This window comes from Bufo gargarizans, chromosome 2 (assembly GCF_014858855.1).
Source record: "Bufo gargarizans isolate SCDJY-AF-19 chromosome 2, ASM1485885v1, whole genome shotgun sequence".
Taxonomy (NCBI): Eukaryota; Metazoa; Chordata; class Amphibia; order Anura; family Bufonidae; genus Bufo; species Bufo gargarizans.
Genome location: NC_058081.1, coordinates 181,248,060 through 181,392,238, shown reverse-complemented (window position 1 = coordinate 181,392,238; position 144,179 = coordinate 181,248,060). Strand labels below are relative to the sequence as shown.

Sequence of the window (144,179 nt, the reverse complement as noted above, 5' to 3'; positions counted from 1 at the left end):
TCCTTTCCTGGGGCGGTCCGCATGTGAGCCAGTTTCTTTGTAGCGCTTGATGGTTTTTGTGACTGCACTTGGGGACACTTTCAAAGTTTTCCCAATTTTTCGGACTGACTGACCTTCATTTCTTAAAGTAATGATGGCCACTCGTTTTTCTTTACTTAGCTGCTTTTTTCTTGCCATAATACAAATTCTAACAGTCTATTCAGTAGGACTATCAGCTGTGTATCCATCTGACTTCTCTACAACGCAACTGATGGTCCCAACCCCATTTATAAGGCATGAAATCCCACTTATTAAACCTGACAGGGCACACCTGTGAAGTGAAAACCATTTCAGGTGACTACCTCTTGAAGCTCATCAAGAGAATGCCAAGAGTGTGCAAAGCAGTAATCAAAGCAAAAGATGACTACTTTAAAGAACCTAGAATATGACATATTTTCAGTTGTTTAACACTTTTTTGTTATGTATATAATTCCACATGTGTTAATTCATAGTTTTGATGCCTTCAGTGTGAATCTACAATTTTCATAGTCATGAAAATAAAGAAAACTCTTTGAATGAGAAGGTGTGTCCAAACTTCTGGTCTGTACTGTAGGTATATATATACATATATATATATTAATTATTTATGTATATAGCACCAGAATATTCTGGAGCACTTTACAATTACGGGTATAGGAACCCTTTTACTCGGGTTGAGGATCAGGCCAAGTATCGAGACTGAATAATGTGTATACACCCTTTCATGTTGCGGCCTTGTGCTAAAAAAATAAAGTAATGAATCACGTTTTCCCCATTAATCTGCACTCAAGAAATGTTTGCAAGTTTATTAAAAAGGAAAAAATAAAATTTTGCATGGACATAAGTAATCAGACCCTCTGTTATGACACTTGAAATTTAGCTCTGGGGGCCTCCCATTTCCCTTGATCATCTTTGAGATGTTTCTACACCTTGAGTCCTCCTGTGGTAAATTCAGATGAATGGACATAACCGCAACATAACAAAATAGGAAAAAAGTGGAAGGGTCTGAAGACTTTCCGAATTCGCTGTAAGGGCCTATTCATATGGCCGACGTACACGAGTTACACACGTAAATAGCAGTCCACTAAATACGGGCAATGGCTGTGTGAAATCCGCGCTGCGGACCCATTGACTTGAAAAGGTCCGCGATTCGCAAGAAATGGCAAAAGACAGGACATATACAATCTTTTGCAGTACGAAGGCACAGACCGAAAAGCCTGCGGAAGGGCTTCTCAGTGTTTCCATGGGCTTCCGATCCGTGCCTCCACACCGCAAAAGATGGGTCATCTCCTATCTTTTGCCGTATTTTGCAGATTGTGGACCCATCCAAGTCAATGGGTCCACACCGCAGCACAGAGTTCATACAGCCAGTGCCTGTGTATTGCGGGCCAGCTGTTTGCGGTACTCAACACAGGCACGGCTGCCATTCGGTGGTCTGAATGGGACCTAAGGTTGCTGCTGACCCAACTAATGAGCAAAGGCTGATCTCATCTTTTAATATGGAATCAAAATCGTAATTTGTGAGCAGCACATTGCCCTGTGTTTTGCAGACAAACAATAAAGTTGTACAGGATATGATCATTCATCACCATTCAGATGCAGTCAATGGTGCATGCAATTAACTTCCTTCTTTTCCGATCACTGCCTGCTCTATCATAAGAAACAAGTAAACTGACAAATAACCAAAACAAATGAACAAACAATGAGTCAAACTGACAGAAATCCCTGCCCACGAAAGCTTACCATTTAAATGAAGTGGGTGGAATGACAAAGTAGATACATGATTTTTGCCCAGGGTGTTGGCAAGATAAATATAAATAAAGCTGCATGAACCTGTCTCCCAGCCAGTATCTAAGCAAACATGGATTTAACCCCTTCTACCCCGGGCCAGTTTTCACCTTCCTGCCCAGGCCATTTTTTGCAAATCTGACATGTGTCACTTTATGTGGTAATAACTTTAAAACGCTTTTACTTATACAGGCCATTCTGAGAATGTTTTCTCGTCACATGTCGTACTTCATGACAGTGGTAAAAATGAGTAAAAAAAATATTATTTTTATTTATAAAAAATACCAAAGTTTCCTAAGAATTTACAAATTTACAAATTTCAATTTCTCTACTTATAGGATAGATAGTAATACCTCCAAAAAAAGTAATTCATTTACATTGTCTACTTCATGTTTAGATCATTTTGAAAATGACATTTTATTTTTTTGTGACGTTAGAATGCTTAGAAGTTTAGAAGCAAATCTTAAAATCTTTAACAATATTTCCAAAACTCAAATTTTTCAGGACCAGTTCAGTTATGAAGTCACTTTCTCGTGCTTACATATTAGAATCCACCCATAAATCACACCATTTTAGAAACTACACCACTCAAGGTATTCAAAACTGATTTTACAAACTTTGTTAACCCTTTAGGTGCCCCACAAGAATTAAAGTAAAATGGGAATGATATTTAAAAATTAGCAGATTTTAAATTTTAATAAATTTTTTCTTCAACACATTAAGGGTTAACAGCCAAACAAAACTTAACCACCTCTGGACTGCCTAACACAGATTTGCGTTCCGGAGGTGGCAGCGCTGCGCAGAGTCACGCATATACGCGTCATCTCGCGAGACGTGAGATGACGCGCTTTTCCTGGCCCGCGCATGCGCATCGCGGGCTGGCAAAAGTTAGAGAAGGGTCACGTCAGCAACCTGCCAGCCAATGATCGTCGCTGGCAGGTTGCTGATTTTAAAAAAATCCAATCAGAAGCCATATAACACATCATATTAGTAAATATGATGTGTTAAATGGCTTCCCTGCTCCTCTGCTGGTCCTATTCGTCGGTTGGTCTCAGCAGAGGAGCAGGCTTCACAGTGAGTAGCACCAAACACTACACTTAGTCCCAGATCACCCCCCTGCACCCCAATTAACCCCTTGATCACCCCTTCTTGCCCCTGTCAATCACTAGCGTATCTCTAATCAGCTTTTGTACTTTTATAGTATCTGTAAGTGAGCAGAACTGATCACAGTCAGATCTATAATAGTATTAGTGTCATCTTAGCTCACCCTCCACCCAAAACGCTGTGTTTGCCCGATCAGGCCTGATCGGTCGCCTACACGTGCGTTCGCCTACGCCCGCCCCGCCGCAGTGACAAAAAATAATTATTTTTTGATCACTGCACAATCACTTTACACGTGCTGCGGCGATCAAAAAATCAGTTTTGATATTTTTTATCAACCGCAGCAGCCTCCGGTACTTCGCTAGCCTCCCCTTTGTAAGACAGGCTTTCTTTTTTTCTTGGGTAGTCTCAGGGAATACCCCTAAATTTAGTTGCCCAAATGTCAAACAGGGGGTATTCTTCTGAGGGGAACCCTCATCTGATGAATCTAGCGGGTCAGAATATGAACCTGTAGAAAGCAGTGGCACTCTGACCCAAAGTTCGGACGAGGAGGTTGAGGTCCCTGATAGCACCAGGCGTACCCGGCCCCATGTCGCTAAACCACAGGTTGTGCAGGATCAGCTTCAAGGGCAGCAGAGTGGGGCTGGCGCTGTCGGATTACGTGGTGAGGCATACACCAGCAGCGCAGCCCTCCCTGGATCTAGTACCAGCACTGCCGTAGAACATGGTGAAGTGGCGAGCACCAGAAGGGCAGTTGAAGCTGGTATGGTGGCACGTGCATTAGTTACCCCGTCGCAGCCACCGCACAGACGGGCCCGTAGAGCCCCTAGAATCCCAGAGGTGCTGGCAAACCCTGATTGGCAGTCCCCAACTTCAGCCGCACCTGTAGTTCCCCCTTTCACCGCCCAGTCTGGAGTTCGGGTTGAGACAGCTCAGATCGGTTCGGCCCTGGGATTTTTTGAGCTGTTCTTGACTGCGGAGCTCTTGGACTTAGTTGTGCCACTCAATTTATATCCGCCAACCCGGGAAGCTATTATGCCCAGCCTTTCCGGTGGAAACCAGTCCAAGTTTCCGAAATTAAAATTTTTCTGGGCCTTCTCCTCAACATGGGTCTAACTAAAAAGCATGAATTGCGGTCATATTGGTCCACGAGCCCAATTCATCACATGCCCATGTTCTCTGCTGCTATGTCCAGGGCACGATTTGAGGCCATCCTGCGTTTCCTGCACTTTAGTGACAATAGCACCTCTCGTCCCAGAGGCCACCCAGCTTTTGACCGGCTCCACAAAATTCGGCCCCTCATAGACCACTTCAACCAGAAATTTGAAGATTTGTATACCCCTGAGCAAAACATCTGCTTAGACGAGTCCCTTATACATTTTACCGGGCGCCTTGGCTTCAAACAATACATCCCAAGCAAGCGCGCCCGGTATGGGGTCAAATTGTATAAGCTCTGTGAAAGGGCCACAGGCTATACCCACAAATTTCGGATCTATGAGGGAAAAGATCAGACCCTGGAGCTGGGCGGTTGCCCTGACTACCTGGGGAGCAGTGGGAAGACAGTCTGGGACTTGGTGTCACCCTTATTCGGCAAGGGGTACCATCTTTATGTGGGCAATTTCTACACAAGTGTGGCCCTCTTCAGGCATTTGTTTCTAGAACAGATTGGCTGCTGTGGCACCGCGCGAACTAGTCGCGCGGGCTTTCCCCAACGGCTCGTTACCACCCGTCTTGCAAGGGGGGAGAGGGCTGCCTTGTGTAACGAAGAATTGCTCGCGATGAAATGGAGAGACAAGCGTGACGTTTACATGCTCTCCTCCATTCACGCAGACACGACAATACAAATTGAGCGAGCAACCCGTGTAATTGAAAAGCCCCTCTGTGTCCACAACTATAATGCGCTCATGGGAGGGGTGGACTTCAATGACCAGATGTTGTCTCCGTATTTAGTTTCCCGACGCACCAGACGCTGGTATAAGAAGGTGTCTGTATATTTGATTCAATTGGCTCTGTATAATAGTTTTGTTCTCTACAGTAAGGCTGGGAGAACAGGATTCTTCCTCAAATTTCAGGAAGAGATTATCGAGAACCTCCTGTATCCAGGAGGTTCCGTGGCCCCATCCACCAGTGTAGTGAGCCGTCTACACGAGCGACATTTCCCCAATGTCGTTCCTGGTACCTCAACCCAACCGTCACCCCGAAAAAGATGTTGTGTCTGTAGCAGGAGTGGAATAAGGTGTGACAACGGCTATTTCTGTCCTGACTGCCCTGACCACCCTGCCCTATGCTTTGGAGAGTGTTTCCGGAAGTACCACACACAGGTACACCTAGCATAGGGATCACATCTCACCAGGACAGGCACACAGGGCTATTAGGGCCCATTTACACACAGAGCTGCTGCAAACCTCTCCTTTCACCTGGGATAAAGTGCATAATGTACTTCGCCACATCTTTGGGCGCTTTGCGCTTTGCACATTGTCCCATGGGAAAGGAGAGGTTTGTCCTATAAAAGATAAAAATAAAAAAAAACACCAGTAAGCAAAAAAGTAAAATTTCAGTTTCAAAAGTTAAAAAAAGTTTATATGTTCTGTTCTAAAGTTATTATAAAGTTAATAAATTTATTGCGTTGCGGCCTGGTTTTTTCTTTTTTTTTACCTTCCAGGTGGACCAACCGATCGACTAGCTGCAGCACTGATGTGCATTCTGACAGAAGCATTGCGCTGCTGTTTGATTACACACAAGTCGGTGTATGCGGCGCTGCAAGACGAGATTTCTCCTCTGCAGTAAAAGATACGTTTGCCGAGGCATATGAGCTGAGGAGGTGGCGGTGTTCATATGCTTTGGCAAACACTTTGTATATATAAAAAAAAAAAAAAAATCCCGGCAATGATTTATTCATCCACATCGATTGATGTGAATGGAGAAATCTGGTTTGCCAGGGCATACGAGCTAAGTGGGTATGGATGTTGGGCAGAGCTCCTATGTCCTGGCAGACGCCTTTCCCCTCCTTTTTTTTGGGGGGGCAGAGATTTTTTAATCCACATTGATCGATGCGAATGAAGACATCTGTGCCATTAATTTTTTTCTTTCAGCCCAGAGGCTGAACGGAAAAAAAAATCTCATTACCTGTATGCTCAATATAAGGAGAATAGCAGAAACTCCTAATGCTGGCCATACATGTAATGATTGCGGAGACCCTCAAATGCCAGGGCAGTACAAACACCCCACAAATGACCCCATTTTGGAAAGAAGACACCCCAAGGTATTCGCTGAGGGGCATATTGAGTCCATGAAAGTTTTAAATTTTTGTCCTAAGTTAGCAGAAATTGAGACTTTGTGAGAAAAAAAGTAAAAAAAAATCTATTTCCGCTAACTTATGCCCAAAAATGTTTTTTCTATGAACTCGCCAGGCCCCTCATTGAATACCTTGGGGTGTCTTCTTTCCAAAATGGGGTCACATGTGGGGTATTTATACTGCCCTGGCTTTTTAGGGGCCCTAAAGCGTGAGAAGAAGTCTGGGATCCAAATGTCTAAAAATGCCCTCCTAAAAGGAATTTGGGCACCTTTGCGCATCTAGGCTGCAAAAAAGTGTCACACATGTGGTATCGCCGTACTCAGGAGAAGTTGGGGAATGTGTTTTGGGGTGTCATTTTACATATACCCATGCTGGGTGAGATAAATATATTGGTCAAATGCCAACTTTGTATAAAAAAATGGGAAAAGTTGTCTTTTGCCAAGATATTTCTCTCACCCAGCATGGGTATATGTAAAATGACACCCCAAAACACATTCCCCAACTTCTCTTGAGTACGGCGATACCACATGTGTGACACTTTTTTGCAGCCTAGGTGGGCAAAGGGGCACACATTCCAAAGTGCACCTTTCGGATTTCACCGGTCATTTTTTACAGATTTTGATTGCAAACTTCTTCTCACACATCTGGGCCCCTAGAATGCCAGGGCAGTATAACTACCCCACAAGTGACCCCATTTTGGAAAGAAGACACCCCAAGGTATTTTGTGATGGGCATAGTGAGTTCATGGAAGTTTTTATTTTTTGTCACAAGTTAGTGGAATATGAGACTTTGTAAGAAAAAAAATAAAATAAAAAATAAATCATCATTTTCCGCTAACTTGTGACAAAAAATAAAAAGTTCTATGAACTCACTGTGCCCATCAGTGAATACCTTAGGGTGTCTACTTTCCGAAATGGGGTCATTTGTGGGGTGTTTGTACTGTCCGGGCATTGTAGAACCTCAGGAAATATGACAGGTGCTCAGAAAGTCAGAGCTGCTTCAAAAAGCAGAAATTCACATTTTTGTACCATAGTTTGTAAACACTATAACTTTTACCCAAACCATTTTTTTTACCCAAACTTTTTTTTAAATCAAAGACATGTAGAACAATAAATTTAGCGAAACATTTATATATGGATGTCGTTTTTTTTGCAAAATTTTACAACTGAAAGTGAAAAATGTAATTTCGATTAATAACAAAAAAAGTAAAAATGTCAGCAGCAATGAAATACCACCAAATGAAAGCTCTATTAGTGAGAAGAAAAGGAGGTAAAATTAATTTAAGTGGTAAGTTGCATGACCGAGCAATAAACGGTGAAAGTAGTGTAGTGCAGAAGTGTAAAAAGTGGCCTGGTCATTAAGGGGGTTTCAGCTAGCGGGGTTGAAGTGGTTAAAATCTATTACCCTGAATTTGGAGTTTATAGAAACACCCCATGTGTGCTCAAAAACTGAAGTATGGGCGCACAGCAGGCTTCAGAGTGGAAGGAGCACCATATGGCTTTTGGAGAGCGGATTTAGCTTGAATGGTAATTAGGAGCTATGTCGCATATGAAGACACCCTGAGGTGGCCCTACAGTGGAAACCCCCAAAAAGTGACCCCATTCTGGAAACTACTCCCCTCAAGAAATATTTCAAGGTGTGTAGTGAGTACTTTGACCCGTCAGGCGTTTCACAGAATTAGGAAACGCTTGGCTGTGAAAATGAAAACATTTTTTTTCAGAAAAAGTTGCTTTACACCCACATTTTTCACTTTCACAAGGGGTAACAGGACATAATGCACCGCACATTTTGTTCCCCATTTCCCCCCAAATATGCCCATATGTGCTAAAAAAATATGATGTATGGGCGCACAGCAGGCTTCAGAAAGGAAGGTGCACCATATGGTGTTAGGAGAGCGGATTTAGTTGGAATGGTAATTGGGAGCTATGTCGCATGTGAAGACACCCTGAGGTGGCCCTACTGTGGAAACCCCCAATAGGTGACCCTATTTTGGAAACTACACCCCTCAAGGAATATTTCAAGGTGTGTAGTGAGTACTTTGACCCATCGGGCGTGTCACAGAATTAGGAAACGCTTGGCTGTGAAAATGAAGATAAAAAAAAAAATTATGAAAAAGTTGCTTTACATCCACATTTTTCACTTTTACAAGGGCTAACAGGACATAATGAACCACACATTTTGTTCCCCATTTCCCCCCAAATATGCCCATATGTGCTCAAAGAATGATGTATGGGAGCACAGCAGGCTTCAGAGTGGAAGGAGCACCATATGGTGTTAGGAGAGCGGATTTAGCTGGAATGGTAATTGAGATCTATGTTGCATGTGAAGACACCCTGAGGTGGCCCTACCGTGGAAACCCCCAAAAAGTGACCCCATTTTTTGGAAACTACACCCCTCAAGGAATATTTCAAGGTGTGTAGTGAGCACTTTGACCCATAGGGCGTTTCACAGAATTAGGAAACGCTTGGTTGTGAAGATGAAAAATTACTATTTTTTTCCAGAAAGAGTTGTCCTGTTACAAGGGGTAACAGGACATACTGCACCGCACATTTTGTTCCCCATTTCCCCCCGAATATGCCCATATGTGCTCAAAAAATGATGTATGGGCACACAGCAACCTTCAGAGTGAAAGGATCACCATATGGCGTTTGGAGAGCGGATTTAGCTGGAATGGTAATTGGGAGCAATGTCGCATGTGAAGACACCCTGAGGTGGCCCTACAGTGGAAACCCCCAAAAAGCGACCCCAAGTTTGGAATTGAGGTGCTCCAGGAGGGGTCTTATTTTGAATAGATGGTCATTTGGAGGGGGGGGGGGGGGAGGGCATTGTGCGTTATCATTATAATGTAGGAATTTCAAAATGGATTCAAATCTTGAGCGGGACATGGCCATATTGTTAATTGGAGTGTTGTACAAGACATGAACTCCAAGACTGAACTCCAATATTGTCTCATTTTTTATTTTATTTTTTACCAGGCCCATATGCAGCAACAGCCCCCCAAATGTCATATGTCAGCTGCATTTACTGTGGTCCAACCTAAGGGTCTAGCACAGTGGTCAGCAACCTGCGGCTCTAGAGCCACATGCGGCTCTTTAGCCCCCTGATATTGGCTCTTCCAGGTGCGGGCTCACATGTACAGTGCGATAGCATTTTCGTTGCCCGTAGCAAAAATAGGTAGGAGGGTGAAGACCAGGAAGCGGTGAAGGCTCTGTACTCACCGCTTCCTGGTCCTCGGTTGTAGGCTGTGCAGGGCTGCGCACAGTGTGAGGCGCTCTGTGACGTCACTCTGTGCACGCCAGTTCACATCACAGCCGACAGCAGGAGGAACACAGAGCGCGGGTAGTGAGGAGCAGCGGCATCCAGGAGCCAGAGAGGTAAGTGCTTTTTTATTTTATGAAACTTGGGGCTGATCTGAGGCAATGAGGTGATGAGAATCATAATGGGGGATATGAGAGGCATCATGGATGATGAGAGGCATCATGGTTGATAATGGGGATGATGAGAGGCATGGGGCTCTTATCTGAGGTCTGATTGAGAGGGTCATTTACTTTGGGGTCTGAGCTGACATCTGATCTCAGGGAGGTCTTATTAACATTGAGGTTCTGCTTAAGTGCTTGAGGCATAAGGTCACTGACTTTTTGAATGTTCATATTGCGCTTCAAACAATACCTTTGTGGGAATAGGGGTTCTAAGTTAGTCTCCAACCTTATTAAGAACCAAAGAAATAAATCCTTTATTCAAGCCATCAAATCAGCCTCAGGCCCCCGACTTATTAATACTCCAGCGATAGCTCAGGAGTTTTGCTCCTTTTATTCAAATCTGTATAACCTCCCAATACCCCTCACCAGCCAGCAAATCGAGACACGCACGTCGGAGTTCCTTAGCTCTATTAACATCCCAAGAATTTCTGAGGTCGATATACATCAGCTGCTTTAACCGTTTACAACGGAAGAGGTAGAAAAGGTTCTAATGTCTATCCCTTCAGGCAGGAGTCCCGGACCTGACGGTTTTCCAAGCTCATATTACAAAAAGTATAAAGATATTTTAGTCCCACATTTTGTCATGGTATGCAATCTCCTCCTTACAGGTGGCTCTCTGACCCCACAAGCCTAGGAAGCGCACATAACGATTATCCATAAAGAAGGGAAGGATAAGGAAGCATGTGGAAGTTACAGGCCGATTTCACTGCTGAACACCGATTTGAAGTGGTGGGCTAAACTGCTTTACAGCAGGATGTCAGGGTTGCTCCCTGGGCTTGTGGGTGAAGAACAGGTAGGTTTTGTTGCAATTAGAAAGGGTAGGCATAATATCAGAGTCATACATGCGATCACCCACGCCATTAAATCTAAGTCCCCTCTTGTACTCCTGGACACAGATGCGGAGAAGGCGTTCGATAGGGTTAGCTGGGCCTATATGGAGAAAGTACTACAAGCCTTTGGCTTCCCTGAAGGCCTCATTAGAGCTATCTATACTCTATACTCTGCACCATCTGCGAGAGTACTAGTCAACGGCACCCTATCGAACGCCTTCCAAATTAGAAACGGTATTCGTCAAGGATGCCCATTATCCCCCACCTTGTTTGTACTCACCCTAGAGACGCTTCTTCTTAAGTTCCGCCAATCCCCCACGATCAAAGGAGTGAAACTAGGCAGATTTACTGCTCCTGATGATTTACTGCTCCTGTTGTCAAATCCTGAAGAGGCTTTGCTGGAGGTTATGCAGGTTTTCGAAACTTTTGGGGTTATCTCAAATTTTAAGATAAATTTCGATAAGTCGGAGGCCCTTGGCGTTTCCCTCCCAGCTGTCCTGCGTACTAAGGTCAAAGCCCTCACACCATTCAAGTGGCCTACACAAGCAATAAATTATTTGGGGGTGACGATCCCGATGGACCCCAAGTTGTTGTTTAGTCTTAATTTCCCCCCGCTACTCTCCAAAGTCACCTCTATTCTCTCTAACAGCAGCTCTCCTTTCCTAACCTACATCCTGCCGCTGATAATGTACACCTTGAGAGCCCTACCCATATCGGTACCTGTTCATTAATAAACTACAATCCATCATGAGCAGTTATTTGTGGGATAAGAAGCGCACTAGAATGTCCTTTCGCCTTCTTTCCCGAAGAAAGAAACATGGGGGTATCTCCCTCCCTGACCTATCAACCTATATACAGGCTATTAGTTTGGAAAGGTGGCTTAAACTGGCCAGACAAGAGACATTCTGTATGCATGTAGATTTAGAATTGGCCCTGTTGGGTAAGGAATTGTTCCATAGGTTATGGACACCTGAGAGGACAGGAGAAGGGACCAAAGTAGATAGCGTACTCACCAGAGGAATGCTGCATATTTGCCATAAGTCTTTGGTCTTAACATCTGCTCAGGACAAGATTTCTCCCTTAGCTCCTATCTCAGTTATCCCCACACTACTGTTCCCACAAATTAAATCTCCATCAGACATTTGGCTATCAATGTCACATCACAGATTAGGAGATTTGAAATGGTTACAGATCACTTCCGACTTCTATACTGCCCTCTCGGGTGTACCTGCCCTTGGTAAAGATTTCATTCAAAGAAATGACTTTGAGAATGCTTGTAGGCAGTTTATTATTTCCAAATTTACCGCTCTCCCTGATCCATCATGGTTGGAGAATTATGTTCTGCTGCCAAATTTACCTCATAAATGCACCACCCTCATTTATAGGCAGATTCTAAGTGAGAACTATTCTAGCGTACCGCCCTGGGTTGCTGAGTGGGGAAAAGAACTCCACCTTGAATTTAGTGACACTGACAGTAAATGGATTCAGAAATCTTCGCACGGCTTTTCCAAGTGCATAAAAATTCAAGAAAACTCTGTTAAGACAGCGTTGCGTTGGTACAGAACCCCCGAGTTCCTTTTTTCAAATTTCAAAAGAGATTTCAAACATTGAGGTTCTGATTAGTGGTCTGACCTGAGGTGTAATGAAAAATATTTTTTTCCATATTGTCCTCCTCTAAAACCTATGTGCGTCTTATAGGGTAAAACGTTGTGGAGTGAAAGAAGATGTAGTGTCGAGGATTGAGAAAGGTATGTTCAGATGGTTAGGAATACCCTTATGAAGTAAATAACAATGTACCTTCCTATATATTTGAAGTTTAAAAAATTTGGCTCTCAAAAAAATAAAAATCGCAGTTTTGTCGATATTTGGCTCATTTTACTAATAAGGTTGCCCACCACTGGTCTAGCATATGAGGATGTGCCATAAACTGCTGGGCATATACATTTGTTTGGGTCACCATCAAATTTCTAAATTTGTCAGAGAAAAAGATTTTGAAAAAAATCTATTTCTGTGAAGCTCGTGCAGTCAATCTGAATTCCAGAGTTTCCCACAAACTCTGGAATTTGGGGCTGATAATCCTCAGGCGGTGTGGTCCATAGGGGATCACTAGGCTACTTCATATCTCCTGGGGCATTTCCTTGAGGGTCCCTCATCACTGGATGACGATGATGATGAAGGAGTAGAGGAATGTGGCATCCTCTTCTCCCTCACTTGCAGACTCAGTTTCAGAGGCAAGGATGGTGTATAGAAACATAGAAACATAGAATGTGTCGGCAGATAGGAACCATTTGGCCCATCTAGTAATCCAATATACTAAATACTATGGATAGCCCCTGGCCCGATCTTATATGAAGGATGGCCTTATGCCTATCCCATGCATGCTTAAACTCCTTCACTGTATTTGCAGCTGCCACTTCTGCAGGAAGGCTATTCTATGCATCCACTACTCTCTCATTAAAGTAATACTTCCTGATATTACTTTTAAACCTTTGCCCCTCTAATTTAAAACGATGTCCTCTTGTAGCAGTTTTTCTTCTTTTAAATATTCTCTCCTCTTTTACCTTGTTGATTCCCTTTATGTATTTAAAAGTTTCTATCATATCCCCTCTGTCTCATCTTTCTTCCAAGCTATACATGTTAAGTTCCTTTAATCTTTCCTGGTAAGTTTTATCCTGAAATCCAGGAAAGATTAAAGGAACTTAACATGTATAGCTTGGAAGAAAGACGAGACAGAGGGGATATGATAGAAACTTTTAAATACATAAAGGGAATCAACAAGGTAAAAGAGGAAAGAATATTTAAAAGAAGAAAAACTGTATGCCTCTTCAGCTGAGTAAACTCTCTGGGATGAATGGGACATTTTAATTTTTATTGGTGTGTGTAAAATGAAAAGTGTCAGGGGGGTTTATGTAGTGATTTAACAAGTGAGGGTGCTTGTAATGACTTTAAAATAAAATTTATGATAAAGAAAAAAAGAGGAAGAAGGAAAAGAGAAAAAGAATAGAGAAAAAGATAAGTGAAATAATAAGAAAAACATTTCGAAAAAAAGACAACAAAAAAAAGCATTCAAACCTGAGCAGACGCTGTTAGTAATTGACACTACTGACCGGCGCTGAGCAGGTGCAGGACCCACGCATGCAGTGTGTGGGTTCAAAAATCTAACCTAGTACTAACTAAAATTGACATACATATATATATATATATATATATATATATATATAGCTAGCTGGCACTGAAAAAAACACAATTGCGGTTCAGCACTTGCCAGTCAACAGCTTGCACACAGAAAAAGTAGTGCAGAGCTAGAAAAGCCCCCCAAAAATGTATACAAAAAAAAACAAAAAGCCAAAAAACAAAAAAAAATATAAAAAGGACAGACTTGAGTCCGCCAAGGAGAGGGGCGAAGGGGGGAGAGGGACAGGGAATATGGGGATCTGAATACTGCTGCGCCAGAGATCACTACAGCTGTTCCAGATGTTGTTCTTCTTCTTCTTCTGAAAGTAGTGAAAAGCACTGATTTATGTGGTAGTACCACAAGTCCCAGCTGACAACCAGCAGCACAGTGGGGAATAAGTCCTCTCTGCAAGCAGTCACCAAGCTAGAATGGCTGCCTGCAGAAAGCAACCAACTGTTCTTTAAGCTGCATAGCGCTGCCATTGGCTGGAGCGTTGTTCTAGCCAATCGCAGCACTGGGAGGGGACATCAGTGTCTGATGTCCCCTCCCTGACCTCGGAGGCGACATGGGCTGATGTAATCAGCCCCAATCACCTCCGTCCCAGCCACCAGAAGCACCACAGATTCGCTAATAGTAGTATAGCACTGCCATTGGCTGGAGCGTTGTTCCAGCCAATCGCAGCACTGGGAAGGGACACCTGTTTCTGGTGTCCCCTCCCTGACCTATGAGGAGACATGGGCTGATGTCATCAGCCCCTCCCACCTCTAGCCGAGCCCCCCTACAGCTCCATACATTACTGGTGCTGCGATGGTCCAGTCTTCACTAACCGGCCAATCGCAGAGATCAGGGCTGCAGCGGGGCGGAGAAACTCCTCCTCGCCCTCAGCTAAGATTAGTGAAGCCATCTTATTCCAGTCACCGCGTGATGCAGCGCGGTGACTGGAGTTAACCATGACGTACTATGATGCAGGAACTCACTGGCTTCCATGACGTAATATTACGTCATGTGTCAGGAAGGGGTTAAAGCACAGAGTGATATGACAAGTGTAGCTGAAGACAGGATGAAGTGCAGATGTCTCTGACCATGTCAGGTTGTGTATAGGTCATGGACTGAGGTTAGGCTTTAGCACAATAAAAAGCCTAGAGGTGTTGCCACAAATGTAAAAAAAAATTAATCTTTCGAGTAAGGCTAGTTTCACACTAGCGTTTGGGTGTCCGCTTGTGAGCTCCGTTTGAAGGGGCTCACAAGCGGACCCGAACGCTTCCGTCCAGCCCTGATGCAGTCTGAATGGATGCCGATCCGCTCAGACTGCATCAGTCTGGCGGCGTTCAGCCTCCGCTCCGCTCAGCAGGCGGACACCTGAACGCTGCTTGCAGCGTTTGGCTGTCCGCCTGGCCGTGCGGAGGCGTGCGGATCCGTCCAGACTTACAATGTAAGTCAATGGGGACGGATCCGTTTGAAGATGCCACAATATGGCTCAATCTTCAAACGGATCCGTCCCCCATTGACTTTCAATGTAAAAGTCTGGACGGATCCGCTCAGGCTAATTTCACACTTAGCCATTTTTTGCCAATATAATGCAGACGGATCCGTTCTGAACGGAGCCACCGTCTGCATTAATATGAGCGGATCCGTTCAGAACGGATCCGATCGAACGCTAGTGTGAAAGTAGCCTAATGCACACCATTACGCACTCCTCAACATTGAAATTGCAACACCAAGACAAAAAAGTTGTGGAATTATGGAAATCACTGGATCGATTGAGATGTTAATGATATGCAAATGATAAAAAAAATGGAAATAAAATATTCAAAACATCTCAATTTATTCAGTATCGAGTATAAGCATGACACGCAGAAATACATGCACTTATACTCCTTAGCATGTGTGATAAATACTGCACCTCGCGGCCCTGCCTGACTTCAACTACGTCGAGCTCACGAGATACGGTTTAGTCACTGGTTTCTAAGATGTGACGTTACGCCCTCCCTGGGAGCACGTAAGGTCAGATTGATACAGTTTACACAGACGCCTCCTGTCCACGCAGGCACAGAGAGGCATGGAGGTGAGAGCCAGTGGTCTACTCGGCCTCCAGCGTAACTCCACACTCGCTCACAACCCTGATAAGCTGAGATAGCCTTTTCACTGCCCTGGTGAAACAGCTTTCTCAGCCCGGTAGACTGCCACCAGTTTCTTGTTTGAAATAAGCCTGGTCCGTTAACGGGATTATATAGGGTGAGAAACCAACCCGCAGTAGTGTATAACTATGCCAAAACACCGACGTAGGGATTTGTGATCGAGATAGAAGGACAGCACAAGATTAAATTATAATATTTAATTTCCTTAAGGGCGCACTAGACAATACATGATATACACAGAGAATATATACAGTGGTTGGATGTGCAAATACAGGTGGTATGATACAACAGAGTTAAACAGAGCAAGGGTCAGTTTACCAGATGGATGAGTTGTTCGTTGGGTTGTGATGAGTTCTGGGTTGCTGTAATGCTGGGCTGTAGTTACATGGGGGCAGTGATGTCAGCAGTTTGTCCACAGTCCCTCCAAACACGTTACTTGAGGTGACCCCCAACAGAGAAAGATGCCGGCCTCTGGCCTGCATGGGCCTTTTCACCTGTAGTCGGTCACTCCCCTCCCTCCCTCTGGGAGGAGTACACCTTCCCTTTCTTGTCATGGCAGCCAAAAGGACACACACAACCCATTAAGGCCCATAGCTCCAGACCAGAAGGTCACAGGGAGATGGTTCTGGGACCAACGGATCCGCCTGGGTTCCGGCTACAGATGGAGATCAAACATGGTGCCATTATTAGGTTTCTGCTGGGAGATCTCTGTATCTCCCCTTCCTGGCATTCTACCACCAAACTACGACCAGGTCAGGTCCGTCTGCCCCCCTGTGTCGCAGTTATATAACTGGTTTATGCCTGTGACGGACGGGCAATTCTTAATTCCTTATGAACCCCCTGTTCCGTGATGTCTGATGGATTTTAATGATCTATTAACCTGCGACCCCCTACAGTTTTTTTTTCCCTGTAGGATGAGTAGCCTCCGTGCTGGCTGAGTGAGGTGTGAATTTGTTTACATGTGGCCTGCTTGCATCCAGGACCACTGCAGAGTTCAGCCCCTCTTCTATCTGACAGCAATGGCTGGAATTAGTTTATAATTCCACATTCCTCACAGCATGCTATCAATGAGGTTATTAATGGTTGTCTGAGTAATCTTCTGCCACCCTGAATGCACTTGGGCATGCAAATAATCAAGATCCGCTGTAGGCAGCTTATTTGCAACTGCCAACCAGTGACGGCAAAGATGTACTTCATAGGAAGCAAGTTCAGGATGGAACCCTGCAGGCCATGGTATCACATTTAGGCCATGCAGAATGCTAGCATGAGAAACAGGTGGCCATGTGTTGTCCTGGAATGCTTTGGAGAAATGGCTGGTTCCACAACTAATTCAATATAACGCTGAGCTGTTTCCTGAAGTGAAGACTAAAGTGTTCCAGCTACCATACATTATGCTACCCCACACCATAATCCCTGGGAATAGGACCAGTGTGATGTTTCCTTGTGAAAGCCTCTTCAAGGCGTTGCCCACGTGGTCTCCAGACCAATATCTGGCAAGGCAAAAGTTGGACTCATGGTTGAAGAGGACAGACCTTTATTCCAGCCTCCATTGCAATCTTGCTGTGCATCATGATAGCCTTTGAGAGCAGTGGAGTGAGGTTAATGGAACACCTGGAGCTGGACATCTGGCTCGTAGCCTAATGTCGTGCAAACACTTTCTGATTTTTTGTGTAGACACTGTTGAACACTATAGACTTGGGATGTGATGTTCAATTTCACCAGTACAGAATGGATCACTACGTTTCATTCTTCTAATCAGGCAATCCGTCCATGCAGAGGTTTACCTCTGTGCATCCGTTGTTGTCATTCCAGTTCACTGCTGTTCTCCCAACCACTGGGACATGCAACGTTGAACATTGCTGACATCTCTGCCTTAGCGTATAGTGATCTGCCGGATTGATAAACTAAGGTCTCTCAGTTTAAGGATTCTGTCTCAGTTTGCCACAAGTGACAATAACTGACATGTCGATGAACAGGCGGCATCACACAATCATCCCACACGACTGGTGGCTAAAAAACGTTGCTTTCAAATTGGCTTTTATACACCTCTCACATGCCACAGATTAGAGCTAGGTAGCTAGGTGCTTAAAAGTTCGATCATTTGCTGGTACCTGCTACTTCTTAAAATTGCATAACTTACAGCTTGTCATTCTTTGTGTTGCAAATTTAACAGCAAGGATATATATATATATATACACAGTACAGACCAAAAGTTTGGACACACTTTCTCATTCAAAGAGTTTTCTTTATTTTCATGACCATGAAAATTGTAGATTCACACTGAAGGCATCAAAACTATGAATTAAAACATGTGGAATTATATACATAACAAAAAAAGTGTGAAACAACTGAAAATATGTCATATTCTGGGTTCTTCAAAGTAGCCACCTTTTGCTTTGATTACTGCTTTGCACACTCTTGGCATTCTCTTGATGAGCTTCAAGAGGTAGTCACCTGAAATGATTTTCACTTCACAGGTGTGCCCTGTCAGGTTTAATAGGTGGGATTTCTTGCCTTATAAATGGGGTTGGGACCATCAGTTGCATTGTGGAGAAGTCAGGTGGATACACAGCTGATAGTCCTACTGAATAGACTGTTAGAATTTGTATTATGGCAAGAAAAAAGCAGCCAAGTAAAGAAAAACTAGTGGCCATCATTACTTTAAGAAATTAAGGTCAGTCAGTCCGAACAATTGGGAAAACTTTGAAAGTGTCCCCAAGTGCAGTCACAAAAACCATCAAGCGCTACAAAGAAACTGGCTCACATGCGGACCGCCCCAGGAAAGGAAGACCAAGAGTCACATCTGCTGCGGAGGATAAGTTCATCCGAGTCACCAGCCTCAGAAATCGCAGGTTAACAGCAGCTCAGATTAGAGACCAGGTCAATGCCACACAGAGTTCTAGCAGCAGACACATCTCTAGAACAACTGTTAAGAGGAGACTGTGTGAATCAGGCCTTCATGGTAGAATATCTGCTAGGAAATCAATGCTAAGGACAGGCAACAAGCAGAAGAGACTTGTTTGGGCTAAAGAACACAAGGAATGGACATTAGACCAGTGGAAATCTGTGCTTTGGTCTGATGGGTCCAAATTTGAGATCTTTGGTTCCAACCACCGTGTCTTTGTGCGACGCAGAAAAGGTGAACGGATGGACTCTACATGCCTGGTGTCCACCGTGAAGCATGGAGGAGGAGGTGTGGGGTGCTTTGCTGGTGACACTGTTGGGGATTTATTCAAAATTGAAGGCATACTGAACCAGCATGGTTACCACAGCATCTTGCAGCGGCATGCTATTCCATACGGTTTGCGTTTAGTTGGACCATCATTAATTTTTCAACAGGACAATGACCCCAAACACACCACCAGGCTGTGTAAGGGCTATTTGACCATGAAGGAGAGTGATGGGGTGCTGCGCCAGATGACCTGGCCTCCACAGTCACCGGACCTGAACCCAATCGAGATGGTTTGGGGTGAGCTGGACCGCAGAGTGAAGGCAAAAGAGCCAACAAGTGCTAAGCATCTCTGGGAACTCCTTCAAGACTGTTGGAAGACAATTTCAGGTGACTACCTCTTGAAGCTCATCAAGAGAATGCCAAGAGTGTGCAAAGCAGTAATCAAAGAAAAAGGTGGCTACTTTGAAGAACCTAGAATATGACATATTTACAGTTGTTTCACACTTTTTTGTTATGTATATAATTCCACATGTGTTAATTCATAGTTTTGATGCCTTCAGTGTGAATCTACAATTTTCATAGTCATGAAAATAAAGAAAACTCTTTGAATGTCCAACTTTTGGTCTGTACTGTATGTATGTATGTATGTGTGTATATATATATATATATATATATATATGTGTGTGTGTGTATATATATATATATATATATAAATATGTACAGTATCTCAAAAAAGTACACCCCTCACATTTATGTAAATATTTTATTCTACCTTTTCATGGGACAACACTGAAGATCTGACACTTTAATACAATGCAAAATAGTCAGTGTACAGCTTGTATAATAGTGTAAATTTGATGTGCCCTTAAAATAACTCAACACACAGCCATTAACATCTACACAACTGGCATTATTTTCCAGCACTGCTTTAACTCTCTTGGGTATGGAGTTCACTAGAACTTCACGTTGCCACTGGAATCCTCTTCCACTCATCCAAGACGACATCACAGAGCTGTTGGATGTTAAACACCTTGTGCTCCTCCACCTTCTGTTTAAGGATGCTCCACAGATGATCAATAGAGTTTAGGTCTGGAGACATGCTTGGCCAGTCCAGAACCTTTACCCTCAGTTTGTTTAGCAAGGCAGTGGTCATCTTGGAGGTGTGTTTGGGGTCGTTATCATGTTGTAATACTGCCCTGCCACCAAGTTTCCAAAAGGAGGCCATCATACTCTGCTTAGGTATGTCAGTACATGTTCGTATTCATGGTTCTCTCAATGAACTGTAGCTCCCCACAGCCAGCAGCACTCATAAAGTCCCAAATCATGAGACTCCCACCACCATGCTTGACAGTAGCAGTGGCGTAACCACTGGGGAAGAAGGGGAATCGGCTGCTTTTGGGCCTGGGCTGACAAGGGGTCCGGCGCCCGGCAGTGTGTCAGATTATTTAAAGACTAGGACCTTTCATGGGTCCGGACTTTGTTAACTAAGTAGCAGGACATGTAGAGTGGCGCCCAGGCATCTCCCTGCACTTACTATTATATCTGGGCGCCGCACAGTTGGCCCGCTGTGGCCCCCGTTACTGTCTCCGGTGCTGTATGATAATTACTACTATCGGAGCAGGGAGGAGGAGACTGCCCTTTTTCTCAATGGGCGTTCCTTCTCCCTGGCAGTAGCGCTGTCCAATCGCAGCGCAGAGTGTCACAGATATAATAGTCAGTGCAGGGAGATCCCTGGGCGCCGCTCTACATGTCCTGCTACTGAGTTAACAAAGTTTGGCAACATTGGGGGTCCGGCCTGTCCATCATTATCCTTCCATCTTCCATCCATGTCTGTGCCTGCTGCCTGTGTGCCCAACTTGTATGCACCCCTGGGACCTTATCTGTGCCCCCGGCTTTTGTCTGCGCCCCTGGCCCCTGTCCGTGCCTCCCCGGGGCCCTTGTTTCTGCCCCCTTGGCCCCTGTGTGCACTACCCTGGCCCTTTATGTGCCCCCCTGGCCCCTGTGTGCACTACCCTGGCCCTTTATGTGCCCCCCTGGCCCCTGTCTGCACCTCCTTGGCCCCTGTCTGCACCCCTGGGCCCTGGCCATTATCTGGGCCCCCTCCCTGACCCTTGTCTGCGCCCCTGGCCCTTATCTGTGCTTCCCCTGGCCCTTGTCTGTGCCACTTGCTCTTATCTGTGTACCCTCTGGCCTTTGTCTGCACCCCTGTCCCCTGTGTGCGCCTCCCTGGCCCTTGTCTCTGCCCCCTTGGCCCCTGTGTGCATTACCCTGTGGCCCTTATCTGTGTCCTGTCCCTGGCCCTTGTCTGCGCCCCTGGCCTTTATCTGCGCCCCCTGGCCCTGGCCTGTGCCCCCCCTGGCCCCTGTCTGCTCCTCCCTGGCCCTTGCCTGCGCCCCTGGGTCCTTGCCCTTATCTATTCCCCCTCCCTTACCCATGTCTGCGCCCCTGGCCCTTATCTGTTCACATAGCTGTATGAGGGCTTGTTTTTAGCAGGACAATTTGTACTTTCCAACGCAACCATTTAATACAGCATAAATTGTAGTAGGAAGTGGTAAAAAATTACAAAGGTGGTGGAGTTGGAGAAAAAAAAACTTTGGCACAGTTTTACAAATTTTTTTTTTTCCACTTGTGATCTTGATTCTCCAGATCAGTATAAATCTGGTGGATACCACATATGTATAATTTTTCTTGCATTTTGATACTGGGAAAAAAAATTCGGAACCCTATAAGCTTTTTGTAGTTAACTAGCATTGGAGTCTTTAATGATTTTTACTAGTTTCCTATCGAGCCAGGCTACAGACAGGGGCTCCGTAGGAAACACTGTGCAGCAGCCTCCTGTCATTCACCACGACAGTGGCTGCCGTACACAAGCTCTGGCTCCTCTGATCGCCACACGGGGGATCAGGAGCATTACCAGAAGCGCGTATTTAAAAAAATGGACTATGTAAAATTAAAAAGTTCCTGATCTTGGAGGTAAAGGAGTAAATAAAAATTAAGTATTAAAGGGGTTGTGTAATCTTAGACATTGGTAGCATGTTGCTACAAAATGCCACCAATGTCAGTTAGGTGCGGGTCCCACCTGTGGGGCCCACACTTATTTCTATAACGAAACACCAAAACTAAAAAAAATAGCCAAGTGCACTGCTCAGGTCATGTCCAGGATTCGATGACTTTCTTACCCTCATCTTACATTTTCTACCTCTTGTAGTTAATAGTATATTACAAAATATTTTTTTCTACCTACTGGAATTCATTGCTTGGAACAGTGCGTCGGCAGAACTTGAAGAGGAGAAGAGCACGTCAGTGAAGACTGCAGTCCAACAAGGGTGAGTACGGCTGGCTTCAGTGCTGTGGACCTGAGTGTCTCCTTATTAGCCTCTACATCTTAGGGCTCTTTCACACTTGCGTTGTTCTTTTCCGGCATAGAGTTCCGTCGTCGGGGCTCTATGCCGGAAGAATCCTGATCAGGATTATCCCCATACATTCTGAATGGAGAGAAATCCGTTCAGGATGCATCAGGATGTCTTCAGTTCAGGACCGGAAAGTTTTTTGGCCGGAGAAAATACCACAGCATGCTGCGCTTTTTGCTCCGGCCAAAAATCCTGAACACTTGCCGCAAGGCCAGATCCGGAATTAATGCCCATTGAAAGGCATTAATCCGGATCCGGCCTTAAGCTAAACGTCGTTTCGGCGCATTACCAGATCCGACGTTTAGCTTTTTCTGAATGGTTACCATGGCTGCCAGGACGCTAAAGTCCTGTTTGCCATGGTAAGGTGTAGTGGGGAGCGCGGGAGCAGTATACTTACCGTCTGTGCGTCTCCAGGGGCGCTTCAGAGTGACGTCAGGGCGCCCCACGAGCATGGATGACGTGATCGCGTGGATCACGTCATCCATGCGCATGGGGCGCTCTGACGTAATTCTGGAGCGCCCCGGGAGCCGCATGGACGGTAAGTATACTGCTCCCCCGCTCCCCACTACTACTATGGCAACCAGGACTTTAATAGCGTCCTGGCTGCCATAGTAACACTGAACACATTTTGAAGACTGATCCGTCTTCAAATGCTTTCAGTTCACTTGCGTTTTTTCGGATCTGGCGTGTAATTCCGGCAAATGGAGTACACGACGGATCCAGACAACGCAAGTGTGAAAGAGCCCTTAGTAAAATTAGAGGAGAAGGATGAACTTCATGGCATCCGGCACTGGTTGCCAAGCTACACCGAGTGGGACTTGGAATGTGCAGCGTGTTGGAGGAGGGCAGCAGCAGACTACTAAGAGAATCTCCTTAAAGGTTTTGTCAGTTTTTTTTTCTATTCATGACCTATCCAGATCGGTGGGGGGAGGGGGCGACTCCCGACACCCCCACCGATCAGCTGTTTGAAGAGAAGGCAGCACTCATACAAGCGCTGCCTTCTCCTCATTGTTAATCTGCTTACCGACTGCAGTGAAGAGCAGTGTAATTGCAACTATGGCATCCACATTCACTTCTATAGGACATTACCCTACTACTCACTTGGACAGGAAGGAGCTGTCCAATTGAAGTGAATGCAGTTGCGAGGACAAGCAGGCAAACAATGATGAGAAGGCAGTGCTTGTATGAGCTCTGCTTTCTCTTCAAACAGCTGATCGGCGGGGGGCTGGTGTCGGACCCACGCTGATCTGATATTGATGACCTATCTTGAGAATGGGTCATCAATAGAAAAAAGCTGAAAACCCCTTTAAGGAAATGATCTGCTTTTGTGAAACTGATAACCGATCCGGATAGGACATCAACATTAGAGCTCATGCACACAATAGAATTTTTGCTCATTGTCCATTTTTTTTTTTTTTTAGGCCTATATGTATAACTATCCACTACATTGGGCCTGGCAAAAAATGGAAATGACACAAAGTGCATTACATGCCTGTATGTCCGGATGCCGGTTCCATGGGCAAGGATGGGAAATTTCTGCAGGAGCCAAAAATAAAGGAATCAGAATCAATGTTTTGCGTTTTTTTTTTTAAACGGATTTTAAAATGGGTATCTGAAGTCGGCTTCGGTACTGACTGGTACCTTGGTTCTGAAGCCGAAGTTTGAAGCGAATTGACTTTGGATCTTGGCTTCGAAGATCAGTATGCTCAACCCTAGTGAGGATGCTTGTTACTGATAATCTGAGCATGTAAGGGGTCTTTCACACGAGCGGATCCTGTGTGTGGATCAGGCACAGAGCATTATCAATCATGTTACATGACAGACAGTGTGTGTGTGTGTATATATATATAAAAATATATATATAATATAGAAAAAGGATGGCGTGGCAGCCTGGTCTGGTCTAGATCGTGACAAGCCAAAGGAGTGGGGTTTACACAGGAGGAGGGAGTTGCGAAGCTCGGGAAGGGGGGGCATACAAAAATTTGCTGTGGGGCCCAGTCACTTCTAGCTACGCCCCTGGACTGTAGGCAAGACGCACTTGTCACGTGGTTGCTGCCACACAAGCTTAACACTATCTGAACCAAATAAGTTTATCTTAGTCTCATCAGACCACAGGACATGGTTCCAGTAATCCATGTTCTTATTCTGCGTGTCTTCAGCAAACTATTTGGGGACTTTCTTGTGCATCAGATTTAGAAGAGGCTTCCTTATGGGTCGGATTTATTTCAGTGTAGGGCGTATGGTCTGAACACTGACAGGCTGACCCCCACCCCTGTGACCTCTGCAGCAATGCTGGCAGCACTCATATGTCTATTTTAAAAAAAGACAACCTCTGGATATGACGCTGAGCACATGCACTCAACTTCTTTGGTCGACCATGGTGATGCCTTTTCTGAGTGGAACCTGTCGTGTTAAACTGCTGTATGGTCTTGGTCACTGTTCTGCAGCTTAGTCTCAGGGTGTTGGCTATCTTCTTATAGAGCAACAATTGTTTCTTTCAGATCCTAAGAGAGGTCTTTGCCATGAGATGCCATATTGACCTTCCAGTGACCAGTATAAGAGCGTGTAAGAGTGATAACAGCAAATGTAACACTCCTGCTCCCCAGTCACACCTAACACTAACGAGTCACATGACATCGGGGAGGGAAAATATCTAATCGGGCACAATTTGGCTATTTTCACTTAGGGGTGTACTCACTTTTGTTGCCATCAGTTTAGACATTAATGGCTGTGTATTGAGCTATTTTGAAGGCACACCACATTTTTTACAGTTATACAAGCACTGACTACGTTACATTGTATCAAAGTGTCAGATCTTCAGTGTTGTCCTAGGAAAAGATATCATTAAATATTTACAAAAATGTGAGGGTTAGGCCTCATGCACGCGTTTTTTTTTGCGGTCCGCAAAAACGGTTTCCGTTGTTCCGTGATCTGTGTCCGTTTTTTCTTCCGTGGGTCTTCCTTGATTTTTGGAGGATCATCGGACATGAAAAATGAAAAAAAAAATCTAAGTCAAGTTTGCCTTTGAAATTATATGAAAAAACGGACACAGATCACGGACGCGGATGACAATCTTGTGTGCATCCGTGATTTTTCACGGACCCATTGACTTGAGTGGGTCCGTGAACCGTTGTCCGTGAAAAAAATAGGACAGGTCATATTTTTTTCTCGGACTGGAAACACGGATAACGGAAGCGGATGCCAAACGGTGCATTTTCAGATTTTTCCACGGACCCATTGAAAGTCAATGGGTCCGCGGAAAAAAACGGAAAACGGAACAGCAGCCGCGGATGCACACAACAGTCGTGTGCATGAGGCCTTAGTTGCTGCTCATCAAGCACCAGCAACCCATTGAAGAGCACCTCAATCAACTCTTGTTAACCCCTTCCTCCCCTGCATAGCAGATTGTACACAGCACCAGAAATCCTAGTCATGAATTGCACTATGGTATGCAATATTATTTGTGTCCATCATATGATCGGGACATATTTCTATTGACTGATAGAACAGTAAAGATTTCTATTTAATGACAGCAAGCAGAGATACACACAGAAATTGATACATAAAAGTGGCAAATTTCATTAAACAAAATAAACCATCATTCTGCTAAGGGCTCTTTCACACCTGCGTTCTTTTCTTCCGGCATAGAGTTCCGTCGTCGGGGCTCTATGCCGGAATAATCCTGATCAGTTTTATCCTAATGCATTCTAAATGGAGTGAAATCCGTTCAGGATGCATCAGGATGTCTTCAGTTCCGGAACGGAACGTTTTTTGGCCGGAGAAAATACCGCAGCATGCTGCGCTTTTTGCTCCGGCCAAAAAGCCTGAAGACTTGCCGCAAGGCCGGATCCGGAATTAATGCCCATTGAAAGGCATTGGTCCGGATCCGGCCTTAAGCTAAACGTTGTTTCGGCGCATTGCCGGATCCGACATTTAGCTTTTTCTGAATGGTTACCATGGCTGCCGGGACGCTAAAGTCCTGGCAGCCATGGTAAAGTGTAGCGGGGAGCGGGGGAGCAGCATACTTACCATCCGTGCGGCTCCCGGGGCGCTCCAGAGTGACGTCAGGGCGCCCCAAGCGCATGGATCACGTGATCACATGGCACTTCATCCATGCGCATGGGGCGCTCTGACGTCATTCTGGAGCGCCCCGGGAGCCGCGCGGACTGTAAGTATACTGCTCCCCCGCTCCCCACTACTACTATGGCAACCAGGACTTTAATAGCGTCCTGGCTGCCATAGTAACACTGAAAGCATTTTGAAGACGGATCCGTCTTCAAATGCTTTCAGTACACTTGCGTTTTTCCGGATCCGGCGTGTAATTCCGGCAAGTGGAGTACACGCCGGATCCGGACAACACAAGTGTGAAAGAGCCAGCAAGATACAGAAAGGATGGCGGTGTTCTCATTTGCACGGCCTTTTTAACTTACTCAGCCCTCTGTCACGCTCATCCAGTTCTCCTTCTTGTCCTTTTTTGCAGCGGCAACAAAGGCGCTTCAGAATGATGTAGAGGTGGCTAAAGATTATCATTGGAGGTGGTAAAACGGGTCGGTCATGGAATGTCATGATAAGCTGGTACCGCTGGAACTTCCACACCTGGTTTGAAATAGATTTTACTTCAAAAAATGTATTGCTGAAAAGTAAAAAAAAAAAATATCATTTATCCATAGCACTCCTTACAGCTGACATCATGTATAATATTATTAGAAAATAGCAATAACTGAAGAATTGGCATAAAATATGTCTAAGGCCTCATGCACACGACAGTTGTTTTTCACGGTCCGCAAAAACGGGGTCCGTAGGTCCGTGATCCGCGACCGTTTTTACGTCCGTGGGTCTTCCTTGATTTTTGGAGGATCCACGGACATGAAAAAAAAGTCGTTTTAGTGTCCGCCTGGCCGTGCGGAGCCAAACGGATCCGTCCTGAATTACAATGCAAGTCAATGAGGACGGATCCGTTTGACGTTGACACAATATGGTGCCATTTCAAACGGATTCGTCCCCATTGACTTTCAATGTAAAGTCTGGAGTTCTTTTATACCATCGGATTGGAGTTTTCTCCAATCCGATGGTATATTTTAACTTGAAGCGTCCCCATCACCATGGGAACGCCTCTATGTTAGAATATACTGTCGGATATGAGCTACATCGTGAAACTCAGATCCGACAGTATATTCTAACACAGAGGCGTTCCCATGGTGATGGGGACGCTTCAGGTTAGAATATACTGAAAAACTGTGTACATGACTGCCCCCTGCTGCAGACCCCCCCCCCCCTGTTTTTAACTCATTGGTGGCCAGTGTGGCCGCCCCCCCCCCCTGTAGTTAACTCATTGGTGGCCAGTGCGGCCGCCCCCCTCCCTCCCCTGTAGTTAACTCATTGGTGTCCAGTGGGCCCCCCCTCCCTCCCCTGTAGTTAACTCATTGGTGTCCAGTGGGCCCCCCGTCCCTCCCCTGTAGTTAACTCATTGGTGTCCAGTGGGCCCCCCCTCCCTCCCCTGTAGTTAACTCATTGGTGTCCAGTGGTAACTCATTGGTGTCCAGTGGGCCCCCCCTCCCTCCGCTGTAGATAACTCGTTGGTGGCCAGTGGGCCCTCTCCCCTCCCTCTTCTAATTAAATTCGCCCCCCCTATCATTGGTGGCAGTGGAGTACCAATCGGAGTCCCAGTGTTATCGCTGGGGCTCCGATTGGTAACCATGGCAACCGGGACGCTACTGCAGTCCCGGTTGCCATGGTTGCTTAGCAATTTGTAGAAGCTTCATAATTACCAGCGAGCTGCGATGTCTGTGACCGGCCGGGAGCTCCTCCTACTGGTAAGTGAAAGGTCTGTGCGGCGCATTGCCTATAGCACAGACCTGTCACTTACCAGTAGGAGGAGCTCCCGGCCGGTCACAGACATCGCAGCTCGCTGGTAAGTATGAAGCTTCTACAAATTGCTAAGTAACCATGGCAACCGGGACTGCAGTAGCGTCCATTTTGCCATGGTTACCGATCGGAGCCCCAGCGATTACACTGGGACTCCGATCGGTACTCTCCACTGCCACCAATGATAGGGGGGGCGATTTTAATTAGGAGGGGGAGGGAGGGGAGAGGGCCCACTGGCCACCAACGAGTTATCTAAAGCGGAGGGAGGGGGGGCCCACTGGACACCAATGAGTTAACTACAGGGGAGGGAGGGGGGCCCACTGGACACCAATGAGTTAACTACAGGGGAGGGAGGGGGGGCCCACTGGACACAAATGAGTTAACTACAGGGGAGCGAGGGGGGGGGCCCACGGGACACCAATGAGTTAACTACAGGGGAGGGAGGGGGGGCCCACTGGACACCAATGAGTTAACTACAGGGGAGGGAGGGGGGCGGCCGCACTGGCCACCAATGAGTTAAAAACAGGGGGGGGGGTCTGCCCCCTGCTGCCTGGCAGCACCTGCCAGGCAGCAGGGGCAGTCATGTACACAGTTTTTCAGTATATTCTAACCTGAAGCGTCCCCATCACCATGGAAACGCCTCTCTGTTAGAATATACTGTCGGATCTGAGTTTTCACAAAGTGAAAACTCACCTCTGAAAAAGCTTTTATGCAGACGGATCTTCGGATCCGTCTGTATGAAAGTAACCTACGGACACGGATCACGGACACGGATGCCAATCTTGTGTGCATCCGTGTTCTTTCACGGACCCATTGACTTGAATGGGTCCGTGAACCATTGTCCGTCAAAAAAATAGGACAGGTCCTATTTTTTTGACGGACAGGAAACACGGATCACGGTCTCGGCTGCAAAACGGTGCATTTTCTGATTTTTCCACGGACCCATTGAAAGTCAATGGGTCCGCGAAAAAAAACGGAAAACGGCACAACGGCCACGGATGCACACAACGGTCGTGTGCATGAGGCCTAAGTGTGCGTTTCGTGGACTAGAACCCATCGATCTACATGTACGTGGTTTGAAAAGGGCTAACTATTTGTTCATTAGCGCTGTACCTAATGAACCACCAATATCGAAAGCCAGGGGCGTAGCTAAAGGCTCATGGGCCCTGGTGCAAGAGTTCAGCTTGGACCCCCGTCCCTCAGTGCTTTGTGGCCAGGGGGCAGGAAAGCACAAACCTTTGTGCTGACCAAGGCAAAAATTGAAACGGCACCCCCCCCATGCCAAATTCTTGACCTAACCCCTTCAAGCCAGAGGTGTAACTGGACCAGCAGGCACTTTCTAGAATACCAGTGTCTTCTCATGCAGCACAAGGGTCTTTGGGCCCCCTCAGGCTCCTGGGCCCAGTAGCGACTGCTACCTCTGCACCCCCTATAGCTACGTACGCCCCTGTCAAAAGCCCATAACCCCTTAGAGCAGTAAAATAAACTAAATGCAAATGCTTGTCAAAGGCATTGTATTAACTTTCATAAAATGTATCCTGGTTATAGTAGATGGTAAGGAGTCAATGAACTTTAATACCCTAGGCCCCAAAGTCCGTCTCTGCTCTATAGCCATGATGTTTCTGGCAGGAGAAAGCCATTATGAGTTGAATATAGTGATCCGCACTCCACATTTCATTTAGTAAGTAACTGTCTTTACACCAAAGCAAACAGCAGATGGCGGAATGTGACACGAATACACAGTTTTCTGCCTCCTGAAATGGCTCCATTAGAATCATTAGGCTTAGCTGAGCTGTGCGCTGCTTTCTTAATAAGCTTACGCTACCATCTGCTTTCTCTTAAACAGTAACTGCCTGTTTTCTGTGGGTCACCAAGTAAATTCTAGGAAAAACTGTTACGTTTGACATTTGGTTTTGCTGTGAAATAGAGGGAATGAGTATCCTCCATCAGAAGGAATTATCTATTTTATAAATGTAAAAACAGTACAGTATTTTCAAGAAAAAACAAAATTCTTGTTTATTTTAAGTCAAGTGGCCTCTGCATCACTTCGGCGCATCCACCGCCGCTTCTAAATCTACGCCAGCTCCCTTGCTGGCGTAGATTTAGACCATTTTCTTCACCTAAAACAGGTATAGAAAATGATAAATGGCTTATTTAGACCTGGCGTGAGCGGGGGGAAAATAACTTTTGCGCCGCAATCTACGCCAGAAATATGCCTAAGGCTACTTTCACACTAGCGTTTTTTGCAGATCCATCATGGATCTGCAAAAACTCTTCCATTACAATAATACAACCGCATGCATCCGTCATGAACGGATCCGGTTGTATTATGTCTTATATAGCCAAGACGGATGAACACCATTGAAAGTCAATGGGGGACGGATCAGTTTTCTATTGTGTCAGAGAAAACGGATCTGTCCCCATTGACTTACATTATGTGTCAGGACAGATCCGCCTTGATCCGCACCACATTGCGGACAGAAAAACGCTGCTTGCAGCGTTATTCTGTCTGCAATGTGCACACAACCAAATGGAATGGAATGAATTTTTGTGCATTCCGTTTTGTTCCCATTGACAATGAATGGGGACAGTGGCGTAGCTAGAAATGACTGGGCCCCACAGCATATTTCTAAATGGGGTCCCCCTCAGTAATTTTTTCGTAACCACTTCCTTTCATGCGGCCCCCATTCCTGTTGCTAGTAAAGATCGCTCTCTCAGACCAGGCCCGGCAGCTGTTCCATCCGTTTTATACGCTGTCTATACTGTCACTGTATAGAATTTAATTGTGTAATACTGTTGATGGGGGCCTGACAAACTCTTTTAGTCCTCTTCCTCCTGGATGGGCCCCTTCGGGGTCAGGGCCCCAAAGCAGCTGCTTCCCCTATAGTTACGCCCCTGAATGGGGACAAAACTGAAGCGTTTTCTTCCGATGTTGAGATCCTATGACGGATCTCAATAGCGGAATTGAAAACTCAGATGTGAAAGTAGCCTAATATAGACACATTTCTGTTAGTAAATATCCCCCTACTCTCTATTATATTTGGGCTAGCATGCACAAATTCCCAACCAGATTCTCTTTAAACTAAAGCGACAACAAACATAGAACAGAAAGTTTAATTACTATTCACATATTACCTATTCCTGACAGTCAGCACCTGACACAGTGGCGTAGGGATCGCCATAGAAACCATAGCAGTGGCTATGGGGCCGCCTTCTGTTGATTATTATTTATTTATTTTTTTCACACAGGCCTGAGCCCAGTGGCGTAACTACCGGCGCCCCGGCAGCGTGTGTGACAGTTTATTTTCAAGTTAGTTAAATATGATCGATTCTTGTCTCAGTTCAGGGCCCCTTCACAACGGCGGCTGACCAGGCCCCCTCGCTAATGTGATCTAATCTTACTGTCTCCTGATGTGTCTGGGATTTGAACCCACAACCTCCAATGTATCAGTGGCAAAGCATTTACCCACACAGCCATAAAGGCTGCATTGCAACTGATTGAAAAAATATGAGACTTCTACTGTTATAGCTGGCTAAGTGTACATCTTAACAAATGACAGCTGCCCCCAACACACCCAGCACTGTTATAGCTCTATATGACAGCTGTCCCAGCACACTCAGCTCTGCTATATCTCTATATATGACAGCTGCCCCAGCAAACCCAGCTCTACTACATCTATACACATGACATCTGCCCAAACACAGCCAGCTCTGCTACATCTATACACATGACAGATGCCCCAGCACACTCAGCTCTGCTATATCTCTATATATCTATCTACTGTATAGCAATACTTAAAGATATATAGATGTAGCAGAGCTGGGTGTGCTGGGGCAGCTATCATATATGGAGATATAGCAGTGCTGAGTGTGCTGGGACAGCTGTCATATAGAGCTATAGCAGTGCTGGGTGTGTTTGGGCAGCTGTCATGTGCATAGATGTAGCAGAGCTGGGTTTGCTGGGGCAGCTGTCATATATAGAGATATAGCAGTGCTGAGTGTGCTTGGACAGCTGTCATATAGAGCTATAGCAGTGCTGGTTGTGTTTGGGCAGCTGTCATGTGTATAGATGTGGCAGAGCTGGGTTTGCTGTGGCAGCTGTCATATATAGAGATATAGCAGAGCTGAGTGTGCTGGGACAGCTGTCATATAGAGATATAGCATAGCTGGGTGTGTTTGGGCAGCTGTCATGTGCATAGATGTAGCAGTGCTGGATTTGCTGGGGCAGCTGTCATATATAGAGATATAGCAGAGCTGAGTGTGCTGGGACAGCTGTCATATAGAGATATAGTAGTGCTGGGTGTTTTAGGGCAGCTGTCAAATGTATAGCTGTACAGTTAGCCAGCTATAACAGTAGAAGTCTCATATTTTTTCAGTCAGCAGCAAGGCAGCTCTTATAGTCTTGTGGTTAGGTGCTCTGCCTCTGATACAGAAGGTCGTGGGTTCGAATCCCAGCAGAAACTTTTCTGAAATACACTGACTCCATATATGGACATACAGGAAGAGGCTGCATCGCATCGCTGACCTGGTGACAAGTATAAGTGTTTATTTTTTTTTTTAATACCCGACTGTTACTGCCATGGGGGGAGCGGGAGGCACTTGATACTGGCACATGGGGGGGGGGGGGGGAGGGGTTGGCACCTGATACTGGCACATGGGGGGGGAGAGAGGCTCTTGATACTGGCACGTGGGAGGTGGGTTTGGCATTTGATACTGGCACATGGGTGGGTTTGGCACTATGATACTGGCACATGGGGGGGAGAGGCACTTGATACTGGCACTTTTTTGGGGGGGAGATGGCACTATGATACTGGGACATGGGGGGGAGAGAGAGGCACTTGATACTGGCATGTGGGGGGGGGGTTGGCACTTGATACTGGGACATGGGTGGGTTTGGCACTATGATACTGGCACATGGGCGGGAGAGGCACTTGATACTGGCATGTGGGGGGGTTGGCACTTGATACTGGCACATGGGTGGGTTTGGCACTATGATACTGGCACATGGGGGGGAGGAGAGAGGCACTTGATACTGGCACATGATGGGGGGGCATCTATGGGGACACTTACTGGCACATTATTGGGGGGCATTATGGGGGACACTAGGCCGGCAGCCTATCAGAGGCCGGACACTGAGGGGCATCTACTGGGGCACTATTTATGGGGCATTTTATACTGGTACATTATGGGGGGCACTAGCAGGAAGGGGGGAGAGGAGCACTATGGGGGAATTTACTGGGGGCACTATATAGGGGTATTTTATACTGGGACATTATGGGGCACTATGGGGACATTAGCTCAACTGGGGGCATTACAAAGCACTGTCACATATAAGGAGAATTATTTCTACTAGGGGGGGGGGGCATTATGGTGGGCTTTATTACTCCCCCATGGTATGACCCCCTAGTAGCAGCACCAGCCTCTCCCTGCTCTGCTATTCCTCTGCCCCTTCTCCAAATCCTTTTTATGAAATCTTTCTCATTAGGATAAAGCACAACATCAGCTCTGCCGAGCCCCCGGCCAAGTGTTGAAGTGGCGTCCGAGATCCCCAAGGGCCAAGCCAAGTAACTGTAAGTTTTCATATGAAATATGTTTATGTTATACACATATAGCCTACACTGTGCCACCCAATATACAGTATACCTCTACACTGTGCCAAAGGAGTGGGGTTTACACAGGAGGAGGGAGGTGCGAAGCGCGCTGGAGGGGCCCTTACAAATATTTGCTGTGGGGCGCAGTCATTTCTAGTTATGCCCCTGACCTGACAATGTCGTAATTGATAACTTACTTGAATACTGCTATTAACAAGTTTACTAAGAGGATGTTTGCCACCAATAAATAACAGGCCATGATCGCTGGGGTGAGCCAAGCACCAGGAATGCATGGAGGAAGACGTTTCCCATCATCATCATACAGGTTTTCCCCACACGGAGCTGCAATATAAAGTAATAACAGTTACAATTTTGTCAGGTGGTTTTGTTAATAAAACTACGTATAAGTCACATAAGAAACTACAGCCTTTAGTGTGGCAGTAAAAATAGACTACATCTCCACATTAAAGGGGTTGTTCAAGATAAATAACGCTGGGCCAATGACTGGATGCTGCAGTCATGTGTGTCAATGAGATCTCATCGGTACAGAACAATAATCATAGACCTGAAGTAGCAGAACTGGAGAGATGAGGGATTTAACAGGTAATGTTTTTTTTTTATTATTATTTTATGCAATTTCTTCCCTTGGTTTGTTTTTTGTTGTCACTTTATTAAGTGATGGCCTATCCTCAGAGTAGGAGATCAGTAGCTGATTGGTGGCAGTCCGACACCCCACACCCACGACAGTCAGTTGTTTGGGTGTAGCTCTGTGGTTTGAAGTTTGTGCTGGAACTACACAGCTCCACCAACCTTGTAGTGGACACAGTATAGTGTAGGTGCAGAACTACAATAACCATCTCCATCCACTACACAATGGACAGAGCTGTGTAGTTCGTATGCTGACTTCTGGAGCTACTGCCAAACATCTAGTGGTCGAACCCCGCTGATCACATATTGATGACCTATCCTGAGGATATGCTATCAGTATAAAGGTAAACCAGCAAACCTCTTAAAGGATTTGTGCAGATAGCATTTTTCATGTGGCGCTAGTTTCATATTTCATGCTGCATAGAATTTGTTTAAAATCTGCCTTCCATTGATTTGAAATCGCTGAAAAAAAATAGCATCTCCATTTTTTGACAGTTTCCACATGTATTCCACTGAATAGGGATAATCCTCTTTTTTAAAGGGGTTGTCCCGTGAATAATATTCTACAGTTTTCAAACCATCACCTGGATCTAGATACTTTTTTAATTGCATGTAATTTAGCATAGCCATTGAATTATTCAATAAAATGTATCTGTATAGCGCCACCTCCTGTTTGTTTGTTTTCTATTTGTTTGTCCAGCTCACTGAGCAGGCTGCACACGCTCCGTTTCATCCTTCAACTGCCTCAGGAGCTGTGATAGGGAGACAGCTGCAACAGAATGGACACGCCCCCTGAGCTGCAGCAGAAAGGACACTCCCTTTGAGCTGTCAGCTTGATATAAATCTAGCAGAGCAAGAATGTGGAGATCTCTGGATCCATATGAGGTACAGGGCTGGTTCTAGCTTTGTTAGAAAGGTAGTGTCACGTACTGTAACATCAGTCATGGGATAACTTCTTTAGATGTAAATCCACAGCACAAATCTGAAGGTCAGCCTCAAATTTTTGCCTAATATTTCATAGAGGAATTTTCTGATGGAAAAATACGCTCTGAGCAAGTCACAAAAACCTGGAATAAAAACCGAGTACTTACGATTTATCTCCATTGCGTATACTGTTCAGAAAAAAAAAAAGATAAAATGCATAAGAACAGGGAAAATAATAAACTCATTGTATAAAACACACAGTAAAAAACAAGAACAAAACATTCAATAAATAACCCATTTTTGTGATCTGTACTAGTGTTGAGCGAAGCGAGCTTCTGATGCTTCATCTGAAGTAGTTTCGTTCAAAACTTTGGAATAATACTTCACACATATCCGTCTCCATACACTATTAGAATGAATGGGCTGCGATGAGCTGAAGTTAGTTATTTGTGAAGTCGCGCAGGACTTCATTGAATAACTTCAGTAGTTGATTTTTAAATTGGAAAACCACTTTAAAACTTAAAACCAAACTTGGCTTCACTTCCGACTAGTACCTCGGTTTTCCACTTTAAAAATTAACTACAAAATTTATTCAACAAAGTCACGCGCAACGTTGTGAATAACTTACTTCTGCTCATCGGAGCCCATACATTCTAATACTGTATGGAGACAGATCTCCGTACAGTATTATTCTGAAGTTTTGACCGAAGTGACTTCGGATGAAGCATCCAAAGCTCGCTTCGCTCAACATTAATCTGTTCCAATCACCGATATACTATGGAGGAATTAATTAAGTGTAGTGTTTCTTATGCCAGTCTAAATAAAAATATACAGCTCATCTTGGGGAGTTGGCGTAGATTTCTGGTGGAATTTACAACAGTTTATTGGTACAGGTATTGTTACGTTTGTTGAGCTATGTAGGTCCTGCTTCTTCTTACTCACTTTTTAGAAAAAGCCTCACACACATAAGTGGAAATGTAGCACATTTTTGCTCAAAATGGGACTTGCACAAAAATTTGCAACTATTCAACGTCAGAAAACTGAATTTTAAAGAGTTAAAGAGTTTCACATCAAAATGCTCATACATCTCATTTTGGAGCGGAATGGCACATATTTAATTTCTGGTGTACAGACTGCCTGTAATGATCCCCAATTATTGAGGATTATAGAGGAGCATTCCTTTTAATAGTTGTGGCGTATATGACATCAGCATAACTCAAATTAAAGATGGTGTATTAAAGGGATCCTGTCACCTCCCAAAACCATCCTAAGCCGCCAGCAGTACCTGTGTGTAGCCAGCAGGATGTTTCTGATAATGCCTTTCTTCCTGAAAGCAGATGCAGCCAAAGTACTGAAAATTTTGTTTTATCCCCTGCCCGACGCTCCACACATACTTGAAGTCAAGGAGGCAGCGGCCTCCTTGCTTTAAGTAACGGTAACCATGCCCCCATCCCTGCGCTGTGACTGACAGCCTAACTGACGGCTTTCAGTCACAGCAAAGGGGCAGGGAAGGGGGCGTGGTTACCGTGACTTCAAGCAAGGAGGCTGCTGTCTCCTTGACTTCAAACATGTGTGGAGAAGCACGCCGGGCAGGGGATAAAACAACGTTTTGAGTACTTTTGCTGCATCTTCCTTCAGGAAGAAAGGCATCATCAGAAACACACTGCTGGCTACACACAGGTACTGCTGGCGGCTTAGGATGGTTTTGGGAGGTGACAGGTTCCCTTTAAACAAAGGCTCCTACATTATAGGAAATGAAAGACATTCATAAAAATATCCAATATTTTATTAATAATTGATAGAATACGTAACATCTAAAAGGTGTGGAGAGAATCAGCACTACACAAATTAAAGCACAGGCCGACAGTAATCATATATGTTCACCCGAAATATCATGTGTAAAGTGCATAGTGCCAGGCATAAAACAATACAAAAATAGCTAAATATTTACCCTGCCAAATAGATAAAAAATATATACAGTGAGGAACATAAGTATTCGACCACCCTGCGAATTTGCAAGTTCTCCCACTTAGAAATCATGGAAGGGTCTGAAATTTACATTGTAGGTACATTCCCACTCCGAGAGATAGAATTAAAAATAATTCAGGAAATCACATTGTATGATTTTTCAAGAATGTATTTATCTTGCACTGCTGAACATAAGTATTTGAACACCTGAGAAAATCTGTGTTAATATTTGGTACAGAAGCCTTTGTTTGCAATTACAGAAGTCAAATGTTTCCTGTAGTTCTTGACCAGGTTTGCACACACTGCAACAGGGATTTTGGCCCACTCCTCCACACAGATCTCCTCTAGATCTGTCAAGTTTCGGGGCTGTTGCTAAGCAACACAGAGTTTCAGCTCCCTCCAAAGATGTTCTATTGGATTTAGGTCTGGAGACTGGCGCGGCCACTCCAGAACCTTCATATGCTTCTTACAGAACCACTCCTCCATGTTGGAAGACCCAGCCATGACCCATCTTCAATGCTCTGACTGAGGGAAGGAGGTTGTTGCTCAAAATCTCATAATAAATGGCCCCATTCATCCTCTCCCTAATACAGTACAGTCATCCTGTCCCCTTCGCAGAAAAGCACCCCAAAGCATGATGTTACCACCCCCATGCTTCACAGTAGGGATGGTGTTCTTGGGATGCAACTCACCCTTCTTTTTCCTCCAAACACGTGTGAAGTTTAGACCAAAAAGTTCTACTTTGGTCTCATCTGACCGCATGACTTTCTCCCATGCCTCCTCTGGATCATCCAGATGGTCATTGGCAAACTTCAGATGAGCCTGGACATGTGATGACTTGAGCAGGGGAACCTTCCGTACAATGCATGATTTGAAACCATCATGGCGTAGTGTTCTACCGACAGTGACCTTTGAAACTGTGGTCTCAGCTCTCTTCATGTCATTGACCAGCTCCTCCCTTGTAGGTCTGGGCTGATTACTCACCTTTCTTATTATCAGCGATACCCCACGAGGTGAGATCTTGCATGGAGCCCCAGTCCGAGGGAGACTGACAGTCGTCTTTAGCCTCTTCCATTTTCTAACAATTGCTCCAACAGTTGATCTATTTTTTACCAAGCTTGGAAATTGCCCTGTAGCCCTTTTCCAGACTTGTGGAGGTCTACAATTGTGTCTCTGGTGTCTTTTGACAGCTCTTTGGTCTTGCCCATGGTAGTAGTTGGCGTCTGACTGACTGTGGGGTGGACAGGGGTCTTTAAAGAGCTCAGACAGGTGCTACTAAGTTAGAATAATGAGTGGAGTAGGGATGGACTTTTTAAAGGCACAGTAACAGCTCTTTGAGAGACAGAATTCTTGCTGTTTCTCAGGTGTTCAAATACTTATGTTCAGCAGTGCAAGACAAATAAATTCTTTCAAAATCATACAATGTGATTTCCAGATTTTTTTTTTTCAATTCTGTCTCTCAGAGTGGGAATGCACCTACAATGTGAATTTCAGACCCCTTCATGATTTTGAAGTGGGAGAACTTGCAAAATCGCTGGGTGTTCAAATACTTCTGTTCCTCACTGTACATAATCAAATATAATGGCCAGTATACAGATCAACATTTGGTGAAAAATTTAATCAATTCCCCTCTTGTCTTGATGAGGCATTGTATAGTTACAAAGGTTGCAGTTCTCTATACAAATCCACTAATCTACACACGGGGGAGTTTATGAATCCTTGTATACTGGTGATCTACATTTTCACACATGCCATTTTTGAGCAAAATTTTTTGACCTTTTGTGATTTGATGTCACACTATCACCACTTTTGACAAGTGGTGGGAAATGAGTGTGGGTAGCTAGGGCAGTAGATGACCAAAAGGTCGCTATCTTAATCCAGAAAGGAGGTGGTGAAAAACTGGAGTTATATGCAATGTTTGATAAATTTGGTGCATGTTAAAACATTGTAAAAAACTGACTTCAAAAATTCCCCTTATGATTAATTTTCCTCACAGTATTTCCTACAATCAGTCTCCATTCTGGCATTCTCATATGCAATGGCAACTAGTATTGACTTTTTAAAATTATGTTACTATTGGGTCTTTCTATTTTAGTGCACGTTGAAGAAACCAGATTATCACAAAATGATATCATTCCAAAGTTTAACATGAAATAAGAATTTTACATTTTTTTACATATAAAAGAAATCTGTCAGTTTCAATTTTTCATACCAGTCATAGAAGCACAAATTATAGGTTGACAGTATATACCACTCTACCAGTGATGGCCAGTTCGCAGTGTTCGCCCACGAACATATGCGGGCTGCCATCTTTTTTCACAAGTCCGGCGAGGCACAGGTAAGCCCTTACCTGTGCCTGTGCGCGAGCCGGTCTGAAAACAAGTGCGGTCAGCGGGAGCAGGCCGGGGGCCTTCATTGGGCTGTTCTCAGAACTGCCTGCTCCTGGTGACCACATTTGTTTTCAGACCGCTCGCGGGACAGGCACAGGTAAGGGCTTACCTGTGCCTCGCCGGACTTGTGAAAAAAGATGGCAGCCCGCGGGCGAACAATGCGAACTGGCCATCACTGCACTCTACCACTCAGATAAGGTCCTGTATGCAGCTTCCTTGTGACTCTCTGGTTTCTGGGAGGGGGACAATTCTCTATTTCGTTCTCTCAGTTATAGAAGTCTATGGACATCAATAAAGGTTGGACACTTTTTTTAAGGGTGGGGGTTACAAACCCTCCCTCCTGAACAGACCTATAAATGGAACCTGTTCCCCAGCTCCTTCGTCCCCAGCTTTGGCTGCCTCGCTCGGGTAACCTGCACTCAAAATCCACTTTGACACCTCTGCAATCAATCTCTGGCCCTCTTTCATCATGCGACTGGCTGCAGCAGTTTTAAAGTGAAGACTCAAGCGAGACAGCAAAGGCTGAGGAACATAGGAGCTGGGGCGCAGTACCAGGGAACAAGTGAGCTTTCATTTGCAGGTCTACCCAGTAGGGGGGTTTCCAAAACCTTTTAATTCGCACTAATTTAAAATGTAAAACGGAGTATAATTTGTTGCAATTCTTGTTGTCATAGTCATTCAAGCATTTTGTAATAATAATAATAACGTTTTAAAAGAGATAAGCTTGAAAGAGTTCTCCATGAATATGGATGCTATATATAACCTTAAAGAGGACATGTCACCTCTCCTGACATATCTGTTTTAGTAAAGACTCGCATTCCCTATGAAATAACAATTCTGGAACATCCACCATAGTCACCAAAACAGAAATGGCAGGAGAGGTGAAATGTCCTCTTTAAACCCATTGGAATTTAGGGGAAACACCCTCTTCTCACATTGCTGGGAACCTCCTCATCAGTAGTTATCAGGAGGATACTACAAAGTAAATTTCCCCTTCTAGAACATTATTGGGTTTTTACTGAAGTCGACTTTTGTTGGTTATTTTAATCCCTGCAGTTCCCCAGATCAGAAGCATATATAAAGGTGAGAAAGCCCCATAATAAAAATTAAAAAGGATCCCCAATTCTGATGCTGGTTAACACTACTACACCTATAAACACTGGGGACAGGACAATGCTTGTTTGTCCCCATCTCCTTTCCATGGTCCTTTGGCTAATTAACTGTAACCTTGTTTATAAGACCTATGGAAAGGGGATTCTTGCGTAGGTGCACACCTCCTATTAAAATAAGGAATGCAGTCTAGTTCTAGGTACCCCATATCAGCCACATGGCGTGCCTTTATAGTATATATATGCCCTTGATCCAGATCCTAGCATTGTGCTAGATGCTTCATCCCTTGGGGAGTAAAGAGTTTGTAAAATGCAGGAAGCTATTCTTCTCTATATGACAGTTTTAATGGAGAAGATATTGTATACGTTATTCATCTTTAGTTACTAAAGGAGTTTTCCAGGCTTTTAATATTGATGTGTGTGCTATCCCAGGGTGGCGCTTTTTCTCTGCTCCCATTCACTTTTTTAATGGCACTATATTTACCAGTTTCTTTACCTATACATATTTTTTTATTATGTCATAATAAAGCATATTTTAACTTTTGGTACTATGAGCTCCGGTTTCCTGTTCTTTCACTTTTAATATTGATGACCTATCCTCGGGATAGGTCATCAATATCACATTGGCATAAGTCCGACACCCGACACCCCCACCGATCAGCTGTATGAAGAGAAGGCACGCGCCTTCTCCTGTCTCTCTTCCTGCTCGCTGCTGCTATGTCTATGGCAGGAGATGGTACGCGCACGGTGTGTGTCTTCTTTTCATACAGCTGATCGGCGGGGGTGCCAGGTGTAAGACCCCCACCCATCTGATATTGATGACCTATCCTGAGGAGAGGTCATCAATATTATAAGCCTGAAAAATCCTTTTAAATAGACTGGCCACTCTATACATAACCTTGACTAATGTATGGCAAAAGAGGTTGCATCCAACTTACTAATATACTGTCATTAAGAGTTCTGAACTGTTTATTCACACTACAGGCACGTCTTCTGGTTAAAGTGTTTTTGGGATGTTTAATATTGATGACTTCAGGATTAGTCATCAATAACAGATCAGGAGGGCTCTGACCCCCAGTGATCAGCTGTTTGAGGGAGTGCAACGGCCTCCTCGTAGCTTACCAATCACATACCCGTACATTGTATAGTGGCTGTGCTTGGTATCCCTACCCAAATCCATTCACTTGCTTGGGACTGAGCTGCACATACACCTTGTGACAAATGAACGTGATATCATTTGTCTAGGAAGAGGCGTTGTGCTCACCAGAGGGCCGCTGTCGCTTCAAACAGCTAATTGGTGATGGGGTGCCTAGAGTCGGACCCCCGCCAATCTGATATTGGGGACCAGTCTTGAGAATAGGCCATCAATAGCAAAATCTCAGACAACCCCTTTTACCAAGTCTTCTTCTCTGATAGCACTGCCACTGGACAGTCATGTGAAAAAAGACCTGACTATAACCAGGGGACAGCATGAATAAGCAGTGCTATTTAAAGTATATTAGTAAATTGGATTTATGTATCTAGACTGTCAACCCCCTTTAATTAAGTGTGTGTAAAATGTATAAATCTTGCTGTTGGCTATAACTATGACCAGTCCTTTGAAGAATTCCAGGCTATAACAAGCACAGATTAACAATAAAAGTGGGTTGGGAGGTTTTTATACAGGCTGATGGAAAATACACGGGGGATGAAAGGTTGTTACTTAAAGGGCCCTTAGGCAGACATGTATTATACTATTTGTTTTAGCTGGAGGTGGAGAAGCCTAGGCATACCATATACACATAGAATTTTTAAACTCCAAATTAAAGGAGATGATCTGTTAATTTGGATGGATCATCTCCCTGGGAAACAGCAAGCAGAGTCTTACTATGAACTCTAGTCTTACGGTCAATCTGGTCTGCAAACACCTCTCCGTAGATCATCCAGTATGGCATGTAAAAGATGTTGCGGGCTAGCCTCCATGATGGCTCCTCGTCCGGGTGTAAAATAGCCTGTCTTGCCACACCAAAACTCATCAGCACAACCAGCATGATGATCACAAAATACAGCATGTCAATCATCTATAAAATAGGACATTTAAAAAAATACATAACTAAGCGAGAGAAATAATAAATCACTGCTTCATTTTTTGTTCTGGTCTATCCATAAAAATCACAAAATAAGAGTCATTTCAGTTATGCCCTAAAAGATGATCTCAAAGTAAATAGAAATCTGTTGTCCTCCATTTTCAACATCTCTGCTTGCTGACAGTGAATCAAAACCCTCTTGTTTCAGACAGATACAAGGTTCATTGCAGGAGCATGCTCTGATATACTTAAGGGGTGATGCCATTATTGCTGTAATACATGACAAGCCCTTTCTAACAATGCTAGAACCAGCCCTGTACCTCACATGGATCCAGAGAGCTCCTCATTCATTGCTCCAATTGCTCTGCTAGATCTATTTCATAAACAGAAGTCAGATCAGCTCACCTCCATAAATGGTGCGATGCATAAACACAGGGCTGGGTCTAGGTATAAACGAAGTCTGTCCAACCCTCGCCAGGGAATCCATAAAAATGTCTCAGGACATAGCAAAATTAAAAACACCATGCCGACGCATTTTAGGCAGAAGCCCCCTTAGTCATGGCATAAAATATAAAAGAAATGGTAAGTTTATATACAAGTGAAAACAAGGCATGATTTGAAAAAGTGGTTGTACTTTCCTTCTGTTTCAGTCCTATGCACTTTGTATGCTTTATACATGCACAATCCGCTTTTTTAGATCAGGTTTTCCATTAGGGTGCATTCACACGTCCGCAAAATGGGTCCGCATCTGTTCCGCAATTTTGCGGAACAGGTGCGGACCGTTCATTTTCAATGGGGACGGAATGTGCTGTCTGCATCCACATTTGTGGATCCGCACTTGCGTTTTCTATGAAAGTGCCGGCGATGTGCTGTCTGCAAAACACATACGGACATGTGAATGGACCCGAATGCTGTTTTCCCTACATGCCTGGTTTTCTCTTGTATATAACTTACCATTTCTTTTAGATTTTATGCCATGTCTAAGGTCTCTTCTGCCTGAAACATGTCAGCACAATGTTTTCAATCTTCCTATGTCCTGAGATATAATAAAGACATTTTCATGGATTCCATGGTGAGTGCTTAACAAACCTATAGATTTATTTCAGGGTGGCAACTCAAGGGGCATGTCTTTTCTCAGGGGACGTGTCCTTTCTGCTGTAGCCAGTTGCGTAGCTAGAAATGACTGGGCCCCACAGCCAATTTTTTTAATGTGGCCCCCTCCCCCAGTAAATTTTTTGCAACCCCTTCCTTTCACGCGGCCCCCATTCATGTTGCTAGTAAAGATCGCTCTGTCAGACCAGGCCCGGCAGCTGTTCCATCAGTTTTCTACCCAGTCTATACTGTCACTGTATATAATTTCATTGTGTAATACTGTTGGAGGGCCCTAACAAAATCTTTTAGTCCTCCTCCTCCTGGATGGGCCCCTTCTGGGTCAGGGCCCTAAAGCAGCCGCTTCCCCTGCTCCCCCTATAGTTACGCCCCTGGCTGTAGCTCTTTCTCTGTAATTGCTACAGCTTGTAACAGAAGATATGGCTGCTGACAGATGAAGATTTAAACTGAGCATGTGTGAGACCACCTGAGTGAGGTGGACAGCGAAATAGACTATTTTTGTGGCACAGCCTATTTAATTAGCTTTTGCACATATGGGAAGAAGACCTGAATAGGATGTGACTCTCAATTTAACCAAACTCTAATTTATTAATTATAGGTGTTTATTATTTCATATTAATCATTAGCATTTAAAAAAAAATCTGAGTTGACTCACCATTTTTCCAATCATCATAACATAAGGTCCGAGGTATTTGTTGACTCCAAATATATCCAAAACTCGAATATACCAAAAGATAATATCCACGCAGTATATGACTCTTCCATATCCCATGTATGGCTGATTTTGCAGTCTAAGAATTGCTCCGATTATAAACACAGAAATGGCCACGAGATCAGTGATATTCCAATATTCTTGTAACCAGACCTTTATTTTCTGGCTCAGCTTGCCTGGTTCAGACATTAGAATCTGCAGAAAAATGTGGATTCACAAAAATATGACGGAAAACAGAGACTGAATAGGAGTTTTGTTATGAACATGAGAAATTCAGTTTTAAATGGGACGTGCTGTTTAGTACAACACTTGTTAGTGCCTAGTACTTTGAATCCACATTTCACTCTGCAAGGATGTTTCTAGAGATGGCAGTTGCATGGAAATCATGCTGCTGCAGGAGCAGGAAGCCCATTGTGAGGGGACAGCCGGGCTCCCCATAGAGAAGGCAGAGACGTTTTTATCATTCCTGCCTTACCCGTCGCTTAGCGATCGACCAAATGATCTCTACGTCTTAGCACACCTATATCAGCTCTTCAGTGCTGGTCAGGAGATTGTGTACCTTCTGTAACTGGAGCTAATATGTCAGCTCTAGTTAAAGGAAAAATGAAAAACTAATGAAATGTCATGTTAAGTGCCTTCCAAAGAACACCCAGGGATGAAAAATAAAGACAAAACATAAAAAAAAATATTGCTACCCACGCTACAACTTCTAGCCCCACTATGGCAGCCAAGGCCCTCAGAAGGATCCAAGGATTGCCACAGCAATGTTCCTATGGAGCCCTGCCTGTGGTAATTCATTGCAGTGTATGGGAGAAGTGATCAGATGATCACATATTAAAGTCCCCAAGGTGTACTTAAAAAAAAAGTTAAAAAAAAAAAGTTAAAATCTAAAAATTCAAACCACCCTATTTGCCCATATTAAAAATAAATAAACAATAAAAAATATAAAGATCATAGGCATGGTAAACATATTTCTTTCATACAGTAAACGCGGTAATGAAAAACAGCCAAACTGGCTCCTTTGCAGGAGGTTTTTTTATTCACTTCCCCCCAAAAATTAAGTAAAGAAAAAAATATTTTTCCAGTTTTTTTTTTTTTTTTTTAAAGGGGTTGTACAGCCGTTATATATAGAGAACCTATATTAATATCTGATTAGTGGGGGTTCGACTTCAGGAACCCTCCCCCATCAGCTGTTTGAAGAGAAGGCGGTGCTCATGCGAGCGCTATTTCCTCATCAGGATTACACTGCGCATTGTCTTGGAAGTCTCGGTGGTGCATTGTAATTACAAGCGCTTGCTTCATTCACTTGAATGAAACGAGTACTTGTAATTACACTGCGCCACCACTGCAAACGAGAGGACATGCAGGATACGACAGGACATGCAGGACACTAGCGCCACCTCCTCTTCAAACAGCTGATTGACAAAGGTGCTGGGATTCAGACCCCATCTGTCTGATATTGATGACCTATCTTTGAGATAGGTCCTTAATATGTACTGGCTGCCACTTTTAAGGGGTTGTCTCACTTCAGCAAATAGCATGTATTATGTAGAGGAAGTTAATACAAGCCACTTCCTAATGTATTGTTATTATCCATAGTGCTTCCTTTGCTGGCTGGATTTATTTTGCCATCACATTATACACTGCTCTTTTCTATGGTTACGACTACCCTGCAGTCCAGAAGTGGTGGTCGTGCTTACACACTATAGGAAAAAGCGCCACCATATGAGCACTCCCATGGTCCCGGCCACCAGACAGGCAGGCGCCTTTTCCTATAGTGTGTAAGCACGGCTACCGCTGATGGATTTGAATCCAGCCAGCAAAAGAAGCAATCTGGATAATAACAATACATTAGTAAGTGGCTTGCATTAACTTTCTCTGCATGATAAATGCCACTTGCTGAACCTATATAAATGTGGTATTGCTGTAGTCATACTGACCCAGAGAATAAAGGTAACAGGTCAGTTATACATCACAGTGAACATCGTATAAACGAAATCCATAAAACTGTGGTAGAATTGTGTTTTTTACCAATTCAACCCTATTTGGAATTGTTCCAGATTCCAGCTATACTTTATGGAATATTAAATGATGCCATTGGAAAGCACACCATATGGCTTAAGTGAATGAAAAAATAATAAAATGGGAAGGGAAGGGTTTCATATGTATGGGACTGTGTCTGTATGAACAATGAGATAATATGACACTTGGTCCCATTGGCCTGTTCCCCACCAATGAAACAATGATGGCCTAGCCTAAGTTATTATATTCTCAAAAACCCAGTAAAACAGTATAGACTAACTGAGAGATCAAGTATTATCTGCTATTAGGGAGGGAAAAAAAAAAAAAAAAAATAATAGTTTTAAATTTAATTTTTGATTTTCAATTTCATTTCTGTCAAAATAATGAATATATTATTGTTGTGTCATGAATAGCAAGGAAAGAAAAAAATGACAAATGTGAACATCATCATAGGGGAAGAAAGCTGCATAAAATCCCAATTCTATCGGTTGGCAAAATTCTTATTTTCATATATTTTTTTTTTTGCTAATTTCTTCCAGATTTTTCTCTTGCTCCAGGTAAAAAATTTTTTTTCATATTTTCTTTTAGTTTTTACCATGAGTGAAATGAGGAAAAAGAGCTATTTATCCTTATTTTTTACCGATAGCCATCTCTTTGTTGCGCAGGTTTTTCTGGTTACAGGGAGACCGACCATCGCTATGTTATGTACAAGGTTATGGTGTTTATTTGACCATTAAAATATGTTTATTGCAAAAAAAAAAAAAAAAAAAAAAAAAAAAAAGTATTATCTGCTATTATAATGTTTAATTGGAAGTCATATAGAGAGGCGCAATACAGGCCCTGGAGTGAGACTGTTACTAGTACACTGAAATTAATAGTGTCATCGCTGCTTGTGACGGAACAAAATTCTCACCTCTCTCACTTTCTCAAGTGCGAGTGTTACGATATATGAAATGACAATCCACTCTTGAAATAAAGGCCATCGCTCCATCTTCACCAAAATAATATAATTAAATAACATTAAATATGCTAAGTAGGAAATCTGCGAAGAAAAAATATATTTATTATCCCACACTTTTAAAAAACAGTCATTGTGGCTAATACTGTATATGAACTCATAAACTGGTTTGCTTGAATGGATTTAAAAGCTTTACTAAATGAATGGCCAAATTTGATGTGGACAGTTAGGTCTCTTTCACACGAGCGAATTTTCGGTCGGGATGCGATGCGTGTGGTGAACAGATACCATGAGTGAATCCTGACCCATTCATTTCAATGAGTCTGTATACATGAGTATTTTTTTTTTATCGCTGATCATCTCTGGTTTCTATTTTGTGCTTTTTTTTCACGCAGCCCGGGTCTCATAGAAATGAATGGGGCTTTCTGAAAAACAGGCATCTTCAGCTCCAGGCCCTGGAGTCTCTGTCACCTCCATGAGCTCCAGGAGATGCAAGCAAGCAAGAACTAAATAAGGAGGATTTGCATGGCTACACGAGGGAGAGAGACAGAAAGGTAACCCAGCTTAAGGTTGTTTTAAGGTGATCCAGACCCTGCTGCTGCAGAGGGATAACAAGTTAAAACACCCTATGCACCCCAGAATAGTGGAAAACTGGAAACTACATCAACTGTTGCCAGAACACACCTATTAGCCAGAAATCCCTATAGCAATTCTAGTCAGAGTAATCTGAGGGCCAATGCTGTATTTATCTGCTTAGCTCTTGCTGAGACATCTGGGAGAAACTACTGCTGGATGTACTACAACTTCAATCCTGCACACAGTAAAAAGAGTCTTGTGTTAAATTTTGCCTGGTCTTTGACTCTTTTAAGACCACATGTTGGTCATTGCATCTCCTACACATGTTCTGTCAAGCAACCACAAGTACATTAACACCATGGACACCCCGAACCACCACCAGGCAAGGAGCTCACAGGTACATGGTATTCCCGGAGGGGTGCCCCTCCTTCACTGCATCGACTCCAGGTAGTGATCACCTGATGGAGTACACATCAGGGCCACTACCACTCCCATTCTCTGCTTCGGTTTCTCAGGGGCTAACTACAGATGTATGTGATTTTCAATGGTGGTTGCTAAGAGATACTGATTGTTATTATTCAGTTTTTCTTCACACACATGAATAACGCATGAAAAACTGATTACATCCACGTGAAAAAAACTAACTCTGTAGTGCAGAGAAAACTGATTAAACTTGTGTGCAAAACCACCAGTTTTTCCCTGAACAAACCCTTACTCATTCTGTGTTGCTTGTGTGAAGTAAGCCTTACCCTGGGTTCACACCTGAGCGTTCTGAAAGGAGCGCTCTGTATGTGCGATTGTACCGGCGTTTACAATCGCGCATACAGAGACAAGCGAACGCCAATTGTCGCGCGTTCCCGAAAATCTATGTACGGGAACGCGCGACAAAACGCCCCAAAGAAGCTCAAGAACTTTTTTGAGCATAGGGCGTTTTTCAGCGCATTCAAACGCACTGTAAAACGCTCAAGTGTGAACCAGGGCCATAGGGAAGCATTGGTTTTCATGTGTTGAGCGTTTTACAGCGCGTTTGAATGCGCTGTAAAATGCTCAGGTGTGAACCCAGCGTTAGGCCATGTTTACGCAGCTGCTTTTTCAAGCGGAAAAAACAGGGGTGAATCAGCAGCAGAACTCCAAGGTTGACCCTTGGACTTTGATTGCAGATTTGCAGTTGTACATGCCATGGATCCGCAGGGAGATGTAGCCATTCAATTAGGTAAATCCATGTGATTTTATCTATGGAAAACACAGAGAAATCCACATGGAAAATCCGCCATGTGAATCCACTCTTATGTGAATACACTCATAATTTAAAATGCAAATGCCATTGCGTATGAAGATAAAATAATAAAATATAATATCCACTTTGGTATATGTAAAGTCTAACAGATTTTGAAAAAAGGTGCTTGAGAGAACATAAAGTTACTTGTTTTGCCCTTGATCTCTGGATGTGTAATCCCCCTTTAAGATGATTTGCGAAGCATTACCGAAGGGTTAAAGGGTTTAACAGAGAGATCACCTCTGAAGTGAACTCAGATTTGACCTAACAAATGACACTTGAAGAATTCTTTCAGTATTGCTCACCCATGCATACAGCGGAGCATTTATCATTTGCATTGGTTTTTGTCCCAGTTTTAACCCCTTCAGTAGCGAGCCACTTTTCACCTTAAATCCCAGGCCGATTTTTGCAAATCTGACATGTGTCACTTTATGTGGTAATAATTTTGGAACGCTTTTACTTATCCAAGCCATTCTGGGATTGTTTTCTCGTGACACATTGTACTTCATGACAGTGGTAAATTTGAGTCAATATATTACCCCTTTATTTATAAAATAATCAAAAATTTACCAGAAATTTAGAAAAATTGTGTGCATCCGTGTCCGTTGTTCCGTTTTCCGTGATTTTCTGTGGATCCATTGACTTTCAATGGGTCAGTTGAAAACTCGGAAAAAGCACCGTTTGTCATCCGCGTCCGTGATTTGTGTTTCCTGTCCGTCAAAAAAATAGGACCTGTCCTATTTTTTTGACGGACAACGGTTCGCGGACCCATTCAAGTCAATGGGTCCGTGAAAAAAAACGGAGGCAAACAAATTGTCATCCGTGTCTGTGATCCGTGTCCGTAGACTACTTTCGCACAGACGGATCCGCAGATCCGTCTGCATAACAGCATTTTCAGATCGTGAAAACTCAAATCCGACAGTATATTCTAACACAGAGGCATTCCTTTGGTGATGGAGATGCTTCAAGTTAGAATTTACTACGAACTGTGTACATAACTGCCCCCTGCTGCCTGGCAGCACCCGATCTCTTACAGGGGGCTATCATACGCACAATTAACCCCTCATTTTTGTTTTTGTTAAGTTTTATCTTGTTTTTGAGTTGCCATTTTCTGAGAGACATATTTTTTGGGCGATTGTCTTAGGTAGGGTCTCATTTTTTTGCGGGGTGAGATGATGGTTTGATTGGTACCATTTTGGGATAAATACGCCTTTTTGATCACTTGTTATTAAACAAGGTGAACAGAAAATGGCTGTTTTGGCACGGTTGGTGGATCATGTGATATTTTTATAGAGCCTGTCGATATGGACAATTTTTGTAAACTTTATTTTGGGAAAAGGACGCTTTTTTTAACTTGAAACTGTTAATTTTTTTAGGTTAAAACTTTATTTTTATTACTTATTTTTTAACTTGATTTTTTGTCCCACTCTGGGACTTCATCTTTTGGGGGTCTGATCATCTTTCAATGCATTAGAATACAGAAGTATTGTAATGCATTGGCTATAAGTGTATTACTCAATGTATTACACTTCAGCCTACTTCCTGTGAGATCCAGGGGGCTGGATCTCACAGGCTCATATGAATGGCAGCCACGATGCCTAAGGAATCACAGTAGCGTAGGGACCCGATGGTCACCCCGCACCCGGCAGGATACCGCACGTGCCGCAGTCAGCGCTGACCACGGCAGAGCAAGGGTTAATGTTACAGCATCAGTGTTTTCACCGATGCCAGCGCATACAGCAGGGCTCCGGCTATCAGTGACTGCCAGACCCCTTCAGCTAATCGGGCGGGCGCAGCTCCTGCGCCTGCCCGATCAGAACACCATAGCTGGGATTTGTGACCCTGTTTCCAGCACCGTACATGTACGGCGCTTGTATCCTACGGGTTAAGTCTGTCTTTGGTTTATGTGGGTGCCCCAAATTTATAAAATGGCACACAGTCATAATGACTTTGTTGCAAGTGTAGCCACCATCAGTGAAAATATACCAGGGGTTTGCCTGGCATGGAATTGCAATATTTTCTGACTTTTGTGAATGTTGCAGAAGATAAATGTGACTTAAATGTGATCTAATTTGCAAAGTTGGCAAGCATGCTTACTTTTATATGTACCTAACAAAGGGGACTGAGTTCCCCGAAACACATTGTATTCAGCTTCCAAACTAAAGATCATCATTTTATCCACCTAAGAATTCTTCATGCGCCAGTAAGCTATTGTACTATTGGGGGGACACAATGACTAACTTTGTGTGTAGAATTTTCCCTTCATCATTTTAAATACATCCAAACTCTTAGGGGTTATTCGAGACTAAAAAATGTCCCCCAAATGCCCAGGCCCCTCACAATGAATCTACTTACCTGGCTCCCCACTCCCGGCGCCGCTCCTGGTCCCGGCACTGCCGCTGCTGCTTCTCCCAGTGCGCGGATGAAAACATCCGGTGTCAGGAGGAGCAGCCAATGGCAGGCAGTGACGTGGACAAGCCTCCCTAGCAGCAGCGGATCGGCTCAGGGAGCGGGGAGCCAGGTAAGTAGATTCAGTGTGAGGGGCCCAGGCATATGGGGGACATTTTTTGGTCTCGGATAACCCCTATAAGGAAAAATACATTTAAAATAGTGGAAGGGAAAATGTAGTGAGGTTACTTCTAGTGACCAATCTGATTCTAGCTCTCATTTTACAGATGAGCAAATCATTACAAAATGAAGAAAGAAAGGGATGCAAATGTGCTCCTAAGGCTACTTTCACATTTGCGGCAGAGAGATCCGGCAAGCAGTTCCGTTGCCGGAACTGCCTGCCGGATCAGGCAAAATGTATGCTAACTAATGGCATTAGTAAGACTGATCAGGATCCTGATCAGTCTTAAAAATGCCTGATCAGTCGAAAAAAAATGCATTGAAATGCCGGATCCGTCTTTCCGGTGTCATCCGGCAAAACGGAGCCGGCATTAATTTTTTTCACCTTTTTTTCAGTCTGTGCATGCGCAGACCTGAAGGACGGATCCGGCACTAATACATTCCTATGGGAAAAAATGCCGGATCCGGCATTCAGGCAAGTCTTCAGTTTTTTTCGCCGGAGATAAAACCGTAGCATGCTACGGTTTTCTCTTTTGCCTGATCAGTCAAAACGACTGAACTGAAGACATCCTGATGCAAACTGAACGGATTACTCTTCATTCAGAATGCATGGGGATAAAACTGATCAGTTCTTTTCCGGTATAGAGCCCCTGTGACGGAACTCAGCACCGGAAAAGAAAAACGCAAGAGAAAACGCAAAAAGAAAGTACCCTAACAAGCCCTGCTTCCAATGCCACCAGATGTGGGGGAGATATCCCATAAGTCAATGTTTGACTCTTTAAATGGGCCTAGAGACATGACTTGGATATTAAATAAGCTTGCACCTCACCTGCAGATAGTTTCTTCGGGGTAACTGCCCTTCATCAGTGCAGAGAAGAGTAGTGGCTTAACTCGATGCGAGGAATAAGTAAATAAAAAACTGAAGAAAGGAACCTCATTTGGTATTATTGGAAGCATCTCCACTCCATTCAAGAAACACTCCTTTGTATCTGATCAGCATCCATCCTTAGTTACATTAATGTCATTTAAAATGTTGACATTGTAACATTTTGTAGTTAAAACACAAACCACTTTACGTTTAACTAATTTTAAGATGCCAGCTATTATTCTAGAAGATAGAAGCATGGAAGCCCAATTTACTTACTGTATAAAACCAGAATTTGACTATCGGGGCATTGTAGAACTCATAGATCTTTGTGCCAATAGGAATACTCCTTTGCTTTCTATGTCCATTCTCTTCATCTCCTTTCCGAGAATTGGCATCAGCATTCCCATCCTAATAATAAGTTTATCACACAAAAACATTTGTTGAATATTCAAAGATGAGAATAAAGATCTTCGAAATATTTAATTTTCCAATGTGTAAAAATGTCTAAAATATTTAAAGGCATTACAGTCACAATAATGGCATATATACAGTATAGTTGCAGTATATGAAATAAATATATACTAGAGATGAGCAAATACATTGTAAATGCAATCAAAATTTTGTAATATATATTTGGTGATTCAAATTAGGCGAATTTTGGAGAGTGAGAAGAGAGCAAAAAAGGAAAGAGGAGACCAGAATGTCATACCCAAAATTTCAGGCCAATTGGAATACTTTCAATTCTGGCAGAATCGATTGAGACCGGAATCAAACTCAAATCAAATTTTGTGCAGTTCTCTCATCTCTTATATATACTTAAATGAGTCCTGGACATTCAAAAATGTAGCTTAATGTATTTTAAGTGAAAAAAAAAGACAAAAAATAATAAGCCTGTACATCTATTACACTCATTATTGTGTCACAATGGTATCATCAACATCACGAATAAATGTAAAACTGTGTAAACACGATTCCTAAAACTATTTAGAACAAAAAACTGATAATGAGTTATTTCACAAGAATTTATATTGATGGTCTGTTCTTACAAAAGACCATCAATGTGTGATAGGTGGGGTCCGACCCCTTTAACACCCACTGGTTAGCAGAATGAAGGTGGCCTCGTCATTGTTGTTCTAGAGACAAGTACTGTAAATGCGGATGTGCGTCAGTACCATGTACAGCAGCATGCGTAGATGTGCTTTTGGCTAAATGGTGGGCGTTCTCAGGGCCACCTATCACACATTTATGGCCTATATTGAGAACAGGTCATCAATCGAAATACTGTACCTGAAAAAAAAAAAGTTTTAAAGGAGCTGTTCAGAATTTGATATTATTGATTTGATATTATTGATTTGGCCACCCAAACGCTCCTCATGGCTGCCGTCCAAGCACAACAATCTAAGCAATAATTAATGCTAGGAGCATCAGGTACTTATGCACCTAGCTAACGGCCGCAGGTGTCCTCCTGAATTCAACTGTATCACCATCCTCAGGAAGGTGAAACAGTTGAACACAGCCCTTTAGCACAGCCACATTAGTAAATCTGGGCCAATGTGTATATTAGAAATTGCCGTTTGGAATGCACACAAATGTATTATTTTTCTGCTGTATATTTATTTTGTACAGGTAAAATGATACATAAATGGTTCCCATTATTTAAATATGACAGTCTGACTAGGCTCTTACTATGTTATCCTCTTCTTTCTCTTTTCCTTCTTCATATTCTTTTGAGGTATGAAATGAAAGGTCATCATGGGACCGGAATTCCAGAAACAAAATGGTTGGTGGAAAAAGAATCCCTAATATTACCTGAAATTAAGGAAAAAGATAGACTGAGAGCAATAAACATTAGTTATCACAAGTTCTATTTCATTTGATTTAAAGGGCATCTGTCTCCAGATTATCAGCATTAATCTGACTGACATGCGACATGTGCATTGTCAGCTGAATGTAATTCTTTTAGTCCTAATTCCTTATGTTTACTCAATGTGTCTAAAATTGATCTTTTATAATATGTAAATGAGTCCCTAGGTGCAACGAGGGTGGTGCTGTTGCACCCAGAGGCTCCACTCCCTGTCTGCATTGCCACACCCCCATTGCTAAGACTGACAGGCCTGGAAGTGAAAACATATTCATGCCTGACCCTGAAGTCTTGCTGGAGCACGTTCTACGAACGCACTGTACAGGGATGGAGTGCATGGTAAGCCAAATCGGGGATTGCTGGAACAGATCGGTTTATATTGGTGAGTATACGCTTATTTTTATTATTCTTAAAGCTACCGTGTGTTTGAAAAGAAAAGTTAACTTGGACAACCGCTTTAACTATCACATGAAGTTGATAGATGTTAATGTTCAGATAGAATAGTTTGCTATGGGCTCAGCTTTTCCTAGTTACACCCCTGGAAGATGGTAAACCTACCCCATATTGTGGCAGCAACCTAACACCGACACAACTTGAAGCTTCTGGGCACAATGCTAAATCTGAAAGGTCCCCTACATACCATGTGCCATTTATAAAACTGGCAGGGGCTACTCCTGCATACTAACATGGCAGAAAAGAGGGCAACTATTTTTATATCGTATATATCCAGACCTCCCAAGTCTCCCTCTTTTGGAGGGGCAGTCACGATTTTTTGACCCAAGTCCCTCTGTCCCTCTTTGCTCCATAAATGTCCCTCTTTTTGATCTGAGTTATATATTTTCATTATTACAATTAGAATATTGATCCACAAAGTGTTTGGCTGGTGCATATTAGAGCCCACCTTTTATATTATTTCTGTTGAGGAAGGGTTGAGACGTATGCATATATATCCATGCATGCCTGCAAACACGTGCGGGCATGTATGGTATATATGTGCATACATTAACCGCAGCATCATGGGATGATGTGCGCAGATGTGCCCAGCATCTGCGCACGTCTGCCCATGGTTATCCCCAGGGGCTCATGGTGGCCCCTGTGGGAAATATGTGCCTCCTTTAGACCGTGCCCCTTATAATATATATATGGCTGTGGCCCCTTATAACATATATATATATATATATAGAATACATTATGCCCCTTATATATGTATATGTATATTATCAGGAGGACATATATATGTATTGGATATATATATGTACTATGTATATGTGTATAATTGTGCATATGTGCGTATATACATATATATTGGCCCTGTATGGCCAGAGGGGGGAAGGTCATAGTGTTATGTCTGTATATGTGGATATGTCTGTATGCTGCACACATGTCCATTTATACTTACATTAGAGTTGGGTATATATAGATATGCCCCAATTGTCTTATATGCATGTGGCCAGTTATGTCCCCCAGCCATAGAGCCCCCCCGCCTACCTGCGGTTGATGGCAACAGATGACTGGATTGTCCAGTTTCTGGTCACTTCAGAAGATGAATAGAGCTCTTTAAAACATGCCCAGTAGGGCTCCCCCACCTTCTGTCTAGAGACTGTTTATGACATGGGTGTGTGTGTTTGTGTGTGGTGCCATGGTGTCTTTGGCTGTACAGATTGTGAGCCTCAGGGGGCCAGCCAGTTGTCTGCTGCAATCTGAGTGCATGCATTCCGTCACACGCACACGATGATGTCACACCCCTGGAAAGGGGGGGGGGGGGGGGTGAGAGGGACTTATATATCAGTCCAAGACAAAGGAACAGGGGCTCTCTTTGCAACCAGACTGGATTCAGAGACACATGAGGACTGCTGCCTGAAGGAAGAGAGGCCCATTTGGCCCTGGAGATGGCTGAGTATACGCTGGCATGGCATTGTACCTCCCTTGCAGTGCCAACCATATTCTGTGCCCCTGATGTCCCTAACCCATTAACCCCTTCCCTGCCAGAACCCCAGCTCTCCTGCTGGTATTAACCTCAGCACTCACTGGCAAATAACCCTTGCAGTGCTGAATCTATAACCCTCTTGTAACCCCGTAGGGACAGTGAGTAGACAGACGGGTGGGATAATATTACTTGTATGTGTGAATTGTCTAGTTAGTTTATGGGTGGAATTGGGAACGTGTAGCGTAGTTTGAGTATTGTATATGTGTAGTGCTGTGTATTGTTAGTGTATTGCGTGCTTAGTGTGTTAAATAAATACTGTTATATTTGTACCCTTTGTGTAGCGTGTACTTGTTAGCGGTAGCGAGTTAGTAAGGCGCATGCAGCTAGCATTAGTGATTAGTGTAAAGCATAGCGAAAGTATTGTGCATTTATTATATAAAGGCATAAATAGGCGGAGTCATCACCAGGTGGCTCCTCCTATTTAGGAATATTAATTATCGATATTCGCATAATATTGGTGATCAATATTCCCCCTTTACATTGGCGAGTCAGGCCCACTGCTTAGATTTTGAAATCTGTGTTTGGTTTTGAGGTTAGAGGTCGGCCATCCTGTGAATTATCAGGCAAGAGAGACGTGGTCAGCAGTCTGAGCGTCTAGGACCTGATAATTCGGACAGGTAACGCGACTCTTCCTCACAACACCAAACGCAGATCAAAATCTTTAGCAGAGAATCTATGTTCTATCTGTGAATTAATATTTTGCTATTTGCTTTGCACGGTCACTACACCGCTCGAGTGATTGCGAGGGAGAAGAGGATACGTCACTGGAAGAGATCCATCTTCGTGGGAGCAGCGTACAAAGTCAAGCTGGTCGGGAAGAGGCGTTCCGGGAAAATGGACTTCTTCCAAGCAGCTGCGAGGAGGTACGGCCCCAAGGAGAAGATGGATGCTCAAACGGTGAGTATGGACTTCTCCACACTGCAACACTTGAGCAAACACAGTACATTCAATCCCATCCTCCCCACCACATACAAGTCAGCAGAAATGCTGTGGTCCGATTTGTTGGCACAGGCTTGTAGTTATGACAAGCTTTGTGTTAACAAACGGACGGTGTTGAATAAGGCCACTAAACGGCTTCGGATGCTGGCCAAACTCGTTCATACGTTTGAGGCTAGCATCTGTAAGCCAAAGGAAGTGGCGCTGGTGTCTCAGTCAACAGAGACAATTCCTCCGGCTGTTCACTGCCAGTGCTGTGCCAATAGTTCCGACCAGGTTTCGGCATTGCGGGCACAGCTGGCGGAGAATGTGCAGTCTACTGTTGACCGAGATGCGCAGGTGGCTCGAATACAGTCACAATTAGTGGAAATGCAGAAGCAGAAGGAGGAAATTGAGGCTCAGTTGACTCAGTCTTATACTGAGGTCAAGGCCTTCAAGGAACGCACTGCCTCTACTAGTGTGACGGTAGCCAAATTGAAGGCTCAGGTTGCTGTAAGCTCCCAGATAATAACTGGCATGCAACAGGCCATCACCAAGTTGGTGCCGGCCCTTTCTTTTCCCATAAAGTCAGGGTCGGAATATCCCAAAACTTTGCCCTATGCAGGGCAAATAGGGGGGAGAGTAGTCTGTGACAGGCCAAATCACCAGACCAAGCCTGTCCAGACTAACAGAGATTTCTCCCTGACTTTGGGGAAAAGAAACATTGTGAAAAGTGCCTCCCTGAAGATGGAACAATTCAGGGAGCGCGGTTGCAGTGTGGACGGACCTAGGCCACACCGGGCAAACATCAAATGCTTTGCTTGTGGTGGCTTGGGTCATATAGCGAAGCACTGCAAAACACACAGGACAGAAAGCCCAATCAGGTGCTTCAGGTGTGGGAACAAAGGACACATTGCAAGGAATTGCCCTTGTGCAAGTAATTGCAATGTGTCCAGTGATGGGATTCAGGTAACAAATCGTGCAGCGGGGTCTAGTCAGTTTGGCCATAAAGGGGTAACCTCTCGGCGACACATGCCTCATCAGCTGCTGAGGGGCCAGAGTGGCCAAGCTAGGCTAGGCAACATTTGACACCCCTGTACTATTTGTTACACCGTTTGTTCCCTATACATGTCCATGTTGTGTGTTTTTGTTGTCCATTGTAACGTTCTTTTTGATGTTGATGGTGGTCCTTGTCTATGAGTGTGTTCCACCAGGCTGATTTATGTAGTGTTGTAATGTCCCGTCTGCTGTCTTGTTTCATTCTGTGTCCCCTTGGAGTGGAGCAGTGTTATACTGTGGATCGAGAACGTATAGGGTAGCGAGCAGATAATATCACACGGGAAATCCTGCTGGTCGGGAGAAGGCATAAGGACCTTCTTCATGCAGCACACAAAGGATGATGTGATATTATTCTGGGCAACCAGGGTCTCGGATCGACACAGATAACGCTGTTGTGCTCAAGGTTTTCTGTAAGGCTGTGTTGTGCTGGGGACTGGGGCGGACAGACAACATTGGTGTAATGTTGTGCTGCGCACTTAATTCTAGTCCGAGCAGGTAACACAGCTCTGATAGGGATTGGACGCAGAGTGTTTGGCAGCGGAGTGTGGACTGTGTTCTTGTGTTGTGGGGTCCTGAGGAGCCGGGGCATGCCTATGCCATTGGTTCTGCGGGCCTCCACAAGATGGGATCACAGGGGGAAGTCAGCCTGGGTACACATGAGTGGACAGGGATGCGGTGCCATCAAGATAGTGCTTTGTCCACAGAACTCCAGTTATCCTAACCTAGTAGGGAGGCCATCCTTATCTGTTGGTGCAGAGGGATGTGTAGCAGAGGACACGCTCCTCTGAAGGTAGGGTGTTCAGACACCAGTGTTGGGATAATGAGGAGTCCTGTGAGACAAAGGGCAGCCCAATACCTTTCTCTACCCATGGGTCAAAGGTATTGGTGCTGGGAATTTTTATACATTTAACTGCACCGTTAGGGGAGACATTCCCCTGGGAGCACCTGGTATTTTCTTCTGCCATAGGTTTTATATGGAGCGGAAGAAAAACCCAGGAGAGGCCACGGAAGAGGCCAGCTATTCCCCCTGATGCTCTTGGGAGACTCCAGAGGATCCCACTGGATTTTGGCAACCAAGCTGTGACGCTTTGCGATCCACAGCGATACTAGGAAATCACAAATGCGCCATATTTCTCAATCACAAAGACAAAAGAGCCTTCACTAAGAATCTTCTCTTTCACTAAAGGAGTAACTCACAGATCAGAGGTACAATTAGCACCTTCTTGCCAAAGAATCTTCCTGCCCCATGCCAGGTTTAAGTACCCATCAATCTGGTATTCTCTTGACAGAACCTCATAAACCTGGTCTCTCTGCAGCCATAGTGTCTCCAATACCAGCAGGGGTCTCACACCTTTAGCCTGGGCAGCGAGCTTCAGAAGAAAAGGACAGATCCTTATCACACAGCTGGCTGGTACAGGAGGGAAGATGACCTGAAAGTCACCTCCAATCCATAAACTTCATATTCTTCCCATATTTTCCTAATATTTCATGGGTTATGGAAATGGGAAAGGAACCATCTTTTCAGAGATGGTTTTGGTTCTCCTAACCCACCTTCTAGGAAACCCGCGGACAAATCAGAGATTCCCGCTCTGAGATATAAAGGTTCTCGGGCACCCTGTATTATCTTCTAGTCGTATTTGTTATCAGATGATGCGTAAAATTGTACTGATTATCAATATCTACTATATTTCTTGATTGGACTTACGGGATATGGAGAAATGGGCAAAGCAAAGATGCTGCCAGGTTTTCTCCCTATGGGGCAAAGGACTGCCCCTGTTCCAATTACCCAAGGCTGGACCTGAACGTGTCATAACCACTCCCCGCTTCAGAGTAGGTAAAAACAGTGACACACTCAGGTCCTGGGTCCTACATCTACCATCTGACGTCGTCTAACATCTCGACCGCCCGCAGGGACACGGGCACCCCACCATCTTGGATTATTCTACAAAGACTTTGCCTATTACTGGACATTACCACGGTAATTCTGAACTTACAGACATTCTATTCCCTTCCACCTCTTACCTATTTCTATCCAAACCAATCTGTTCACCTGGCCGGTATATTTATCTGTCAGCTTTAATATATATATTTTTGTGTGTAGTTTTAGAATAAAAACTAACGATTTCATCGTTCCAGTTTTGCCCTTGTTACTTGATGACCTGATCTATGCTAAGAACTCTGTCCTCAGAAGACATACTACCAAATTGTGTTATTTCTATAAATTGTTAATGTACTAGCTAGGTTGCAAATAACCGTTTCGTCCCTTTAGGATTAGCTAGCCGGGGTCTCTTCGCCCCGATTCAATACGAAGAGTGGTGGCAGCAAATTAATTTGATTTCCAGCGTGAAATCAGTAATTTTATTTTTTTGTACATACAATCGTGATTGCATCCTGTCTGGGCCCACCAACCAATCTTAAACGTCTTCTGTGCTCACAGTGGATTCGCCTTCAGGAGTCTCTAGTGAAGACCTGTATGGCAACTGTGGCATAGTACGACGGGATTGGCGGGTGGTCGTCACACAAGCGACCTCTGCCTAGAGGTGTTTTAGAGATGGAGGACTGTGCCACAATCCAGCGGGAGCATTATTTAAGGCTCTGGAGGAAGATTTGGAGACGTTCGGGTGGAAGAGCATATCACTTGTTTCACCCAGTGAAACTTCTTCTGGTTCTGGTGATCGTCATCTACAGTCGGAGGGTCAAGGGACTTATTGACCAAAATACACCAGAACCAGACAGAACTGTACAGAACTATCCGGAGGAGGAGGCTCAGGACATAACCAAACATGGTTCCTGTAGCCAAATATTATTGTATGGACACGTTTTGTTTTCAATGGGGGTTCTGGACGTATAACATGTACTACCCTGAAACCCCATAGCACATTGTATTGTACATATATTGATTATGTTTGTTGGTTGAGTGTGTACCCATAGACACTCTAGGTACAAATGTGTGACAGCCTATACCCAGGGAAACTCACCCAACGCATTGTGGTGAGTTATAATTTGACTGTACACATTTGCATCCTATAGTCGTTTCCCATTGACACAGGGGTCTACGACCTACCTGTGTCTTTGGAGGTAGAGAGGAATGCCAGGTTGCATGAGTCTCTATGGGTACACACATGTAATGGAATTTGGTGGTGTTGGGAGGGATGTGAAATGTATTTTGTGTGAATGGGGATAAGGTTAGGTCACGATAGGGACAGGCATCATTCATTTGCCACCTTGAACCCTGGAACGGTGAAGTTCTTAAGGGAAGGGCTGGATGTGTAGTGTGGCGGAGGTGTTCTCCGCAGTAGAATTTAGGTACTGTGACATCGCCGCTTAAGAGTCTGACCTGCCTTGTAAAGACCTATTAATCTGTCCACGGGAGAACCGCACCCATCAAGATGGAAACAGACGTTGGGACTGAGGTTGTGAGGGTGAACCCGCTCCAGATGCCTTGGAGGCGGGCCATACCTGAAGATCGGCAGAACGACCGAGAGACTGGGGGGGTGTGGCCACTCCAAAGTGGGGGTGGCCGACACCAAGAGACTGATAAAGAAAGGCCAGTAAAAGACTGCGAGGGTGACCCCGCTCCAGATTCCTTGGAGACGGGCCATACCTGAAGATCGGCTGAATTACCGAGAGACTGTGGGGGTGTGGTCACTCCAAAGTGGGGGTGGCCGACACCAAGAGACTGATAAAGAAAGGCCAGTGAACCGAGAGACTGTGGGTGTGTGGTATCCTAAAGATGTCAAGAAGAAGACTGTGTATCCTGTGGACGGAGGAGTAGGTTACGGTGAAGGGCAGGTCGGAGGAAAATGGATTAGGGATGTCTAAGTACCTAAAAATCAGTGGGCACTACAGTTCTTCCTGAACTTCCACCAAGGATGGGGTTGAAGGGGGGGCAAATATATCTCAACCCGTTCCCCCAATATATTGTCGTATTATATAGTCCGACAACAGGGGGATTGTTGAGGAAGGGTTGAGACGTATGCATATATATCCATGCATGCCTGCAAACACGTGCGGGCATGTATGGTATATATGTGCATACATTAACCGCAGCATCATGGGATGATGTGCGCAGATGTGCCCAGCATCTGCGCACGTCTGCCCATGGTTATCCCCAGGGGCTCATGGTGGCCCCTGTGGGAAATATGTGCCTCCTTTAGACCGTGCCCCTTATAATATATATATGGCTGTGGCCCCTTATAACATATATATATATATATATATATATATATATAGAATACATTATGCCCCTTATATATGTATATGTATATTATCAGGAGGACATATATATGTATTGGATATATATATGTACTATGTATATGTGTATAATTGTGCATATGTGCGTATATACATATATATTGGCCCTGTATGGCCAGAGGGGGGAAGGTCATAGTGTTATGTCTGTATATGTGGATATGTCTGTATGCTGCACACATGTCCATTTATACTTACATTAGAGTTGGGTATATATAGATATGCCCCAATTGTCTTATATGCATGTGGCCAGTTATGTCCCCCAGCCATAGAGCCCCCCCGCCTACCTGCGGTTGATGGCAACAGATGACTGGATTGTCCAGTTTCTGGTCACTTCAGAAGATGAATAGAGCTCTTTAAAACATGCCCAGTAGGGCTCCCCCACCTTCTGTCTAGAGACTGTTTATGACATGGGTGTGTGTGTTTGTGTGTGGTGCCATGGTGTCTTTGGCTGTACAGATTGTGAGCCTCAGGGGGCCAGCCAGTTGTCTGCTGCAATCTGAGTGCATGCATTCCGTCACACGCACACGATGATGTCACACCCCTGGAAAGGGGGGGGGGGGGGGTGAGAGGGACTTATATATCAGTCCAAGACAAAGGAACAGGGGCTCTCTTTGCAACCAGACTGGATTCAGAGACACATGAGGACTGCTGCCTGAAGGAAGAGAGGCCCATTTGGCCCTGGAGATGGCTGAGTATACGCTGGCATGGCATTGTACCTCCCTTGCAGTGCCAACCATATTCTGTGCCCCTGATGTCCCTAACCCATTAACCCCTTCCCTGCCAGAACCCCAGCTCTCCTGCTGGTATTAACCTCAGCACTCACTGGCAAATAACCCTTGCAGTGCTGAATCTATAACCCTCTTGTAACCCCGTAGGGACAGTGAGTAGACAGACGGGTGGGATAATATTACTTGTATGTGTGAATTGTCTAGTTAGTTTATGGGTGGAATTGGGAACGTGTAGCGTAGTTTGAGTATTGTATATGTGTAGTGCTGTGTATTGTTAGTGTATTGCGTGCTTAGTGTGTTAAATAAATACTGTTATATTTGTACCCTTTGTGTAGCGTGTACTTGTTAGCGGTAGCGAGTTAGTAAGGCGCATGCAGCTAGCATTAGTGATTAGTGTAAAGCATAGCGAAAGTATTGTGCATTTATTATATAAAGGCATAAATAGGCGGAGTCATCACCAGGTGGCTCCTCCTATTTAGGAATATTAATTATCGATATTCGCATAATATTGGTGATCAATATTCCCCCTTTACATTGGCGAGTCAGGCCCACTGCTTAGATTTTGAAATCTGTGTTTGGTTTTGAGGTTAGAGGTCGGCCATCCTGTGAATTATCAGGCAAGAGAGACGTGGTCAGCAGTCTGAGCGTCTAGGACCTGATAATTCGGACAGGTAACGCGACTCTTCCTCACAACACCAAACGCAGATCAAAATCTTTAGCAGAGAATCTATGTTCTATCTGTGAATTAATATTTTGCTATTTGCTTTGCACGGTCACTACACCGCTCGAGTGATTGCGAGGGAGAAGAGGATACGTCACTGGAAGAGATCCATCTTCGTGGGAGCAGCGTACAAAGTCAAGCTGGTCGGGAAGAGGCGTTCCGGGAAAATGGACTTCTTCCAAGCAGCTGCGAGGAGGTACGGCCCCAAGGAGAAGATGGATGCTCAAACGGTGAGTATGGACTTCTCCACACTGCAACACTTGAGCAAACACAGTACATTCAATCCCATCCTCCCCACCACATACAAGTCAGCAGAAATGCTGTGGTCCGATTTGTTGGCACAGGCTTGTAGTTATGACAAGCTTTGTGTTAACAAACGGACGGTGTTGAATAAGGCCACTAAACGGCTTCGGATGCTGGCCAAACTCGTTCATACGTTTGAGGCTAGCATCTGTAAGCCAAAGGAAGTGGCGCTGGTGTCTCAGTCAACAGAGACAATTCCTCCGGCTGTTCACTGCCAGTGCTGTGCCAATAGTTCCGACCAGGTTTCGGCATTGCGGGCACAGCTGGCGGAGAATGTGCAGTCTACTGTTGACCGAGATGCGCAGGTGGCTCGAATACAGTCACAATTAGTGGAAATGCAGAAGCAGAAGGAGGAAATTGAGGCTCAGTTGACTCAGTCTTATACTGAGGTCAAGGCCTTCAAGGAACGCACTGCCTCTACTAGTGTGACGGTAGCCAAATTGAAGGCTCAGGTTGCTGTAAGCTCCCAGATAATAACTGGCATGCAACAGGCCATCACCAAGTTGGTGCCGGCCCTTTCTTTTCCCATAAAGTCAGGGTCGGAATATCCCAAAACTTTGCCCTATGCAGGGCAAATAGGGGGGAGAGTAGTCTGTGACAGGCCAAATCACCAGACCAAGCCTGTCCAGACTAACAGAGATTTCTCCCTGACTTTGGGGAAAAGAAACATTGTGAAAAGTGCCTCCCTGAAGATGGAACAATTCAGGGAGCGCGGTTGCAGTGTGGACGGACCTAGGCCACACCGGGCAAACATCAAATGCTTTGCTTGTGGTGGCTTGGGTCATATAGCGAAGCACTGCAAAACACACAGGACAGAAAGCCCAATCAGGTGCTTCAGGTGTGGGAACAAAGGACACATTGCAAGGAATTGCCCTTGTGCAAGTAATTGCAATGTGTCCAGTGATGGGATTCAGGTAACAAATCGTGCAGCGGGGTCTAGTCAGTTTGGCCATAAAGGGGTAACCTCTCGGCGACACATGCCTCATCAGCTGCTGAGGGGCCAGAGTGGCCAAGCTAGGCTAGGCAACATTTGACACCCCTGTACTATTTGTTACACCGTTTGTTCCCTATACATGTCCATGTTGTGTGTTTTTGTTGTCCATTGTAACGTTCTTTTTGATGTTGATGGTGGTCCTTGTCTATGAGTGTGTTCCACCAGGCTGATTTATGTAGTGTTGTAATGTCCCGTCTGCTGTCTTGTTTCATTCTGTGTCCCCTTGGAGTGGAGCAGTGTTATACTGTGGATCGAGAACGTATAGGGTAGCGAGCAGATAATATCACACGGGAAATCCTGCTGGTCGGGAGAAGGCATAAGGACCTTCTTCATGCAGCACACAAAGGATGATGTGATATTATTCTGGGCAACCAGGGTCTCGGATCGACACAGATAACGCTGTTGTGCTCAAGGTTTTCTGTAAGGCTGTGTTGTGCTGGGGACTGGGGCGGACAGACAACATTGGTGTAATGTTGTGCTGCGCACTTAATTCTAGTCCGAGCAGGTAACACAGCTCTGATAGGGATTGGACGCAGAGTGTTTGGCAGCGGAGTGTGGACTGTGTTCTTGTGTTGTGGGGTCCTGAGGAGCCGGGGCATGCCTATGCCGTTGGTTCTGCGGGCCTCCACAAGATGGGATCACAGGGGGAAGTCAGCCTGGGTACACATGAGTGGACAGGGATGCAGTGCCATCAAGATAGTGCTTTGTCCACAGAACTCCAGTTATCCTAACCTAGTAGGGAGGCCATCCTTATCTGTTGGTGCAGAGGGATGTGTAGCAGAGGACACGCTCCTCTGAAGGTAGGGTGTTCAGACACCAGTGTTGGGATAATGAGGAGTCCTGTGAGACAAAGGGCAGCCCAATACCTTTCTCTACCCATGGGTCAAAGGTATTGGTGCTGGGAATTTTTATACATTTAACTGCACCGTTAGGGGAGACATTCCCCTGGGAGCACCTGGTATTTTCTTCTGCTATAGGTTTTATATGGAGCGGAAGAAAAACCCAGGAGAGGCCACGGAAGAGGCCAGCTATTCCCCCTGATGCTCTTGGGAGACTCCAGAGGATCCCACTGGATTTTGGCAACCAAGCTGTGACGCTTTGCGATCCACAGCGATACTAGGAAATCACAAATGCGCCATATTTCTCAATCACAAAGACAAAAGAGCCTTCACTAAGAATCTTCTCTTTCACTAAAGGAGTAACTCACAGATCAGAGGTACAATTAGCACCTTCTTGCCAAAGAATCTTCCTGCCCCATGCCAGGTTTAAGTACCCATCAATCTGGTATTCTCTTGACAGAACCTCATAAACCTGGTCTCTCTGCAGCCATAGTGTCTCCAATACCAGCAGGGGTCTCACACCTTTAGCCTGGGCAGCGAGCTTCAGAAGAAAAGGACAGATCCTTATCACACAGCTGGCTGGTACAGGAGGGAAGATGACCTGAAAGTCACCTCCAATCCATAAACTTCATATTCTTCCCATATTTTCCTAATATTTCATGGGTTATGGAAATGGGAAAGGAACCATCTTTTCAGAGATGGTTTTGGTTCTCCTAACCCACCTTCTAGGAAACCCGCGGACAAATCAGAGATTCCCGCTCTGAGATATAAAGGTTCTCGGGCACCCTGTATTATCTTCTAGTCGTATTTGTTATCAGATGATGCGTAAAATTGTACTGATTATCAATATCTACTATATTTCTTGATTGGACTTACGGGATATGGAGAAATGGGCAAAGCAAAGATGCTGCCAGGTTTTCTCCCTATGGGGCAAAGGACTGCCCCTGTTCCAATTACCCAAGGCTGGACCTGAACGTGTCATAACCACTCCCCGCTTCAGAGTAGGTAAAAACAGTGACACACTCAGGTCCTGGGTCCTACATCTACCATCTGACGTCGTCTAACATCTCGACCGCCCGCAGGGACACGGGCACCCCACCATCTTGGATTATTCTACAAAGACTTTGCCTATTACTGGACATTACCACGGTAATTCTGAACTTACAGACATTCTATTCCCTTCCACCTCTTACCTATTTCTATCCAAACCAATCTGTTCACCTGGCCGGTATATTTATCTGTCAGCTTTAATATATATATTTTTGTGTGTAGTTTTAGAATAAAAACTAACGATTTCATCGTTCCAGTTTTGCCCTTGTTACTTGATGACCTGATCTATGCTAAGAACTCTGTCCTCAGAAGACATACTACCAAATTGTGTTATTTCTATAAATTGTTAATGTACTAGCTAGGTTGCAAATAACCGTTTCGTCCCTTTAGGATTAGCTAGCCGGGGTCTCTTCGCCCCGATTCAATACGAAGAGTGGTGGCAGCAAATTAATTTGATTTCCAGCGTGAAATCAGTAATTTTATTTTTTTGTACATACAATCGTGATTGCATCCTGTCTGGGCCCACCAACCAATCTTAAACGTCTTCTGTGCTCACAGTGGATTCGCCTTCAGGAGTCTCTAGTGAAGACCTGTATGGCAACTGTGGCATAGTACGACGGGATTGGCGGGTGGTCGTCACACAAGCGACCTCTGCCTAGAGGTGTTTTAGAGATGGAGGACTGTGCCACAATCCAGCGGGAGCATTATTTAAGGCTCTGGAGGAAGATTTGGAGACGTTCGGGTGGAAGAGCATATCACTTGTTTCACCCAGTGAAACTTCTTCTGGTTCTGGTGATCGTCATCTACAGTCGGAGGGTCAAGGGACTTATTGACCAAAATACACCAGAACCAGACAGAACTGTACAGAACTATCCGGAGGAGGAGGCTCAGGACATAACCAAACATGGTTCCTGTAGCCAAATATTATTGTATGGACACGTTTTGTTTTCAATGGGGGTTCTGGACGTATAACATGTACTACCCTGAAACCCCATAGCACATTGTATTGTACATATATTGATTATGTTTGTTGGTTGAGTGTGTACCCATAGACACTCTAGGTACAAATGTGTGACAGCCTATACCCAGGGAAACTCACCCAACGCATTGTGGTGAGTTATAATTTGACTGTACACATTTGCATCCTATAGTCGTTTCCCATTGACACAGGGGTCTACGACCTACCTGTGTCTTTGGAGGTAGAGAGGAATGCCAGGTTGCATGAGTCTCTATGGGTACACACATGTAATGGAATTTGGTGGTGTTGGGAGGGATGTGAAATGTATTTTGTGTGAATGGGGATAAGGTTAGGTCACGATAGGGACAGGCATCATTCATTTGCCACCTTGAACCCTGGAACGGTGAAGTTCTTAAGGGAAGGGCTGGATGTGTAGTGTGGCGGAGGTGTTCTCCGCAGTAGAATTTAGGTACTGTGACATCGCCGCTTAAGAGTCTGACCTGCCTTGTAAAGACCTATTAATCTGTCCACGGGAGAACCGCACCCATCAAGATGGAAACAGACGTTGGGACTGAGGTTGTGAGGGTGAACCCGCTCCAGATGCCTTGGAGGCGGGCCATACCTGAAGATCGGCAGAACGACCGAGAGACTGGGGGGGTGTGGCCACTCCAAAGTGGGGGTGGCCGACACCAAGAGACTGATAAAGAAAGGCCAGTAAAAGACTGCGAGGGTGACCCCGCTCCAGATTCCTTGGAGACGGGCCATACCTGAAGATCGGCTGAATTACCGAGAGACTGTGGGGGTGTGGTCACTCCAAAGTGGGGGTGGCCGACACCAAGAGACTGATAAAGAAAGGCCAGTGAACCGAGAGACTGTGGGTGTGTGGTATCCTAAAGATGTCAAGAAGAAGACTGTGTATCCTGTGGACGGAGGAGTAGGTTACGGTGAAGGGCAGGTCGGAGGAAAATGGATTAGGGATGTCTAAGTACCTAAAAATCAGTGGGCACTACAGTTCTTCCTGAACTTCCACCAAGGATGGGGTTGAAGGGGGGGCAAATATATCTCAACCCGTTCCCCCAATATATTGTCGTATTATATAGTCCGACAACAGGGGGATTGTTGAGGAAGGGTTGAGACGTATGCATATATATCCATGCATGCCTGCAAACACGTGCGGGCATGTATGGTATATATGTGCATACATTAACCGCAGCATCATGGGATGATGTGCGCAGATGTGCCCAGCATCTGCGCACGTCTGCCCATGGTTATCCCCAGGGGCTCATGGTGGCCCCTGTGGGAAATATGTGCCTCCTTTAGACCGTGCCCCTTATAATATATATATGGCTGTGGCCCCTTATAACATATATATATATATATATATATATATATTATATATATATATATATATAGAATACATTATGCCCCTTATATATGTATATGTATATTATCAGGAGGACATATATATGTATTGGATATATATATGTACTATGTATATGTGTATAATTGTGCATATGTGCGTATATACATATATATTGGCCCTGTATGGCCAGAGGGGGGAAGGTCATAGTGTTATGTCTGTATATGTGGATATGTCTGTATGCTGCACACATGTCCATTTATACTTACATTAGAGTTGGGTATATATAGATATGCCCCAATTGTCTTATATGCATGTGGCCAGTTATGTCCCCCAGCCATAGAGCCCCCCCGCCTACCTGCGGTTGATGGCAACAGATGACTGGATTGTCCAGTTTCTGGTCACTTCAGAAGATGAATAGAGCTCTTTAAAACATGCCCAGTAGGGCTCCCCCACCTTCTGTCTAGAGACTGTTTATGACATGGGTGTGTGTGTTTGTGTGTGGTGCCATGGTGTCTTTGGCTGTACAGATTGTGAGCCTCAGGGGGCCAGCCAGTTGTCTGCTGCAATCTGAGTGCATGCATTCCGTCACACGCACACGATGATGTCACACCCCTGGAAAGGGGGGGGGGGTGAGAGGGACTTATATATCAGTCCAAGACAAAGGAACAGGGGCTCTCTTTGCAACCAGACTGGATTCAGAGAAACATGAGGACTGCTGCCTGAAGGAAGAGAGGCCCATTTGGCCCTGGAGATGGCTGAGTATACGCTGGCATGGCATTGTACCTCCCTTGCAGTGCCAACCATATTCTGTGCCCCTGATGTCCCTAACCCATTAACCCCTTCCCTGCCAGAACCCCAGCTCTCCTGCTGGTATTAACCTCAGCACTCACTGGCAAATAACCCTTGCAGTGCTGAATCTATAACCCTCTTGTAACCCCGTAGGGACAGTGAGTAGACAGACGGGTGGGATAATATTACTTGTATGTGTGAATTGTCTAGTTAGTTTATGGGTGGAATTGGGAACGTGTAGCGTAGTTTGAGTATTGTATATGTGTAGTGCTGTGTATTGTTAGTGTATTGCGTGCTTAGTGTGTTAAATAAATAGTTATATTTGTACCCTTTGTGTAGCGTGTACTTGTTAGCGGTAGCGAGTTAGTAAGGCGCATGCAGCTAGCATTAGTGATTAGTGTAAAGCATAGCGAAAGTATTGTGTATTTATTATATAAAGGCATAAATAGGCGGAGTCATCACCAGGTGGCTCCTCCTATTTAGGAATATTAATTATCGATATTCGCATAATATTGGTGATCAATATTCCCCCTTTACAATTTCATTATTTGATGCAATTAGAATTTTAGAAATCTCTATAATCACATACTTTTGCACTATTTCGTAAGAGAAAACTACTGACCTGATAGGCAGATATGCAGGAAAAATTAATCCTTCACACAGTGAGTCATAACTTCCAAAAAGTTGGGAGCTATGTATATTTATGCTTTTATAATGAATCTAAATTGTGCATAGATAAGTAGTTAGCACTTTTGCTCTGCAGTACAGGAGTTCTTGGCTCAAATCTGAACAAGGGCACTTCTGGGGTTAAATTTCTATGCTCTACCCATGTTTGCCCGTTTTTCTCCAGTTTCCTTCCTCACTACAAAAACATACTGATACCGGTAGATGTGTATATCTGCAATATGAAAATTAGATTGCAAGCCATAATAAGGCAGGCACTAAGGTGAATGGTAAAATCTTTGTACAGCAATGCAGAATATGTTGGTGCTATATAAATAAAATAAATGTCTTATTAAAGGGACTGTCTGGGTGTTTATTTTTAGAGACTTTGCATGATGTAATCTAATAAAATAAGTCATACTCACCTTGCTGCTCCCATTCCAATTCTTCATGTTCCCCTGCCAGTCTCTGCTTCCTGGTTGACAGCAGTGATCGTGACACCTGTGAGGTAAGGTAGAGGGATGCGGCTCCCTCTGCCTTCCGATTGGAGCCCCCACAATAAAATAATGGGGCTCCTTGTTGCCATCACAGCCTGGACGCTTGTTAAGCCTTCCAGGCCTGCCATGGTAAGCTCCCTGTAGCTCTGTGCAGGAGGCACAGCTCAGCAGGGACAGTGTCAGAATCCTTCTCACCCTAATAGATTACTGTTAGAGTAAATATGACAAGGGATGAATAGATCCCAGGTTCTAATTAAAAGTAAAAAAAAAACTAAAAAAAAAATAATTAAAATATTTAAAGTTTGAATCACCCTCCTTTCTTAATTTTACATATAAAAATATATTAACAATAAAAAATAAACAATAATAACAATAAACAAGTATTGCCGTGTCCGAAAATGTCTGAACTATTAAAATATTTTAAAAAATTCCTGTGCAGTGAACACTGTAACGGAAAAAAAATTCAAACCAGACGATTCGCCATTTTTTTAGCCACCTTCCCCACCTCCCAATTTTTTTTTAAGAACCATGATCAAAAAGTTGTACGGACCACAAAAATGGTACCAATAAAAACTACAGTTGGTACCGCGAAAGAACGAGCCCCTATAAAAACCTTGGTGGAATATTTTTTTTCAATTTTTTTATTTTTTGCAATTTAACCCCAGAAATATTTTTTTTCACATTTTCCTATAACAGACATGGTAAATTCAATGCTGCTCTTTCTTAGAAAATACAACTTATCCCAAAAAAAAATGAGCTCTCATTTTGCTATATGAACAGAAAATTTTAAAAAGTTATGGCTATTGGAAGGTGGGGAGGAAAAAACTTAAATGCAAAACTAAAAATGGGCCCAATATTTAAGGGTTAATATTTATCCATAATTAATACAGTACTGTACCTTAAGACCTGGGTTCTTTCTCATGCGCAGTCGCCCCATCCACATATCTGTCAAAAGCATCTGGCTGCAAGTGTGTGCTATAAAGTCTCGATGTTTGGCAGCCACAGCTAGTTTCAGACAAGTTGAATTACTCCAGTTCTTAAGTTCATAAGTCAATAGTTTCATGGCAACCTGCTCATCATGTTTGTAAGACTGATCCAAAAGCTCCACAGCCAATTGACCAAAATCCCTAATAAAAAAAACAAGTATAACATTAAAGTACATACATCTGAAAACCAACTCTAGAGACATATACATGATATACATGAATCTACTGTCCATTCAGATTATGTCATTTATGCAAAACATTTTTCATGAACCATTTTATTAAAAGGGTCAATGAGCTTTCACAAAACTTTTGATATGTCATAGCAACATAGTACTTGGTAGTCTCCTCATTCTATCGGTGGGTGTCTCACTATGACATATCAAAAGTTTTGTGACAGCTTAATGACCCTTTATTGGCTAGTCTACATTTCGGAGTATACATATAATGTGTAAGCAGCAATTAAAGTTTATCTCAATAGTTAGTTAGGACAGCTGTACGGTATTTCTCTGAATGGCAAGTTATGACAGCTGTCTTTCACTAAACTTCCCAAGTCATTTCTATGACTGATACAAAGCAGTCTACAATGTTAAATATGGATAAACTTCTCATCATTTGTCATACTGGTTGGACCATTAACAATAGAAAACCTAAAGTGAAACCTAATGAAACCAAAAAAAAGGCCATACTTATATGAGAAACTAACTTGGAATTGTTGTCCAGGTCTTGGGAAATGTCATCTACAAGATCACTTTCAGAGGACTCGTGAGCCATTGATTTGTATAGTTTACATGCTACCAGTGCTTTTGCCATGGTTTCTTCTCCACGCTGCCACAGAAAGAGAGCCATCTTCTGCCTTTTCATTAGTACAGCCCAGATCATTAGTTCATGGAAGGGGTATTGGAATCTGCTAACTTCTGGATCATCCACATCAATGTCAATTTCTTCCTCCTTTTTTTTCTTTTTTTTCTTCCCTTTACTTGGAGGTTCATCATCCTGAAGTTATCAAAATATAGTTAATGACTGTGAAAACTACACCAGTATTTTTAAGAATTTAACAGTTACTATGTGCTAATGTTAGAAGGACCCTACTACAAAAAGCCATATTCTTACAAATTACACATGGTAGTATTTGGAAGTAATATTACTATAAATGTGAATAAGTGTTGTGGGGACTCGCTCTGGTACACAGGATTAGCGAACGCAGTATAGAGGCAACAACAAGTTTTTTGGATCAAACAGTTCAGTGTTTTATTCACACTTTAGGCAAGTGACAAAACAAACAGTCATACTCAAACAAAAAGTCACCTTGCGGTGTTGGTGTTAATTCACACCATGTGGCAATTCTGCCTCAAAGAGTCCTTGCTGATAGCAGCACCAACCTGTTTTCACGCCAAACAGGTAGCAAGCCTTCATCCAGACACAAGGCTCCCAGATCCCAACACAGAGACATGGCTTCTGAGCCCAGCTGCCTATTTCAGGACAGCCAGGTTCTGCCTAAAACCCGGACCGGCATTTAAAATACGGTCTGGTATTTGACCTCACCTGGCTGTAAATCAACCCAGCAGCACATGCTGGGAGGAAAATACCTGTTTTCCCAGACCAAATCTCTCACTGTGTCAGTGTCCAAAAATGCAAGAATTACCAGTTCTTGTCCAAAATCCTAGGGGCACATTTTTAGACGCCATTCTTAATAAGGCCCTGCCCTGGCGGTGGATTCGTCAGAGTTATGAAGAGGTGCCGGCCCCTTCATAACTTCGGCATATCCGGCGCTGCTTCTAAATGTAAGACAGCTTTCGAGCTGTCTTACATTTAGACTTTTTTCTACACCTGAAACAGGCATAGAAAATGGTAAATGAGATGGGCCTGCTAGCCAGTCCCCTTCCCCTGCCACACCTACTTTTTAGGACCTAGCGTGAGCTGGGAAAAGTCGCAATCTGCATCTAAAATACACCTAATACCCCCATAATGTTTAGCATAATGTAGTTTTTTTTGTTAGCCAAGAAAAAAATTAAAACATATGATATATTATTTTCTGATGAATGTAGTGTTTCATCACTTTAGTTGGTGTTTGTTTTCAGCTGTTAAATATGACCATGTTCTTCCTCACTGCATGACCTGAGGAGGAGGGATACATGTCCGCTGTGGCACAGCCCCCTTTATTTTTCAGGCACAATGTAATATAAAAAACACACACTCACCTGTTCAGAGTGTTTCAGGTCCAGCTCCAGTATGACCTTCCATCAACATACATGTCACCCCTTAGGGCCAATCAATGGTTTCAGCAGTCACATGCCATTCCTAACACCTCAACACTGTAGCCATCGACTGGCCTTCAGTGGTGATGCACCTGTTGACAGGATGTCACACTTCTGGTCCAGTAGGAACCCGAAGTGGCAGAGACAGGAGCTCGGTGCTGAATCCGAAATGCTTTAAACACAGTTTTTATTTTTTATTTTACACTGTACCTGACCACCTGGGAAATGGTTTTCACTCTCAGACAACCCTTTTATGGCTAGTAAAACACTTTTATTAGCATTGGTGTAATGCTAATGTAACATTTCAGGGTTAAACATATTCTCCAACACAGGCAAGAATCCAAACAGAGAATGCAATATGTACTGTATACTAGAACCCCAATTTTCCCTATTACTAATGAAAATGGTTGCACATGTCACTGTCAGGGTTCATGCTGAATGCCATTGGTTCAGTGTATTTATTGCCAAAAATTGGTGTAACTGTATTTATAAATTGTTTTTTTCCAACTGTTATTTTAAAAAAGGATTAAAAAAAACATGCACTTATAATATTATTTCTTCTACTCAAGACAAGTTGTGATACTAAACAGAAATGATCACCTCAGTAAAGGCAAAAATCTTCTTTTAATTGCTGGACATACAGATGTTGTACAGTAATAGGTTCACTTGGAAAGGGATAGGTAGGAGAGGTTTTTACTACAGGAACCAATAAAGGGACATGAGGCAGGGAGTGATGATGTACGAGCCTAAGGGAAAAACAATAAGGAAAGATCCAAGTCACTGAACAAGAGGTAGTATGTGAATGCGAATAAGTAGTAAATGTAACAAATATTTGGAACATGGCACATATTTCTTCTTGAAAATAAATGCATGAACGGGCTCATATCATGGTTAGACCATGATTAAATTATCAACAGGGTAATATCTCATGGGTCCTTACCGTATCTGTATGAATTGCTAAAAGTCATTAGTCCTTTTGGAGAATAAATATTTCAATAATAGATACAGTAGTTACTACCAGGCATTGGATTCAGCCAGTTCCCTCCAGTTCTCCAGATCCGGTTGTTAAAATTACAACTAGATCAAAGAACCATGTTACTGGCTGAGGCCCAATCCAGTGCTCTGGCGGCTGCAGGTCAGCTGGAGATGTTCACTTCCATTGCTTCATGTGCCGCTGATACCTTAGCTCTTTAGTTGGGTGGTATGTGTGTGTAGTGTATATATGGTGTATTTTTGTGTGTACCATGTATATGGTGTGTTTATGTGTATGTGTGTTGCATATACAGTATATGGTGTATGTATATGTGCCCTGACGTTGTGCGACCCTACTGCCTCTATACTGTCATGACCAGCTTTACCCTCACCTACTGTGTCCTTCTCCCATACCTTGCAGATTGTAAGCCCTCACAGGCAGGGCCCTCTCTCCTTCTGTACCAGTTTGTAACTCGTCTTGTTCATGCTTAGTGCAGTTGTCTGTATTATGTATGTATGCCCCTTATCATATGTACAGCGCTATGGAATGAATGGCGCTTCAATAATAAATAATAATAATGATATGGTCCGTGTACATGCCGCATTTTGTTGGACCCACTTTAATGGGTCCAAGGTCCTTACTTATAAGTACAGGACATGTTCTATTTTTTTAGAAATGGACACATAGATGTCAGAAAAATAATACTCTCGAGTAGTTGGCCTACATATACTGAACAGAAATCAACAGCAACAGGCAAATGCATGCTTACCTCCATTCCTAAAAGTTTTAGGGCTTTTGGCTGCGGACAACAACAGAGAATTATGAATTCATGGATTCTTCTTGTTATCCTAATATATACAGTATATTATAATAATGCAGAATTAAATACATAGCTCTTTGAACATTGTAATCCCTTTTTTCTAAAACTAACAGCTTCCAAAATTGTTGGTTGGGTGGTCCACATCGGCTTCCGTTATATCTTTCCTGTGGACAGGACTTTTTTTCCATCCAAGATAATGGAAACCAGATGTAACCATTATTTTTGGTCATAGAACTCTATTTTGATGGACCAAAATAGAATGCCTCTAAAGGTTTCTGTTTTGAATTCCATTTCACAATTCCATTATAAGCATGTTATAACAGAAAGCTATAACAGAATTGAAAACACCGATGTGAACCCCCTTCCCCCCCCCTACACTGCTACATTTCTAAATAACTAATCTGGAATTCCAAATAAAGTCTATTACCCTCTTTGGTCCAAATAAGTTGTTGTAGAGGGTCCTGAAGGTTTTTCTTGTGTAATGACAACGATAGGCCCCACCCATGAGGTACTCCAGCACAAGGCCAATGTCAATTAAACTGACATGATAATCTGGTGGAAGGTTACCCTGTTCAGAAAAAAAGTAAAAAATAAATAAATATTTATTTATATTTATAAAACATATTTATGAAAGTTATTACCACTGGTCATAAGAGCTGTTGTAACAAAGCATTAGTCTTAAAATGTAGTTTTGTTGTTCAGTCTAGATTATACAATAAGGCTGTCACCAACTTGCCTGTCCGAGATCCATTCATAGCCGAAGTCAAGTCCAAAAGCAACAGTTCAATTAACACACAGGCAGCAGAGCACAGCAAGGAACACCTATAACTGGCTAAGATGATTGCCAGTAGCTGCCTTAAATAGGGAGCTAATCACCTGAGCGCTGACATCACCGGGGGGCGTGGCTCAGGTGTGACATCATCAGGGGGCATGACCAAAGCGGGCGTTTGAGAGGGGGTGTGGCCTACACACCATCGAGAGGGGCGTGGCCTAAATGCCATTGAGAGTGCCGTGACCTAAACACTGAATCACCAAGGGGCTTGGCATGACAGCGCTGCAGTGTCCGAGCCCCAGACTGCAGCGCTGGAGCTCGGACAGGCAAGTTGGTGACAAAGGCGTTAAACACTTCACTTATAAACCTTATGTTCTGTTATGTGGGTGAATGCAGATTACTACAGTCCTTGTGTCTATAATGTCTTCATATGTTGTTGGGGTCCCCACACACTCATATATCGCACAGCACTTCTGGTCCTACAGTAGCTGCCAGAGAAGTCGTTTTCCCTTGAGTTGCTTTTAATGGTGCAGATGGTTGGATGAAACCAGCAGTGGGGTTTTTGTATTGCTGTCAGAATTTTTAATTTTTTTTTAAATGTCCTTACTACTTTATTGAATGCAGTATAGTATTTGTGTAGTATTCATGACCCTACCACTAACATTATTAATGTATGTATTGTAATGCTTCTGAAGGTTTCCAGAACTGAAGATATGTAGAAGGCTGCAGCGATCATCATGGCAAGGTACTTTTTGGCACTTCCGGTAAGTTATCCCATTGAAAAACATTTATCTGCAACAGTTGTTTATAGAGATTGTATTCATATGCAGATAGGATTTATTGTACTAATACAACTCAGTCTCTTACTGCCTATTTTTCATCAATACTAACAACTATCTGATATTCTCAATGATGTTTGAGTTAGAATGAAAAGAGATTCACCTCCATGTTAACCCATCCGAATCCGCTAGTGATTCTCTGCATGGCAATGAAGCGATGGTGATGGATGATGGAAAACAATTGGTACATGGGCAATGAAAAACATATAAAAATTAATGCACAAAAAGCAATGTATCATGATGGTAAATGAAAATATGTCCCTCTATCCTGCATGTTCATACATACTCCAGCTGTCACAGGCAACATGAAGAAGCCACTTTCTAAGGGCGGTTTAACACATGGCTTAAAAAACCCTTAGTTTTTGGGGCAGTTTTTCATGCAGCTTTTTCAGCCAAAACAAAAAGTAGATTCAAAAGGTAGAGAAATATAAAGGAAGGATGTATACTTTTCCATCTTGCTGCATCCACTCCTGGCTTTGGTGCAAAAATTGCCACAAAAACGGCATCATTTTCCAAGACAAGCAATGTGTGAAGCCACCCTATAGCTTACGTTTTCTGCTCCTAAGAATAGGCAGCACAGTTTATAAGCAGTTACAGCAGTGTACCAGCCAGATAAAAACCCCAAGAAATGGAAAGAAGTAGACTTCATAAATCTCACAGCCTTCCAAAGGTTGCTTTTGCTAGATGTTATAACAATGGGGGTATTTAATGAACTTCTTTCATGGCTTAGCATATCAAAAGTTCAGTGATGTATGTTCTGAAAATGATGTTAAGCCAATTCCCACTTATGTACATCACTGGTAGCAGTTAGAAAATAACAACATTTCCTAATAGTGGTTTATTGTATATAGTCGTCAAGATTTTTAGATGTAATATAGTTTACCTTCTTTACATCTCTTACAAGGTAATGCAGCGTATTTGCAGGGCCTAATCTCTGAAACAGAAAATAATTGCCAGTTAATACAAGTTTATATGCATTTGTATAACACAACTTGTAGAACTTTCTAATCCCTATTTCTTTTTTTTAGATTGACCATGTACCATTCATTCCATTTGCCTAATACTAAATCCAGGCTGTTTGGTATCCATAGTATTTCCTGCACCGAATGCATTTTATACACTTACAGTATTGTACAGTTCTTCTAGACGAGGAATGGTGAGAAACCTTTGCATGTTGACTCCATTCTCAATGAGAAGCTTTACAAAGTCCACCCGATCTAGAACCAGTGCATCCATCATAGCTTGTTCTAGAGAGTTAACCTTTCAAAAAAATGTGTTACATATCATCCAAGTTATTAATTTTATATAGTAAAAAATATATATGAAATACACGGAATTACACTTGAATCAGGGCAAAAATAAGGTAAATTAGGTATAATGTACATTATGTATTGCCTTTGTGTATGTAGTAGTAGTTAAAGAATAGTATACTTATTTTACATTATGATCTGTGGAGAATGGAATGCAAATCTTATCAACAAACTCCATCATTTATACCATTCTTATGCACAAAAACAATGTACTTACTTATTATTTTGTATATATAGTTTATGCATCATGGTTGGATGCTCTCATGGCTGTGGATAATAATACAGTACTATAGTATGGGGCAAATTTATTAATACTGTGTTTTTATTGTGCCAAATTTAACAAAAGTGGGGGTTCCAATATTTAAATATTTTAACGTTGCATGCCATGTCAACAGAGTTTCAAATGCCATATTCAACACAGAGTATGCCATGTTGATGAATGTAGTGCAGCTGCTGAGCTATAGCAGGGCTTCCTGTCCTATGACAGAATCTTGTCTGTCCCAGTGGTTGGATGCATGCCAATGTGAACAGGGCATAAGGATTTCTAATGGAAAATCTCTTTTAAAATCCATTATAATGCAAAGATTACAGCTTTTTAGGTCTCAGATACATATCTTAATTTTACTATGCCATGATAAAAGGGAAGTATGTGTGCCTGATAGAGGTGGTGATAGAGGTATCCATATATCAAAATTATTTTTAGGAGAAGGCAACCCCTCACTTTACATTCCAGTATTAGGTCATAACCTTATCCATGTCTCCTGCTCAAAGTCAGGTCAGCAGATTGTAGCCATGAAATAAGTAAAATGGAACCACTTCACTGAGACCAGAGACCCCTATCATAAAATGTGAAGATAACATGAGGGTCATACACAAATCTTACACAGACCAGAACCGTTAGAGGGGTCAGGAAAAGGCTAGGGTCCTCTCCAGCCAAGGTCACACATGAAACCCCTATTTTGCGATATACAGCAAAGAAATACATGGCCTAATCCATATTTGGCCCAAGTGCCTCCTCCTGAGAACTCAGGCCATGTATATGCGTCTACGGTATCAAAAATCAAATTGATCCCAGCTCAGTAACATATAACAGATAACTCAAGTCATCCTGCCATTACCTCCACCATGTTTGGTACACACGTGTGCTGGACATTAGGACAGAGTTAGCAGTTGTGGAGTTTATACTTAGGTGTTATTTAATGCAAGGTGTCTCATCAGCCTGATATGACGAGTGATGATAGCTAGAATTGATTGGTTTCAGATGACGGAGTTCTGACAGAGGGAGGTCCAGCATGACCCTGCAGGCTTCCATCCTGAATCTAAGTCTGTGATCCTGACAATGAGAATGCTGGGGATTTCATTTTTTTGAATTTAGAAATGTGTACCTCACATGCATCTCTGTCATAGAGGTGAACTAATTTGGCAATTCACTTTTTTAAAATATTGGCATTAAACCCCAAAAATCTGTTTTCAAAACTTGTAAGTTTTCTTTATGATGTTTTTGAAACATTTTTACTAGCAGTCTTTATTATGTCAGACTAAAGCTGGACTTTCAAAAAAGATGATACAGCCATTATGAAAGGGGTTTTCAAAGTAAGTACACCAGCTTTATCAGGTCTAAGAGATCTATTGATTAAATCTGTGCAGTTTGTATTGTGAGAGCAGATAAAGCAATACCCAGTTCAGAAGCTCAATCTTCCTGGGATCTGTCTCCTCCTCTGGTTCCTCTTTTCCTTTGCCTTTCTTTTTGCCTTTGCCTTTGCCTCTGGGTGCCTTAGTTTGTGGAACAGGTGATCGCTTTTCTTTATCTGGATTGGACCCATCAGCTGTTGTAAGGCTTCCTAAAGGCTTCATAATGGAATACGAAATATATAAAATCAAACTTGAAAATATTCTTACGAAATGAAGGAGAAATTAAGGAGTTAAAGGGGTTGTTTTATGGAGACATTCAAACAAATAGAACTGAGAATGCAGTATATTTTCCTGACTGTTACATACAGTGGTACTTGAAAGTTTGTGAATCCTTCAAAATATTCTATTTTTCTGCATAAATTTGACCTAAAAATTATATCAGATTTTCATACAAGTCCTAAGAGTGATAAATAGAGAAGAGCGAATTTCTAAAAATTTGGCCGGTTTGCCGAATAAAAAATAAATAAAATTTGGTTCTATCAGAATTTATGGGGCCAAAACTGACCAAATTACTCAAGTGTGAACTCAGCCTTAAAGGTCAATGTTAGCATCAAGAAGAAACGCACTCCTTTTACACCGTCGGCAGCTGATTCCACATAGATGTTTACAGAATCTGTTCTATTAAACGCTTATACAAGTAGAGCCCCCCTGACAGAGTGGAGAGGGTGTCAGCAGTAAGTTTGTGTTGATGTCACTGATTATTTTGCCCTTTCTCTGATCCGTCAGAACAATAATCCCCAAAAAACAGATCCTATCTGTGGAGAATCCGCCTTCACTCGGTCAGCATTTGGTCAGTAATCCATCAGTATTGCTAAAACAACAAAAAAACAGTAGTGGATCCAAAACAGAGATGACACGTGAATGGAATATTTGCATGTCTTCTGTTTTTTGTACCCACTCCTGCTTTTGGCTACCAAATCATAAGCCAATTCTGATGAAAAATAGGGACCATGTCATGCAGGCCTTACAGCTGTTACATAGACAGGATCCGTTGTGCGTCTCATTTTCCTTCTTTCTGCCAGATCAGAAGAAGGGTCAAATAAATGATGATTTCAGCCAGGCCGAAAAGTCAAAATAGTGGCCTAGTCATAAACTGGGGAGGGTGGGAACAGCATGAGAAGTCCCCAGAGTGGCCCTATGACATAGTGGTGAGGTGAAAGCAATATTAGGAGACCACATAGTGGCCCAATGACAGCATCTGGAGGTGGCAGCAGCATCAGGAGGAGGCCACAGAGTTGCATAATGACAGTATGGAGGTGGCAGCAGCATCAGGAGGCCACAGAGTGGCAAAATGACAGTGTGAAGGTGGCAGAGGAGGCCACAGGGTGGCACAGTGACAGTGTGGAGGTGGCAGCAGCATGAGGAGACCACAGAGTGGCACAATGGCAGAGTGTGGAGGTGGCAGCAGCATCAAGAGGAGGCCACAGGGTGGCACAATGACAGAGTGTGGAGGAGGCAGTAGCATCAGGAGGCCACAGAGTGGGACAATGACAGAGTGTGGAGGTGTCGGCAGCAGAAGAATCAGGAGGAGGCCACAGGGGGGCACAATGACAGTGTGGTGGTGGAAGCAGCATCAGGAGACCACAGAGTGGCAAGGTGACATAGTGTGGAGGTGGCAGCAGCATCAGGAGACCACAGAGTGACCCGGAGTGGAGAGGTGGGTGGCGATACTAGTACCAGCTGAAGATGGTGGATGAAAGAAGGAGCACTTGGAGTGTGGAGGTGGCAGCAGCAGCATCAGGAGGAGTCCACAGGGTGGCACAATGACAGTGTGGAGGTGGCAGTAGCAGCATCAAGAGGCCTCAGAGTGGCACCATGACAGAGTGTAAAAATGGCGGCAGCATCAGGAGGAAGCCACAGGGTAGCACAATGACAGTGTGGAGGTGTCAGCATCAGCATCAGGAGGCTACATAGCACAATGACAGAGTGTGGAGGTAGCAGCAGCAGCATCAGAAGGAAGCCACAAGGTGGCACAATGATAGTGTGGAGGTGGCAGCAGCATCAGGAGAACATAGAGTGGCAAGGTGACATAGTGTGGAGGTGGCAGCAGCATCAGGAGACCACAGAGTGACCCAGTGACAGAGTGGAGAGGTGGATGGCAATACCAGTACCAGCTGAAGATGGTGGGTGAAAGAAGGAGCACTTGGCATCAGATATGTGGCATTAGTCAGGTGACAGCATCAGAATAGTAGCTTAGGCAGGTAGCCAGAAGAAACCGGTCTCTTTTGTCAAAATGTTGGTGTGGCACCATGGATGATCTAGTCTGATGCATGATCCACACCTGATTCTTCGTGACAAAGGTCAGTCTCTCCACATTTTGGGTGGACAGGCAAGTTCTTCTTGGGGTAACTATGGCCCCCGCCGCACTAAACACCCGCTCTGATGTCACACTACTGACTGGGCAGGACAGGTTTTCCAGGGCAAACTCTGCCAGTTGCGGCCACATATTCAGTTTGGCTGCCCAGTAGTCCAGCGGATCTTCAATGTGGAGTGGCAGGGTGCTGTCCAAGTATGCCACCACCTGCTGGTTCAGGTCCTGCTCCAGGCCTAGGTGCTGCTGCTGCTAGTGAGTAGTTTCTTCACTAGGCGGGTGAATAAAGCTTCTCATCAGCGACTCTAGACTCAAGTTGCTGCTAATTGAGCTGGAACTGATCCTACCCCCCCCCCCCCACCCTGCCACAGCAGCCATGGGAGAGGAACGTGAGCACAGAGGGCTCCCCCAGTCAGGCCTGCGAGAGGATGGACAATGGCACAAATAGGCAGCGGTCAACTGACTACATAGGATTTCTCTATAGCAGTTCAGTTTGTCCTCCCTCTCAGCGAGTGTGAAAAAGGCCCACATTTTGGATCAAATTTATGCAGAAATGCAGAAAATTCAGAAGGGTTCAAAAGCTTTCAACCACCACTGTAGTGAATGGAACAATGCTAGTTCAAGCACACAGTGCTTGGAGCTGTGCTGTTTCTGACACACTGTGGCTATCACCTGATTGGGGATGGATCAAGGAGACAGACCCCCTGTCAATATGATATGGATCAACTATCAGAAGGACAGGTCATCAATGTTAAATTCCAGGAATTCCCCCTATGATATAAATAAGAGCTACAGTAAATATATCATTTTGTCTAGATGTTCTCTTTGGACTTCTACTTTATCCTTGACATACAGTACAGTTTGAATTTTATAACAGAATACCCGTCAGCACTATGGTATATCATTTTTAAATATGTAGGAACTATTGTTGCATTTATCAATAACAGACAGAAATATTAAAGTGTGTGCGTAAGACAGTAAAAGATTACCCTATAGCATTACTAATATTCCCAATTTTATTTCAGAACTATAAAGAAGATCTTACCGGCCACTGATGTCCAAATACAAAAATTTGGCTGCGTGCAATGTCAACTCTATTCCATGCTAATGCTAAACTAAGCTGATCTGGAGCAGAGGCGTTTGTTCCTGAAAATAATGTTGAAATATTAATATTGTTTGCAGGGGGCTACTGTAAAACAAGTCATATAATTTATTATTATCAGTGATATCATTACACTTTCAAAAATTCATATTAGTCCATAACTAATGGCTAAACCTATGTTATAGAATATCTTTGCAATAAAGATATTTAAATTTTAATTGGTAACCTCCAACATCCGGCATACAGAAAATTGCAGCAAGTAAGGTCAAAAGGTAATAACTGTTGATCTTGCATGGCATGATCCATCCTCCACATCAGATTTGGATGAAAAATCCTAGATCCCATGGTGGACCTGGTGTATTCACCCTATGCCTGTTGGATCACCATTTTAATGTGGTAAAGTACACTTTGTTAAAAAGTACCTCTCACTTTGAAAATGCTAATTAATCTGCAGGCAGCATGTTATACAGCAGGAGATGCCAAGCAGATTGGTATATAACTTTATGAGAAAAGATTCTGCAAAAGCTCTCATTTAAATATTTTAAGGAGTCATAAGGGCGATCCTATCATTAAGTAGGACCTCCAACATGACTCCTGACCAGAATGAGTACTGTTTTGAATCAATAAATTACATGATTTTCTCAATCTTTTCCCATAAAGCTATATATCAATCTGCTCAGCTCCTCCTGCTCTATAGCATACTACCTGAAGACTGCACTACATTTTCATGGTAATAGGTTCCCTTTAATGTCATTATACTATACTATATGTGTAAATTAGAGGAGCATATATGAAAATAAAAAGGGTACTGAAGTGTAAAAAAATCATCCCACCTACTTAAAGGGGTTGTCCAGGATTAGAAAAGATGTATTGCTTTCTTCCAAAAAAGAACCACCCTATCCATGAGTTGTGTCTGGTACTGCAACTCAGCTCCATTGGAGTCAATGGGGCAGAACAGCAACACCTCACACAACCTGTGTTGTTTTTGGAAGAAAGTAGCCATGTTTTTCTAATCCTGGACAGCCCCTTTACGTTGTAGAGCCTAGGCTATTAGAATTTTCTGTAAGAATAAAAGAATAATAAATGAGTAGGGCTTGTTCCTGCTGTCTCTTTTGCTCTTGCAGCACTTCCGGTGGTCATGTGAGACTAGAGTAGTAGGCTTGCTCCCAGTCCCTGTTCTTGCCAACAATATATTAGTGTGTAAGGCTTGAATTCTTATACACAGTATCCACACAAGTTCCTTTTGTACCCAGTAATCTGAATATGAAAATAACATTGTTCCCTTAAACCCACTAGGAAATGTCTAGTGTGTCTTTTTCCCAACCCTGTCTGTATAAGGATGCCCTCACATGTGGGGTAAAATTCTACCAGAAAATCCACAGGTGCTGATTTTTACAAAGTTGTGTATTTTTTTGTGTGTGAATTATGGTTCGGATTTTTTTGCGTATTTCCTGAATAAGAATATCTCCATTCAATTCAATGGGAAATTGATTCTGTACTGGAGAATGTTGAATAAAATCCACAACAATCCACAACATTCCATTGCAGAATCAATTTCCCATTGAACTGAATGGCGAGATTCTCATACAGGACACCAATAAATCTGAAACTTTGTCAAAATTTGTACCTGCGGATTTCCAGGCAAAATTTTCCGCCACATGGGAGAGCACCCTAAATATTGTGGATGGGTATTTAGAAATGGGCAAAAAAGTAATGAAAAGTAAACTGGATGCATAGAATTTTAACGTTTACATACCTTTTAGAAGGGCTGTGAGGATAGCCATTTCAATATCTTGTTGGCCCTCTGATCCCATTCGGAAAACAGTAATCTGTATGTAGATAAAAAGAACACGTCCAATAATGAATGTTAGTGACGAATACTAAAACCACAAAATGTAGGTCTACTCACAATTTATGTAACAGTAATTACTAGAGATGAGCGAAGTTCTTCAAAATTCGATTTAGCTACTTTGATGAATTAAAATTTTATTTTCGCTTCATAATGAATTACTTTATCACAAAGCACATTTTTTTGTAAGTAGCGGGTGCAATGACAGGGAACAGAAATTGCGCTGCCTTCATCATTTAACCACTCAGATGCAATGTTAATCATTGATCGCGACATCAATATTAAAACATTTTAGGGGTTGCTAAAAAAAAAATATATATATATATTTTTTAATGTAATTGTACTTACCACATCCATTTGAGCATGAAGCAGCTGCCACGGCCATCTTGCTTAAAGATCCAACGCGAAATAGCGCGCAGTGCGTGATAACGTCATCACGTCAGCCGGTGTGGTGACGTCATAAGTCACCGTGCATAAGATTTTGCACGGGATCTACAAACAAGATGGCTGTGGCGGCCTCTTTGAACTCAAATGGATGAGGTAAGTATGACTTTTTTTATTTTTACCGCAATTTCGTGGAAAATCAATTCGTTACCACAAAGCAGGAGGGAATTTGGCTTTGTGGCAAATCAAATTTTTCCTGAAATTCTGATCGAAGTCCACTTAGTTAACTTCGATTCGTTGAACACTAGTAATTACAAAAACATATGGAAGATGAAATCATCCATTCTGTATCTACTGTATATGACTGTTTCCTCTTCCCTGTTATAAACGTGATTTTTTTTTTATGTATCACTTGAAAATCTCATTATAATTGATTCTGAAATTCAAATTTTACAATTTGTTATTTTTTTCCCCTAAAATGAGAAAAATTGGCTTCTACCTCACGGGGGTTTATTTGCCTTCCTCTGGATCAACTTGTAGGATAAATATGCCTGTTTGGCTGATATTAGGGATGAAAGCCCAGGGCCAGCAACACTGCAGCAGGGCGTTTCTCCTAGCAACCAGGAGGATGACAACTGCAGGAAGGATGGGAAAAGGAGTGCAGCAAAGGTCAGACAGATGCTGGTGGTAGGGGACTCTATTATTAGAAGAACAGACAGGGTCATCTGTCGCCGAGACCATGAATGCCAAACAGTGTGTTGTCTTCCGGGTGCATGGGTTCAGCATATTGCGGGTCGGATTGATAGATTGCTGGGTGGGGCTGGGGAAGACCCGGCGGTCATGGTACACATTGGCACCAATGACAAAGTCAGGGGGAGATGGAAGGTCCTTAAAAATGATTTTAGGGAACTAGGAGAGAAGCTCAAGTCCAGGACCTCCAAAGTAGTGTTTTCAGAAATACTAGCAGTGCCAGGAGCATCACCAGAGAGACAACGGGAGCTTAGGGAGTTAAATAAGTGGCTCAGATGCTGGTGCAGGAAGGAAGGGTTTGGGTTCATGGAGAACTGGGCCGACTTCTCTGTCAGTTACAGGCTCTACAGTAGGGACGGCTGCACCTTAAAGGGTTTCTACCACCAGATTTTGAGATTTTTCGCTGACTGACACTAGCGATCTGCTAGTGTCTGCACTACCTAACAGTGCTCTTGTATCACCTTTGTCTGCTGCCGTTAAGCTTAAAAACATACTTTTATTGATATGCAAATGAGCCTCTAGGTGCTATGGGGGCGTCCCTCCAGCCTGCCCCGCTCCTCTTGATTGACAGCCAACCTCGCTCCATCTCGAATTCCAGCACCTGCGCCACGCGCTTCTGTATTTGGCGCAGGCGCAGTGACTGTCGGACCACCCCCTTTCGCCGGCATCTTCACTGCGGTCCGACAGTCACTGCGCCAAATACAGAAGCACACGGCGCAGGTGCTGGAATTCGAGCTGGAGCGAGGTTGGCTGTCAATCAAGAGGAGTGGAGCGGGCTGGAGGGACGCGGTGGGCATCAGAAATAGTAGAGTAGAGTAGACGGAGCCTCTAGGTGCTGAAAAGACACCCCCATAGCACCTAGAGGCTCATTTGCATATCAATAAAAGTATGTTTTTAAGCCTAACAGCAGCAGACAAAGGTGATACAAGAGCACTGTTAGATAGTGCAGACATTAGCAGATCGCTAGTGTCAGTCAGTGAAAAATCTCAAAATCTGGTGGTAGAAACCCTTTAATGGGGAGGCGGCAACTGCCCTGGGGGAAAAAAATGGTTAGATGGCTGGAAGAGCTTTTAAACTAGGATCTGGGGGAGGGTGGGGGATCATACTAATAAGTGGGTAGATAGTGTAGATCGTGAGTGGGATATAGGAGGGGACAGTGGGGATTTTGTGGGGGCTGGGGTTAGTGAGGAAAGTAGGGAGAAGACTGGGCAGAACTATACACCGATGAAAAATAGAACTGCTGGTAACAAGAACCTGTTACATACAAACATCAACCAAGGTAACCCAAGTGTGAAAGAGGCAATTGTGGGTCAGGATGGTGAGGCTGTGGAAACAGGATGGGTGGAAGTTTAAAGGGATATAAACACTGAAAAAAAAATACTTGGTGTAATCTATAGTCCCCAAAACATCACAGAAGAGATAGAAACGCAACTGTATAACCAATTAAAGCAGGCTGCACAGGCTGGTACAGTGGTCATAATGTGAGATTTTAACTTCCCAGACATTGGCTGGGGTCATGATTCTGCCTCAACCGCAAAGGGGAGAAGATTCCCCAACTTGCTGCAGGACCACTTTATGGGCCAGTTTGTAGAAGCTCCCACTAGGGGCAATGCTCTGTTGGATCTGGTAATCTCTAATGATGCAGAACTTGTCGGTAATGTTACTGTTTGAGAAACACTAGGTAATAGTGACCACAATCTAATTATATTCCCCCTAAACTTTAAGAAGCAAATTCTGTCAGGCAGAGCAAAGACACTGAATTTTAAAAAGGCTAATTTCCCTGGGTTGAGGGCAGCATTTCAGGGCATAGACTGGGAGCAGCTACTGTCACATAATAATACTGAGGATAAATGGGAGAGCTTTAAATCCACATTGAGTAATTGCACAAAAAAATGTATTCCTTTAGGTAACAAGTATAAACAGTAGGGATGAGCAAATAGACTTCGGATTAAACATCCGAAGTCGATTCGCATAAAACTTTGGTCAAATACTGTACGGAGCGCTCTGTACAGTATTAGAATGTATTGGCTCAGATGAGCCAAAGTTATTACTTCGCGAAGTCTCGCGTGACTTCGTGTAATAACGTCATAGATTAATTTTTCACTGTAAAAAACCCATTCCCTGAACTCAGGTTGGGTTCCAAGTGGTACCTTGGAACCAAAACCAAGTTCGGAAAAAGTTTTTTTACAGTAAAAATTTATCTATGAAGTCATTACACGAAGTCAAACGAGACTTCGCAAAGTAATAACTTTGGCTCATCTGAGCCAATACATTCTAATACTGTACGGAGCGCTCGCTTCGTACAGTATTGGAACAAAGTTTTATGCAAATCGACTTCAGATGTTTCATCCAAAGTCGATTCGCTCATCCTTAAGAAGAGAAAGGAGCTGATATCTGTGGTGCTGGAGCTGTTAGTACATCCAGTAATATACTCAAATTGGCTAACTGTAGATATGGTCCAAGATAAGTTAAATAAGGTAAATGTGAACAAGCCTCCGGGTCCAGATGGATTACACCCAAGAGTGCTTAAAGAGCTGAGTTCAGTCATTGCTGTGCCCCTGTTTATAATTTTTAAAGATTCTCTAGGTACTGGTACAGTGCCAAGTGATTGGTGCAGGGCAAATGTGGTGCCCATATTCAAAAAAGGGTGGGCCCTTTATTATTTAATTTATTTATTAATGATATCGAGGACGGGATTAATAGCACCATTTCTATTTTTGCAGATGACACTAAGCTATGTAGTACTGTACAGTCTATGGAAGATGTCCATAAACTATAAGCTGACTTGAACACCCTGAGTGATTGGGCATCAACTTGGCAAATGAGGTTCAATGTGGATAAATGTAAAGTTATGCATTTTGGCAGTAATAATCTCTGTGCTTCATATATCCTAGGTGATGTAACACTGGGAGAGTCACTTATAGAGAAGGATTTGGGTATCCTTGTTGATGGTAGATTAAATTACAGCATACAATGTCAATCAGCTGCTTCTAAGGCCACCAGGATATTGTCATGCATTAAACAAGGCATGGACTCGCGGGGCAGAGATGTAATATTACTACTTTACAAAGTATTGGTGCAGCCTCATCTGGAATATGCAGTTCAGTTCTGGGCACCAGTCCATAGAAAGGATGCACTGCAGCTGGAAAAAGTACAGAGGAGAGCGACTAAACTGATAAGGGGCATGGAGGGTCTTAGTTATGAAGAAAGATTAAAAGAATTTAATTTATTTAGTCTTGAGAAGAGACGTCTAAGGGAGGACATGATTAACCTGTAAAAGTATATAAATGGGCCATACAAAAAATACGGTGATAAACTGTTCCATATAAAATGCCCTGAACAGACAAGGGGCACTGCCTCCGACTGGAGAAGAAAAAGTTCAGTCTCTAGAAGCATCAAAGCTTCTTTACTGTAAGAACGATAAAGCTGTGGAATAGACTTCCTCAGGACGTGGTCACAGCAGGAACAGTGGACAGTTTTAAAAAGGGTTTAGATGAATTCTTAAGAGTAAACAACATTAATGCTTATGAAAACGTGTGGAAATCTGAGTCTCACTTCCTTCTGGGATTCGCATCCCCACCTATCCCTTGGTTGAACTTGATGGACTTATGTCTTTTTTCAGCCTTACAAACTACTATGTTACTATTTTAGTGGTGTGTATAGGACTGTGGTTTCATAAATGATACAATATGGTACTGTGATCACAATGTATAGAATATATGATAATTGACTATATCCTTTCATGTAAGGGCTATGAACCCTCCATTGTTTCCTTAATTTAAGCGATACATATTTAAGAACGTTACAAAATAATTTAATTTATTAGCAGGATTTTTTTTTAACATACACAAACCGCCTCGGCAGTAGATTGCCATGTAAGGGGAGTATCAACTCAGACTATACTTCAAACACCTTCCCACTTATATAAAATATAACTTTTATTAATTCTTTTAAAACAAATAAGCTCAGATCAAGCCCAAAACCCAGGATTTTTGTTTTCCCTTTAGCACTATACAGAATTTCTTGTGACGCATTAGGAAAAATTTCAGGACGACAAGTTGTAGGTGAAGGGGATAATACTCAGCAAGGAGTTTTTGAATGTCAATAACTTTTCAGATTTCATGAGTCCAATGAAAATATCTTCAGCAGATTGCTGTGTAACCCATTTGCTATGTCTACTACTTAGTATACTAATATACACATATTCTGATAATGACTACAATCACAATAATAATAATAAACTGCACAAACATCTTCAGCTTCAAAATATCACAGAAACCTCTCTTATTTCTTCTAGAGAAGGACACTAGACAACAATGTGCTACTTGTATGGACTCTGCATGGATGTACAGATGGTTGGAAACCCTGGTACCCCACAGTACACATCAGGTGATCATCCCTCCCTTCTTCTTGCTTGTGGGCCAATGAGAAGGCTGCAGTGTCTTTGTCTGACATCCCTAGTAACCAATAGGAAAGTTGCCTACCCCTTACTATATAAGAACCTCTCCAGCAGCCCTTGTATGCAGTATTTTGCAGATCTGAAAGAGACAGCAGTGTCATTGCTGTGCTCGGTGCTTTGTTGTACTACATTAGATAGATAGCTTATATATATAATTCAGATAGTTAGGGGGAGATAGTCAGTGTAGGTTAGATTGATCTATAGTGTAGCTGGTTCCAGTGCAGGGTGTTAGGTAGTGTGATAGGTTATGCTGTCTATACATACATGCTACAGACATAGTGCTGAGATGTCACAAGTTGCATGTATTGCGAAAAAATTGGCGCATTATTAATTGCCAATTTGCGCATTCGCAAATATATTGGAGCACTCTATCTGCATATAAAGCTATTCTAATATTCTGCCGTGCCAACCATTTTCTCCAGTCTCAGGAAACTTCTAGCAGCTTGAAAAATGTAGCATAAGCGACCCACGCCTGTATTTCGCGCAAATTACGCGAATAATACATTGCCGATTTTCGCAATCAAGAATATAATCTCGAATTTGCAAATATATGACGAATATTATACAAAATATTTGCGAAATATTGCAAATTCAAATATTGCCCCTGCCGCTTATCACTAGTACTGAGTTTCTATGGCTTTTTTAGACCTCTGTGCACTGCCATATAGACTCTGTTGGACTCCATGACTTCAGACATATTCTGTACAGATGCTACCTCCAGCAGAACATGATACATTTTTATGTTTAATTTCTATGGATTTCCACATAAAAAAAACGCTGCATAAAATTATAGACAAATGGTGGAATAATGAAGGGCTCATGCATCTCTATAGAAGCCCTCTTATGGCAATGTGCACAAACACTATGGCTATGTTCATACCAGGCAGATTTGTTGCAGAATGCAGTTTACAGAAAACCATTCACATACTTCAGAAATAACCCCGAGCAGCTACAGGAATTTCTGCAACTAATCTGCTTTGTGTGAACAACCCTTATATTATTATTGCTAAAAGTGACATTTCCCTTTAAGAAAATTATGAAAATTGCTAAACTGTGATTATTGGTTTATTAAAGGGAGTCTGTCAGGAAATCTGAAGGGCCAACTCAGTTGAATGTAATGATACTTTTCTTCTTTCTGGAGAAAAAATTATTTTAATCCATATGCAAATGAGATGTTAAGTGCAGCAAGGGCAGGTACAACCCACTGTGTCAGCCCCTCCCCTTTCCATTTTGATAGGGCTAGGATGAGATGACTATTTAGGAAACTGGTCCCGTCAATCAAGGTGAGGGAGGGGCTAGTGGAGGAAGCCAGAGGAATGAGGGGCGTACAGTGACTTGTGATTGCTCTCAATTCACTTACCTGCTCATCGACATATGGATTAAAAGAAAGCAATGGATTGAGAAGTGAAAGGTATCAGTGCATACATCTCTACAAGGCATTGTGCCTGGCTTAACAGTACATTTTCTAATGATAGATTCCCTTTAATAAAAAAAAAAACATTCTGCATTTCTTTAAAGGAACATATTCAGTGTCAGGTCCAATTCACATCTCATCTTAATTATCTCAGATCTTATTTTATTTGAAAATATCAGCCCAGTCACACTCACAAAGGGACTATGGGGCACATTTATTAAGACGCCGGTCTTATTAAAGGCCCATATCTGGCTGAGGATCCACAGAAGTTATACAGAGGCGCCGTCCTCTCCTTAACTTCAGAGCATTCAGCGCCAGTTCTAAATGTAAGACAGCTTCCGAGCTATCTTACATTTATACTGTTTTCAAAGCCTAAATCATGAATGAGATGGGCCTGCCGGCCCGTCCCCTTCCCTGCCGAGCCCGCAATTTTAGACCTGGCATGAGCAGCGCGAAGTCGCAGATAGCAGCGCAGCTTACCGTTCCACCACCCCTAATTTAGGTGTATTTCCGAATAGTAAATGACCCCCTATGTACTTGTCCCAACAACAAGCATGCATGGTAATATACTTGACATTGACATGTGTTATGAGACATATTGTGCTGGATGTGGGCAGGGCAGCAGTCCTGTGCCAGCTGACAGTCTCAGCCTAAGAATCGATTCACTCGGCCATATTTTCAGTCAGCATGCGATCTGCATTTTTTGTGGGTTGGATGCCGACCCATTCATTTCAGTGGGGCCGCCAAGATGCGGACAGCACATCATGTGTTGTCCGCATCCGCATGTCCATTCCGCATATCCTCAAAAAAGATATTCTTGTCTGTTTTGCGGAATGCAGTATCTGTGTTTTGCAGATCTGCAAAAACGGATAAGGTTGTGTAAATGCACCCTTATCATGATAATATAACCCTCTTTTGGCAGTTTGATATGTACTCTGAAAGTGATCATTACTGCTTGTGTAGTCCACTATCATGTAGGATGTATTTATATTGTGATTTTTTACTATTATGCTCACATATCTGTATGGCCGCTTTCAGACAATCGAGTTCCACACTCCAGACTTGCAGCATGAGTATGCAGCAGCCCCTGTCCTGAACTTTCAGCACTGATGGGGTCGCATAGCATTATATTGCTTTATGATGCTATGTAACCCTTATAGTTCTGGAATGTATTGGATAACACTGGCAGCATTATGTCAGTGTCATACAATACATTCCAGACTTCTAAGGCCTCTTTCACGCGAACGTATTGGTTCAGTTCCATGCATTGGGGACTGCAATTTGCAGTCCCCAATGCACAGGCAACGTGTGGTGGCTGGGACAGATCCAGACCCATTCAACTTGAATGGGTCCGTGATCCGTCCGTTCAGCAAAAAGATAGAACAAGTTCTATCTTTTTGTGGAACAGAAGCATGGATCAGAACCCCACAGAAGCATTCCGTAGTGCTTCCGTGGGGTTCCGTTCCGTGCTTCGTTTCCGTGCTTCCGTTCCGCACCGCACCTCCGGATTTGCAGACCCATTCAAGTAAATGGGTCTGCATCCGTGACGGCCGGTGCTCTGTGTATTGCGGAACCGCCGTATGCGGCCCGCAATACGCCCACGGGAGCACTACGGCCGTGCGAAAGAGGCCTAAGGGTTATATAGCATCATGAATTAATATAATGCTATGCGACCGCATCAGTGCTGGAAGTTGAGGACGGGACCTGGGTTATACTCACGCTGCAAGTGCGGAGCATGGAACTCGCTTGTCTGAAAGGTGCCTAAAGGTTGCTTTTTTGCAGGGCTGATTGTACTTGTCTGTGGTGCCGCATCCGCATGTCCATTCCGCATCTCCGCAAAAAAGATAGACCCCATCACTGCTGGAAGTTCAGGACGGGACCTGTGTTATACTCACGCTGGATTCACTGGAGCCAAGTGGAGGTGGCAAAGAACATTATATGTATAAGGGCTTGTTCACATCTGCATTGAAATCTCTGTCCAATAAAAAAAATGGGTTCCCGAACAGGAACTGTATGGACTCCATTGTAATCAATAGAGTCAGTTTAGCTCCGTTCATCTCAATTATGTACTGAATCTAACACTTCCGATATTTTTGTTGTTCTGCTCCTCCAATGGAAATAACTAGTGGTGATGTGAACTCACCCTAAAAGTTTTTGCTAAATTTCTAGCATTCAGAAATTCATCATGGAAAGATTTGATCTGATATTGTACAACGCTAGGCAAGTTCTTTCAGTGGTCAAGGTAAGGCACCGGTGTGTGAGAGAGTTTGTGTCCACTGCCCTTTATCCACGATCCACTGTTTTTGTTCCCTACTCCATGCTCCATGGTGTTGATTTAGTTATGTCTTGGTATCTGGTGTCATTTGATGCCAGCAGTTGCAGTAGAAGACTGTGAACTACAGCAGAGCGACAGTCTAGATCTATTGGGGACATGTAGCAGTGCCCACAAGATCATCATGATGCCTATATCTGTCAGGCTGCCCACAGACCATCGTCCCCGGCAGAGGGATCTGCATGTGACTGACCACTAATGGCTGAGCCGCAGCTGCAGTTACCTGTGATGTAGGCAGTACTGGTGGTACAACAGTCAGGGACCTGGGCACAGCCCCTTCAGGTCATGAGCAGCCTCATTAATATTCAGTTCAGTGTAGTGAATATTAATGAAGCAGTGTGGCACTTGGGCTCATATGGTTTGGAGGAAGGACCCTCTCCCAGCACATAGACTTTTTACTAAACAAATTTCCAGATCTTTGTTTATTTAAACCAAACACCTTCTTACAGCAGGCAGAGTATTTTATGATCACGCTACAGGCCTATCACATTGGAAAGATAGGATTTTCTGTAGTTTATTATTAAAATAAAGCACCATTTTTAATTACACTGTTTACCGATCACTATGAATAATGTGTTCACTATACTGTACGGGTTATTATGATTACAAAAACACATTTATTTATAGTTTTTACTTCATTTTTTTTATTAAGTAATATTAACTTTCCAGAAAAATGTAACATTTACCAAGATAAAAAATCTAGAAAATAAAAGTGCCATTTTAGTACCACAATTTTTAATAAATTATTTCACAGGTAATTCCTGGGAATCTAACCTGTATAGTGGGCAGCAGCTTCATCCCTTACTGTATAGAAGATCCCTGGGACTAATATCCAAAACCGGCGGTAACGCTGATTGTGGACATTCGAACAAGCAAAAACCCGGAAGCACGTGTTTCTGGGTGTGCTCCGGCTCCCCTAATTCTCGCAATTCAAATCACCCCCCCTTTCCCCAAATTATAATAAAAATATGTACACAATAAAAAAAATACACGTCATGGGCATCGCCAAGTGAAAAAACACCCGTATTATATTTATTCCATACGGCAAATGGTGAAACAGAAAAGTCAAAATGGGCAATTCAAAATTTTTGGGTCGCTTCACCTCCCACAAAAAAATAAAAAAAGTTATCAAAAAGTCATACACACCCCAAAATGGTATCAATAAGTTATAGGGGTCAGAATATGGCGATGAAAAGAAAATAAATAAATGTTTTCAAGGTTTTTATTTTTGTTCAGTATTAAAACACAAGAAAAACTCTAAGTATGTGGTATTGCCATAATCGTACTGACCTGGAGAATGAAAGTAACAGGTCAGTTTTGCCGTATAGGGAAGGTTGTAAAAACAGAACCCATAAAATTGTTGTGGAATAGTTTTTTTTCCAATTTCACCCCATTTGGAATTTTTTTTACAGCTCCCCACTACATCATATGCAATACTATTGGAATTAGAAAGTGCAATTTGTCCTGCAATAAACAAGCTCTCATATGGGTATATGAAAGGACAAATAAAAAAAAAGATTTTGCCCCAGAAATTCAGGCAGTAAAAAACAAAAACACTAAGGTCCCTTTCACACGAGTGAGTTTTCTGCGCAGGTGCAATGCGTGAAGTGAACGCATAGCACCCGCATTGAATCCTGACCCATTCATTTCATTGGGTCTGTGTACATGAGCATTGTTTTTCACGCATCAGTTCTGCGTTTCGGGAAAATCGCAGCATGTTCTATATTCTGCGTTTTTCACGCAGCCCTGGCCCCATAGAAGGGAATGGGGCTGTGTGAAAAACGCATTGCATCCGCAAGCAAGTGCGGGTGCAATGCGTTTTTCACTGATGGTTGATAAGAGATGTTGTTTGTAAACATTCAGTTTTTTATCACGCGCATAAAAAAACACATCAAAATGCATTGCACCCGGGTGCAATGCGTGAAGTGAACGCATAGCACCCGCATTGAATCCTGACCCATTAATTTCAATGGGTCTGTGTACATGAGCGTTGTTTTTCACGCATCAGTTCTGCGTTGCGGGAAAATCGCAGCATGTTCTATATTCTGCATTTTTCACGCAGCCCTGGCCCCATAGAAGGGAATGGGGCTGCGTGAAAAACGCATTGCATCCGCAAGCAAGTGCGGGTGCGATGCGTTTTTCACTGATGGTTGATAAGAGATGTTGTTTGTAAACATTCAGTTTTTTATCACGCACATAAAAAAACGCATCAAAATGCATTGCACCCGCGCAGAAAAAACTGAACAACTAAACGCAATCGCAGACAAAACTGACTGAACTTGCTTGCAAAAAAGTGCGAGTTTTACTGAACGCACCCTGAACGCATCCGGCCCCAATCCGCAACGCCCGTGTGAAACCAGCCAAAAAAATAAAACCGTCTGGGGGTAATACTGTTTTTAGGCAAGAACATCCCATCTAAACATCACATCAATTCTGTAAAGTAGCGGTAATCTTGCTGTCTGGAGTTCTATTCCCAATAGATACCTGTGAAATAATTTCTTTACTAAAAATTATGACAGGAAGATGGAACTCTTATTTTACAGCTTTTCTTTTATGGTATAACTTACCATACATTTTTCTGCAAAATTAATGTTACTAAAAATTAGAGAAAAACCATCATTATGAATGCGTTTTTGTAACATACCTACTATTAAATATCACAAAACATTATGTGTTATCCCTGTAATCAAAATAATCCAGATAATACAGGGAACACAGTATTTATGATCAGCGAATAACGTAATAATGATAAAAAGCGAATAACGTAAAAATGCTTAAAAAAAATTGCCCTCATTTAACCCATAATAAAAATTTATAGAAATTAAAATCGTACTGATGTGTATTGCAAAATGGCTGTTATAAGAGATGAGGATAAATTCGATTTGCCTAGAAGCCGAATTTCCTCGTGCTTCGTTGCAACAAATAGATTTAACCTGAAATAGTATAAAAAACAAAAATATTCAAACTTACCTGCTCCATTTGCTTGAGACGGGCCGCCAGCCTCCATCTTGCTTGAAGATCTCGGTCGAAATCCCATGCGGCGCGAGATTACAGTATCACGCCCGGCCGGCATGACGATGTAATACGTCACCACGCCAGCCAGCGTGATGACGTGATCTCGCGCAGCACAGGATTTCGGCCGAGATCTTCAAGCAAGATGGCGGCACCCGGCCCGTTGCAAGCAAATGGAGGCGGTAAGTTAAATTTTTTTATTGTTAATTTTACACTCAGATGAGGGGTACATACATGAGGGGTACAATGACGGGGGCGGCGCTATCGCAACTCCCTGTCATTGCACCCGCTTCGTACAAAAAAATGTGCTTCGTGACAAAGTAATTCCTCACAAAGCAAATTTTTGGGTGAAATTCGGCGAATCAGCCGAATTGAACTTTCAAAAAATTTGCTTGTCTCTAGCTGTTATGGCAATGAATGTGAGAGGCGTCCAGGTGTGTGTATGTGGGTTCACATGGTTTGCCAGTATGAGGCCCTGAAATTCTTAATGACGGCCCTGCGCAGTGGCGTACATAGAGAAGTAAGGGCCCCATAGCAAGGATCAAACCAGGCCCCTACACAGGACAGAAGGGTCTAAACCCTTTTCAATGACCCTTGGGCCATTTTTCCACTGCTTAATTTGTTGTTCCTTTGGAGGGTAGAGTCCTGATCAAGTTTCCACCTCCAGTAGAAGAGGAGATGATCCCAACTAAGGCCGCCTCTTGCCCTGGGCCCCATACCAGTCGCATGGTCTGCCACTATGGTAGTTACGTCCCTGGCCTTGTGTAAAGGCACCTCATGGTGCCGAATTTAGCACCTGCTCTTCACTGATATATCCATTGTGGAGCAGTAAGGCGTTAAAGAGGTTGTCTCATGATTAAAGGTGGGAATACACATTAGTAAAATGTTGATTAAAAAATAATTCAACCAAAATGCTAATTCATCAGGTGAAATTCAATACATAAACTATTGTTGAATGATAACATACCATCATTGCCTGAAATTATATGATTTACCAGCAATAGATTTAAATGGCCAAGATGTATGCTTACAGTTGTAATGTAATGTAATATCATGTATAATCCACCCTTCTAGTCTATTTCATAGACTCAGCTGACCATCATATGACTGCAACAAACTGATTAAAATCTAAAGAATGATAGGCATTTTTACTATAAAACAGCATACTATTGCCTCTTTGTATGATTCCTTCTGTATGACTGATTTGGTAAATCCACACTTGTTGGCAAATTAGACACGGCCCCGTGACCAGCTAAACATTGATGATACACAAGGAAGAGGAATGGTCCCATTGTATGGTGCATGAATAATGACACAGTGACTACTCACACTCAAGACAGACGGGACATAAAAATCTTTATTGGTGGAAGACACAAGAGTATGAGATTTTATCCATACCCAAAAATGTTATATAACATTAAAAATCATAAGAAATAAAAAAATATATATAAAATAGTTCAGTAATAGTTGCCATGCAGGCTACACTTCTATAATAAGGGAGGAATATTTTTTCACAAGAGTTAGCTCCACATGGTAAAAATGTAATCCGGTCCCACAGTAAAACCTTTTCCCCAAAAACTTTTGAGGGCATTTAATATTTGTCCCTCACATGTTGGAATTTACTGAAGCTTGGGTATTTAGTATAATCCTTTTTATTTATGCAATGGATGATAACTACTCTACAGGAGCAGTCAGGGTTACCAACTGTCCGTAAATTCCTGGACAGTTTGTAAAAATAGGAGACATTTTCTAGTGTCCATGAAAGACATTTCTGTGTCTGTGATGGAGCCTGGAATATCTTGTATAGCTTATTGTGATTGTAATTATCATTATTAGAATTTACAGGTAATGATGTCAATATAAGTGTTGTGGGCTTGAGGATACCATTGCTTATAATCTTCAGGATGTATTCAATGTATGTAGCCCTTCTCTAAGAGGAAGAAAACTACTATCAGCTAATTCAGAGACTCATCCAAAAGGAAGAGACATCCTTTTATTTTTTTTATTTTTTTAGGAGTCTGCTTTTAATGGTATGAGATAGTTTTCTTTCTTCTGGAGGAGAACAAAGTTGTCATTTTTCCCCCAAGCATATCTCTATATAGTGCTAGATCTCTTCAAAGAGAACGAGTATCCTTAAATCTGTAGGATGTATTATAGCTTTACCATTTGTCTATAAAAATTATTAGCTATCCGTAATTTTTTTTATAAATTGTGGGGGGGAAAAATCACTCATAGTCTGCAAGAAGTCATAAAATGGCTCAGCACTAGAGTCTATATTGGTCTTACCAGTTCTTTTTTCTTCATACATTCCATTAGGACGATGAAGAGCTGGTGAGCCTGATTCCGACTGTAGTTAAATGTTTTCTGAACTGTAACAAGAAGCTGATCACGAAGAGATTCACTGATTATCCTAAAAAAAAAAACACAGCAAAAATAGAGAAAACACGTTTTGTTACTTATTTAGCGAGCATTCATACTCATAAGGCATCAATGAGATGCTGCTGCTGGTGTAGCCTCAAAATCATAGCCATATTCACTGCTCTCCGAATAAACAGTCCTATATTTATCGTGAAGGAATGTGAACATGAACCTACTCCACAATCTGCATGTGCTGACGTGATGGCACTCTCACACCCCTATGTGTTACATGTCTCACGAGCAATGACCTATGTGTTACTCACTTATTTAACTGCAATGGTTTGTTCATTTTTGTTGTTGCAAGATACTCAATAAAAAGAGAATTGATCAAACAAAGTAACTAACTACAAAATGGCAGCAAATATAGCAGCAAATATAGCAGCTGTAATTTACAAATCTAAAAAATTGTCATCTCTACCTCTACAGTGCTGGTAAATTGGACAGTGCAGTGTATCTGTTTAGATTATATCAGAAGACCTAAAACCTCAATGAATGTTTTGTAACTTTTTATATATAAGATTGTAAGATGTGTAAGGGAGGACAGATCAAGTTCTCCAGAGTGAGAAATGTTATTTGTAACCGCTCTGCACTATGGCCAAGAGATAAATATCCTGAACACGGGACTCCCCTCATCCCATTCACTCATATAGGGCTGTCACGTAGAAGTGAATGGAACGTGGGACAGAAACATGCATGGCCACTCCATTCAGAATGGGGATTCAGGAACCCCTCATTCTTCGGATTGTGGGGGGTCCCTGTGGAGAAGCGATCATTTTTGTGGGATAACCCCTTTAACTCAGAATTCCTTTATAGAGTAAATGAAAAGTAGGCAACACTTTCATGATGCAATGATCTCATAAACCTGGTTATATTCTCTATAATTTTCATTTATAATTTGCCTATGCTAAACTGTCAGCAGTAGGTTGGGGTTGGGGAGAACAATACAAACATACCTTTTGTAAAGATTTTATCATCAGTAATACTGAGAATATGAACTTTTATTTTAACAAATTCTGCCCGCTCAAGTGCCCAGAACAAGGCTTCACAGTGAAGTGTTCTCTGCTATCTGCATTGAGCTGCTTCCCAGTCCCTCCCCTTTGGTTGGATGCTACATCTGTCACTCAAAGAAGAGGGCAGGGGCTGTAAAGCAGCTCACCGCAGAGAGCATTTAACATTCAGCCCTGGGAAACTCTGGGCACTTGCAAGAATAGAATCTAGCAGAAAAGAAGTTCATATTAACACTACACCTGATAAAAGTTCTACAAAGAATATGTTTGCACTGTTGTGACTAGCGCCTGTCTAGTGCTGTCAGCAGTTTAGCATAGTCAAAAACTGCTGACAGACTCCCTTTAAGTAAATACTGGAGATAAGGATAATTTCACTACATGCAAAAGGACTTTTGAATCATAGAAGTACTCTACATACTGTATAACAGAAAGTCCTACCCTGCTTCCTCTGAGTATTTGTGGGCAAAAGATAGTATGTCAGAGGCTCGCCCACTTCCATCGCAAACAACTACAGGGATAGGTGGTTCTTCACGCAGGCATTCAAGGACAATGGAAATAACATTAGGACCTCCTTCCACAATGAGTGCTACCACGGGTACACCTTGTCCTAGCCCTAAAACATAAAAAATACACTCAGCTATTGTTTAAACCTGGATGACAATAAAGATGGGACATAATGCATGATTTTGTGCACTACATAATGAAATCTATACATGTATAGTGGTCACATTGGTGCGGGAGATGACAGCTGAGCATCCCTTTGCTGTCCCTGCCTCCTGTTATTCCCAGGCATAGGATGACAAAGGGAAACCCATGTGTCACATTTTCAATCATACCCTAGAAATTCAATGTTAATAGGTCATAATATTTACATATGGAAAACCATACATACTAAAATGCTGAATTGTTATAATTTGTAAACAAATCTTGATCACATGAAAAACATAAAGGGGTTGTCACAGAGTCAAGCAGGTCTCTTAAATTCCTGGACAACCCACCTTAAGATAGAAAGTAAGTTACCCCCTGCCATGAACATTGATCTACTTGCATAAGTGGAGCATCAGGAGTACTATGAAGAGTAACCTAGAATTCCTAGAAGTGACATCACTTCTCCCTGTCACATAATATTAAATCATTGTATTTCTTCACTCTCATATGCACACCTATATCTTAACTATGTATGTCCATGCTTTACTTAAAGTGTAACTGTAATTTCTGATTATTTTTAATATAGTGTATGGACAGGGCTGTTAAACATTTTTGTAATATACTTTATTAGGGAAAGGTGTTTCTTGTTGTAAAGAGTCTTCTTGGCAAAGCTTTAATAAGAGTCTGTCTTCCGTCTTCAGTTCAAATCAGATAGGTAGGGTGATGGACAGTGATAGGACACATATACATAGTCAGGGACTGGGGTAGTGACAAGAGGCAGACTGTAATCCTATGTAAAATAAATTACACTCAAGTGTCCGACTCCCCAGCACACAGTAGAGCGCTGAAGACAGACTTTCCTTAGAAATGCTAAGAAGACTCTTTACACCCTGTTTTCTAGTACAAACAAAATCCATCCCTGGTTCTACACTATATTAAAATACACTATATTATATAAACTGAAACGAGTCACACTTTATGTACATGATGTGTAACTCACAATGGAGGAGTTTTCATGGATGTTATGACAGTTCACTGATTGCTGGGGGTGGAAAGGGATGCTTAGGAAAAGATCTTTACTGCCAGGAATAGATGTAGTTGTGGAAATACACAATGGAGGAAGAATGCTAAATATCTGCACGATCACACTTACTAGTGTTGATTTTCTGAAGTGATATGTGCTTTTCTAGCTGGCGTCTTAATTTGACTTCTGCTCCATATTTTCCAAGTGTTCCATTATCCGCTAATATGAAGTGTGTATGAGTATTATTCAATACAGATAGTTTACTCAGAGGATTAGACATGGTTTGATAAGGTTTTGTAACCTGTTAGAATGAATAGAATGAAATCAATGATTAATATACTAATATTTTACTATTATTATTATTATTATTAGTTTAATATAATTAATAGAATATTTTTAGAACATTCAAGTTTTGGTTTAAAATAAATACAATCAAGAAAAACCTAGAGTTGCAAACTGCGCTACTATTCTACCACAATCATATTTCTTACATCTTTTCCTATAAGATCCTCCTTGTTTTCCACAATACCCCAAGGTGCAATTCCTATGGCACATATTCTTCCTCTGGACTTGGAAGAGTGATCTTTCAAGGCATCGCCCACATGACGTATTACACCTGCAATAAGTAACGGTAACTTGCAGCATTATCAGCACTGCATTAGTGTACAAAGATTATCATACTTGTATTCAAAACCAGCATTTTTTCCTCACAGATATTCATAATGTTATAGTTTAAACTAATGATACTTGATCAATATGCCTATAAATGATTCAGATTAAGGTTGGTATTTGCCCAATGATAATATTTTCTCATTTTTACATAGTTAATACGGTTAACAAAAGACATAAGTTCATAAAATGTAACGAAGGAATAGGTGAGGATGTAAATAATGTTATTTACTTTTAAGAATTCATCTAATTAATGTGCACTGTCGCTGCTGTGACCACGTCCTGAGGAAGTCTATTCCACAGATTCACAGTCCTTACAGTAAAGAAGCTTTGACGCTTCTGGAGACTGAACTTTATCTGCTCCAGTTGCAGGCAGTGCCCCCTTGTCTTTTGAAGGCATTTTACATGGAACAGCTTTTCACCATATTTTTTATATGGCCCATTTATATATTTGTATAGGTTAATCATGCCCCCTCTGGGACGTCTCGACTAAATACATTTTATTATTTTAATCTTTCTTCATAACTAAGACCCTCCATGCCCCTTATCAGTTTAGTCACTCTCCTTTGTACTTTTTCCAGTTCCAGAGCATCCTTTCAATGGACTGAACTGCATATTCCAGATGAGGCAGCCTCAAAGCTTTGTAGTACAGGATCTGCTTTTTGTATAGAAACAGCGTCACTCTTGTCTATAGGTTGTGCCTGGTATTGCAATTCAGTCTTATTCACTTGAATATGACGGAGCTGAATCCATGGACCAGAGTGGTGCTGATTCTGGGAAAAGAAAATCCAAGTCCTTTTCATATAGTACATTTTATACCATGTTTACTGTTGCAACCATTTTACATTTTGATCAGGCACCAATGAGATCTGCCATATATTAACTCTTAATTTGTGACAGCCTGCCTCTGCGAGCACCAACAAACAGTAAGATCACATATCTATATCTAGGGTCTCTGCACCTCTTCCACTGGCAGTCAAACTGTCTGTAATGAGCACCACTTGTCAATATAGTAAGTTAATTGGTGATCATTTACTTCATTCTCATGTTGCAGTTATCGTGTGATTGTTCATGTGACTGTTCATGTGATTGTTCATTTCCCACCCCCTTATACAGTTAACAATATTATCTATAGAACTACCCCTGTTTACAGGATAAGCCATGCTGCTAAAAAAGCAATTTTTATGTCCGTATAAAAGATCAGATCAACGACAAACAAGCGTTTTATCATCTGTAGTTCAATAGCCGGGACTGTTTACACGGAGCAATGATCAGGAATGAATGTTTGTATGAACGATTGTTAGAGTGATCATCTCCATGTGTAAAAGTCTTGGACTGTATCATACTATAAGAACTCCACCCAAACTAGCAGTCATTTATCAAAGTTCTTACCTGTACTGACGCCCCCAGTGAATATCCAGGCCCCAGTGGTCATAGCAGCTTTGATTAACCCTTTCCCAAAGACTTGCTTTAGTTTAGGCTGCATTTCAAAGTTCTGGAGTCCACCATGCACAGAGATTAGAAGCTTAGGGAGTTCTAGCTGCCATTCTTTTACCATGAGGTGAAGTAGAGAATCGGGCTTTGTATCGTAAGATACCCGGATATACTATAAGAAGACAATCACCATAGTAAAGGCAAGATTAGGATAAGATATAATCCATTTTGTGGTTCTCACTATAAGATACAGTAAGGATATTCTGATTTTAGAAAGAAACAAAGAAACATTCCCTGCTCTTCAGAGATAGCTCCACTAGTGTACATCTGCTGGTTGCTAATGTAAACACTTCTGTAGCATTCTCTCGTGGTCACTTATACAGTCATTTCTTTGTGATCAGTGGCACGCCTAGTCCTAGTAATCTACTCTGCATGGCATGTTGTTTTCTCTCCTGACACGTGTTTTAGTAATTACTTGCATACCCCTTAAAATAACAGCTCTGGAGTATCTTTTCAAATATTGCATGATGTGGCATTCCTGTAATTTATTTTACAGTTTTATGAATCAATTACCACCAGGTTCATCTGGGTGTTACCAGTTGGGGACGGGGGTGTCTGACACTATCCACTCAGTACCTCCAGTGTTAGGCTGGGTAGCGACACCCCTAACTGGTAACACCCAGAAGGAACTTTATTGAAGACTGCTGGCAATTCATTCATAAACAAGTATTAATAATAGAGGAATGGCACAACATAACCTTTCATGAAAAGAGGCTCCAGAAGTGACATGGTGAATGCAATGCAGTATCTAAAACAGACATGTCAGGAAAGGTTACAGGTCCTCTTTAAAGGGAAGTCGCACCCAATTTAGAAGTCTCTAAATGTATATTTTTTTTAGATTAGAATGTAAAGTGTTATTGCTATTTGTGCAATTCCCATGTACTATATACTATGTCTCCACATTTCAATTTAATTCCCATACTTGGGCAGCACGGTGGCTCAGATAGGGAACTTAGGGTACATTCACACAACTGTATTTTTGGCTCCGCATCCGTTCCGCAATTTTGCGGAACGGGTGCGGACCCATTCATTTCAAAGGGGCCGCAAAAGATGCGGATAGCACACAATGTGCTGTCCGCATCCGTAGATCCGTTTCGCGGCCCAGCAAAAAAGATAGAGCATGTCCTATTGTCCGCAATCGCGGACAAGAATAGGCATTTCTATCATGGGGCCGGCTACGATCACACGGCCGGTATACGTGTTCAATTTGCGGACCGCAAAACACATATGGTCGTGTGAATGTACCCTTAGATTGTGAGCCTCATTGGGTGACAGTAGGATGATAATATCTGTAAAGCGCTGCGGCATATAGCAGCTCCATATAAGTACGTAAAATAAATAAATACTTAAAAGTATTTATCAGTGTAGGATACTAAATCTGCTGGTCACAGCCTTGTATTACCTAAACATCTTCAGTACTGGTTAGCGTCAGAATTCATCCATCCTATTTACTGTGACAAGGCTTAGGTTTTACATGAATGCACCTATTGTGTGAGTCTCAGGGGGATTAAGAATTGTGACCCCTCTCACCCCCACCACCCCCCAAGCAAGAATCTGTGCCCTGAGCCATAATCTCTGCAGCCTCTCCATTGGTTAGGTGAGAGTGCCAAAAAATACTGACTTTGCTAGAACAAAACTACAAGACCATGCAGAAGTCAGAAAGAACAGAACCTGCAGGAGACCATATACTAATCAGCATGATAAGGAAATCTTAGGTTAGATAATGCCTTTTAATATACTGACTTCTATACATCACATTGATTGCTATTAGCAGCTCCTTCACTTTTCTCTTGAACTAGTTTTGATAACTCTCAGGCCACTATTTGGTTAGTATTTTTAAGCCAAAACCATTTTCCATGATACTTTTTCACCATAGGTTCCACACCTGGGTTTGACTTACAAATACTGATGCAAAATACAAACGTTTGAAGCCTTGGTGACAGATTACATCAGATCAGATCATATTAACACCTTACCATATTCTTGACATATAAACGACAGAAACCTTAATGGAATATGAAATACAGCATGTGCAACTGACATAACACCCTGGGGGGTCACCTGGCCTAGAAACTTACATAGTCTGTTGTCCCCCTATCCAATGTGCCTCTAGGACAATACATCGGTGCATGCACAGTTTTATATTTGTTCTATGCGTCCTACTGTGCTGATATAGCATCCTGGATGCACAATGGACGGGGCGACAATGGTACGTTTCTGACACATGCCCTGGTTTTTGGATTTGGAGCATGCAAAATAGAGACAGAGGAACAGGGGTGCACATACAGTCATGGAGGGGTTGATCAGTTGATCCCCTTCCTAAGGGCTTGATTTCACTTGGATGTTCTGCAGGACATGTCCAGGGGAAGATTGATTGTTTATGTTCGAGCAGTTAGTAGAGAACAGTGAATTAAAGTTAGGAAGCATACTACTATTTACACTGCTACAATGTATGCTTAATGCACTATATTTATAGGTACGCGGCCAACCCCTTTAAAATTCCTTGTACACCACTGCTCCCTAGTTTGAGATAATGAGCCTTTATTAAACGTAAGCATCACTCATACATATAAATTGGTAAACTCTAGGAAATTTATCAAAAGTAGCCTCAGTTGCTCATAGCAACCAATCAGATTCCACCTTTCATTTTCCAATTGAGTAATGAAAAATAAAAGGTGGAATCTCATTGGTTGCTATAGGCAACTGAGACTGTTTTCCTCTACTACAGCTTTGATAAATCCTTACCAATTCATATGTATTTTTCTATTTTTCTTTCTCAGTTTTAAAAACTACCATTTGTCCTACTTACCATGGCCTTATTTGAATGTCCGCCTCCCTGGAACTCCAGTATTCCGAATGCATCTGTGGGATTCAGTTGGGTGTGTTTACCTATAGACCATTTTTCAGGCACAGCTTCCAGTTTGTTGTCTTCTCCAGTCTTGTTGGCTATTGCATTCTGAGGAGGTGGGACATGCTGCATAATGAGCTGACCACAGCAACATCTGAAAGCAGTGCACCAACAGTTTATGACAGATCCATCACATGTAGACATTTTATATGATACCATGAATTTCCATAGTCCATAAATGTAAACCAGCTCACCTTACAATCCACAGCTCTGTGCACGGAACGAGCCAAGCCAATCGCTCTTGTAGAATATAACAAGAAAAGATGGTTCCAGCACTTGTAATAACTCAGTTGCCTTTATTTATTTCTTGTAGCATGTAACTCACATGGACACAAACCTTCAACCCAGTATGGTTGACGCGTTTCGAACACAACACCTGTGTTCGAAACGCGTCAACCATGCTGGGGTGAAGGTTTGTGTCCATGTGAGTTACATGCTACAAGAAATAAATAAAGGCAACTGAGTTATTACAAGTGCTGGAACCATCTTTTCTTCTTACTTGAATTTCCATGTCTTCTAGTATGATAGGAATATCTTTAACAATGAGATCTGAGTTTCAACTCCTAGTGATTACATCCAGATAAAATACATGGATTCACAAAAGAATTGCATACATGGACAAACCCTAATAAAGTGTTATCATAGGAATTTCTCTTTATGGGGATTCCTGATGTGGCCCTACAAATGAGACAATAAACCACAGACTGCAGTGTCACTCATTATATGACATGAAGTTAATGGACGGGTAGATGACTGAATAAATCAAATGATTGAAAATATTAAAGTATAAATATAATTATCAATTGGCATGCACATTTATATTAGATACAGTGGGATAACGCGGCAGGCACCTGTTGCTGTCTTTGCTGTTGGCAACCATGTAGATGCATTCTCTTTTGAAAAATGTCTTTTCTATCCAAGCCTTTTGACCCTGTGAGAAAAAGAAACAGACATTTTACGCTACGTGAGAAGAACTTGTGTCCCCTTTCTTGGGTAATATATATGTCATAGTGCCGAGAAATTTTTAATTAATTCCTCTATAAGGCTACTTTCACGCTCACGTTTGGTGCGGATCCGTCATGGATCTACACAAACGCATCCGTTCAGATAATACAACCGTCTGCATCCGTTCAGAACGGATCCGTTTGTATTATCTCTAACATAGCCAAGACTGATCCGTCTCGAACTCCAATGAAAGTCAATGGAGGACGAATCCATTTTCTATTGTGTCATAGAAAACGGATCTGTCCCCCGGTTCAGTTTCATCAGACGGACACCAAAACGCTGCAAGCAGTGTTTCAGTGTCCGCCTCCAAAGCGGAATGGAGACTGATCGGAGGCAAACTAATGCATTCTGAGCGGGTCCTTTTCCATTCAGAATGCATTAGGGCAAATCTGATCCATTTTGGACCGCTTGTGAAAGCCCTGAACGGATCTCACAAGCGGAAAGCCAAACGCCTGTGTGAAAGTAGACTAAGAAGCGTTCCGTTGTTGATTATAATATTGACTTATTCATCTGATGGTAGACCTGCAATAAATCTAGACACTCACTCCACCAAATGTTTGTTTGAAGCTTGAGCATATAACCTAGAAAGGAAGGATTGACCTGTAAAAAGCAGTGGAAACCTTAAAAGGAGCACTCCGGGCACAACCGATACTCTGTGTTACATCTAGTACCAGGTCAGAAGAGGCGGCACATGGCACATAACTGTCCCTTTGAATCCCAGAGTCATGCACCGCAACCTCATGCCGTGCATTAGGCATAGCACTGTGTATAATGTGTGTAGGTAGGGCATGCATGACTATAATTCAAGCTATCAAGTTAAAGATAATTTATTGACACTTCCCACTGCCCTCAATCCTCGTCCTGGGAACAGTGGTCCACATTTAGGGCTGTTTCACACGAGCAGATGCCGTGCGTGGCATCCGCTCCGTGAAAGAGTGCCAAGACCCGATGCAGACTGCAGAGGCACGGAGCATTATCAGTCATGTTAAAGCTCCGTGCCTCTGCAGTCTGCATCGGGTCTTGGCACTCTTTCACGGAGCGGATGCCACACACGGCATCCGCTCGTGTGAAACAGCCCTTACTAAAGTCCTTGAACCATAATTCTACTTTAAGCTGCTCCTTATTTTTAATGCAAATCCATTTAGAAACATTTATTATTAATTTGCACAAAAAGAATCTATGATTGTGCCTAGAGAATATCTAGAAAGGCGTTGTAAAATGCACTTGGTTTATAAGTAGTACGCAACAGATTTCTGGTGCAAAATAATAGTCTGAAGTAAGTCAACTTAGGCGGTGTTCACATCACGCTTTTGTCCTATGTTTTACATATGCATCAGGAAAAGATGCAGAAGTGCAGTACACTACGCTTTTCTATTCCTGCAGAGTCCGGCAAAAAACCATATACATTAAATGGATATTTTTTTTAACGAAGGAACCCTATGGTGACATATGCTACTGTATGGCATATATGTCATCCGTATATGTTAAACCTGGGACAAAAATGTGAATGCAACTTAAAAGGTGCCTTAAAGGGTTGTCTGTTCTTGGAGCTGACACTCCCTGGGGTCCCCCCTGAACGTAAAAAAAACAAAACAAAAAAAAAACACAGGCCTCCGCAGTCACAGCGACTTGAATGCTATATAACAGCAGTGATGTACTATTTTAGCCGCTGTGAGCACTGAGGCTTGCAATTGGCCACAGCAGTCATGGGACCAAGTTGCTTTCTGTTCCTGCGGGGAGCAAAAGCTGCTGGGAATGGGGCAGTGGTGGGACTGCAGACAGGTGATTGGGGGTTTTTATGTTCAGAGGGACATGGGAGGACCCGGAAGGTTGTCAGCAACAAGGCTGAACAACCCCTTTAAAGAACATTGTTCAGCAGAATCAACCCTCTTAAACCAGGCACAAAATCACAACTCTTTTGTTGGAATCCCTTTTAGAGAAAAAAGCATTTTAATTTTTATGCAAATGTGGGAGGGTCGCAGCCTCTTGGTGCACCTTAGTGGCTCCGCTTTTATTCTCTGTCAACTTCCCTCTCTCCTTAATTGACAGGGACAGGCATTGGCAATGGAGGTATGATTTTAGTCTGCAGGATCAGCCCTATTAGGCATAGTTTAAAAGGGTTGATTCTGTTGACAGATGCTCTGGAAAACTGTCTAACTTCTTGCAAGATGCGCAAAATCTGTCACACAGTGTGTGCCACTGTGATAAATTTGGTGCATCCTGTGACTGCCTGGTCTATAATTATCCTGCTTAACTATAATGTTACAGCATTGAGCAATAGGACCGATGGTACCTACTGACAATCTTTCTTGCCCTCTGCATGGTGAAGGTGTCTGTAGGTCTGTGATGGCTAACCTCTGGAACTTCAGCTGTGGTAAAACTACGACTCTCAAGATGTTCCCTTGCTTTGCTGTTCTCAGAACTCCATAGAAATGAATGGAGCATACTGAGAGTCGTAGTGCTTGAAGTTGGAGTATGGGGTTTGAGAAAAAATCTTGATTTAAATTCAAAATAATAGCAAAGGTTGGCAAAGTAATGCCTTAGAACAGTAGTCTCCAACCTGGGGCTCTCCAGCTGACAAGGAACCAAAACTGTGAGAGACACACCTTGGAGACCACTACCCTACAATAACATTTTGGTCCCTATAAGTTTGTGCTACTTTAGTGTATCACAAAATGTCTGTAAGTTTATGGTGATTTCATTATTATATATTTATTGAAATTGACTAGAAATTTTCATTTCTGTTACATGGTGAGAAATATATTTCTGTAGAATAAATAACTTAATCCTGCTGTATACTTTATAAATAAATGCTGTAAATATCAATGTCCTTCACATGCCTCTATTCTCTGAAAGGCTCATTGTAGCCTATAATTTAAAAAAAAGTAGAGAAGGAGGATCTCTCCTGCCTTGATGATGAAGAAAGATAAGAGTATAATGGGATGTATCACTGACTCTTATGATACATCTTCCCACAGTCAGAATGGGTGAAGGCAAGAACATTTTCCAGCAAGTTGGCCGTTACAGTGTCATTAAAGGGAACCTGTCATGTGGATATTTGATTATAATCTAACTAATTATATACAATCATTAACTACTAAAAAGTCCCTTAGATGTATTCACTTATTGGTGTGACAGATGGTTACCTCATAATATACACACAAAGATGCCGCATGCCACATGCTAATAAGCTGATTCGAGTCCAGCGTGATGTCAGTGAGTCCAGCGTATATTTAATTCAGAGCTGTAGCCACTCCCCTGCCCACCTGCTGCTGATTCCTATGGAAAATAACTGTCATTCAGCAGCAGGTGGGCGGGGAGAGTCAGGAGCTCATGAATATTCATGTCTCATCATTATCAGCTGGAGCTTTTCAATACAAGATGTTGGCAGATTGACTTGGTCAATTAAAGAAAGTGACCCAGCATTTTGCTAAAAGAATCAGTCACTTATTTATGTTGTCCTTAGTTAGGACACCATAAAACTGGTGGCAGGTTCCCTTTAAGTGCCTCCGATTGACAGATGAACATCACAAGCTTGATAGCTCAAATGTTGATGATTCAGTAAACCCACAATGGATTTTAAAATATGAGCGATTCTGTGAAAGACAGTACAAAATAGCAGTCATTCTTCAGAGCCTAATTGTCTTGTGATGTCCATCCATCACAGTGTCCATCACAGAAGACTGTCTGAACAGTAATTATCAAAGGTCTTACTGTACAAGATGATTGTTAAATGGGTTGTAGGGGATCAGGGAAAAGGATGCAAATTTTTATTTTACTGGTACATTGCCACTCTTATCCATAGTTTGTGTCTTGTATTGCGGCTCTCCTCTATTCAAGTGAATAGGGCTGAGCAGCAGTACTATACCCAGTCGACGGACAAGAGTGATGTTGTTTCTGGCAAAATAATAATAATTTTTTTTCCTAATCTTTTTAACCTTACATAATTGTTCCGATAAACTTTGTATATGTCTTGTTTCATATCTACTAAGTTATTAGTGAATAAGCTCTACATTAGATGTAAAAGTAAGAAAGCTATCGTAATTCCTATCCTATGTTTCCATGCATGCCCCACTTATTGAAATCCATTGGAAGATGGTCAGAAAGGTGTCAAGCACTCCAATACATAGTCAGCCTTACTTACTCCAGCTTCTGGAGTTTCACTCTCCTTGTCTATTTAATCCTCTTACCGGCAGCTTGATTATAATCCAAATACTTCAGCAAACAAAATGCTTTGAGAAAAAAATGTACTTGGTGTGAAATTACATTTTATACAAGATTTTTTAAATATTGACAATTTCATATATCAATGACAATTATAATAATTTATGATATAGGTTTTCTCTGTTTAAAAAAATGGGTTAAAAAAACTAAAATTGCAAAAGTGTGGAATGTACTTGGATTATGACAGATTAACTGCAGTGGTCAGGCCGAAGGCCGAAGGAAAGCTATTTTGCCTACAGAAAAACAGATATTAGCAGTAAGATCAAGTCTCTAGCAAATGTCATGTTAATTCCTAAGTGATTCCATCTATTCAAACTAATCACTTTGGTCTACAAGAGATCGCTGGCCATTTTAAGGCATGATAAGTGAACTGCTAACTATGGGAAACAACATAGGCTTATTGAATTGTACTATTCTAGAATGCCCATGGGTTTAATGCTGCCACCCATGCACCCACAGGATGTATTATAGAATATAGACATTACTTAAGAATGTGACAGTGCTAAAAGTTTGACCACAACATGCATTATTTTCCCCTTTATATAAAATAATTCTGTCTTATTGATATGTATATTCGATTTGGGTTCACAGTATATACAAATTAAGTTGTAAAACTAAATTAAGTTGTAAAAACTAAACTAAAGTCTAAAGTTGATCAAAACTGACAATTTCAATCAAAACAGACATTTGTCAGGTAAAATTTAACAATGTACCATTGTTTTAGCTGATCAATGGCAGCATTATTGTCTGAAAGGTAATTCCAAACGACTACCGCTCTAAAGGCTCCATTCACACGTCCGCAATTTTGTTCCGCATTTTGCAGAACGGAATTGCGGACACATTCATTCCGCACTTCCGGGTCCGCACTTCCATTCCACAAAAAGATAGAACATGTCCTATTCATGTCCTATTCTTGTCCGGCAATGTGCGGTCCGCAAAATGCGGAACGCACATTGCCGCTTTCCGTGTTTTGCGGCTCCGCGGCTCCGTGCGAATGTAGCCTGAGATCAGAAAGATCGTTCGTCCATCACCTCTGCTTTCACTGTACATGTATGGCCAGTTTGAACAACTAACATTCAATATGGACAAAAATGTGTATGACTGTGTCTGTGAAACCATGGTTCACCAGATGATTGTTTTTCAACTGCTGTTCAACCAGCTTCTAATTATGGTTCTGGTAAAATTGATGCTTTACCCTTTAGCATTCAGATCACAATCTAATGAAATGCCTATAGTTTACCAGGGCAATCATATGATTGTGCTGTTATGAGGCATGAGCTTTCATGTGACTGGCTGAAGGAAAGACTGAATAACACATTGTAAGTAGAATATGAGACATGTAACTGATAAGCCCAGTAGGTGGCTTGTAGAGCATGTGTCAGTACGGCATTACTGCATACGAATACACACACACAATATTAATATTCTGAAGCTACTTTGAACCTGACCTGCCTGAATATTGTCGGTTTATGTGGCGTAATTTATACTGTATGAGATGTCATGTTACTGGTTCCCTATAAAAATTGCTCTTTAAGGGCTCATGCACACGACCGTATGTATTTTGCGGTCTGCAAAAATTGATCTGCAAAAAATACGGATGACGTCCATGTGCATTCCGTATTTTGCAGAATGGAACAGCTGGCCCCTAATAGAACAGTACTATCCTTGTCCATAATGCGGACAATAATAGGACAGGTTCTATTTTTTGCAAAACGGATATACGGAAACTAAATGCTCACGAAGTAACTTCCGTTTTTCTTTTTTTAACTTTCATGTGCATAAGCCCTAAGAGTCATATCTAAACATGACCAACTTTACAAGATTCTGCCTTTCACCTATAAGTCTGCTACTTAGTAAGTAAGATAAAATATTATTACCAATATTAAATGTTAGTCAGTTCCTTTTTATTTGGCAGGTTTTTGCTAGTTTTATGCCTATATACAGTAAATATATTGATATGTTAAAATGCAGTGTGCACATTGGTGTTAATCCAGGTATGAGAGATATATCAATGGTGATTATTATTTAAAATAATGTTTATTAATTATCATCATGAGACTAGTGATGCTAATGTGGACTAAAAATTTGACATAATAATAATAAAGTTTAAAAAATTATTCTCTCTTCTGTCCAAACATGGACGTAATAATAAGAATTTTCTTAATAAAATGAATAAAAAAGTTCCTAATTATTATTATAATTGCCCCAAAATATTTCCAACTTTTATTTATATTGTAGCAACTAATTCTGCATTCACAGCAACCTATTTACCATTAATACTTGTACTATTATTTCTCTCACAATTTCAGTTATCAATACTTCTATACATCACAAGGTTTACCATAGATAGATACTGTGCAGTGAAGAGTGACAAAGAAAATATGAAAATTTCCCACAAATTCAGACAAGGAAATATTTAAACTTACAATATTCTAGATATAAGCACCAATATGTCTGCATAAGAACACTTCTAAACATTGATTTTAGGAGGCTGTTGATATGGCCTCCTCCTGTCCCCTACCTCAAGAATCCTGGATGACCAGGCTGTTGCATCTTGCCTTGCTGGTTGCCTTCTGGAAGTTGACGAGAGTCCCTGAGGAGAAGGGGTGCCGACACTTTAAGAAGAGAATCTCATATGATAAGCATGTGAGCAGCCTCTTTGTCCAAGCCAATCTCATGACTGCCTTTGAAGGTAATCCTTTACCAGTCCCATGATCCATCTCCCTGCCCAGAGGGTATTTTCATCTCATGGTGGAACAAGGCACAACAAATCTACTTTGATAATGCCCAAATCTCCAATTTGTTAAACCTTCTGTGTGACTATAGTAACTGGAAAAATTCCTGCTTTGCAGAAGGAACTCTGAAACTTCTAATCTGAAACTTTGCTCCCCCTGCTTAAAAATTTCAACTTTATTTGCATAATTGAGACAATTGGACATAATAGGCCCTTTCAGGGGTCCTCATTAATCTACCCATTCTTTTAGCAAGGAGAAAAGAGGTCACCCTGCATTAATTGCAGCTAATCCTTTCTAAAAAAAAAACTAATTTGAAACTTTACTGAGATTTCTGCATGAAATACTCAAATTGTCCAACAATCCTCCATCAAAACCTAAGACTGTCCACTTCAGGCACGTCTACATCTGGTGGTGGGGACATGCTGCTACACAGGTTAAACTTGAGAATTTAGTCATAATTATTAATAAAGACAAACATTTCAAATGGTACTGATACTGATATTTTTTAAAAAAGATCATGTCTGTCTATCTATCTGTCTATCTATATACAGTGCAAACGGAAAGTTTTCAGACCCTTTCACTTTAGTCACTTTTTATGCTGCAGCCTTGTGCTACAATATATCAAAAAAGGTTTCCTTTATCAATCTGCACTTCTTTCCCTCTTAATAAAAAATAAAAACTGAATTTTGGAAATATTGGTAAATTTATTAAAAAGGAAAAACTAAAATTTGTCATGGACATAAGTATTCAGACCCTTTGCTATTACACTTGAAATTTAGCTCTGGGGGCCTCGCATTTCTCTTGATCATCTTTAAGATGTTCCTATACGTTGATTGGAGTCCACCTGTAGTAAATTCAGTTGACTGGACATGATGATTTGGAAAGATACACACCTGACAATACATATCAGAGCAAAAACCAAGCCATGAAGAAGAAAGAAAAACCTGTAGAGTCCAGAGATATGATTGTGTGAAGGCACAGATCTGGAGAAGGGTACAAAAAAAATGTATGCTACACTGAAAGTTCCCAAGAGTACAAACAGCAGCCTTCATAATTATTAAATAGAAGAAGTTTAGAACTCTTCCTAGAGCTGGCCATCCCACTAAAGTATGTAATTGGGGGGAAAAGGGCCTTGGTAAGATAGGTGACCAAGAACCCAATTATCATTTTGACTGAGCTCTAAATATTCTGTGTGCAAATGGAAAAAACTTCCTGAAGGTTGCCATTACTGCAGTAAGTCACCACTCTGGGCTTTATGGCAGAGTGACTGGAAAGAAGCCTCTAATCAGTAAAAGACACATGAAAGATTGCAAAAAAAAAAAAAAAAAATGCATCTAAGGGACTCAGACTGTGAGAAACAAGATTCTCTGGTCTGAGGATACCAATATTGATTTTGTTGTCCTCAATTCTAAGTGTTATATCTGGAGAAAACCAGGCACTGCTCGTCACCTTCTTAACACCATCCCCACAGTAATACATGATTTTGGCAGCATCATGATGTTGGGTGTTTTTCAGAGGGTAGGACAGGGAGAAAGGTCAGAGTTGAGGGAAAGATGTAGAAAAGTACAGAGACATTCTTAATAAAAACCTGATCCGGTATGGTCTGGACCACAGACTGGGCCCGAAGGTTTATCTTCCAACAATGGCCATAAGGAGGAACACCTCTGTGAATGCCTTTGAGCAGCTCGGCCAGAACCCTGACTTTAACCCAATCAAACATATCAGGAGAGACCTGAAATTTGCTATATATATTTGTATATATATTGTGAGGGATTAGCTCTTTTTCGGAGGTCATTCTCACAATTATCTTCACAACAGCCGGATTGCAGGTCCAAACGTGAGGTTTATTTTCACAACAACAAAACATAAAGTAACACCTTGCTCTAACTAAACATGAACTATCCCTACCTCACTTAAAGCACCATTCACACACGGCAATAACATGCAGCATTTTCAACCAATAGCCTAGCTTACTTCCAGGCTGTAACAAAGTCAGTCCAGTACCTGACTTTCGCACCCGTGGTCTCTCTCTTTTCTTTTTTCTGTTCCTCTCCACATTTGGCATTCGGTGTCTGGAACTTTTTATATGACCAGCAGGCTCTCTTTTTAGATTTTCTGGCTTCTGCGCATGCTCCTCATGTCCTTTCTTGGACTGCTGCAACTCTTGAATGAACCGTTCCCAGCCATGGTCGTGTCCCGACCCTTTTTCCTTTGCCTTGCAGGGCTCCTTCAGCAAAGCAGGCTTATCTCCACTCGCTTCTTTTACGTGTTTTGGTGATAGGAAGAAGCGCCCACTTAACCTGCGGAACCTCTACTTAAAAATTGCATGGCCATGCGATAAGAAAATCTTCAGCTTTAACCACCGCTTTACTATACAGCAACATACGCTACTACCAAGGCACCAGTCCCGTCCATCCAGTCCTGTGAGTGTGACGTCATCCAGCTGAGACGTGCGTGACGGGACGCCAAAGCAATCGACATCGCACGCACCTCGTGGAAGGACTGGTCGGCTGATACAGCAGCGGGACGCAGTGCCGGGACTCAGGTAGGAACCTGTATCACTATCTGGAATAGTGGCGACGATTGTATTTTAGTATATGTTATGTATTTTATTGGACACAGCAGGTCCTACTCTAATAAATTTATCGTGTATCCTATGGTCCTAATGTTGTGATTGCTCACTCCCCTTCCTTTTCTATATACCCCTACTATTTTGGGTCGGGCATCCGAGTTGTGAGCTAGCAGCACCCATCATAGGCCACTAGGTGAGAGCCAACCACCCATTTTGATTTGCTTCTTTTACGTGCCTCAGATTCACTTCTTCCTTCTTTCCAGCAGTGGTATCCCCCGCTTTGGCGGGGGTTTCAGAGACCTCTGCTTCTCTAGTGTCTTTTTCCTCTTCGGTAGCCATTCCTTCGGTCACTGTAGCACCTGAGGACTTCACGTCCTCCAACACCTCGGGCTTAACCTCTTCAGCCTTGGTTTTCTTGGACCCAGCATCATATACTTGCCCTCTCAAGTCCTTTTCCTCTTTCTCATCGAGGTAGGAGGTATCGGGGACACCGGGGTCTTCACCAGACTCGTCGACTTCTGGCATTTTCTCCAGAGGCTCACTTAGGACACTGTTCTCCTTTTGGGAAGAATTCAGGAGAGCCAGCCCACAGTAGTAGACAGGATCCGCATACTGGTCGTCCATCTCCTCGTATTCCTTCCCCAGCAGGTTGCTGGCTACTTGGACGGCCTTGCAGGCGGAGGGGACTTCTTTCGGGACCAGGTCCTGGCTACCCGCTTCCATGAGTCTCTTGGCCTCTGCATCCACATCAGCCCCATCAACGGGTTCAGCAGAAATATCTTCCGTCTTTTCTGCCTCACATCGCCACCATCTCCAGACCCCTTCTTAATAGGCTCTGGCTTAGACTTCTTGGCTTCTTATAGAGGATTCTTGTCATGGTCTTACCTTCTTGCTGCTCCCCTTCGTTTGACATGTGCTGGCGGCCATCTTGGTGTCTGGGTTTCTTGTAGCCTCCCACCCTGCGGCTTCTCCTTCCCACTGGGAGGAGCTGGATGCCCATCCCATATATATAGGAGGTCTGTGGCTTCAGTTCCTTGCTTGGTCCTCCTGTGTTCACATGCTTCCAAGACTGCTGCTGCTTCTGGTTCCTGATCCTGGCTTCGTCTGACTACCCTGCTGGTTCCTGATCCAGGCTTCGTCTGACTACCCTGCTGGTTCCTGATCCAGGCCTCGTCTGACCACCCTTCTGGTTCCTGACCTCTGGCTTCGCAAGACCCTGCTTCGGTTTAGCCATCCGTTTGGACTTTCGCCTTACAGCTTGATTTTCAATAAAGCCTTCTTATTTCCACTTATCTCTTGTTGTACGTCCGGTTCATGGTTCCATGACATTAGGACCAAGCCGTGAATTCTGACGGTACAGGGCCATCCTCGCTACCTACGCTGGTTGCCAGACTTGATCAGCAGGATCACCTGTTGGGTCGGTTCGCTGTGGCGTTGCAAACCCTGCTTGAACGCACGGCTCATTTAGCCTCCGTTGCCGATGGGTCGGTTGTCGCTCCTGGGCCCGCTCCTACTGCCGCTCCGGTTGTTGCGCCAGTGTCTACCCAGACACCTGTTGCTGCGCCTGCGGTGTTTCGGGATATGACCGGTTCTGCCCCCCTTCCACAGCGCTTTGGGGGAGAGCCAACTCAGTGCCGAGGTTTCCTTAACCAGGTGGGCATTTATTTCGAGTTGCTGCCACATGCCTTTCCTACTGAGAGATCAAAGGTGGGCTTCTTGATCTCGCTGCTCTCGGACAAGGCCTTGGCCTGGGCCAGCCCTTTATGGGAGAACAACAATCCGGTGGTTGCCGAGTTTTCCGGTTTTGTTGCTTCTCTTCGGAAGGTATTCGATGTGCCGGCTCGTGCTGCCTCTGCTGCGAAGCTCCTTATGTCCATCAGACAGGGTTCACGATCCGTAGCTGAATACGCCATTGAGTTTCGTACCCTGGCAGCAGAGGTGGGCTGGAATAATGAGGCTCTGGTCGCTGCTTTCTCTCATGGTCTCTCGGATGCCTTGAAGGATGAGGTTGCAGCTAAGGACCTACCAGTGGAGCTCGAGTCTCTTATTTCTTTCCTGATTTTGATTGACACCAGACTCAGGGAGAGACCTTCCTTTAAGGAGAGCCTGCGGAGGCCTTCTAACAGATTGGCGCCTACGTTTGCTGTCCCACCCGTGCCTCCCTCTCCTCCCACGCCTCCTGGGGATGACTTGTCTGGGGGTGAACCCATGCAGCTGGGGTTTGCTCGCCTGTCCGAGGGGGAGAGGGTACTCCAGAGACGCGAGGGCCGATGCATGTACTGTGGTCTTGGTGGGCATTTTCGGTTGGCATGCCCGAACCGTCCGGGAAACGCTCGCACCTGAGATCCTGTCGGGGGCAGATCTTGGGTGGAGTCTCCTCGTCCCCGGTTTCCCGTGCTGACAAACCACTGATTACTGTTGTCCTCTCCTGGGTCGGGGGCTCGGTGACGACCCAGGCGTTGGTGGACTCTGGTGCTGGTGGTTTGTTCATTGATAGTGTGTTCGCTGCCGCCAATTCCATTCCTCTGCAGCCTCGAGGTTCCCCACTGGCTCTTGAGGCGATAGACGGCAGACCCCTTCTGCCGCCACACGTGACTCATGAGACCCTTCCAGTGGGGATGGCCATTGGTGCCGTTCACAGAGAGTCGGTCTGTCTCCAGGTTATTTCGTCTCCACACTACTCGGTGGTCTTGGGGTACCCCTGGCTCCAGAAGCATAATCCGACTTTCGATTGGAAATCGGCCGAGATCCTCTCGTGGTCACCGCAGTGTGGGGCTAGTTGCATCCATGGGCCTGTCAAGTTGCTGTGTACTTCCTCGGACTCTCTGTTGCCTCCTGAATACGAGGAGTACCGGGATGTATTCGATAAGGTGCGTGCGGTTGCCCTACCTCCGCACCGCCCATACGATTGTGCCATAGAGTTACAATCTGGTGCCGTTCCTCCTCGTGGCAAAGTCTATCCACTGTCGGTAGCGGAGAATGAGGCCATGGAGGAGTACGTGAGGGAGGCGCTTTCACGCGGACACATTCGCAAATCCTCGTCCCCGGCAGGGGCTGGATTTTTCTTTGTGAAAAAGAAGGACGGTGAGTTGAGGCCTTGCATCGATTACAGGGGTCTCAATCGCATCACGATCAAGAACGCTTACCCGATACCCTTGATTTCCGAGCTGTTCGATCGCCTCAAAGGGGCCACGGTCTTTACTAAACTCGACCTGAGGGCGGCATATAACCTGGTAAGGATCAAGGCGGGCGATGAGTGGAAGACCGCGTTTAACACCAGGACCGGTCATTATGAATCCTTGGTTATGCCCTTTGGGTTGTGCAATGCGCCCGCAGTCTTCCAGGAATTCATCAACGATGTTTTCCGTGACCTGTTGCAGCAGTGTGTGGTGGTCTATTTGGATGACATCTTGGTATATTCTGAATCCATGGAGGCCCACATTCTGGATGTCAGACGAGTGTTGCAACGGTTACGAGAGAACAAGCTGTTCGGTAAGCTTGAGAAGTGCGAATTTCACCGATCCCAGGTAACCTTCTTAGGTTACATCATTTCCGCTGAGGGGTTCTCCATGGATCCTGAGAAGGTTTCGGCTGTCTTACAGTGGCCCCAGCCCAGTGGTCTTCGTGCCCTGCAGCGCTTTTTGGGCTTCGCCAATTATTATCGGAAGTTCATCAGGGACTTTTCCATGCTAGCCAAGCCTCTCACGGATCTGACCAGGAAGGGCAGTAATCCCCAGGTCTGGCCGCCCGAGGCCATCCGAGCTTTTGAGGCTCTAAAGTCCGCCTTTGTGTCGGCTCCGATTCTGTCGCATCCCAACCCTGGGTTGCCTTTTGTCCTCGAGGTGGACGCGTCTGAGACGGGAGTAGGCGCCCTTCTGTCTCAGCGTAGAACACCAGAGGGTCCTCTGCTTCCTTGTGGGTTTTACTCCCGGAAACTGTCTTCCGCAGAGTGCAACTATCAGATTGGTGACAGGGAGTTATTGGCCATCGTGCAGGCCCTTAAAGAATGGAGGCACTTGCTCGAGGGCTCGGTGGTTCCGGTTCTCATCCTGACGGACCACAAGAATCTGACCTACCTCTCTGAGGCCAAGAGATTGACACCACGTCAGGCCAGATGGGCTCTGTTCTTGTCACGTTTTAATTACGTGGTCTCCTACCTACACGGTTCCAAGAACATCAGAGCGGATGCCTTATCACGGCAGTACTCCGAGCTGTCCGAGGAGGAGTCGATTCCGACTTCGGTCATACCTCCGAATCAGATCCTGGCCGCCATTCGCACCAGCCTGACCTCTCCCCTGGGTGAGCAGATTTTGGCGGCTCAATCTGGTGCTCCCTCTGGGAGACCCAACGGCAGATGTTTTGTGCCTGAGGAGTTGCGCACTCGGTTGTTGCGAACCTACCATAACTCCAAGGCCGCGGGGCATCCTGGAAAGAATCAGCTGTCCTGGGCTGTTTCACGTCTGTTCTGGTGGCCTTCTCTACGTTCCGACATCGCCGCATATGTAGCGGCATGCTCCGTTTGTGCCCAGAGTAAGTCCCCTCGGCACCTTCCGTTGGGCCTTTTGCAACCCATAGCCACCGGGGAGCGTCCATGGTCACACCTGGGGATGGATTTCATTGTGGACCTCCCTGCATCCCGAGGCCATACGGTCATTCTCATGATAGTGGATCGGTTTTCCAAAATGTGCCACTGTGTTCCTCTCAAGAAGTTACCCTCTGCACAAGAGTTGGCCACGATTTTTGCCAGGGAGATCTTCCGGTTGCACGGGTTGCCCAAGGAGATTGTGTCGGATCGGGGGAGTCAGTTTGTGTCCAGGTTCTGGCGCGCCTTTTGCTCCCAGTTGGGGATTCATCTCTCTTTCTCCTCGGCCTACCACCCTCAGTCCAATGGGGCCGCAGAACGATCCAATCAGGCCTTGGAGCAATTCCTTCGTTGCTATGTCTCCGATCACCAAGACAATTGGGTTGACCTCCTGCCTTGGGCTGAGTTTGCCAGGAACACGGCGGTGAACTCTTCCTCTGGGACGTCTCCCTTCATGGCCAATTATGGGTTCCAACCTGCCGTGTTACCGGAGGTATTCTCTCCACAGGATATTCCGGCTGTGGAGGATCACCTTTCCGTCCTACGTGCTTCTTGGGTACAGATCCAGAGGTCCCTTGAGGTCTCTGCGCAGCGCCAGAGACTCCAGGCTGATCGCAGACGAGCGCCCGCTCCTTCCTACCAGGTCGGAGACCGCGTATGGTTGTCCACCCGCAACCTCAACCTTCGAGTGCCCACTCCCAAGCTGGCGCCTCGCTTTGTTGGTCCCTTCCGAGTGCTTCGCAGGGTAAACCCGGTAGCCTATGCCCTTGCGCTTCCTCCTGGCATGCGGATCTCCAACGTGTTTCATGTCTCCCTGTTGAAGCCACTGGTGTGTAATCGTTTCACTTCCTCGGTTCCTCGGCCTCGTCCGGTCCAAGTGGGCAATCGTGAGGAGTATGAGGTGAGCAATATCCTGGACTCACGCCTGGTCCGCGGTCGGGTGCAGTTTTTGGTCCATTGGCGTGGTTATGGTCCAGAGGAGCGTTCCTGGGTTCCCTCCGCAGATGTCCATGCTCCTGCCTTTCTCCGAGCCTTCCACGCACGCTTCCCTCAGAAACCGTTCTTTACTCCGCGGAGGAGGGGCCCTTGAGGGGGAGGTACTGTCATGGTCTTACCTTCTTGCTGCTCCCCTTCGTTTGACATGTGCTGGCGGCCATCTTGGTTTCTGGGTTTCTTGTAGCCTCCCACCCTGCGGCTTCTCCTTCCCACTGGGAGGAGCTGGATGCCCAGCCCATATATATAGGAGGTCTGTGGCTTCAGTTCCTTGCTTGGTCCTCCTGTGTTCACATGCTTCCAAGACTGCTGCTGCTTCTGGTTCCTGATCCTGGCTTCGTCTGACTACCCTGCTGGTTCCTGATCCAGGCTTCGTCTGACTACCCTGCTGGTTCCTGATCCAGGCCTCGTCTGACCACCCTTCTGGTTCCTGACCTCTGGCTTCGCAAGACCCTGCTTCGGTTTAGCCATCCGTTTGGACTTTCGCCTTACAGCTTGATTTTCAATAAAGCCTTCTTATTTCCACTTATCTCTTGTTGTACGTCCGGTTCATGGTTCCATGACAATTCTCCTCTTCGGTTTTCTCAACATTTATCAACCCTACTGCCTTTTTTAAATAATTTTTCCTCCAGGGGGCGCTATTCCCCCGACCATATCCTGCAACAGAAAAGGCATGTCATTATCATCACCTATTTCACAAGACATCACATTTTCATTTTGCACTTTATCAGCACCATTGTTTCTAATGGTCACTTAATTTAAAGGGCTAGAAACCACTTCTGCAGGAGTTTTGTCCCTGACTGCAGAAGTGTTTCCATCTCTCCACAAATCACAGACCAACATTCCTTCATGTATGAGTGTATTTATATTACCAACAAATCCATCATTTCCAGTCATCACCATAGTCTCACATCTAGTGAGAACTAACTGACAGTCCTCATTATCCGCATGTCTGTCCAGCGTATTTATCCCTTTACCAGCCTCCGGTTTTAATATCGTACTACCTCTTACCCAGGCCAGCATAGGGTCTCTAAGTTTTGCGACCCCAAGCCTAGCCTTGGTCACGGGCATTTTTGGCAACGCAATAACCTTCTTCCCTGCAGATTCCTGTGAGGGAGCAACCGCAACAGGCTTACCCGCCTGTTCAGACACTGCGTTTTCCACATAGTCACATACCCTTGCAACAGTTCCTGGCTTCTGCGACTTATCACCTACCAGCCCAGCAGGTAGCAACTGTTGCCGGCTCACTGTTACAGGGTCTGCAAGACCAATAAACACAGGAACATTCTTACCGCCTGACGTCGTGGATTCGGTAGTCTCGGGAGACGAAGATATTCCCAGGACATCTTTACCGAGATCATCAGCCTTCTCTTGGTTCCTGGTATACCGAACACTGGAAGACTCCTTATTGCAACTGTTGCCACCGGAAACAGCATGGCCTGGAGTCCCGACTTTTCCTGGACGCTCACTCCAGCTGCACCCTTTAGGACTCTGTGCACAGTCGCAGGTAATATAGGAACTCTGGAAAACCACACTATTACTATTCTCCATCTTCTTGTCTTCCCGACGGTTGCCCTTGGCAACAGATACATCCACTTTTCCACCAGAACTCCGACTGCAGAACGTGAAGTACTCTCACTGTATCATATCTGCCAAAATAAGGGAAAATTCTTGCCCAGAACGAATTCTGGCCTCAGGTTCTCGCACTTTAACAGCTCCCACTGCACGGAGCCATAGTCCGTCACAAAGGTCAGTGACACCTTAGTTTTTGTCTCTGGCCCTCTTGTTATAAAGTCCAGAATTTCAGGCAGGACCCGAGATACTTGCTGGCGAGAGTCTAATATAACCCCCAGCGGTATTCCCCCGATTACCAACTCGCAGGACTTTTCCCATGGGCTCCACCATTTTGCAGCCATTTTCACAGATCAGTTTCTTTTACTAGGCTTCTGACCCTTTAAATCTCCACACAGTTTGCACCACAGAAAAAAAAAGTCCAGATTATCACCAGCAGCACCTGCTCCAACGAACAAACAGGCTCCTGAGTTGTCGTTGCCTCTAGCAACAACGTTGCCTTTTACTTTTCAGCATGGACGCCTTCCCGCATCCTCCACCAATTGTGAGGCATTAGCTCTTTTTCGGGGGTCATTCTCACAATTATCTTCACAACAACCGAATTGCAGGTCCAAACGTGAGGTTTATTTTTATTTTCACAACAACAAAACAAAAAGTAACACCTTGCCCATCTGGGCTCTAACTAAACATGAAATATCCCTACCTCACTTAAAGCACCGTTCACACACGGTAATAACATGCAGCTTTTCCAGCCAATAGTCCAGCTCACTTTCAGGCTGTAACAAAGTCAGTCCAGTACCTTTGGAGATATGGGGTCTAGCAATCCTGCCGACTCTGACCTTGCGACCGTCATTTCTCAGACCTTGTGGAGTCCCCCAAAGTTCAGGCTATCACCTAGCCCCGTGGCACCTCAGCCAGCCCATAGAATCTCTCTCTCTGACTGACAGTCAGGGCTGGGCTCTTATCCCAGACTGATTGTGTCACCTGGTGCTGCCTCAGACCTGATGACTGATGGGGAAGACATGGAAACTCCTGTCATAAATCTCCCCTAGCAGGTATGAGGCCTGTCATACCCTTTGAACGTATCCACAAGTTACATCCACACACATAAAAGTATTTTATTGGAATGTTATGTGATAGACCAACTCAAAGTAGCAAGTATGTGTGAAGGGAAAAGAAAATGATACATGGTTTTCAAAAATTTTAATAAATAAAAATCTAGAAAGTGTGGCATGCATTGTATTCAGCACCCCCTGAGTCAATACTTTGTAGGACCACTTTTCGCTGCAATTACAGCTGCAAGTCCTTTGGGGTATGTCTCTACCAGCTTTGCACATCTAGTGGATGAAGTTTTTGCCCATTCTTTTTCTTCTTTTGTAAAATAGCTCAAGCACAGTCATATTGGAAGGAAAGCGTCTATGAACAGTAATTTTCAAGCCTTGCCACATATTCTAAATGGGATTTAGGTCTGGACTTTGACTGGGCCATTCTAACACATGAATAATATGCTTTGATCTAAACCATTCCATTGTTGCTTTGTCTGTATGTTTAGGGTTGTTGTCCTGCTGGAAGGTGAACCTCCGCCCCCTCAAGTCTTTTGCAGCCTGTACCAGGTTTTCCTCCAGAATTGCCCTATATTTAGCTTCATCCATCTTACCATCAACCCTGACCAGCTTACCTGTCCCTGCTGAAGAAAAGCACTTCCACTGCATGATGCTGCCACAACCATGTTTCACAGTGGGTATGGTGTGTTCGGGGTTATGTGCAGTGTTTACTTTGCATTTAGGTGAAAAAATTAAACTTTGGTCTCATCTGACCAGAGCACCTTCTTCCGCATGTTTACTGTGTTCCCTACATGGCTTGTGGCAAACTGCAAATGGAATTTCTTATGGCTTGCTTTAAAAAATTCTTCTTTCCACTCTTCCATAAAGGCCAGATTTACGGAGTACACAACTAATAGTTGTCCCGTGGACAGATTCTCCCATCTGAGCTGTGGATCTCTGCAGCTCCTCCAGAGTGACCATGGGACTCTAGGCTGCTTCTATAATTAGTGCACTCTATGCCTGGGCTGTCAGATTAGGTGGACACCATGACTTGGTGGGTTCGCAGTTGTGCCATATTCCTTCCATTTTCGGATGATGGATTGAGCAGTGCTCTTTGAGATGTTCAGAGTTTGGGATATTTATAAAACAAATTGAAAACCATATATGATTTTTAAATCCCAATAAAATACATTTAAGTTTGTGGGCGTAACATGATAAAATGTGGAAAGGTTCAATGGGTATGAATATATATAAATGGTAACCCAATTTATTCCCAAGGCAAAGTTTCAGCCCACACAATGAGGCCTTTGTCAAGTAAGTAATGGTGGCATAAGTGAATATACATACCCTTACAAACTAATCCCATGATTAATTCAGTCACATGATCTTAATTGACAAGTGGTCATATAATCTCTCCAATTTCATATATAATCTGTGAAACAAATAACATATAAAACTCATGATTCATTCTTCAATACTGTGATTAATAGTGTACATGTGTATAATATAAATCTTTGATCTTTTTTTTTTAAGATCCCTCATTAAAATTGATGGAATAGTGATAAAGTGTTTAAAAGGGTTAAAATCCGTTCCCACTACCTTAATTATACATAGACACAGCTGTGTCTAGTTACATATACTTCTTATTATGTTTCTTACATACAGTGGATATAAAAAGTCTACACACCCCTGTCAAAATGTCTGTGATGTAAAAAAATGAGACAAAGATAAATCATTTCCGAACCTTTTCCACCTTTAATGTGACCTATAAACTGTACAACTCAATTGAAAAACAAACTGAAATCTTTTAGGTAGAGGGAAGAAAAAATATAAAAATAAAATAATATGGTTGCATAAGTGTGCACACCCTTAAACTAATACTTTGTTGAAGCACCTTTTGATTTTATTACAGCACTCAGTCTTTTTGGGTATGAGTCTATCAGCATGGCACATTTTGACTTGGCAAGATTTGCCCACTCTACTTTGCAAAAACACTCCAAATCTGTCAGATTGCAAGGGCATCTCCTGTGCACAGCCCTCTTCAGATCACCCCACAGATTTTCAATCGGATTCAGGTCTGGGCTCTGGCTGGGCCATTCCAAAACTTTAATCTTCTTATAGTGAAGCCATTCCTTTATTGATTTGGATGTATGCTTTGGGTCGTTGTCATGCTGAAAGATGAAGTTCCTCTTCATGTTCAGCTTTGTAGCAGAAGCCTGAAGGTTTTGTGCCAATATTGACTGGTATTTGGAACTGTTCATAATTCCCTCTAGCTTAACTAAGGCCCTAGTTCCAGCTGAAGAAAAACAACCACAAAGCATGATTTTTATTCATAAAAAAATACAAAATTTACCCCAAATTTTGAAATATTTGCTAATTTCCTCATTTCAATCTCTCTACTTTTATAATAGGCAGTAATACCTCCAAAAATAGGTATTACTTTACATTCCCCATCTGTCTACTTCATGTTTAGGATCTATTTGTAGATGTAATTTTATTTTTTGGGACGTTAAAAGGCTTAAAAGCTTAGAAGCAAATCTTGAAATTGTTCAGAAAATTTCCAAAACCCACTTTTTAAGGACCAGTTCAGGTCTGAAGTCACTTTGTGAGGCTTACATAATAGAAACTACACCCCTCAATGTATTCAAAACTTATTTTACAAAATTTGTTAACCCTTTAGGTGTTCCACAAGAATATAAGAAAAATGGAGATGAAATTTCAGAATTTCACTTTTTTGCCAGATTTTCCTTTTTAATCCATTTTTTTCCAGTAAAAGCAAGGGTTAACAGCCAAACAAAACTCAATATTTATGGCCCTGATTCTTTAGATTACAAAAACACCCCGTTTGTGATTGTAAACTGCTGTACAGGCACATGGCAGGGCGCAGAAGTAAAGGAATGCCATATGGTTTCTTGAGGGCCATGTCACATTTGAAGACCCCCCTGATGCACCCCTAGAGTAGAAACTCCAAAAAATGACCCAATTTTGAAAACTACAGGATAAGGCTACTTTCACACTAGCGTTTGATCGGATCCGTTCTGAACGGATCCGATCATATTAATGCAGACGGAGGCTCCGTTCAGTACGGATCCGTCTGCATTAATAACTTAGAAAAAAATCTAAGTGTGAAAGCAGCCTGAGCGGATCCGTTCAGACTTTCAATGTAAAGTCAATGGGGGACGGATCCGCTTGAAGATTGAGCCACAGGGTGACATCTTCAAGCGGATCCGTTCCCATTGACTTACATTGTAAGTCTGAACGGATCTGCTCGCCTCCGCACGGCCAGGCAAGCAGCGTTCAGCTGTCCGCCTGTCCGTGCGGAGGCGAGCGGAGCGGAGGCTGAACGCCGCCAGACTGATGCAGTCTGAGCGGATCCGCTCCATTCAGACTGCATCAGGGCTGGACGGAGGCGTTCGGGTCCGCTCGTGAGCTCCTTCAAACGGAGCTCACGAGCGGACCAGCGAACGCTAGTGTGAAAGGAGCCTAAGGTGGCAGTTTTGTTGGTACTATTTTAGGGTACATATGATTTTTGGTTGCTCTATATTGCATTATTTGTCAGTCAAGGTAACAAAAATTAGGCACCATTTTTATTTTTTGCTATTCACAATGTTTATCTGATAGGTTAGATCATGTGGTATTTTTATAGAGCAGGTTGTTACGTATGTGACAATACTAAATATTTTTGGTTGCTTGTTTCAGTTTTACATAATAAAGCATTTTTGAAAAAAAAATGTCTCCATGTTCTGAAAGCCATAGTTTTTTTTATATTTTTGGGCGACTGTCTTATGTAGGGTTTCAATTTTTGCAGGATGAGATGACGGTTTTATTGGTACAATTTTGGAGTGTGTAGGACTTTTTGATCGCTTGGTATTTACACTTTTTGTGATGTAAGGTGACAAAAAAAATTGCTTTTTTGACACCTTTTTTTGGACGACTGTCTTATGTAGGGTCTCACTTTTTGCAAGATGAGATGACGGTTTTATTGGTAAAATTTTGGAGTGTGTATGACTTTTTGATCGCTTGGTATTACACTTTTTGTGATGTAAGGTGACAAAAAATAGCTTTTTTGACACAGTTTTTATTTAATTTAATTCCGATGTTTGCCTGAGGGGTTAGGTCATGTGATAATTTTATACAGCAGGTGATTACACACGCGGTGATACCTAGTATGTATACTTTTTTATTTATTAAAGTTTTACACAATAAAAGCATTTTTGAAACAAAGAAAATCATGTTTTAGTGTCTCCATATTCTGAAAGCCATATTTTTTTTAGTTTTTTGGGCGATTGTCTTAGGTAAGATCTCACTTTTTGCAGGATGAGATGACGGTTTGATTGGTATGATTTTGGGGTGCGTATGACTTTTTGATCGCTTGGTATTAGACTTTTTGTGATGTAAGGTGAGAAAATTGTTTATTTTTTTACACCTTTTTTTTTTTTTTACAGTGTTTACCTTTTGCGGAATGAGATGACAGATAGATTAGTATGATTTTGGGGTGCGTATGACTTTTTGATCGCTTGTTATTACACATTTTGTAATGTAAGGTGACAAAAAATAGCTTTTTTTTACACCGTTTATATTTTTACGGTGTTCATCTGAGGGGTTAGGTCATGTGATATTTTTATACAGCAGGTTATTACAGATGCAGCGATAACTAATATGTATACTTTTTTTATTTATTAAAGTTTTACACAATAACAGCATTTTTGAAACGAATAAAATCATGTTTTAGTGTCTCAATATTCTGAGAGCCATAATTTTTTTATCTTTTGGGCGATTGTTTTAAGTAGGATGCAGGATGAGATGACGGTTTTATTGGCATGAGTTTGGGGTGCGTATGACTTTTTGATCACTTGGTATTAAACTTTTTGTGATGTAAGGTGACCCAAAAATGTCTTTTTTACACCTTTTTTATTTTATTTTTTTACAGTGTTCAGCTGAGGGGTTAGATCATGTGATATTTTTATAGAGCTGGTCATTACGGACGTGGCAATACCTAATATGTCTACTTTTTTTTTATATTTATTAAAGTTTTATACACTCATATTTTAGAAACAAAAAAAATAAATCCCGTTTTAGTGTCTCCATAGTCTGAGAGCCATAGTTTTTATTTTTTGGGCGATTGTTTTAGGTAGGGGCTTATTTTTTGGGCGATTGTTTTAGGTAGGGACTCATAGTTTTGGGGTGCATACGCCTTTTTGATCGCTTGGTGTTGCACTTTTAGTGACGTAAGGTGACAAAAAATGGCTTTTTTGGCACAGTTTTTATTTAACTTTTTTGACAGTGTTCACCTGAGGGGTTAGGTCATGTAATATTTGTATAGAGCCGGTCTATACGGACACAGCGATAGGCTATATGTCTACTTTTCTTCTTTTTCTATTTTTAATATATTTTTTAGCTTTATTTTGGAAAAAGGACGCTTTTTTTTACTTGAAACTTAAAGGGTTTCTACCACCAGAAATACCGTTATGTAGCTAACTGACATTAGCGATGCGCTAATGTCAGCACTACATAACAGTATGTTTCTGACATTTGTCCTTGCAGCCGTTTTTGTAAAATAAGCTCTTTTATTATATGCTAATGGACCTCTAGGTGCTATGTGGGCGTAAAATCAGCACCTAGAGGCTCCGTCTACTCACGCTTTATCTCGCCCAGGTTCCCTGTTCTGCCCGCCCAGCTCCTCTTGATTGATGTCACTGTTCCCTGCATCGCAGATGAAATCCCGCGCCTGCGCCGTTCACTTCTGTATTCGGCGCAGTGAGTGAAGGCCGCTTCCTCACTGATGCCGGCTTCCTCACTGTGACGTAGTCGGCGCATTATTCACTCACTGCGCCTGCGCCGAATACAATAGTGAACGGCGCAGGCGCGGGATTTCGTGGCTGGCGCAGACGGCATGATGACATCATCATCATCACGCTGACTGACCCACGCAGCATACAGCACGGCACACAGGTGGGAAGAGGCCTGCACCTCAACGCTGACAGCTGTATGGAGAGTATATATTTTTTTTTTTTCATTTGACACCATGTTGTTGGCCACTATGGGGAAGGGGGGAGATGACCACCATGGGGGCACTATATAGGGGCATTATGCACTGGCACTCATTATGAGGGGCACTATGGGGAGGGGGGAGAAGAGCACTATGAGACATATACTGAGGCAACTATATAGGGCATTCTATACTAACACATTATGGGGCACTATGGGGAAGAGGGGAGAGGAGCACTATCGGGGCATCTACTGGGGGCACTATATAGGGGTATTTTAAACTGGCACACATTATGGGGCACTATGCGGAGTCGTAATATAGTCGACAGTCTGGGAGACCCACCCCTCCAGTTTCCTCGGTGCGAGTCATGATCTCCCATTTTATCTGCGGTCGGCCAGGAGCCCATACAAACTGCGTGAAGCATCTGCGGAGTTGGGACCAGAATGTGGACGGGATGCGAAGGGGGATGGTCTGTAAAAGGTACAGTAGTTTTGGTAAGAGGGTCATCTTTAATATGCTGATCCTACCAAACCAGGAGAAGTCTCGTTTGCGCCATCCGTCTAGATTTTTTTTAAAACTGTAGGAGAAGGGGCACGAAGTTAAATTTATGAAGTCGTGAGAGATCTGCTGTCACCTTTATCCCCAAGTATGTTATACCTCCTAGTGGCCAAGCAAAGGGAAAAGAAGCCTTAAGAGCGGGGGGTCAGGTCGCTTGGCAAAGTGACGTCTAGGGCCTCCGACTTAGACATGTTGATTTTGAAATTGGACCAAGCACCAAATTGAGATATCTCAAATGCGTGGGTTGCGTGGGTTGGTTATGTAGAGAAAGAGATCGTCAGCAAACGCCACGCATTTATACTCTTGTGATCCAATCGTTATCCCCATTATATCTGGATTGGCACGTATGGAGGCCAGCAGGTGTTCCATGACTTCGACATATAGCAAGGGGGACAATGGGCAACCTTGCTGTGTCCCATTGTGGATTGGAAAGGGGGGGGGGGAAGGGCCCCATTTACTTTGACTCTAGCAGTGGGGTGTTGGTATAGTGTCAGGATCTTTGACAGGAATATCGGGCCCAGGCCTATGTGTAAGAGAGCCTCATGGATGGCGCGCCAAGATATCCGGTCGAAGGCCTTTTCTGCGTCTAGGGAAAGTATCATAAGGGGGATCTTCTTTGATTTGGCATAGTGGATGATATCTAGGGTTTTAAGGGTGTTATCCCGGGCCTCCCTCCCTGGCACAAAACCAACCTGATCAGTACAGATCAGTGAAGGTAGATAAGTGTTCAATCTATTCGCCATTAATTTGGCAAAGATCTTAAGATCTAGGTTCAAGAGGGAGATAGGACGGTAGCTGGCACACAGGTGTGGGTCCTTCCCCGGTTTTGGGATAACCGTGATATGCGCCTCGGTGGTCTGCGCCAGGAAGGGGAGCCCAGGAGACACTCCATTGAAGACCTGGAGCAGAATAGGGGAGAGGGTGGAAGTGAAGGATTTGTAGAACCTAGCTGTAAACCCATCGGGGCCCGGGCTCTTGCCACCCGGGAGCGACTTAAGAACCGTATGAAGTTCTCCAGAGTGGCAGAGTCAAGCGCGGATAGTTTGGGAAGTAGGAGAGGCGGGCCGGGAGAGTTACTCACTACTTGAGGGGACGTTTGGGGTAGGTTGTAGAGCTTTGAGTAGAAGGAGTGGAAAGTAGCCGCAATGTCAGTGGTTGTGTGTACCATACTATCTTGGGAGTTTTTGATAGCGGGAATGTGGGAGGTTGCCAGTCTTCCCCTTAGAGCCCTTGCCAGCATACGGCCACTTTTGTTCCCATATTCATAGAATTTACTCCTGCAAATTTGTACCATACGTTTATAGGATGCTTCTAGGAGGCGTTTAGCTTCCATACGTGCATTCTGGAGATCGTGAAGAGTTTGCAGGGTAAGTGCTTGTTTGTGGGCAAGTTCCAAGGAAGTGACTTTTTGTAGAGCAAGCTTAAGTGAGTGGGCTTTCTCCTTCTATGGGGGCATTTTTTTGTACTGGCACACATTATAATTTTTTTTTTTTGTACTGGCGCAAATTATACGGGAGCATTTTTTGTACTGGCTCACATAAGGGGATATTTTTTGCACTAGCACACATTATAAGGGGGCATTTTCTACTGTCACACATTATGGGGGAATGCAGAAAGAACATGATTTCTAGTATGAGCACTTCTGGGGCACAGTGGGGACATTAGGACTGTTGGGAGACCTATAGAGGCAGTATTACTACTAAGTGCACTCTGGGAGATTATTTATATTGGTGGGGAGCACTATTACTGTGGGGGCACCCTGGTACAGTGGGTGGACATTATGTTTACACTATTAGTGTCAGGGGCACTATTTGCTTGGTGCAGTTATTTTTTATGGCACTTTGTGCCGATAATTATTGAAGGGGGCACTATCTGCGTGGTATTAGTATTTTCAGGGGGGCTGTTTCTGCAGTATCATATTGGGGAGCACAGCTGGCACAGTATTGAGGGTGGTAGGATGGGGTCTTCAGAAGGTGGGAGGATGATGGAAAAGTAGGAAACTAAGATGTCTGTTTGTCAAACTCTGTAGAGACGAGACCAGGCTGAAAGAAATCATCATGGCGGTCTGGTGTGAAAGGAGAGGCTGAGGAAAGAGAACTTCAACATCAAATGAGATGTCACTGGATGTAAGCTGTATGTGGCACTGTATTATCCTGTAAGATTTGTAGTTCAGTACGTAATGATAGGAGGGAAGAAGTTAGGTTGCAAATTTGGCATGGAGATTGGGGGGGGCGCTGTTTAAATTTTCGCCTCAGGCAACAGGATGGCTAGGCACACTCCTGGGGAACATGCATGTGAATCCTCCTCTTGCTGAGAAGATGAGCCAGCTCTTTAGCTCAGTGTTCTGAAGTAACTTGTCCTCATGTGTGGTTAGGACAGGTTTTGTGTGTACTAAAAGGATGGCGGACATTTTGTTTCTCCTAATTATTGCTCCCTAGACAAAACGAGCAATTATAAATAATGAAAGGTATTTGGGAATATATTTACCATGAAGTAATAATTATTTTCATTTTCTTAATTCTTGAAGAATCCCTTTAAATATATGCCCAATGCTGTCGCATGGCCTGGTGGACCTTTGGCTTCCTCTGGCAGTGCAGTGGGACTTAAGACTGTCGTTAATTGTCTATATACAGTATATACAGGTCCTTCTAAAAAAATTAGCATATTGTGATAAAGTTCATTATTTTCTGTAATGTACTGATAAACATTAGACTTTCATATATTTTAGATTCATTACACACCAACTGAAGTAGTTCAAGCCTTTTATTGTTTTAATATTGATGATTTTGGCATACAGCTCATGAAAACCCAAATTTCCTATCTAAAAAAATTAGCATATTTAATCCGACCAATAAAAGAAAAGTGTTTTTAATACAAAAAAAGTCAACCTTCAAATAATTATGTTCAGTTATGCACTCAATACTTGGTCGGGAATCCTTTTGCAGAAATGACTGCTTCAATGCGGCGTGGCATGGAGGCAATCAGCCTGTGGCACTGCTGAGGTGTTATGGATGCCCAGGATGCTTCGATAGCGGCCTTAAGCTCATCCAGAGTGTTGGGTCTTGCGTCTCTCAACTTTCTCTTCCCAATATCCCACAGATTCTCTATGGGGTTCAGGTCAGCAGAGTTGGCAGGCCAATTGAGCACAGTAATACAATGGTCAGTAAACCATTTACCAGTGGTTTTGGCACTGTGAGCAGGTGCCAGGTCGTGCTTAAAAATGAAATCTTCATCTCCATAAAGCTTTTCAGCAGATGGAAGCATGAAGTGCTCCAAAATCTCCTGATAGCTAGCTGCATTGACCCTGCCCTTGATAAAACACAGTGGACCAACACCAGCAGCTGACATGGCACCCCAGACCATCACTGACTGTGGGGACTTGACACTGGACTTCAGGCATTTTGGCATTTCCCTCTCCCCAGTCTTCCTCCAGACTCTAGCACCTTGATTTCCGAATGACATGCAACAGTCCAGTGCTGCTTCTCTGTAGCCCAGGTCAGGCGCTTCTGCCGCTGTTTCTGGTTCAAAAGTGGCTTGACCTGGGGAATGCGGCACCTGTAGCCAATTTCCTGCACACGCCTGTACACGGTGGCTCTGGATGTTTCTACTCCAGACTCAGTCCACTGCTTCCACAGGTCCCCCAAGGTCTGGAATCGGTCCTTCTCCACAATCTTCCTCAGGGTCCGGTCACCTCTTCTCGTTGTGCAGCGTTTTCTGCCACACTTTTTCCTTCCCACAGACTTCCCACTGAGGTGTCTTGATACAGCACTCTGGGAACAGCCTATTCATTCAGAAATTTCTTTCTGTGTCTTACCCTCTTGCTTGAGGGTGTCAATGATGGCCTTCTGGACAGCAGTCAGGTCGGCAGTCTTACCCATGATTGTGATTTTGAGTAATGAACCAGGCTGGGAGTTTTTAAAAGCCTCAGGAATCTTTTGCAGGTGTTTAGAGTTAATTAGTTGATTCAGATGATTAGGTTAATAGCTCGTTTAGAGAACCTTTTCATGATATACTAATTTTTTGAGATAGGAATTTGGGGTTTTCATGAGCTGTATGCCAAAATCATCAATATTAAAACAATAAAAGGCTTGAACTACTTCAGTTGTTGTGTAATGAATCTAAAATATATGAAAGTCTAATGTTTATCAGTACATTACAGAAAATAATGAACTTTATCACAATATGCTAATTTTTTTAGAAGGACCTGTATATTTTTTTTTATTTTTTTATGAAATACAAATTTATGTGCTATAAAAAAAAATTGTCCAAAAAAGGGAAACAAAATCCACACAGCTAAATTGTAAAAAAAACGGTGAGTCCACAGCATTGTGGCGTGTCAGGAGAAGAAAATATTCTTGTGGTCCTGATGTCTTAGATGGGCTCATTCATTCTGAAAATATGTACCACCATGCAGTATAATCGGTAAAAAGGTTCTTCCAAAAAATCTGCATCAAGAAGACTTCCTGGAGAATGAAAAATGCCAGTGTTATTTGCATATGTAGAAATGAAAGCATAGATCATGTGATAGAATAGTTTCCTCACTGCAGTTTGATATTCCATGGAACCAATACACAGTAGAACCATTCAATGGGACAAATCTGTACGTGGTATACAGGGTTGCCAACCGTCCAGGAATTTCTGGACAGTCCCAAAAAAATAGAAAAAAATAGATGTGTCCATGATTATTATTATTTTTTGGCTACTGGTTCTTGAGTAGATTATTTAGTGGTAATTATCATCATTTTACAGCTCACAGTATTGAGCTATAGACATGTATTACTTATAATCTTCATTATTCATTATAGTTTTCCAATTTGTCCGTAAATAAAATGTTGGCTGCCTGTGATTTGGGGATAAATTGTCCAGAAAAAAGAAAAATTCTGGTTGGCAACCCTGGTGGTAGCCTGCCATGATTTTCATGTGGAATCTGCCTATGACTTACTGAGGAGTAGTGATGGCCTTGCTGTTCGCCCGGTGGTTGGTTCATGGCGAACTTTGTGCGTTCACGATCTGCCGAACATGCGAACATATGGTAATGTCTGTGTACCATATTGTTTTGCATTGCGTCGAACTTTGACCCATGTCACATCCACAGGTGGGACAGGACAGCCAATTGAGACGTTTCAGCACATGGACACAGCCCCAACCCTATAACAGAATCCGATCTGACAGCCATTTTACATTATGTGTTTTGCCAGTGTAGGGAGAGGTTGTATTTTGGCGCAGGGACAGGCTGTTAGGAACTTAGGGACACCAAACGCTAGCTAATAGGGCCACAAAAGTCTTTTTAAGGATTGGTCACATTGTGCTATCGATAAGTGTGATACACTGAGGGGTGTGATATGCTTATAATATACTTTCTAACATAGAAAGTATATTATAGTGCATTTGTATGCTTCCAGAAAATACTGATTGAGGGCTGCGATCTATCAACTTCCACAAAATAGTGATTGAGGTTTTCCATATACTTGTGTCCACAAAATTACTGCTTGAGGATGATATACCAGCTTCAACCAACAACTGATTGAGGCCTGCCATATATCAGCTTCCACAAAATAATGATAGAGGTTTTCCATATACCTGCGTCCACAAAATTACTGCTTGAGGGTGATATAACTGCTTCAACTAACAACTGATTGAGGTCTGCCATATATCAGCTTCCACAAAATAGTGATAGAGGTTATCCATATACCTGCGACCACAAAATTACTGCTTGAGGGTGATATACCTGCTTCAACTAACAACTGATTGAGGCCTGCCATATATCAGCTTCCACAAAATAGTGATAGAGGTTTTCCATATACCTGCGTCCACAAAATTAGTTCTTGAGGGTGATATACTAACTTCAACTAACAACTGATTGAGGCCTGCCATATATCAGCTTCCACAAAATAATGATAGAGGTTTTCCATATACCTGCATCCACAAAATACAGATTGCGGATTTTTATATACCTGCTTCAGCTAACAACTGATTGAGGCCTGCCATATATCAGCTTCCACAAAATAGTGATAGAGGTTTTCCATATACCTGCGTCCACAAAATTACTGCTTGAGGGTGATATACCAGCTTCAACTAAAAACTGATGGAGGCCTGCCATATATCAGCTTCCACAAAATAGTGATAGAGGTTTTCCATATACCTGCATCTACAAAATTACTGCTAGAGGGTTAAATACCGGCTTCAACTAACAACCGATTAAGGCATGCCATATATCAGTTTCTACAAAATAGTGAAAGAGGTTTTCCATATACCTGCATCCACAAAATTACTGCTTGAGGGTGATATACCAGCTTCAACTAACAACTGATTGGGGCCTGCCATTTATCAGCTTCCACAAAATAGTGATAGAGGTTTTCCATATACCGGTGTCCACAAAATACAGATTGCGAGTTTTTATATAACTGCTTCAACTAACAACTGATTGAGGCCTGCCATATTTCAGCTTCCACAAAATAGTGATAGAGGTTTTCCATATACTTGTGTCCACAAAATTACTTCTTGATGGTGATATACCTGCTTCAACTAACAACTGATTGAGGCCTTCCATATATCAGCTTCCACAAAATAGTGATAGAGGTTTTCCATATACCTGCATCCACAAAATTACTGCTTGAGGGTGATATACTAGCTTCAACTAACAACTGATTGAGGCCTGCAATATATCAGCTTCCACAAATACTGCTCTTCTCTAGGGATTTTGGCACAGGGTCATTTTGAAAATGATAGGCAGAGGAAGGAGTTAGTAGGGGTCGGGCAGGTGCACAAGGCCGGATCCTAAGTGGGAATTTGGAGAAGGTGTGTGCGATTATGTCAAAGGATGCACCAGAGTTGGTTGACTGGCTCACTCAGCCTTCCGCTTCTCATCCTCTGTATCTGCACCCTCCTCACTCTCTGCTGTGTGCACCCCCAAAGACACCACCGCCACCACCATAGCCCCTCCACTCGAGTCAGAGGAATTATTTTCCCATCCATTCCCAGATCTTAGCGATGCGCATCCATTCTTGGCATCGGATGAGGAAGAGGAGGTAGCAACGGCCGTCACCCAGCGGTCTGACGACAGTACCCTGATCAGTCCAAGAAGGGTGGTCCCCGCTGTTGCTGCCTACTCCAAGATCGCTAATGTCAGTGGTGGTGAAGGTGACGATGATGACGTGTCGATGGACGTCACGTGAGTGCCCACAAGAGAGGAAGAGGAGGGGAGATCAGAGGGAGAGACGGAGCAGCAGATAGGGAGAAGAAGTAGGAGAAGCAGGCAGAACTCGCAGTGCACAGGAGGCAAAAAGCAGACTGCAAATGTATCTGGAGCAAGCCATCCACCATGCACAGTCACATCTTGCGCTCCCAGGACGCCGGCACATGGCTCCTCAGTGTGGGCTTTTTTTTTTTACGTGTCAGCTGCTTACAATAGTGTTGCCACCTGCAGCCTGTGCTGTCAACGCATAAGTTGCGGTAAGCCCAACACTCACCTAGGGACGACCACCTTAAGAAAGCACCTGGCCTCCCATCACCGAGCCCAGTGGGAGCAACTTCAGAACCCACAAAGCCACACTCCCGGCGCTCCATGTCCTGCCTCTTCTCCTTCTCCTCCCATTTGTCCTCCACTCCACCTTCCACCGTGCATCATTGCATTCATCTGGCACAAGGCAGGCTTCCGTGGCCCAAATGCTCAAACATAAAAAAATTATGATGCCTGATAATCCTCTTGCCCAACGGCTGACCGCTTGCTTGTCGGAACTGCTAGCCCACCAACTACTGCCATATAAATTGGTGGACTCGGAGGCCTTTAGAAAATTTGTGGTCATTGGCACACCGCAATAGAAGGTCCACGGAAGGAAATATTTCTCCCAGAAGGTAATCCCTGAACTATATGGCCACGTTCAGTGGCAAAATAATATATCTCTGGCACACAGTGTCGGTGCCAAGATACATCTGACTACAAACACGTGGTCTAGCAAACACGGGCTGGGAAGGTACATAACTTTTACTGCCCACTGGGTGAACCTTCTAACGGCCATCAAGGCTGGCCTCTTCTTCTCCTCCTCCTACTCTATCCTCTGTCTCCTCCTCGGCTGACTACTCATTTTCCACTGCTACCGCCTCTTCCGCTACACCCCCCAAGCTCCCCAGAACCTATTTGACGTGACAGGTGAGATGTTGCCATGCTGTGCTGCGGCTGTTATACCTGGAAGCCAAGAGCCACACCGTTTCTGCACTGCTTTCAGCTCTGCGGTCACAGGCAGATCAGTGGCTAACCCCGCTCAGTTTAAGATTTTAAAGTGGTGTGCGACAATGGTGACAATCTGCTGAGCGTGCTGAAACAGGAGAAAATGACACGTCCTGAACTTAGTCCTGCATCGATTTATTGCAAATAGCCAGGGGTCCAGAACGTCTTGCGGCAGGCCAGGAAAATCATGGCCATTTTAGAAGATCTTACACGGCCATGGCTCGCCTTGCTGACGTTCAGCGGTGACACCAGTTGCCCGTCAGACGTCTGACTTATGAATATGCTTGATAGGCTGCTCCAGCAGAAATGTGCCGTTAACGACTACCTGTACGAACTCTGTGGCAGGACAGGTTCTGGGGAGCATGGTTTCTTTTTACCCCACCAGTGGCTGCTCATGTGTGACGCATGCAGACTTCTGCGGTCATTTGATGAGATCACCAAACTGGTCAGTCGCAGCCAGGGCGCCATCAAAGACATCGTACCTTACGCTTTCTTTCTGGAGCGTGCATTGCGTCGTGTCATTGATCAAGCCGCAGAGGAGCAGGAGCTGGAAGATGAGGAAGTCACAATGCTGAATGAATTCCCAGGGGGAGCTACTCCATCTGAGACAAGTCAGCAGGAGTCTGAAGAGGAGTCAGAGAAGGATGGTGGCGGGGGGGGGGGGGGGGAGGAGGAGCAAGAAGAGCAGGCTTTAAACTTTTCGGGGATCCCTGGTGTCCATGGCTGGGGGGAGGAGACCGAGGATGACATTCTCCTGGGCGAAAATGGGGGCCCTCATGCTCCAGTGTTTGAAGAGGACCTACTCGGTGGCAACATACTTAGACCAGTACAAACACAAAATGGCGTGCATGTTACCAGCATTACAAAGGGCTCTCAGAATGCAGTATTTTCAGGCCTTGCTGCGAGAGATGCTGCATTCTGCTGTTGCGGGCACTAGCAGAGGAATTTCCAGAGCGGTTTGAAAATGTGCTGGTCACTGCGGATATGAGATCATTCTTGCAGCCAACTCATCGACATCAGCCCTCTGGATCCAGCCTCAGGGTACGCCTAGACCGACAGGTGTCCGACTACATCGGGTTAATGCCCGATGTGGATGCTCTGGGAAGCGATGAATCCCTTGACTACTGGGTGTGCAGCCTTGACCTGTGGCCAGAGCTGGCACAATTTGTCATGGAACTCTTGGTTTGCCTCTCGTCGAGTGTCCTGTCAAAAA

General features: G+C 43.3%; 2 protein-coding genes across 5 annotated transcripts; both read right to left on the bottom strand.

The window, feature by feature from the left end:
• Window positions 1-26,842: 26,842 nt before the first annotated feature.
• LOC122925743 (transient receptor potential cation channel subfamily M member 1-like) lies at window positions 26,843-75,158 on the bottom strand. Its single transcript, XM_044277093.1, has 11 exons — window positions 75,132-75,158; window positions 73,728-74,017; window positions 72,937-73,165; window positions 54,744-54,866; window positions 53,334-53,465; window positions 47,725-47,853; window positions 44,733-44,984; window positions 42,787-42,961; window positions 35,602-35,622; window positions 34,060-34,204; window positions 26,843-27,002 (listed from the first exon to the last, which is right to left on the bottom strand). The coding sequence occupies exons 1-11, from the start codon at window positions 75,156-75,158 to the stop codon at window positions 26,969-26,971; spliced, it is 1,557 nt and encodes a 518-aa protein (XP_044133028.1). The 3' UTR covers window positions 26,843-26,968.
• TRPM1 (transient receptor potential cation channel subfamily M member 1) lies at window positions 73,893-117,355 on the bottom strand. Of its 4 annotated transcripts, XM_044279734.1 has the most exons (18): window positions 117,217-117,355; window positions 110,318-110,397; window positions 109,368-109,560; window positions 106,457-106,670; window positions 104,887-105,011; window positions 104,525-104,696; window positions 103,162-103,336; window positions 101,585-101,708; window positions 86,855-86,927; window positions 85,042-85,142; window positions 81,671-81,841; window positions 79,809-79,943; window positions 79,567-79,617; window positions 78,787-78,822; window positions 77,500-77,640; window positions 77,022-77,051; window positions 75,880-76,025; window positions 73,893-74,017 (listed from the first exon to the last, which is right to left on the bottom strand). In XM_044279734.1, the coding sequence occupies exons 2-17, from the start codon at window positions 110,344-110,346 to the stop codon at window positions 75,942-75,944; spliced, it is 1,854 nt and encodes a 617-aa protein (XP_044135669.1). In that variant the 5' UTR covers window positions 110,347-110,397; window positions 117,217-117,355; the 3' UTR covers window positions 73,893-74,017; window positions 75,880-75,941. The 4 variants fall into 4 exon arrangements, with proteins under 4 accessions (XP_044135669.1, XP_044135668.1, XP_044135670.1 ...); XM_044279733.1 differs by lacking the exons at window positions 110,318-110,397; window positions 117,217-117,355 and having other exon boundaries at window positions 109,368-109,750; XM_044279735.1 differs by lacking the exons at window positions 73,893-74,017; window positions 75,880-76,025; window positions 77,022-77,051; ... (7 more) ...; window positions 110,318-110,397; window positions 117,217-117,355 and having other exon boundaries at window positions 100,638-101,708; window positions 109,368-109,750.
• Window positions 117,356-144,179: the final 26,824 nt, after the last annotated feature.

Coding starts and splice junctions, on each gene's coding strand:
- TRPM1 (XM_044279733.1), bottom strand. CDS start 109,625: ATGGTATCATATAAAATGTCTACATGTGATGGATCTGTCATAAACTGT. Junction 105,012..106,456: donor CACTGGGGGCGTCAGTACAG/GTAAGAACTTTG, acceptor TACTTATTGCAG/GTGTAATACGTCATGTGGGC. Junction 103,337..104,524: donor ACTTCAGAAAATCAACACTA/GTAAGTGTGATC, acceptor TTTATGTTTTAG/GGCTAGGACAAGGTGTACCC.
- LOC122925743 (XM_044277093.1), bottom strand. CDS start 75,158: ATGTATCCCTCCTCCTCAGGTCATGCA. Junction 73,166..73,727: donor GACCTGGACAACAATTCCAA/GTTAGTTTCTCA, acceptor TTTTTTTATTAG/GGATTTTGGTCAATTGGCTG. Junction 53,466..54,743: donor AGAAAGAAGAGGATAACATA/GTAAGAGCCTAG, acceptor ACTTATTATTAG/GATGGGAATGCTGATGCCAA.